The sequence below is a fragment of the Phodopus roborovskii genome, unplaced genomic scaffold, assembly GCF_943737965.1.
Source record: "Phodopus roborovskii unplaced genomic scaffold, PHOROB, whole genome shotgun sequence".
NCBI lineage: Eukaryota > Metazoa > Chordata > Mammalia > Rodentia > Cricetidae > Phodopus > Phodopus roborovskii.
The window spans coordinates 5,384-149,562 of NW_026125363.1; the positions used below are offsets into that span (position 1 = coordinate 5,384).

General features: G+C 39.7%; 2 protein-coding genes and 1 pseudogene across 4 annotated transcripts; 2 read left to right on the plus strand and 1 right to left on the minus strand.

Annotated features, from left to right (window-relative positions):
- Window positions 1–38,398: 38,398 nt before the first annotated feature.
- Window positions 38,399–55,150, plus strand: LOC127214531 (protein cereblon-like). The gene is given in 12 exon segments (XM_051174916.1): window positions 38,399–38,499; window positions 42,434–42,549; window positions 43,175–43,204; window positions 43,206–43,378; window positions 44,180–44,329; window positions 47,392–47,551; window positions 50,989–51,051; window positions 51,984–52,068; window positions 52,434–52,549; window positions 52,941–53,005; window positions 53,658–53,789; window positions 54,522–55,150. Coding segments are annotated over 12 exon segments (1,338 nt in total). The 5' UTR covers window positions 38,399–38,432; the 3' UTR covers window positions 54,703–55,150.
- LOC127214541 (CCA tRNA nucleotidyltransferase 1, mitochondrial) lies at window positions 53,645–69,469 on the minus strand. 3 transcript variants are annotated; one of them, XM_051174927.1, is made up of 9 exons: window positions 69,392–69,469; window positions 68,621–68,793; window positions 64,785–64,978; window positions 62,284–62,422; window positions 59,505–59,631; window positions 57,539–57,732; window positions 56,639–56,892; window positions 56,220–56,501; window positions 53,645–53,848 (listed from the first exon to the last, which is right to left on the minus strand). In XM_051174927.1, the coding sequence occupies exons 2-8, from the start codon at window positions 68,766–68,768 to the stop codon at window positions 56,253–56,255; spliced, it is 1,305 nt and encodes a 434-aa protein (XP_051030884.1). In that variant the 5' UTR covers window positions 68,769–68,793; window positions 69,392–69,469; the 3' UTR covers window positions 53,645–53,848; window positions 56,220–56,252. The 3 variants fall into 3 exon arrangements, with proteins under 3 accessions (XP_051030884.1, XP_051030888.1, XP_051030891.1); XM_051174931.1 differs by having other exon boundaries at window positions 69,353–69,424; XM_051174934.1 differs by lacking the exon at window positions 69,392–69,469 and adding an exon at window positions 68,926–69,037.
- A 9,106-nt stretch (window positions 69,470–78,575) lies between these two features.
- On the plus strand, window positions 78,576–117,658 carry LOC127214521 (interleukin-5 receptor subunit alpha-like; annotated as a pseudogene).
- The last annotated feature ends 26,521 nt before the right edge of the window (window positions 117,659–144,179 follow it).

Genomic DNA, 144,179 nt, shown 5'->3' on the forward strand with positions numbered 1-144,179 from the left:
AGTGAAGTATTATTCAGCTGTTAAAATCTATAATGTTTGCACACCTTTAATCCCAGCACTCAGGAGGCAGAGGCAAGCGGATCTCTGTGAGTTCAAGGCCAGCCTGGTCTGCAGAGTTCCAGGTACAGGTTCCAAAACAATACAGAGAAACCCTGTCTCAAAAATAAAAAATAAAATAAAAAAGATTGATGAAGACTGACTCTGAGAAATGTCCAGAGACCTACAAGGACCAACTAACAGTCTGAGCAACAGGGGAAAGGCTACCTTAAATGCCCTTCCCTGATAATGAGATTTATGACTAACTTATCTACCATCATAGAGCCCTCATCTAGTAGCTGGTAGAAACAGAAGCAGACACCCACAGCTAAACGCTGAGCCGAACTGCAATCCAGATGCAGAGAGCGGGGAGTGATAGGAAAATGGGGACAAGACCAGGTTACCGAAACCCACAGAGACAGCTGACCTGAACAAGGGGAGCTCACGGACCCCCCAGATAGATAGCTGGGAAACTAGTATTGGACAGACTCAGACCCCCTGAACATGGGTCTCAGTCAGAAGGCCTGGGCAGTCAAAGGGACCTCTGACAGTGGAACTAGATGTCCCTGGTGCACAAAAGGACTTTGGGAGCACATTCCCCATTGAGGGATACTCCCCTTAACCTAGAAGCAGGAGGGAGGGCCTAGTACCTACCCTAAATGACTTGACAGATTTTGTTGATCTCTCCTGGAAGGCATCACCCTCCCTGTGGAGTGGGGGGAGGGATGAGAGGCAGGACATGGGAGTGAGGAAGGGAGGGAGGGAGGGAAGGGAGGAAGGGAGAGAGGGGGGGAAAGAAAGGGGGGAACTGGAATTCATATGTAAAATAAGAAAAAAAGTATTACATATATAACAAATGCCAAGACTGTATCAAAAGGTAACAATATACCATGGGAATGCACACATTTTTAATATAAATAAATTTGTATGACTTCAAAAAAAGAAAAAGAAAAAAGGAAAATAAAAACTATGACATTGTGAAATTGGCAAACAAATGGGTGAAACTAGAAAAAAAATCATCCTGAATGATGACATAGTGTGTACTCATTTATAAGTGAATATTAGGTATAAAATAAAGGATAACCATGGTACAATCCACAGACCCAGAGAAGCTAAGAAACAAGTAGGGCTTATGGGGAATGCTTGTATCTCCCCTGGGATGGGGAAATATCATAGTTCATGGGTGGACTGGGTTGGGAAGGGATGTGAACATGAGAGTACTGAAAGAGATGACTGGAAAGGGGGGGGCATTTTGGTGAAGTAGAAACCTATTGCAAGGAAACTCCCAGGAATTGGCAAGGATGACCCCAGCTAAAACTCCTAGCAGTAGGGGATATGTAGCCTGAACTGGCATCTCCTGTGACCAACCAAAACTTCCAGTAGAAGGATTGGGACACCAACCCAGACACATAATGTTCAACTACAGTTTGTCCTGCTTATGGAATATGGTAGGGTAAGGGTGGTTCAGAGACTATGATAGTGGGCAACCAAAGACTAGTCCAGCCTGAGACCAATGCCATGAGAATGAGCCCACCCCTGACACTTCGTAGAGCTCTAAGACCCAGATGCTGGATGGCCCAGAGACCCAGGATAGAACCAAACACAACTGGCAAAAAGTAAAAGACAATGTAATGACATGTAATGATATTCTGCTATACCTCATAGATTGGTGCCTAGCTCAAATGTCATTAGAGAGGCTTTATCCAGCAACTGTTGGAAGTATATTCAGAGACCCAGAGCCAAACATTAGGTGCAGCTCAGGAAACTGCAGAAGATGGGGAGGAAGGATTGTAAGAGCAAGTGGGTTCAAGGACACCACAAGAAAACCCACAGAATCAACTAGCCTGGGCTCATAAGTAATGAAAGGCTGACGTGACAACCATGGACCCTGCATGGGAATGACTTAGGCCCTCTGCATATATGTGACAGTTGTGTAGCTTGCTCTTTTGGTAGGACTCCTAACAGTGAGAGCAAGGGTTGTCTCTGACTCATTTACTGGCTTTGGGGAACCTATTCCTCATACTAGCTTACATAGTCCAGCCTTAATAGGAGGGGAGGTGCTTATTCTTACTGAGACATAATATGCCATGCTTTGTTAGTATCCATGGGAGGCCTGCCCTTTCCTAAACAGAAAAGGAGGAGGCATAGATTTGGGGCTTGAGGGGGATGCTGAGAGAAGAGGAGGGAGGGAAAATGGCAATCAGGATATAAACAAATAAATAAATAAGTTTGAGGGGCATGAAAGATAGATAGATAGATAGATAGATAGATAGATAGATAGATAGATAGATAGAAAGAAAGAGGGAGCTGGCTCAGTAAATAGGAATATTTGCTACCCAAGTACTGAGAACCTGAGCTCACATTATAGTATAGTGGCAGTTTAAATAAGAATGGCCCCAATACCCTCAAATATTTTAATGCTTAGTGTGGTGGATTGAAAATAAATGCTCCTCCAAAGGAAGTGGCTCTATAAAGAAGTATGGCTTTGTTGGAGTAGGGTGTGACCTTGTTGGAGGAAGTGTGTCATTGCAGAAGCAGGCTTTGAATCTCATATATGCTCAAGCCATGTCTAGTGAGACAGTTCACTTCCTTTTGCCTTTGGACCAAAATCGGCTCTCAGCTCCAGCACTATGTCTGCCTGCATGCTGCCTTGCCTGCTGCCATGACAATAATGTACTAAATCTCTGAACAGTAAGCAAGCCACCACAATTAAATGTTTTCCTTTCCAAGACATTTATAATGTTTTTATAAATGTTTATAAATGGTTTTATAAATGCTTATAATGTTTTATAAATGATTTCCTTTATAAGTTGCCATGGTCATGGTGTTTCTTCACAGCAATAGAAATCCTAGCTTAGTCATCAGGGAGTGGACTCCTTTAGAAGGATTAGAAGGTGTGGCCTTGTTAGAGGAAGTGTCACTGAGGGTGAGTTTTGAGGTTTTCAAAACAAAGCCCCAGCCAGACCCAGTGATGTAGTGATATATTATTTATGATTTGTTAAAGCTTTCCTGAGGATTCAGAAAGCAAAGTCAGCCAGAAGCAATAAAAGCCAGGCACATACCTTTAATCATAGCATCCAGAAGCTAGGACTCAGGATTAAGAGATAGACAGATCTCTGTGAGTTCAAGGCCACCCAAATCTACAAGAGTGAATCAGTCTAAAAAAGGATTATAGCTCACACCTTTAATCTCAACATTAGGGAATTATATAAACAAAAGCAAAGTCTCAAATGAGGCATTCATTCTCCAGCCATGCAGAGGGAGATTTAAAAAAAAAAAAAAAAAAAAAAAAAAAACCTAGTGGCCAGCTGCTTTGCTTTTCTGATCATCAACTTGAAGTTTGAACCCCAATATCAGTCTCTGGGTCATTAGCCTTTTGTGTCATTCAGTGGCTCTTTCATCCTGCTGCCTGCAGTGGATGTAGAATTCTCAGATGCTTCTCTAGCACCATGTCTGCCTGCCTGCCTGCATGCCACCATGATCCCCAGCATAAAAATGGACTAAACTCCTAAAACTGTAAGCAAGCCCCAATTAAATGCTTTATTTAAAAGAGTTGCTGTGGCCATAGTGTTTCTTCACAGCAATAGAACAATGACTAAGACAAGCATCCACATAAAAATCCTGGGCATGGACATGCATGTGCTTTATAACCCTGGAGATGAGACAGGGGACAGGAGAAGGCTGAGGATTGCTAGCAGCCAGCCTAGCTCCAGGCTCAGTAACAGACTGTCTCAAAGGAGTAAGCTGTATAGTGATAGAGCAGAATGTGCAGTACACACACACATACACACACACACACACACACACACACACACACACACACACACACACACATCAATATGAGACAGACATAGTAGCATATGCCTGAAATTCCAGTGCTTGGGAGACTGAGGCAGGGGCATTGTGGATTTGGGGTTAGCCTGGGCTACCCAGTAAATATGAGATCCCCTTGGACTATATAACAAGACTCTGTTTCAGAAACCCACGAAAAAATAGGAATTAATTGTATATTCTGTGTGTTGTATCACAATTTTTTAATGTCTGTGTGTTATTTGGAGGTTCATGGATCTCTTGATAAGAGGTATTCTGTCTCCCCCAAAAGTACTCATGGGAGCTTTATAAGCTTCACAGCCTATAAAGATTTTGGTTTCAGGTTCAAAGCCTTGAAAACGGCTATCTCAGTTCCCTTTCAACTCTCACTCTCTTTAACTGGATAGATCTGAGGCGGGAAAGGGTCTTTGGAGTAGGGAAGAGATGGAATCTATGAGTTCCATGCTCTGAAAACCTGCCCCCCTCCCCCCAGGGCCATCAGCCTCTGCTTTTCATCAGCAATAAAACTTCTTGAGAGACATTTTTTATCCTGTCCTGCTGGAACAGATCAAAAACGGATATATCAGGTGGATTTATTTCCATATATTTTCAATGAGTTGACAGTCTCTTCTTCACTGAAATATGGCTGGGGTGATTTCACCAGGGTTACAATGCAGCCCATTTTGTGCATGTGGATGACAAATGGCTGACACACACTTTGGTAAATAAGGAGACAGACATCAGCCGCGCCTCGTAGTTAATGTGAATTGGTTGTATATGATGTGCCATACATCCTAGAGCCTGGAAAGAGATTACAGCATATCTTGGTTACACCACTGGCTCCTGTGGGTGTTTAAGCTCTTGTGCTTCCTGCTATTAGTGTGTCTGTTAGAACAATGGGTCTCAGGTCACCGTGCTAAAGAGTTATTCTCAGGAAACTCAGACATCTAGTTCTATCGATCAGCATAGCATTTGGGGAGGCATGGTTAGCCTTGCTATACTCTATGTGGATATCTGGGATAACCACTTCAAGCTAATCACTATACAAACATCTGAGGTGGGTTTTATGAACTCCTTATGAGCTAGATTCAATGTATTGTTACTCCTTGAATTTAAATTCATCAAAGGGGAGCCCACCTGCAATGTCTTCTCTTTTGAGGATTTGTGTGTTCTCCCTTTCAGATAGAAGTAGATTGAGTATTGTTCTGCGACAGACATAATTACCTTCAGTTGTCCACTTAACACACCTGGGAAGAGGGACTATAGATAAAAGAATTCCCTCTATCAGATTGTCCTGTGACCATTTCTAGGGTGGCATTTTCTAGTTTGGTAATTGATTTAGGAGTACCCAGTCTACTGTGGGCTGTAGTATCCCAAGGCATATAAAATTAGCTGTATGTAAGCCTGGAAGCAGGCCATGGGCATCATTCCACCTTGGTTCCTACTTCAATTCCTACCTTCACATCCCTGCCTTGAGATCCTGATATGGCTTTCCTAATCCATAAGCCAAATAAACCCTTTCTTTTCCTCAAAGTTTATTTTACTTGGAATTAAGGTATGTATCGTGGCACTACTTAGTACACAGGGATCACTCTCTAAGTCCAGCTTAGAAACAAGGTAATAAAGCCCATAGCAAGCCTTCCTCTTAAAATCTCCAAAAACAATTGGGAACATATGGAAAACCAAGATCTCTTCCTCAAAATGTCCTCCATTACCAATTTTCCTACAAGTTAAACTGAACCATGGACTTTGAAAACTATATGGATTGGCAGGGTTTTTTGTTTCTTTCTTTGTTTCTATTTGGCCAGAAAGAGGAAAAATGCAACTAAATAAGTTGGCTCTCAGAGCTATGTCTCTCCTGGGAGCTATACTTGGTCAAGTGTAAGCTGTGTCTACCTTTGTATTCTAGGTGTATTATGGGAGCACTTCTGTAAACAGCAGTGTTTAAAGATCCACCTTTACATTGCAACATATCATAAGAGCAAGCCCTAAAGGCTGGCATCAATAAAAGGTCATTTTTATCTCTTATCACAGGCTCTTCCAGAACACATGCCCATTGAAGAGAGTTGCAGAGAGGGTAGCCTATTGTATATAAATTTAAGATAGCTTATTGATATTTCTTCTTTTATCATTTGCTAAATGTTCATTAATATTATTATTTTATTATTATTTAAGAAGCTTACCTTTGGTTTTACTCCATGCAAAGAAGTGTATTTCCATCTGGATTGGGAAACTGCTCTAAAGGAGGCAGTTCTATGTAAGAGAGGAGTCAGTGGGGAAACTAGACATTAAATAGGGCCAGGAGGAAGGTGAGGATTAAATATGCAAAGATTGAAAGACTACTTGGAGGAAAAGGCCAGAAAAGCTTTGCAGGTGACTACAAGTTACATGCAGCAAAGTAACACACACAGCCTGTCTTTGGGTAAAGGTACAAGTGTTTGGAGCAGGTAATTGCAAGGCTTGATGGCCACGTTGGGGGTTATTCATTACTTTAAAAGTAATTCATGGAGTTTCTCTTAGTTTTTCAAGTGAAAGAGATGGGATGAAAATAAGAGCATCTAAATCTTAAAAGCATTAAAAATGCCAAGTCAAGGAATCTAATGGACAAGAAGCACAAATGTGAGCTCAACAGGTATGAAGTTGGGGGTACTGAGGAGATGGCTTATCAGTTAAGAGTGACTATTCATGACTGTTCAGTTCCCTACACCCACATCAGGCAGCTCATGAGCCTATAACTCTAGCTCCAAGAAATTGGATGCCTCCTTAAGGATTCCAAAGGCACTTGCATTCGTGTGGCATACATTCACATGCATACATATAAATAAAAATGATTTTTAATAAAAGTAAAGGCAAAGAGGAGGAAATGATATTTCTGTGAAGCTCAAATCTGGTAATTTAACAGTTAGCTTCACAATAGGCCAAAGAGCTCATGAAGAGTGAGAAAAAATTTAGGTTTCTGCTTGTCTCTCCAGTTAGATTTTTGTGTACCCAGAGAGGAGGGACTCTTGAATTTCTGCCTCTTCATATGTCAATGCACTGCTCAGATCAAATCAGAAGCTAAACAAATGCTCGAACTCTCTCAACACACTCCCTACCCACACATTAATTTTTGTCTGTTGCCAGAAACTGCAATTTAGAAGGTGGGAAGATGATGGGTCAGTATGACCAAAAAACTAAAGACTTTCTTTCTGGGTCATATTAACATGGATGACCAGTTAAACAGAAAAATGGAGAAGGACATTGCTAACAGACTGGAAAATTGGTTTACTGTGTAGGTAGAAGCTTGAAGGATTTCCATGCTTTGTTTTGCTGGTTATTGCCTTTTAGAGGTTTGAAGAACATAAAGCTCAGAAGTGGTCCTTTGATCCATCTCTTTAATGGTATGAGACTCCACGCGGATGCTGTGGCTAGATTTTCAGGCTCTTTGCTTATAGCTTTCTAAGGTCAGAGGATGACTGCTCTGACATGCATGGACTGCTCTCACTGTTTAAAACTTCATCAGTTATTAGCTTTCTCTATGTTTTCTGTGTCACTCGAACACACACACACACACACACACACACACACACACACACACAGTCTGTCTGCTGCCATCTTACATTATGAGCCTTTGAAAAGTTACTTTTAAAATCAGAGAGAAACTATTTGAAAGTATCTTGGTAGATTTAATTAATGTGTCACCCCCATGCAACAGGAATCACATCAAGGTCAAATCCAAGCCTAATTGAAATGGAAAGCTTTCCACTTCTTTGTTTACATCTTTCTTTCATTCTTCCTTCCCTAACTTTCTGAGATAGACTCTGGATATGTATCTCAGATTGGCCTGAAACTTGCAGTCCTCTAGTTTCAATCTCTAGAGCATTAGGATTATAAGGAGTGGGCACTGTGCTTGGCTTTCACACAAAATAGTAATCTGAAATTTTACATTTGTAGTAGCTGTCCTCTGTCACAATGGCAATCCACATAGCAAAAGGGACATGCAAAAATAGGGTTAAGGGTACCGTCTCATGCTTTGGTGCTTCTAGGTTTATCATGTCACTGATTAATCCACCTTGGTATTATTTGACAATCTGCATTTAGCTTATCACTGGAGACTAGGTGATACCATGAAAAATAACAGATGTATTCTGAAACATTTAGCTGAAGCAATAGGAAAGGAACAATTATAAAAAGCCACATTATAAATCTATCACTTCATGAAAAATGACTCAAAGTTTTGTTGACATACCCATGAGCAAATGGCTGGGAATGGAACAGATAGTAGGAAGCTTTCAACAATTGTGAGTTTGCTTTGAACATTGGACCCTAGGATGTAATGCTCAATGTTATGCTATCTCATGCAATGATGGTCTGCGATTGTCCATCATATTTCTTTCCCCTGGCATGAGGAAGGTACTCTCTTCCACAGCCTAATCAGCTGTTACTTCCCTAAGGCTTTCTTTATTAGTCCATGCTTTCTCAGCTCATTGCAATAACCAGCTATAGGGTGTGTGAATATGATTGAGTGTGGTCTCCTAAGAAGCCATGGTCCCCACCTTGTCAGGTTTCCTGGATCGCTTGTCCCCTACCACTGTTCCCTACAAACTCTGCTTTATCACAGTTCCTGTGAAGACATGGTACTTGGTATGGAGCTAGCACTAGCATTAACTAATGAGACAGGGACTTCTGGTGTGAGGTAAATACTGTGCTCTCATTAATAGAATCAGAAAACCTGTTGGTTTGCATGAGCATATATCAACCAAGTTTCCTTGTCCATGTATCCATGGTACATTTGTGCAGTTTTAGCCCATGAACTTCAGTGAGAGGCTATAGCAAATTTTATTTTAGTGTTAAGGACTCCTTAATGTTTTTTGGGTTGTTCATATCAAAATCCCATTGACAGTTCTGAAGATGATGGCGTGCATAGCTCAAAGTCCTGGGTTCAATCCCTGAACCTCTAGCGCCACCACAAAAAGTCCTTTTCAGATGTCAAATCCAAGTCTCTAATCAGAGGGAAATCTGCTGGTTTGCCTCAGGTGAGCTCATCCTTATAAGAAGGCACTTGCTATCCCCATTGAGAGCCTTAGGAAAATCATCCATGTATCCAGCACTGAACAGAACACCTGACTCATCTCTCCCTTACTTGTAAAAAGGCTGGATCTTCATACCTGGGATTTATTTTTTTTTATTTTTTTATTTAATTTTATATAACAAAGTCCAATTAAATGAAAACAAACATTTATACACAATATTTGGGAATTTGGGCATCATTCTTTCCAAACTACTTCCTGCTGGTAAGGGGTGCTGTCTTGGGGGATTCGAAGAAGATTCAGATATCCTAGCTGTAGTCTGTAGGGCTGTTTTGTCCAGCTGTTTGGAATGTAGGATCAGCTTGTACTCTGTTTCAGGCGGTCTGGCGTGATCAAACCACATTAGTCTGGAAGGAATCCACATCTTTTCATTTTTTGTGGAAACAAAAATAGAAATCCTTTTTCCCAAAAACTTGTTCTTCAACTTAAATTTTGGAGTCAAAGCGTTTTTTTTTTTTTTTTTTTAATTTATTATTTTACATGTCGATCCCAGTTCCCTCTCCCTCCCTCCCTCCCTCCCCTCCAGCCCTCCCTCCCTCCTTCTCTCCCTTTTGCCCTCTCTGCCCTCTCACATGCACTCTAAACACCCTCCCCTCCCAACCCCCCACCACAATACCATATATAGGGGAATGCCATCCAGTTGGGGTCATGTAGATCTGACAGGTCCTGTGAAGTAGGGACTAGGACTTCTCTCCTGTCTCTAGATTAAGGCAGTTATCCCTCCATGGGGGATGTGTTCACAAAGTCCTTTTGTGCACCAGGGATACATCCTGGCTCCACTGTCTGAGGTCTCTTAGACTGCTCAGACCTTCTGGCTGAGACCCATAGGGTCAGCCCATAGGCTGAGACCAACAGGGAGTCAGTCCCCTGTTGGCTTCCCAGCTATCAGTCTAGTGGCCCTTAGCTCCTCCTTGTTCAGGTAAGCTGTCTCTATGTACTTCTACCGCATGGTCTTGTCCTCTCCATCTGCTTCTGGGTTCTAGTTCGACTCAGTGTTTATGTATGGGTGTTTGCTCCTATTTTCAACAGGCATTAGTTGAGGACTCCATGGAGAAGTTAGTTGTTGATCTCACTCTCCGGGAAGGGCATTTATGATAGCCTTTCCACGGGAGCTGAGATTGTTAGTTGGGAGCAGTCTTGTAGTTCCCTCGACCTTTCTTTGTGTTCAACTTTATCTTCAAACCAATATTGGCTCCCTCTTTTATGTTCTCTCTCTCTGTCTCTGTCTCTGTTTCTCTCTCTCTCTTTCTCTCTCTCTCTCTCTTTCCTATTTTCCATTCCTAACCAGGCTCAATCCTCCTGGTCGCACATGCCTTCCTCCTCCTCCCCTCATTTTCTCCTACTTCTCTCTCCATTAGCTGTCCTCCCCCACTTTACCTGAGGTCTGGGGGGACTTGTCCCTTCCCAGTTCTGTGAGGGACTTTATATGAATCTCTTAGAATACAACTTGTATCCTAGTTCCTCTGGTGATGTGAATTATAGGCTGGTGATCATTTGATCTAGTTCTAAAATCCATATATGAGTGAGTACATACTGTGTTTCTCTTTTTGTGACTGGGTTACCTCATTCAGGATGGTTTCTTCAAGTGCCATCCACTTCATACCTGGGATTTAAATGTGACCATTCGGAACAGTTTAAATATATAAATCTAAATTCAGCCTTATGACATGCCCTGGTTTGCTTAATACCTGATAGAATGAGCTCACAGGGTACACTTCTCTGTGCCTGCTGTGATGTCACATCTCCTGGAGGGACCAGCATTTCCATAAGCTCATTCAAGGAATTTAGTGCTCCAGAAGCTGTTGTATTTTTCAAGCTTCCAAACTTGCCCCTGAGGTGCCATAAAAGATTAAGCTTGCCTCGTTCCCAGGAAGTAGATTTCTTTTAAAATTCTCATTTCAAATGTGTGTAATAAAGTATCCTGATCTGCCCCATGAGTACAAGAGAAACAAAAAGGATAGAGATCATGATACAGAAAAAAAATTTTTTAAAGTGCATCTCCTCCAGTTGAGATGTGTCTCAACAATACCATGTTGGGGGTACCATTGTGCAGTAATTATGTTTCCTTGATGTTTCTGCAGTAGCCTGACTTTTGCCAGACTTCAGTATTTTAGCAGCATAATGATCATTTTGGAAAGGGATGATCACCCATTATAACCAGAGAAGGAAGATTCCAGAAAATAAAAAAAAATCAAATTCAGAAAATGCAAGGAGAATGTACTTTTCATTGCTAGTTTGTTTCATAGCTATCTTTGCAAGAGAGAAAAGGAGAGCGTTGTTTCCAGGGGGGGGAAATGAAAAATGCAAATTAGTTCATTTAGAAGCATCCTAAGATGCAAATCCCTCAAGTTCTGAAATTATACTTGAGGTCCCTCCCAGAAGCTACAGACCCTCGGGCTGGACGGTTCTCTGTACCTGTGACTTATCAAAGTGTGCTCTGCATAGTGTTAATAGATGCTATCTGCTTTTTAAATGTTCTTTGGGCAAGTAGATATATAAAATTCACTAAGTTAAACAACATTAACCACATTTTATTCCTATAGAGCCACTCCTGAATATGCTAATAGCCAAAAGATTTCCTCTAAAGCCGCATAAAGTGTTGGGGAGATGGTTTGGTCCATAAAGTGCTTGCTACAGTCATGAAGGCCCAGAACCCATATTAAAATAATAATAGTAATAAAGCAGGGTATGTTGGTGTACTTGTAATCCAAGGACTGGAAAACTGGGAAGGTGGACACAGTTGTGTCTCTGGGGCTCACTGGTCATATAGCCCAGCTGAATCAACAAGTTCCTAGACAAGAGGCCTTGTCTCAAAAAAAGCAAGGTGGATGATGCCTGAGGATTGACAGTTGAGGTCACACACACACACACACACACACACACACACACACACACACCACACAGGAAAGAGATACAGACAGACGACAGACAGACAGTTTTCAAACACTTTGGAAACAGAACCTTGCTTTCATGTTAACATGTTCATTCTAAAGACACTCTCTAGGACACCCTACTTACGTCAACCCCTAATACTAGAATCTGCAGCTAAGGGGAAACATTTTTCTGTTCTTCTGCAGCTGTCCAGGTAACTCAGAGTCAAAATTGTGGATAATTTTTTGTAAGGAATACAGCTCTCTCCTCCCATGTGCATGTTTACTCACTCTGTTCTGTAGACACTCTAGGGTACCTTTGAAAAAGTCCACTATCTTAAATATCCTTAATGTTTTCTATGAGGCCTAAGAGATCTGTAAGAACCTAGTTTATGCTTCCCATCTTCTACACGAATATTATACTATTAGAGTGCTTATGTACTTGGAGACATCAGTGCGCTTCCATTTAGTATGATTTAACTCAATGATTTTCCTGTCTTCGAATAAGCATTCAGCAGACACTATAGCTGAAATGTTGAATTTTGATCTTTTCCCAAACTAGCAATATGTTGTTAATACTCTCCGAGACAGTAGGCAGCAGTGGCCAGCCACAGCACCCAATAAGCCATGCTTCAGCTGACGCCATGCAGTGCACTATATGCTGCTTGCTGCTAAACTTCCATACTGGGTTAAATGAGTGTGTTGAATAGAATGGCTTTATAAAATTTTTGGCTTCTGATGATTTTAATGAGCGCTAACTCTCTGACAAGTTCAAAGTACCAAGAATTATGTATGACCCATTGTAATAGAGCTCTCAATCCTGATTGCTTCAAGGGTCAGAAGATAAAATGTCATGTTAGGTTTTGCTAAAGTTTTGTGAAAACTGGGTCCTTTGTAAATAGATCCATTAAGTTTAAACTTTGTCAAGTAGTTCATATTAAAATATAAGATGCACTTGTGGGCAGAACGCAGACTGTGGACATCCCATCTGTCACTGCTTGGTATTGGGAAATTGGCTTGGTTCTCTTTATTTACTCTGTGGGTCACAGTGGGGAAAATATTCCACATTTCTTCAGAACAGTCAAACAGATATTTGAGAAACAAGGACAGGTTCCCCTTCCCCAAATAAGTAAATAATATAAAAGAAGGAAGCTGAATATGCCTAAGAAGTAGAGATGGGGTGATCAGTAAAGATACTGGATGCCTCCTGCTCAGTGTTCTCCTGATTCACATTTTAGAATATTTTCATAGAAGTTTTGGGCGACTTTAATGTTCATGGAAAAGTTGAGTGGAAAATACAGAAATTCCCTTTTTTCACTTTCTCCCTTTTTATGACAATTTTTTAAAACTTAAATTTGAAACAATTTTTACATGTCAATCCCAGTTCCCTCACCCTCCTCTCCTCCCCCTGTTCCCCTCACCAACCCCCATCCCATCCCCTTTCTGCTCCCCAGGGGAGGGTGAGGCCTTCTGTGGGGGATCTTCAAAGTCTGTCATATCATTTGGAGCAGGGCCTAGGCCCTCCCTTGTGTGGCTAGGCTGAGAGAGTATCCTTCTATGTGGAATGGGCTCTCAAAATCCATTCATATACTACGGATAATTACCGATCCATTACCAGAGGCCCCCCTAGCTTTGCTGGTGGTGTGGATTGTAGACTGTTAATCTTTTGCTCTATGTCTAAAAACCATATATTCATGAGTACATACCATGTTTGTCTTTTTGTGACTGGGTTACCTCACTCAGGATTGTTTCTTCTAGTTCCATCCATCTGCCTGTGAATTTCAAGATTCCATTGCTTTTATTCCACTGAGTATTACTCCATTGTACAAATTTTCTCCATCTATTTTTCAGTTGAGGGGCATCTGTCCATTATATAATGCTACTGTGAACATAGTTGAATAAATGTCCTTGTTGTAAGAATGTGCATCTTTTGGGTATATGCCTAAGAGTGGAATTACTGGACCTTGAGGTAGACTGATTCCATTTTCCTGAGGAACCACCATACCGATTTTCAAAGTGGCTGCATGAGTTTGCACTCCCACCAGCAGTGGAGTGGTGTACCACTTTCTCCACATCCTCTCCAGTATAAATTATCTTTGGTATTTTTTATTTTAGCCATTCTGACATCTGTAAGATGGTATCTCAGAGTTGCCTTGATTTGTATTTCCCTGATGACTAAGGATGTTGATCACTTTAAGTGTCTTTCTGCCATTTTAGATTCCTCTATTGAGAATTCTCTATTTAGTTCTATGCCCCACTTTTTAATTGGATTATTTGGTGTTTTGGTAACTAGCTTCTTGAGTTCTTTGTGTATTTCAGCCCTCTGTCAGATATGGAGTTGGTGAATATCTTTTCCCATTCTGTGGGCTGCCATTTTGTCTTGTTGACTGTGTCCTTTGCCTTACAGAAGCTTTTCAATTTCAGGAGGTCCCACTTGTTAATTATTGATCTCAGTGCCTGTGCCTGGAGCCACACATGCTCGGCCTCTCCAACTGTCAGTATCCTACCAGAATGAGTGACATGCTATCAAGGAAAGTGCATAATTAACGTGTTGGCTCACTATCCATGTTGTAAATTCAGTGGGTTTGGACAGTGCCTGTCATGTTCCCACCATTTAAGCATCATCTGGAGTAGTTCTACACCCCTGAATTCTGTGTCTAAACCTTTCTGTGTCTATTCAAGTTCTCTCTATCTGGCATCTATCTCTGTTTCCAGTGGATCAAGAGTTTGGTGTTTTATAGAATTTCATGTCACTGCAACTAAACAGTATTTGACCTTTCACAGTGTGAATTTAGAATTTTCTCTCAAAATCCCATGTGTTCATTGACAGTTTGATAATCTAAGAAAGTGATAGAACCTTTAAGAGATGAAATGTAACCGGGTATAGCAGCACAAGCCTGAAATCTCAGCACTGGGGAAGCAGAGGCAAGAGGATCAAGAGTTTGAGGCTAAGATGGGCCATACAATAATAGCCTGATTTGATGAGGTGAGAAAATCAAAGGAGAGGAGAGGAAAGAAGGAATAAGGGAAGAATGAGGGGGAGAGAGGAAAGAGATAAGAACAGAAGACAAACAAGAGATGGGGCAAGGGTCTAGTGAGAAGTCAGGTCATCACAGGTTTGTGTTTGATGGGCTTATTGAGTTTCTGGTGCCCTTCTCATTTTTTTTTCTGACCAGTAAGAGCTTATTCAGTCATGTGCTCCCACCACAATATACTGCCCCAAATAACAGACCAACAAACCATCAACCATAACCTCCAAACCTTCTGTTTGGAGGGTTTAAGCTTCTTGTCTTTAGTATTTGTGATAGCAGTGGAAAGCTTGCTTATGCAGCATCTTTCACTTCATGTTGTCTAAGTCCATCCTTGACTTTTGATCATCTATTTCTGTTCCAGCACTAATAGATATTCCATCACCTGGTGTAACACGGCATTTTCTCTAGGTTCTTATGCTTGATGTCTTTGTTTGTTTATATTTCTATTTGTTTTTGAAACTGTAATATAGCCTAGGCTCAACCTCAAACACATGATCCTCCTTCCTCCACTTCCTTAGTGTTAGTTTTATACCTGTGGATAACCATACCCACCTCACATTTATACATTTCTTTGTCAATGGGAATGCTGGTTTCTTCTACGTTCAGAAATTATGAATGTAATTGTCATAAGGTTGTATTTTTCAGGTTCTTGGGTAGACATTCAGTTCCTTTCTTATTGGATCACATGTTGAAATGATACTTAGGTTTGTGGGGAATAGTAAAACTGCCTTCTAACATGGCTGTACCAGTGGTAATGGCTAAACTTGATAATTCTGCCTGTTGGTGGGCATGCCCTCACCAAGTAACTTGGTATAAGAAATGTTTTCATCAGGAGCCTAAGCCTCAGAATACCCGAAGACATGTATTTGGCTAATTTCCAGAGTTGAGCATCACAAAACAAAACAGCTTCTCACAGGAGTTTGGCGGGGAACAGCAGACCTTCATGAGCAATCTGTTCTCATTTAGTTAGGCAGAAATTCATTTTCCCTCCACTATCCCTGGAGGAATTTGGACATCATAAACTGTTATGGTTCTCCTTCGGGCTATAAAATACCCCAAGATCTAGTCTGAGCATAGGGAAATTGGTTTCAATTCGGATTTATATAGAATTGGAAGATTCTAAAATCTGGGTTGTGGCAAACTTTACTTTTTAACCTCTGTGACCATCTTCATATGGGGCCAAATTGTGATATAATCATGGATTTGAGGTCAGCCTAGGCTACATTAAAAGACCCAGTTTCAAAAATAGGTGACTTTAGAGCAGGAGACTTTATTTTTACCATTTTCATTACACCACATGGATGGAATAAGATTTCAGAATTTGTCAGGGCCACTCTCAGATAGTCATAAAAGTTCCTCAGAACTTTCTGGTCCCTACCCAACTACAGTTTAAGGAATTTACAATAACCAGATCCCAAAACCTTACATGATTACAGAATTTGCAGCTCCTGCTTAGCAATGCTTTAAGCATTCTCTAATTTTGCTCATATTTACACTGAGAATGACAAGAGCTCTGTAGGTGGCTCCTTGGCATCATGATTCTCACCAGTTTGCTTGCAGGACCTACAAGGTGAAAGATGAGAATAGACTCCGGAAAGCTGTCCTATCACTTACACACACACACACACACACACACACACACACCAGAATGTCTGTTCTGCACCTCAGCTTCCTATGTTAACAAATGTGGTTAAAACATTGATCTTTTAATTTTGGTAACTTGATATGTTCAAATAATGTAGATCCTCTAAATTTATTTTATTTATCTCTAAAGTGGCCTAGCTCATCATGGGGCTTTCAAAAATATCAATAATAAGATAATGTAAACATCACAAGATTATTTAAACTCTAGTTCATTCTCCCCACTAAACTAACAGGTATCTGTTGACCAACTCTATGCTCTGGGTGCTATGAACCCATAGACTGCTGCCAATGCCACCATTAAAGAACTGGGTCAAATCCAGTATTTCTTCCAGGTATTTTATTATTGGGATCAAATTTATTACCTATGCGTGATTTGTGCTGGTCAGTAGTAAGAAACAACTAAAGTAGCCTTACCTAGAAATACTTCCTTTGATGGGCACAGTCCGTGCCTTGTTCAACCCAACCTCCACACCAAATGTAGTGAAGCAGTGTGTGTTTTATTTCATCTTATTTATTTATTAATTTACTGGGTCTCTGATCCAAACTTGACTTGAAATCCATATATAGATGAAGATGTCCTTGAACCTCTGGTCCTCCTGCCTCTATATCCCAAGTGTTAGGCTTAGAGGCACATACCATCACATCTGGTTTATACTATACTAGGACTCAGAATGTGGTTCATGCTAGACAAGGACTCCATCAACTGAACTGCATCCCAGCCTTAAACATTCAGTTTCATATTTTATATTTAAGTGATCATCCTTAGTTAGCAGTTACCATACTGGTTCATGTGGGGCTCCCAGGAGCCTAAGTGGTAGATAGTAGACACAGTGAAAGAAATGCAAGCCCTGAAGTTTTATTGAAGAGAAGTTTTATTGAAGAGATAGCTTTACAACTTGGTACCAGCATGTATCTGACTGCACATGCTTTAGATTTTATTATCTTTATGTAGTTAACCTTGGAACTTGGTAATTTCAGACTAAACTATCAAAAGCTTTGTCCTAAAGTGGAGTGGGGAATAGTCTCGAAGCCTTGGGTTCTTATGGACTGCTTTGCAAACAATGAAAATCAAAGATTTGTTAAAAACTATTTAGTTCATTGGTGCTTAAATTTTTCAGTGTGTCTGTGTGTGTGTCTGTGTGTGTGTGTGTGTGTAAATATGCATGCCATGTTACATGTATGAAGGTCAAAGGACAATGTGTTGTAATCAGTTCTTTCTTTCCATGATGTAGGCCCCAAGAATCAAACTCAGGTAGTCAATCTTAATAGCAGCCACTATTATCCATTTAGTCACCTTGTGGACACTCATTGGTTTTTAAAATGGTAAGAATTAAGACTTTAAGAGTATTAAATAAAACAAATGTATTTCCTTCCAGTTACTTCACTGATGAGGCTGTAGTGGTGACTTATTGGGAAACAATGTATTTGGTGTCTTAAATCCTATAAATTCTCTACAGAGGAAGTTACTGAATAGAGCTACTGAGAGCAGGTCAGGGCCTAGGCCTGATGTGTCCAAGTTCTTGGCCTCTTTTTCAAGAATGAAATAAAAGCCTTGAAAAATCACCAAGTACTGAGGAAACTTCATTCAAAGCAAAACAATAGAACAGTTCAGAATACACTGTAAGAAAGCAGTATTCCCCATGAGTGAAGATACTCAAGGGCCCTGATTATTGTTTGGTGCTTCCTTCTATGAGGATTAAAGGGAGGGGAAGGATATTAAGAGGTTTGGTTTGGAAGGTTCTGCTTTATTCAGAGTGGAAGTTCTTAGGGAGTCAGCAGTTCAGGATAAGCATCTTCTGGTAGCTTGGCAGAATGTAAGTACTGGGACATGCAGAATGGGAAGCAGTCTCAACAACTCTGTGGTAAGAGTTAGAGGTTAGGGAAGATGTGGGCATACAAAGACTGTTCCTTTCACGCTCTTGGGAGAAGCTGACTTGCATTTATTCTTTGTCCAAGAGAAATATCACTAAGAGACCTGTCTGTTCTTTGAAGGTTATATTATCATTTTTAATATCACTCTGTATTTAACTTGTTTGGTCTTACAATTCTTCTAAATGGACTTTAAAAGATGACTTGAAAAAGTCACTATGCCACCTAAACAGGATTTAAAAGGTAAGGTGTTGATCTTAATTTTGTTTAGCCTACATAACTTTTGCAGAAGGGGGGGCACAGAATTTGTAGAAGGGGGAACTAAAGAGTTCATCTCTAGCCTCTCCCCAATCACTCTGCCCTGAACTTACCCACTAGCACGCAGGAGCAGCTCAGTACATATTATTGAGAAGTCAATGAAACCTAAAATGAAAAAGGTTGTGCAAATTGTGTTTCACCTAGTTACAGAACTATAAAATGTTAGAAGCAGTGTGGCCTCTAAGAGAAGGTGCCATGGCTTTCTGTAGAGGACTCAGAGGTCCTGGAAGGTCACCCAGAAGATCCCATAGTTAATGTAGCAGTTGAAACTGGTAGCCACATCTCCAGAGAATACATGAGTCAGGAAGATTCCAACATGCCAAGTAAAAAGTATGAACTGTTTGTTTTCAAGCCCAAATCAAGAAACCTGACTGCAGCAAGGTGAGTCTACCCTGATCTCCAATCATTATGGTTGCACAGATTGAGGAGAACCAGTTACCAAAATGTGAAGATTGGAGTTATTCACGCTAATGCTCAGGTGAAATGGAATTGAATGTAGTGAGGTATATCCATAGCAAGGGTAACTATGAGAATATTTATTGCTCTGTAGGGATGACAATCTGCTGAAGGTCAAGGTCATAACTTAAAAATAAAAATTTAAAAGAACAAGACAGAAGCTTTATGATGCTAATGGCTAGAGCAGGGATGTGTTGGGGGTTAGATGGGGACTCATACATAGAAGAGGAGACCACATAAAGGGACCGGTTGATGAACAGTGAATAAATCCATATGCTAAATCCTAAAAGCAATCCCAAAAGTCCCAGAGAGTTGCCTACAGAAACAATCAGGAATAGTTCAGAGTGCCAAAGGCAACTTGTTAAAGAGTGAGGAGCAAAGGGTTTCATCCCATTAATGAAAGATGACAGTAAGGATGTCTCAGCAGGGAAGTGTGTGGCAGTGCAGGCACATCCAGTGCATTGTGGGTAAGGGGAGCCCAGGATAGGTGAGATCAAAGGCATGCTTGTTATACTTTAACCTATAAAAGGACATGCCCCAAATAGCAAGGCTGCTGACTAGGGTCCAAGATATTTTCCTTTTTTTTAATTGTATAAGCAAATTCCTTAATACCAGTGGCAAATATATTTTAGAACTGGAGGAATCCATTTTTATTGACGTTATGTAGAGTCAAATCTTCTAGTTGACACAGCATACACAATCAACATTGGTTTTTTTCACACAAATTTGGGGACATTTTCTTTTTAAAATTTCCAGTGGTTTTTTTTTTTTTTTAAAGGAAGTCATTTTTTTATATATATACTTTCACTTTGTTCTTCCCTGAAAGAAAGGAGAGAGACATCTCGGTTCTCAAAACATTACTACCACCACCACTCCCACACACACACACACTTTCTCTGGAAATATCAACCACGCCATCTTGTGGCTTATAGATTTCTGTGTTCCCCCATTTAAGTCACATTTTGAAGTGTGCACACAGTAAAATTTCTCATTACCTTCAATCATTACATAAAGTATGAATTCTGATGAACACTGACTCTTCTGCAGTGTTAATGAACTAGATTCTCATTGTGAAATATGTATTGTGAAACAAAGGGCAATTATGAAGATATCAAATATAAAACCCTTACCCAACATTTATTCCTTAATGCTGGCTTGTGATGTAGGAAGCATCTTTGTGATTACAGCTATGAATTCCACTTTTATTTTCAAACTAATGCCACTTCCCTTCATCCTTCTCTGCATCGTCTCCTCTTTGTTTCTTTGTAGTTATTTTTTTACAGATTTTTATTAGTTTGTTCCCCCACCCCCTGCTCTATTTCAGAATTTAATATATTCCTTGTGGTGAGAGATGTTTTGTGTGTTTCACCATTATATACCTATATACCTACCACTTAACATGGCCCCTAGCACACAGTAGGCACTCAACAAGTATTTTTCAAATCATAACTAATAAACAGCGCTTAATAACTAAAACTTGTGTTTTAAATTAAAAATAAATGAAAGAAGTTACAGAAAAGCATAAATTAGGAAATTGTCTGTGACTAATGAGAACTGGCTGGCCCCTACTCAAAGAATTCAATAAAGCTGTCTTGGATACACACCTTTGTTACTTTCAAAAGATGCAGCAATCCAGGTCATGTTGCTGAAAGTGAGACTGTTAGGATAAGGCATCCATTATTCAGCGATGTGTCATTAGTCTTGAGAAGCCCTCTTACCCTCTTACAGAAGCTGTGGTCTTTACCAATGAACTGATACCTCTCCGAATCAACAGTCAAGTCAGAACAGCTGGGAAACTCACATTTTGATGTTTGCCAGATTCTGTGGTGTTATTAAGTGACATTTAGGTAACCAATTTAAGCCCTGCCACTGGGAGGCTGTTACTTGCTGAAGGAGCAGATTTCCATGCATAGAAAGAAAGGTTGAGAGTCTGTCTTCTTGAATATGAACTTAGGTCACGTCAAACATGCCTTTATTGATATCCAATTTATACTTTGAATTCTGATAAATGCTCCTCTCTCTATCTCTATCTCTCTCTCTCTCTCTCTCTCTCTCTCTCTCTCTCACACACACACACACACACACACACACACACACACACAGTGGGAAAATGTAAGAATCTATTGGTAAGCAAGAGGACATTATAGAAAGGTAGAAACAAAATTGTACATTGGTCCAAATCTGACATTGCATACAATTTCAGCTTGGCAGACTTCTCTGCACTTAGAACGCATGTTTATAGGTTCCCAGATGTTTTGTAAGGGGAATGTTCACTTCATTAGAAGGCTGACAGGTTTCCCAAGGAAAGTAAAGCACAGACAACTGGAGTGAAGCCTAAGCATATGGAAGGGCACACCCTGAGTGGCTATTCATCCCAACCCCTCCCCTCCCCCCAACTCTTGCTTCAGATCCCAGAGAACTGTGTGGATATCAGGAAAATGATGTCTATTAGGCAAACTGAGTTTATTTGTTACTTGACTCTAATACAGCATATGTTAATATTGCCTTGGGAGTCTGCTAAATTGCAGAAATCAAGGTTGCTTCTTCTAACCTCTAAAGATGTGCAAGAGCAAGGAACCAGACATTCCTGGTGTAGGTGAGATCCAAGGCACACTTTGTATGCCTTGGTCTATATCATTTAATCCTGTGAGAGCAAGATCTCTGTTTTGCTCACCAGTGTATCATGGGCCCTGTTGACACACAGTCTGTATGGTGAGATGGATAAAAGGCACAGATTCACACAATTGAAGAGTGGATGAGAGCAGAAGGCAGAACCTTAAAGGCTCCAAGGTCCAATGATCCTTGGGACTCCTTAAGTTTCTGGTACATCATATTTTGAGCCCCTTAATTTTGTATGACCTTTTCTGAAATGCCATCTCCCTTTGGCAACTGAGTAATTTTGTCACTTGAGATTAAAAATGATTCTTTTGTAAAATGGCAAACCATCTTGACATTTCATCTTCAAACCTTTTAAAAAATTTCTGTCCTCATAAGAAGAAACTATTTGTCCAGAAGAACAGAGATGTCTATCTGGTTTTGTAAAACAAAATAAAAATATATATATATATATATATATATATATATATATATATATATATATTGAACATCCAATCAGAGGAGCCACAGAAAAGGAAGCTGTATCAAAAAGCTGTGTGACTTGTTGAATAACCTTGAATAAGCAATGCACTTGACTGGGCCCTACTTTCCTCTTTTGGAGAAGTGTTTCCATTGTCCCTTTCTGCGTATTATTTATCATTGAAGTTTTAAACTTCCCTCCGACTCCTTACATTTTCATGTAAAAAGGCCGTTGTACAGGCTTCACTGACTATATTGTCAAAATAAAAGTTTACCACAAGGATTCTGCATTCTGATCCTCAGGACCCATGAGGATCTTTCCTTACATGGTACAGTGAACTCCACACATTTGATGTGGTCCAATCCTCATCACATTCTAATTGCAAAACAAAGAGAATTGTTCTCAGCTGCAACCAGAGGGAGATGAGCTCATGAGGATGGAAGAAGGGTCACAGAGAAGCAACACTGGTCGTCTTAGACAAGGAGGAAGAATACTGTGGTCAGAGGAGTATGAACAGCCTCTCAAAGCTAGAAAAGGCAAGGTCTTTTATGACATTTCCAGAACATAAAGCTGCCAACCCTTTTATTACAGCCCAATGAGACTACAAGATTATAAATATATATTGCTTAAAGTTATAAGTCATGGTTATTTCTTATTATAGCAGTTTAAAAAGTTAATAAACATGTCCTAAAATTGCAAGAAATAGGAAAGAGTCCAGTACTGCATGCAGCTTACTGGGGAAGCTAAGACCTATTGTAAATGTATCTACAATGTTGTTTGGCCTGAGCATATGCACTTATATATACATGTATGTATGTAAATTATATATATATATGGAAATACATATAGGTACATATTTATGTGTGTATACATGCATATGTACAAATGTACAGTTAGGAATAGTCAGTAAGATTAATTTTTTCAGCATGCTCTAAGGCCAGAAAACACTGAATGCTCTAAAACACAGTTGGGAAATGTCATGGTGGTGGGTGAGCAGAGCATACACAGCACAAAACCATGCAGAAACAAACAGCCTTGGCTATACAGCCTTGGATTACAAAGTTTTGAGAAACTTGGAGGCTCAAGCTAGCACTTATATGCATATGAAATTAAAGTGCTTGCCACACAAGCATTTGTAGATGAGTTCAATCCCCAGAATCCCACATTTACAAAAAAAGAAAGGGCATGGTGTTACATACACATTTATAATCCTAGCACTAGAGAGGTAGAGACAAGTGTATTGTTGGAACAACTAGCCAGCTAGCATAGCCCACTGGGGAGCTCCAGGCCAATATATTTTTATTGTATACACACACACACACACACACACACACACACACACACACACACACACACTCCATGGATGCATTGCTTGCATGTATGTTTATACACCACTTGTTTGCAGTGTTACAGAGGCCAGAGGAGGGCGCTAGACCTTCCTGGAATTAGAGTTATATAGTTATAAGCCACCATATGGATTCTGGGAAGCAAACCAGGGCACTTTGCAATGGCAGCCAGTGCTCTTAACCACTAAGCCATCTCTGCCACCCCGCCTTTCAAGTATTTAACAAGTCACTCCAGGCTAAATTATTTGGATTATTTTGATGTTATCTCTGATATGTTTGTTTACTTAGTGAATCTTTATTGGCATCTAGGATGTTAGAGCTGAGAAACTTGGGTTACCCCATATTTCTCCAAAATTACCCAAAAAAAAAAAAAAAAAAAAAAACTCCCTGCAAGGTTAAAGGTTAATCTTAGCAACACAGCCAGAGTTTCATGTGTGTTTGTTAACTCTCAGCCCCAGGCTGTTTGTCCTCTGTTCAATGGAGTTTCAATGGTGGCTTTATAAGAATATCCTAAAAGTCTCATAAAATGCTGTTATAACTCAGCATCATAGCACTGCTATTGTCTAAACTTCAGATTGAAACCAAGCTTCCTAGGTGAGAGTTTATGGTCCCTAAGAGAAGGAGTGGGGGGTTTTACCCATATCTTGAGTGAACAAGTAAAAGACATCCTGTTCTCTTCAAGGAGAATGAAATGAAATGCCTTAGCTATCAGCTGGAGCTCTGACAATCTCCTCATGCATACTGTGTTTGAAAACTATGGCTTTCTCACTTACTTCTCATCTCCCACGTAATACCGTATTTTCATATTATCAGCAATTACTCAGTGTAATATATTCACTCAGTATTAGATAAAGTTGCTCATTCTGGGCCATTTGATATTACACTTAACATAAAGATATTATTAAAGTACTTGAGACCCCAGACTTTTGCTGTAGCAATTTCCTAGATCTATGCTCCTGGTTTTAGTAAATTCAGTCCTTGAAAGGAGAAGCAAACCAAATCTCTACCTGCCAAGTGATACAGTTGTAAGAAAATGTATTTCCCTGTCGATACTTAAGGGGGAGTGGGATTTCAGATTGAAGGCATCTGCATTCCATGGAGATACTTGTTATTTGTCCCTGTGCTAATTTTAAATCTGGAAATGAAATGCATAACTAAAAAGAATTGTGTTAAATGATCCCTACACATTAAATAATCACTTGCAAAGACTGATTTTAATAAACTAGTCTGAAAATGTGAAGAATACAATGGAATTTTTTTCTTTGATAGTTCTGAATGTACTCAAAGAATGTTCAGTGTCAGCTGGGCGTTGGTGACACATACCTTTAATCTCATCACTCAGGAGGCAGAGGCAGGCTGATCTCTGTGAGTTCAAAGTCCATCTGATCTACAGAGCAAGTTCCAGGACAGGCTCCAAAGCTATACAGAGAAACCCTGTCTAATAACAACCCACAAAAAGTGCTAAGTGTCTTGAAGTAATAACAGAAAATATGACTTACAGTAGGTTATAGAATTTGGTTGGATCATCCTATTAAGGGTAGATAACTAACCTTTGCCAACTTCTACATTGCTGACTATATTTCATTGTGTGGGTCTTGTATACTAAGATGCAAATTCTAAAGTGATATTTGGACCTTGTAAGAAAACATGATATTATTGATTAGTGATGTCTACATTGAGTAGAGAGGAGACTGACTAGCTGGTACAAAAGTCACATACTTTGATTTGCAATTCCAGACTCCTCTGTTTTAAAGATAAGAGCCCTAAGGTCATTATTTGCCAGAATAAATGAACTTATCTTTGATCAAGCTGGTCGGCACTACTATTTCTGTTATAGCATTCAAGTGCTGCGATTATCAATAAAAATATCAATGGAAAAACAAATAACTTTATTTTCTTGGCTAACTAAACCATTGGCAAGAAAAAGAATCATTTAAGTAGACAATTTATTTGCATAGTGACATACTTTACCTAGGAAATTGGTGACATTTCACTGCCTAGTAAGAGAATTTGAAGCCAGTTTTTCTGTAAGCAACCATGTAGTTTAAATTGGAATTATGGTTTCAGAAATCATTTTTAAAACACTCAAGAAATATGTTTGAATGTCTTCACTAAACAAGATACTATATTAGAGTGGCAAGAACAATAATGAAATATTTTGGGCAAATATTCCCCATCCTTCATTCAACAAATAGGTATTGAGCAGTTGCTGGAGTCAGGCAATGCCTTGAGTCCTGGAAATTCAAAACCAACTGAAATCCTTCAATAGTAGAGCTGTGAGCCAGCTTGCCAATGCATAACATCATAACTAATGAATAAAGCACACTTTGGTTCATGTTGTGACTTCGGTCTATAGGAATATACAAGAAACCAAAGGCAAGTGCCACATTCTGAAGGAAGTTAAAGTGTAATAAGGAAGAAATTTTGAAAATAAATTTTCAAAATAAATGCTAAATTAAGTTCATGAATGTCAGACTTTAAGTACTTTCAACCTTTTATTAAGTTTAACACATACATAAATCAAAAAATTTAAAAATCAATGAATTATTGCACAATGAATGGAATCGTTACATCTATGAAACCATAAATCATGCTCAGAAATAGAATCTTATCAATGCCAATGTTCCCTTTACTTCTGCCACTCAGTGACCCCTTACATCACATCAAGGTTAACTACAATGCTGATTTGTAACACCAGATTAATTTTTTCTTTTTTAATTTTCATTCATTCTTCTCTCATACAATATATCCTGACCACAGTCTTCTTCCCCTCCACTCCAGCTCTCCCTCAGAACCACGGCTTCTGTTTCTCTTCAAAAAAGAGTAGGTCTCACAATGATATCAATCAAACACAGCATAACAAGTTGCAATAAGACCAGACATAAACCCTCAGATCAAGGCTGAACGAAGCAACCAAGTAGAAGGAAAGGGTTATAAAACCAGGCAAAGGAGTCAGAGACACCACTACTCCACTGTTGGGAGTACCGCAATCACCCCAAGCATGCATGTAGAGGACTTACTGCAGAGATATGCAGACCCCATGATTGCTGCTGCAGTCTCATTTAGCCCTATGAACCCTGCTTAGTTTATTCTGTGGGCCATGTTCTCCTGGTTTCCTTAACCACTCTGGCTCCTACAAGCCTTCCTCCCCTCTTCATAGGGTTCCCTGAACTCTGACTATTGTATGGATGTGGTTCTCTGCCAGATTCAGTTTTCTAGTTATTAACTTTTCTTTTGGATAGAATTAAATGTATTGTTTTTATACCTGACTTCTTATCCATTACCTACATTATAACTACTTATTTAATGTATGTGTCATCTAATGTTATATTGTCTATATATACTGACTCTGTATATCAGTGAGTCTGGAATAACACTTTCCATATTTCTAAGGAAGTTAAATATTCACTCATATTTTGGGGGTGTTTAGACATCATCTTTAATGAGCCTTTCATTTAATTTTCAAGTCTCTCACTCAACATTCTTTACCCATCTTGTTTTCCTGAACTGTTTTTGTTTTTGTGTTTGTTTGTTTGTTTTAGTTAGGTGATATTCAAAGTAAGAGTTTGAGTTTATCATCGGGAAACACATACATACAAAAGACAAATCAATCAGGATAATGACTCAAAACATATATTCTACTCCTGTTATGTGGAAAGAGAGGTTGCAACATGAAGAATGACTAGATAGATGCAGATTTTTAAATGAGTAAGTCAAACCCAACATGAAAATATTAATATATTTTGGAGACAGCACTTTTCAAGAAACAGCTACATCCAAGCAAAGCAAGGATTGTGTTATAAAAATCAGAAACTTAGAGCAGGGGTGAGTTCAGCTGAAAACTGGGGCTCAGAATTTTCACTGGTACTGAATTTTTGAGGGATTGCTAGTTAACTTCTGTGAATGATGGAAATGATTGCTATGAAAATATTGGCACTGTTGTAATACATATGAGGATTAGACTAAAGCTCTGGATGCCAGACAGAGAGCAGAAGATAGGAGTCCTTTCCATCTGTATCCTTAAGTTTCAGTCTAGCACCTCAGAGTGGCCTCCAATGTCACAAAATAGGGTAGTAGGTTGGAGCTGATAGACCATAGCTTAATTAGTGACAAGAGAATAAAAAAGCAAGCCAAAGAAGTAGAAGAAGTATTCAGTCAACAGTGGGACGCCATTTTAACAGGAGTGTTGTTTAGCAGTCATTAATAGCTAGCTTTGATGGTGAATGCTCTGTCCTCAGGCTTCTTCACATTATCCCATCTCATGTCACAAGCACCCTTGAAGATATGAACTATCAGGAATTGGGTTTAACTCAGTGGGAGATCTGATGCTGATAAACTAGCCTGCCTTCATCTTAAGCTCAAAAGCTATGTTCATTCCTTCTTATGATTAAATCTCTGTCTCTCAAGGATTCATCTATGCCCCAACTCATAACCTTAACTACAAACAATTCTGGACTGTCTGTTCCAGGAAAGGGCACCTATGCCTTTGTTAGAAAGGTTATTATGACCACCTGTTGTTATAACCACCTTGTTATGAACACTTTGTTATGATTACCTTGTTATAACCACTTTGCAACTGTGTCTTTGTTTCATGGAGTTGTTGTGACCAACTAGTTATGTATATTCTGCTTCTGTAGTCACACCTATTTACATACCAAATGGGGTTTCCCTTATTGGAAAACCCCCTACTCCTGAACTGTAAAAAAAAAAAAAAAAAAAAAAAAAAACTTTATCTTACCCATGTCTAATGCCAATCTCTTGAAATCTGCCTTTAGGGAAATACATCCTTAGTACATGATTTTTTTAAAAGCTTGTTTTAATTAATTTTGTCATGATTATGTAGATCATTGATCTTTCTTCTCAGATTTGTAGGATTAACAATGCCTAGCATGCACACAACAATTCCAGTCCTAGCACCCACTACCCTAAATTTGAGATGTTATTTCCACTGAAAGATTTGATGAGGAAACAGAGCCCAGGGATTTAAGCTGCCTACCAGGGTCACACATCCAGGAAGAACCAGATGCAGCAGTTAACATCTGAGATAAATCTTATTCATTATTATCCTTGTGCTCAAATTCGAAAGTAAAGGAGATTTTCTGTTACAAAGAATTAAAAGATTATAGTAAATAAAAATGAAATTTAACAAAAGTTCCCCTGACTTATGAATTTTACAGTAATCAATACTTTGTGGTGACATAAGTTCATGTAGTTCATCAACATCTTTCTTTCTTTACTGTTTTTATAGTCTGTATCAGCCTTTACTTGATATTTCAAGAAATTTTATTACCACATGAGCAAACCACAGACTCTGTTAATGTAGATTATGTTTTCCAAAAGCCATCTGCACTTTGCTGTTGCAGATGATAGTCATCTTAGAGTGAAAACTTCTTTCCCTGCTCTAGAATCAAACCTTGAGCCCAGTCTGCTCCCAATGCATAGTAGTTTGTTCATTGCCATTGTGTGATGGTTGGACCACAACTGATTTGAGTACAGTCACAAACATAGCTACTCCAAACTCCCTTTTTTAACCCATAATTGTGGCCTCCCCCTTTTTTAAACCTGTGAATGCTGATCAATATATGAAAGAACTCATTTTCTCCTTTGTGCTTTCTCTATTGAATAAGGCAAGGCAAAAACCCTAACTTCTTTTAAAAGTTCTATTAGTGTGTTAGGTCATGGACAGTAAGGTCATGAGCAGAATCATGGACAGTGAATAAATTAATCCAAGTCATTATCTGGATAGAAAAACCAGATGTTTTTGAATGCACTGTAAAAAGAACAGTAAGATGGATAGACTCAGAAAAACTACCTACCAAAAGACTGTGAGGCTGTGGGTTTTATCTGGGATATAGCTTCCTTTTAGATTGAGTTCTCACCACCTAATTCTTGCCATGCAAATGAGTGCATATCTGATTGGTCAATATTTCATTTTTAGCAGCACTGGGTTTGTCATTAATGTGCACAGCCACATTCACTCACACCATTCCTTTTGCTAGAAATCAAATCCTGTTTTTCAGTTCTGGACAGGAAATCTCAAAAATCTGGAAGCTTCTTGGAGGACACCTTGCCTTACAATCCCCATGTCTCATATCTCTGAACCTCTATTTCTACCATTACGTGTCCCTGTACTCTCACCTTCCTGCATCCATCTATCTTATAAGGACCCATGACACTGCATGGAGCTCACTCAGACAACCAAGGTAGTTTCACCAAGTTTCTAATTTGACACATTTGTAAATCTCCTTTTGCCATGGAAATTAGCATATTTATAGGTATATATCTTTGGAGGGTCAATATTCATCTCAATGTATATCCCCCTCTCTCATCTCTTTATCATTTCCTACAATTTCAATGAAAGCAATTCTTCTTCCTACAGTGCCTATTTTCCCTGTGCTATACTAATTACCTTCACTATGTTCATTGGTTGTGGGAAGCTTGTCTTTGCAGACAGCCTAGACTAGATTTGCTTTCCCAGCTCCACATATTCAGGGCTGTGGCACCCTAGTCTTGGGATATCAGCTCTCTTGTTACGAGTTGTTTTCCCACCTGTCTGGTCCCAGAGCCGTATCAACCCCAAATAACACACAGAGACACTGTATTAGATGTAAAGCTGTTGGCCTGTTACTAGTGTTTCTTATTGGCTAGCTCTATCTTAAATATTAACCCATATCTATCAATCTAAATATTTCCATGTGGTCTTATCTTACCAGAGAGAGGGTCCGGACCTCTGCTCTCTTGGCCTTACATGTTGAATCTCCTCCTACCTCTTCCTGAATCCTCCTTGTCTCCTAGTCTTGCCTATCTTGCTTTCCTAATGGCCAACAGGGCTTTATTCATTAACCAATATGAGAAACATGTTTATAGAATGACATTTCCCTTCATTCTTTGTTACATTTGGGCTCATGTATAGATGCCTAAGTTTTGGGCAACTCATATCATTAAGTGAAATTATGGAAAGAAGTATCTCCCAGGGCTTGACAGGTAGAAAGCCTTCTGTGGATATAGATTATCACAGTCATTAGTGTCAGTGTCTGCTTTGCCTCTGTCCTGGCTTGGAGTCTGGGGTCCATGCTAAACTGAAAGATGGTTGAGCTTTTCTTCTGAGTCACTTTTTTTCTGGCTTGAATTAAGTTCAACCATTTCTTGCCAGCATCCCATGATTTACTCTTCACTGAGCATAAAAAGATGAATGAGACATAATCTACATCTTCAGTGTCCATTCTTTGGGGCAAGACAAGTATAACAGAAAAATATGATATCATGTGGCTTGGATGTTTTAGCGTATAAGTCCAGAGCTCAGGAAGTAGAGGCAGAAGATCTTAAGTTTGAGGCTATCCTGGGCTATGTAGTCAAGTCACTCCTGGACCATATAGGAAAATTTTGTTTCATAAAACTAAAAAAAAAAAAAAGTCAGCAAGAAATGGAAGGAGGGTGGAGGAAGGAAGGGCTTCAAAATAATGTGGGAAATGCCTTTTGTCCTTGAAAAAAATATCAGGAAAGATTTCTAGCCAAGTGCCAATTGAACAGAGTGAGGCAGAAAGTAACTTTTTAGGAACAGGGTTAAATTATAAGCATTTTGTACTCTGTGTTTTCATCTATTACATCCCTACCTGAGGCATTTGGGTCAATTGCTGTCATCAGCAATATTCATGCATGAGTGTTTCAGAATAATACAAGTTTCACTACTTTTTTTCCAGCCCAAGCCTGGCAAAGAAAAGGGTTGTACATGAAAAGGGTGAGTGGAAGGATGCTGTGCTTTGCCTGTGGCAGCTCGGTATAAATTCAAAGCAGCATAGGCTATGTATTGGTTAGAATATGGTGGCTTCCCAAGCACCTTGAACCAGCCCAGGATACTACATGACAAGAAAATGGCCATATGGCAAATCTCAGAAGACATCAGGCTGGGCACCAGGAGTGAATCTCTCATTCTCTAGACCCTGACTCAGGACAACAGAGCAGGAAAGCTAATTCAACCTACCTTGTGCATACATGCTCTAAAAACAAAGGACCCTGGGAAGCTGACTGACAAGGTACGTGCAATAGCAGCACAGTGTCTGAAAAGTCAACCCACACAATGATCAGCGCAAGCCAATCTTTATGCATCTTCAGCAGCATCCAGCAAGAGCAGTAATTAAAACTAAGCCACCTGAAGATGGCACTGATGTGGTGGAAGTGAGAAATGCCAAAGTAGAGCTTCTTTCCAGAAACTGTTGGGAATCTTTCTGCTTCAGGTTTGTTTGGCCTCAGCAGAAGACTTACAATTTTGCCAAAACTTTGGGTGGCTGACTGCCAGACGTCTTGACAGACTGCAAAATTGAAGACTGTAGAAAAATTTGATCGTGCCCCAGTTTTATTTTATGAAAATCAAACTTTAAATCATCTGTATGTGTACATTTTATTAATAGGTAGTCTTTAAGTTAAACATCAAAATGATCACCTGTGAGCTCATGTCTGCTTACTGGTTCTTCTGCTGTGATCACATGATACCGACAAGTATAATAAAGGAAAGGATTTTGCCTCATAGTCTGGGAGTATTTCCAGTATGGTGGGGAAGTCAGGGTAACAGAAGCATGGTGCAGCCGACCACACTGTGTCCACAATTAGGAGGCAGACGGAAATGAATGGCAGTGTTCAACAGGATCCTAACCAATAGAATGGTGCCTTCCATAGTTCCCACATCAATTACTTGGAAACTCACAGACGTATTCAGTAGTTTATCTACTAGGTAATTCTACATCCTGTCATCTTGTCAAGTTGACAATCAATACATTAACCATCAAAGTGTATGATCTTCAAAGAAAAGCCTAGTGTCTGGGAATATATTTTCAGTCTGTTTGAGAAGACCCTTTGAAGCCAACAGCTGGCTTATTTCCTATTGAGTGGTTTACATATATATGTATATGTATATATACATGTACATATGAGTATATACACACATTCATGTATACATGTATATGTATATCTATATGCTAGTATGTTCTGACACTCAGTCTCCAGGTGGTGGTGCTGTTTTGGGAGGTTTTGTAATCTTTGGGAAGTAGAGCCTAGTGTAAGAAGTGAATTACCAGATGGCAGGCCTTGAGGTCCTGTTTCTTGTCCCATTTCTCCTCCCTGATCTGCAAAAATAGGGTCAAATAGCTCTACTTGCCAATTATGTCACAGCTGAGAGATGGCCCCACCATGTCTTACTCTCCACAATAGATTGTTTTGTCAAAGCTCCAACAAATCAATAACCTTCCCCTTTTAAGGTGCTTCTTGTTGGGTCATGGCAATGAGAAACGTAACTAATAATTTATGAAAAAAAAAAAGCATGAAACAGTGATTTAAGAGAAACCAACATTTGTGTGGTATCCTAAACAAAGCAAAGGAATGATACACAGGACAACAAGAAGCAAGAGGTGGTTACAGATTCATAGTAAGAGGAGGAGTCTGAGGTTGGTTTAGGCAGTGGTTGAGCAAGATCCAGTAAGACAGGACAAAAGTTAGAAAGTCAGAGTGAACAAAGATGTAAGGAGGATTAAAAGGACAAGGCTACTACTTGATATTTCAGCTCTTGCTTAAATTGCTAATGAAAATGAACAGTGATTCCTGTCCCCTGACACATGCTCTACAATGAGTGGTCTCTTCAAACTACATGTGACATAGAGACTCTTGACAGAATCTGTATTTCTATAGCTTTGGTGTCGACCTCTACATTCCTAGATTTTTAAAATGTGTTATAAAAATAAGCTTTAAAGGGTTTTTTGGTTTTCAGAACAGTGTTTCTCCACAGCTTTGGAGGCTTTCCTAGCACTTGAAAGACCGGCAGACCTTCACGCTCTGACTCAGGAAAGGCGACACCCCAAATCACTCTAGAGAAGCAGTCTTGAAGCAAACTACATGAGGAATTTTTATTTCAAGTGCACTGGGGTCCACAGTCATACACCACGCAGGGGTAGAGGACTGAGGACCCTGAGTACAGAATCAAGACAGCCTTTATAGGGTTTACAACAAAGCCTACACATCGTAAACCAATCATCTCATAGCATCAAAAGCCCGCAAGGTGCGGGCCAATCAATTTAAACCATTTTATAGTTTTTAGACCAGTCATTTTAAGTCATCCAAGCCTGTGCTTTATAGACCAATCAGTTTTCTATAGTCCCAGAGGTCTGCATTTGCGTGGGCTCCTAGACCTTTAGCCTATTTACAGGCAGAGGACAGGGTCTGGAATTTAAGGTAGTTAGGGCTTTTTAGATAGTATTTTTAAACTTCTAGCTTCCTGGGGTCATTGGAGAGTTAGGATGTATTTTTCCATCCTTACACACCCACTCAGTAGACCAGGCTAGCCTTGAACTCACAGAAATCCACCTGCCTCTACCTCCCAAGTGCTGGGATTAAAGGCATGCGCCACCAGCACCTGGCACTTGAAAAACATAAGCTTTAAAGTAAATGATACAAAAAAAGGCGAGGCTACAGAGACATAGACACAGACTAAGATGCTGAAAGCCCTCCAGGCTGCGCTTCTGTCTTACGTGGAAACTGACTTGCCGTCACAATATATTGGGATAGGTTGAAAACAGACTTCTCAAGAATGCCATAAAATTCAGAGAAACCACATGCAAAGCACACGTATCAATTTTGAATCAGGATTAAGTCTTTAACAAACACTTGCTCACCTGTGAGTGACAGACCAGAAGTAACCCCTGACTTAAAATCAAGTGCCAGCCAGGTTGCCAGGAATCCCAAGTACAGACTTGCTGGACTGCTTCTGTGATTGTGGTTAGTGAAGGCAAAATATAGCTAAAGAGCTACTGCCACCTAGTGACATTACAGTGTCATAGCACAACACCTTGCTCATATATCTCATGTCACCTGTATAAAAAACCAGTTCATTGTCAGTCATATAAATCACATCACTAATAGACAACTATTGTATTATGTGTTAATAGCTTATGTATTTACTGTAACATACTTTAATGGATATTTTAGAGAATATTCCTTCTGCTTGTTTTTTCCCCCCTTATAAGTTAAATTTAAACAGCCTCAGGCAGGTCCTACTCAAAGTACTCCAGCAGAGGCTTTGTGATCATAGGGAGGTCACACTCCAAGTGTTACTGCCCTGAGGACCCTCCTGAGGAATATGGAATGCAGTGGTGGTAAGCTTGATCCTGCTTAGGCATCAGGTAATTTGTGTGTGTCTTAATTTTAACCAAATGGAAATAAGCTTAGAAATTTTAAGTATATAATTTAAAATATAAAAGTAAATTATAAAATTCACACTTAAAATTGCATGTTAATACAATGTGTTTCTTTTTAAATACAGTCAAAAATTATTCTTATAGGGTTAAAATATTTCAGTATGCTAAACTTTAATGCCTGAAGAAAATGTTTTTACAAATTTAGAAGAGTCCATGTGTTTCATGTTTGCAAAGTCTACAGAAGTGTACACATGGTCTCCCATCTTTATATGCATTCATCACTCAGTCTCCAACTCACTCAGAATAACTTACAGTACTGGAAGTTTCAGTTGGAGCATTGGGCGTTCACTTGGGGCCACAGCCTCACTCTGATTAGGTCCTTGAGGACTTAATGTTGAACTATAACAACCTACATATTCAGGACAGCAATACTGCGTACATGCTTTAGCTTTAGAAGTCCTGAGCTAGACCATGTAGCCTAGATATTTGGAAGACTGTAACACCAAGGTTTATATAAAATTGAAACCACTTAAAGATATATTCTTTGAGTTTCTTCCTGTGGCTGAGTGAAACATAATCAATCACACATATATGAAACCATGCATTTAGCCCTGCCCACTCTGTGATGGATATTATTCTTCTACCCCGACTTAGACAGGGCCCTAGGATTTGCTTTGGCCAATTAAATATGAGGAGAAGTTGTTATGCTTCCCTCTGAAGTGAAGGCATTTAGGTGACAGTGATTCATTCCTTCTGCTGTGGCAACTAGTAATTGTAGAAGAAAATTCCAGTAAGGAGGTGCTACAATAGGAAAGAAGTCTAATGATCCTCCAACAGACGATAGTGTGCTGGAAACCTTCCCCATCCCCCATATCCACTATATTTGAACAAAAAGTGAGCCTCTGTTGCATTGAACTAGTGGGATTTTGTCCTTTTAGCACAATATCAGAAATGCAACACCATGAAAACAGAGCCAAGGAGAAAGATGTAGAAATTGTTATCTAAACAATAAAGGAGAAAGTGGAACCTGGGGTCCCTTTCCTGTTTTGTGTTCACCTCTCTGCAGTGCTCCTCAGCTATAGGGGAAGTGTCACATGCCATTGGGCGTATCCAGGTGACTCGTGAAAACAAATCTATAAAAAAGTTTTAAGACCCATAAATTGCCCAACATTTTGCCATCTTGCAAAATCTTCACTACTTTACCTGTCAAGTCAGAGATAGATGCGGTAGTAGGAGGTCTCAGTAAATTGCAGCCCTAAGTATTGTCCCAGACAATCATTTTTCACAAATAACCCAACCTCTACGCAACACACAAAGGCTCTGGGGGACCAGGAAATATTACAGCAGCTGTGAAAGCTGTGTATAGCAATTTCTTCAAGCCTTGCATTATTCTACATATAACTGAAATATGAGGGCCATTAATAAAATTGTTGACACTGAAGGAGCCCTGAAATATGCACTGTCTCTGGTTATATTCCTGCTTACAGAGCAGGTTTCCCCCTATGCTCCCCTCTAGACCTGTGTAGAGCAGACAAGATCCATCTTTTATCCACCTGTAACTGGGATTTACAGCGTGAGATGCTGAAGTACACATCTCACTTCAATAGCTGCCAGACCCAGCACTTGACACAAGTACAAACACCAGCACGTGATCATGGTTTCTTAATACTCAGGGTTTTAATCCAAGAAGCATGCTGGCTTAGGTCTTCCCCCCCCCCCCAGTGATATTTCTTGTGATACTAAAAGCTGAAGCTACGGATAAATGAGTCCATCCTGGAGGGATGTAATAAAAAGAAAAAAACAAGACAGTGAATCTGAATGGAGGAGAGGTAAAAGAAGAAAGAACAGTAGAAAACATACAAATGGGAACTCTGGAGATTCTAGAGCATGGGGAGAGACAGAGGGGAGAGAGACAGAGAGAGAGAGAGAGAGAGAGAGAGAGAGAGAGAGAGAGAGAGAGAGAGAGCAGGTCTGTGCTTTTCTAAGAATATAGTGACCCTTTCTTGCACAGACAGTTCTTGATGGATTCAAGGTTCAGACAACTTTAATGGAGCTCTTGAGGGAAGGATGGGAGAGTAAGAGCTTCCTTATTTAGAAACTAAGCATTTTGTGCTAGGGACAAGATTCAACTGGTAAAGTAGTAGTTGTTGTGCAAGGACTTGAGTTCAGTCTTGAGGCCCTGAGTTCAATCTCAAGAATCTAAATAAAATATTGTTTAATGCAGGCATGATGGTAAGCTTCACTTGTAACACCACCCAACACTGCTAAGGCAGACAATGGAACCCTGGGACTCACTGGCCAGGTTATTTCATTGCCTCAATAAACAAGGTGGGTGGCTCCTAAGTAATAAAAGCCAAGGTTGATTTTTGACCTCTACACTCACTGACACACATGCTCCCCCATGCGCCAAAAAGTGTGACATGCACAAATAGATATAAAATAGATACCAGATGCTTGCTGTATATAGAAGATTCTACAGATAAAGAGTTTATTGAAAATCTGCAAACTCTGAATTGACCCTGTGATAACAGTGTGTGTGTGTGTGTGTGTGTGTGTGTGTGTGTGTGTATACACAGATATGCACATTTATGGATGCCTTGGTTGAACTCTTTCTTCCTTGTTTAACTTCATCATCCCTTTGCTCTCTGCTGCATATGCTCTCAGGCAGTTTGTAACTAAATGGCCCTTTAACTAGCTAGAACAATACCTTAGCACCACTAACTCATCCCAGTGGCTCACGAAACTATTTTTAACTCGATCATAAAAGGCATTTATATTACATACATTATTAAAGAGGACACATCTTGGACACAATGTGTTCTGTTTTTCACACTGGGAAAACTTAGTCCTGAGGATATAAAGGTGACTTTGTCAAGGCCACAGAGTGATTCAGGGATAGAGTGATATGAAATTGACTGGGACACTCTTGCCAAAAGGTTTTCAGCTGTGACTTTTCAATGAGGCAAGTTTTCTTGGAGGGGGGCAGTAAATGTCTTAAAACCTCACATTCATCAGTCTTGTGTGTGTGTGTGTGTGTGTGTGTGTGTGTGTGTGTGTGTGTTTCCCGTCCTCTCTTTAGCTACCACCATCACCACTTCCTTCTTTATGTATCTTATATCATGCTATTTTTCCAGTTTTCTCTCTTCAGTGAAAACATGTTGGGAAGACATTATCAGTGCTAAAACCATTCTCTTATGACATATTTTAATTCTTTTACAACATATTGATTGATCCATTTTCTCTGAGTGAAGCCATTATCACTGGGCTAGTTTATATCCTGAAAGTTTTATTTTTCCAGGTGATTATCGGCCTTTTGCTGGTTTTCCAAGCCTTTGCCTCATATTGATGCCTATTAATGTGTGGTTATATATGAGAGCTACTGAAAACTGAAATTGTTTTAAGAACCAGCTCTATTCCAATTGTCCCTGGAAGAGTCGATGTGTTTTCTGAATATTCCTTTCCATACTTCCGGGCAGAAGGGAATGCTGCGTAAGGAGGTTTGTTTGCTCAAGGTGAACACTAAAATCTCAGCCTACAATTCTTGGTTGGGTGTGGATTGCTTTAGGTCTCTAATCCACAGCCCTCCGCTGTGTCTCCCGCTGCCTTGTTGGAGCCGCCAGGGGGCGCTGTGGCCCGGAAGCGTGGCGGCGGCTTGGCGCAGACCCTCCCCCCCTCCCGCGTCCCGGCACCGCCCAGTCTCCCAAGCTCCTTTGCGGGTAAACAGACATGGCCGACGAGGGAGATCACCCGGACGCTGCGCACAACATGGGCAACCACCTGCCGCTGCTGCCTGGTAACCTCCGGGACGGGCGCCTGGCCACGGGTGGAGAGCGAGGCCCGGGGCCGACCCCCTCAGGGCGGACGGGGACAGCAGCCGGGTGCAGCGGCGAGTGGGGGAGCTTCTCATGAGCCTCGAGCACTGCAGCCCAGCGCTTTCCTCCCGGCCTCTGCCTCCTGGGCTGGGAGATGTTGGGTGGGGGGGGGGGGGAGGCTTTCGTTTCCCAGAGCAGGGACCCAGTCCTTGCCATCCTTCTCCTTAGCACACCTCCGTGGGAATGCTCTGGGACCAGGCGACGTCGGAAACCGGGTTACTTTAGCAGCCGTTACTTCTCCTGCACGTCTGTCTTTCAATAAGACTGACAGCTAATATGTACTAAGCACTTACTTACACGTCACTCGCCACGAAGCGGATGCTTTGCATGAGTTTCTGCTTTTAGGGCGACACCTGTCACCTGTTCAGAACCTTGCTGTCCGGGAGAGATGTGTCGACGAGTTGTTAAATTGTGTGTACGGTTTAGTGATGTGGAAGGTCACACAGTTGTTCTGCGGTGTGCTAGTCTGTCAAGCGCAACAGGTATCACGTAGCTACCTCTCTCTCAATTGAGGCCGTATTTGGTGGGTTTTCGCAGTTTGAAAGTAATATGTTTGCATATTACTACTCAAGAGAGTGGCATTGCCAATTCCTCTTTCCTGTTCACTTTATGCCCATATACTTTGTGGCAGCTTATGTTGCAATACTGAATATTAAAAGTGCATGAACTAATGGTACATACTAGTCCTAGAACGCTATATACAACACAGACTGTTGCCCAGATCTTTTGGGTCATAAACCACACAGTGTGTTCGCCTTTGTACGAAAACCATCACTACACACACCATTCTACTTTAAGGAGGTTCGCAGTAGTGGTGAGGCTGAGAATAATTATAATCCCAGGTGCAGTTCATTTAGGGCGGGATAAGCAAGTGCTGTTAAGGTATCTGGGGTTTGTGTTTGATTCATTGCTATGCTGGATTGGATACCAGGGTCTTTCAAACCCTATTGAGCTGTGTCTCCAACTCCTCTTGTGATTCTTCATGGGTAGGGATTATTCTGGGGTTAGAGCAATTGAAGAACAGTCTTGTGATGTAGATTTACTTAGAATACAGTTGTGGACTAGCTTAGTTGTAAGTTGTTGAAAACTTGTATCTTTAGTCATTTGAGTTAGGAGCATTTTTTGTGGGTTGTGAAGAAATAATTTCAGATTTCAGTTAGTTACCTAGGGAAAGCTATGTTTTGGGTATGAATCTGTTCCCTGGTAGTTTAGCCGGGTGGGAGGAAATGCTGGGTGCCATGCCTGTGCATAGAAGGCACCTTTTGTCTAAATCACTGGTTGTTTGAGAAGCTGTACTGGCTGAAATTGGTGAAGGTAGGTAAGTTGTCTTCAACAGAAGAGATTTCAGTGACGTCAGCACCCCTGTGGATATGCCAGAGGTTTAGAGAGAGTGGTGGAGTAGAAGGATGCCCATGTCCCGCTGGCACCCACCAGGGTTCCTGCATGAGTCATCAGTAGCTCTGAAAAGTCCGTGTGTATTTTCTCAATTCAAAATATAAGAAGCAAGAGGTTCCCTGATGTTGTAGATGTAGAATAAAGGTTTTCCAAATTAGAAGTTTTATTTCTGGGAAAGGTTTGGCTTGCCTACCCTCTGAATCCTTGTAGTATAAGCTGATTTGAAAAAGTGATCATCTTTAAGTGCTAAGGAAATTGCTTAACATTTTAGGTGTGAAGAATCTATACTGGACAATTCAATGCTCAAAAATAAACATTTCCAAGTGGGAGAAATAGGTTTTAGCTTTGTTGATGAGAATGGCCACCATATATAACAAATATCTTTAAAGAATAAAGATAGAAAATGTCAGGTGTAAATTTCATACATCTGCAGCCCTTGAGCTAATAGCAGATATTTAAGTTTGCTGTAGGAAGAGAATGACTCTCTCCAAATTTCAAGTAAAATCCAGGTTTTTAGAGTTGTAGGTAAAAAAAAAATTACATTTGGGATGTTTTTCTCAGTTTTGTCTTGATCTTTTGAGGAAATTTCCCTATTGTCAAGAGAAATGTGTTCAGAAATGTTATTATCAACTGTCTGCATACAACTTGCAGTAGTTATGGTCTTCTCTCTGGCAAAGCCATATATCTAAGAATTCGTAATAAAGTTCCAAGCATTTACTTTATTGTAACATCTTTGTATTTTCTGTTAGGAAACTACTTACAGGTGGTTTGATTTAAAAAAATAAAAAAGTAATTTTCATAATGGAAAAGCTGACCTATTTGAAATTAAACCTTATGCATTTAAAAGTTTTGGGTGGGCAGTTAAAATATATGAACAGAAATGAGATTCGGTGCGTATTGATTCTTAGTTTAGGCCAGTGTTTCCCAACCTTGAAACTGTAAATATTTCAAGCTGGAGAATCCCTTCTTAAGCGGTACAGGTGCTTAGCAGCATTCCTGGCCAGCACCTAATATGGATTCCCAGGATTTTTCTAGTTATGACAGTCTTAAGACAGTTCCAGATATCATAAAGGGACAAAATTATCCTTGGATTGGGAAATGAACCCATAGTTGGGGGGGAAGAACAGTTCCTACTTGATAGAGTAACACCTTTGAAAAGTAGTGGTTTGTTTTGGTGTTTCAGGCTTTCATCTCTGCCCTTGGTAGCATCAAGTTTTAAAGTTTAAAGCAGTGTGCAGCTTACTTTGTGTGTGTGTGTGTGTGTGTGTGTGTGTGTGTGTGTGTGTGTGTGTGTGTGTGTAGATGCAGGAAGACTTCTTAAAGCTCCTTTAAAATATATTTTTCTTTGTGCCATTATTTTTTAAATTTAACGAAGCAATGTTTGTAAAAATAATTGCAAACATTTCATTTTTAAATATGGTGGTGACTGCCAGAAAAGTTGTCACTGGGAAAGCAATGCCCACTGCCAGGTACTAATGGAATTGGAATTGTTTTCTGCTTTAACAGATCTTTCTTGCCTATATATTTCTTCCTTGCTTTCTTTCTCACAGAAGGACTCTTTCCAGCTAAAGTCTGAATGATCCTTAGAGATTATCATCTTCAAGCCTTCATTTTTTTCTTCAGATGAAGAAGCTAAGCTTTAATCAGTTGGAGTTTATTATGTAAGGGGTCAGAATTAGAGAAGAGAAAATGATGTATACAGGAGAACTGAACATAATTTAGCTGTTGGATTGTAGGCTGTACATGGGGATCTGTGTTCTAAAAGTGCAGTGTGAAAGGAGGGAGAAGGGAATGTTATAGTGAAGGAGCCTGATGGCTGTTTGCCCAGACAAGTGATCAAGGGAACTAAGTCAGCTGGACTATGTGAAGTGAGGAAACACCAGGAGCTCAGCTGAATCCTGAGAATTCCGTTCAGCTGATCCCAATTGGTGAATGCTGTGTAAAGTACCTAAAACTTAGTCCAAATGATTGTGGTCTCCCCAGACACAGAAGAACAGAGCAGTTGGCCTGCCAGAGGCAACAAAAGAGCCATGATACCTAAATATAATGTGGTGCCCTGGAGGGGAGTCTGTATCAGGAAGAGATTATCCAGAAATCTGAGGAAGTCCAAGTAAAACAAGAAATTTAGTTAATAGTAATGTGCCAGTATTGATGACATAGTTCTGACAAGAATACCAAATAAATGTAGGGTGCTAACTGTGAAGGAAAGTAAAGTCTCGGCATACTAGAATTCTCTTTTTCCAATATTCCCATAAATCTTAAAGTGTTCTAAAATAGTTGATTGTTAAAAATGAGGAAAGGAGGAAAGCACAGTCAGGGCAGAAAGAGCATAGGCCCACTTTCTGCTGCCTCTGCCCAGCTTTCTTAATAAGAATGTCTCTCCGGAGGGTAGGGTATGGGAAGGGAACAGAGCTGGCTTTGTTCTGAATCTCGGTTTTTTCTTCTCTTACTCTACTTCAGCAGAGAGTGAAGATGAGGAAGATGAAATTGAAATGGAAGTCGAAGACCAGGATAGTAAAGAAGCCAGAAAACCAAACATCATAAACTTTGACACCAGTCTGCCAACCTCACATACAGTATGTAAATTTAGTCATTGAGCTAATACAGTAGATGAACTGTTAACTGTGCTTGGAATTTCCTAAATGCATGACTGACTGAAGGATTCCTGCATATTAGCTGACCCTTGAACTTGTGGATGAGGACGGGCATTTAAAATTACATGGCAATGTAATACTATAGTCTCATGTGATTCCTGACTATTTTCTAATATGCAAACATACAACCTTAACTTTTAAATTTATCCTGGGTGTGCCTCTTCAAGGAATTGTCATTTTCTGACTGATTCTACTAGTAACTGAGCCATTAAGAGTGTATTCTTGGTACTGCTGGGATGTGGGATAGAATTCCTCATACTAACATTCTGTCATAAGAATGGTTGTATTTGGACACAGGTGTTTTTGGTTAAAAGAAAGGGGGGGTCAGTATTTTGAGTTACAAAATACCAATCAGAGATTCTTCATTAAAAACTGGGAGTTCTAACTGGAAATACTAGATCAAAAATTAGAGTTTGATAGAGATGTGCTTATGTGACCACACTTACATAAATAAATGTGTGCTCTGTCTAGTTCTTTGACTCTGCTTTACTCTTAATCTGTTAAGGTGTATTAAGTGTCTGTCTTGACTCTGTGTGTTCTTGAATAGTATCTGGGAGCTGATATGGAAGAGTTTCATGGGGAGAACTTTACATGATGATGACAGCTGTCAGGTAATTCCAGTCCTTCCGCAAGTGATGATGATCCTGATTCCTGGGCAGACGTTACCACTGCAGCTGTCTCATCCACAAGAAGTCAGCATGGTGCGGAATTTAATTCAGAAAGACAGAACCTTTGCGGTTCTCGCATACAGGTAAGAGGTTAGGTGAATCTGCCTACCCATGCTGCATCCTGTGTTGTCACAGCCAAGACCAGTGTGGCAGCCAAACCCAGCTGGAATTTTGTAGAAGATGTTGGATAAGAGTGTGTGTATGTGAAGCAAGCACTCTTGTCAAAGTACAAATTGGGTATCATTAATACTATTTTCATCACTTTGTAAGTCAGACATTTACTTTTACAATTTAGCTGTGTCTGGCTCTTGAAACACTTGCATGCATTTAATGGAAAACCTGCCTGGAATCTGAGTTCAGAACTGTTTTTATTCAAAGACAGCTGGGCTTTTATATTTTATACAGAGGCTACTATTCCCTTTCAAAACTCACACCATATTGGACCAACACAAAACAGTGGTAAACTGAAGCTGTCCTTTAAGTAGCCTTTGGCAAATGAAGGAAACATGTGGTAGAGACAGGAAATGGAAACAGGAAGCCTCCCATCACCCACACACACACACACACACACACACACACACACACACACACACACACACACACACACAGTGTGCTGCTAACTAGCAGCAACCATCATTGTCTAACAAAGTGGAAGACTGTTTACTTTGTGAAATGAGACCTAAACACTCTTTAGCCCTAGGTCATTTCAGTGACTCTAAGCCTACCTTATTCTAAGCTGCAGTTTACCTTCTGGAAACTCATGTGCTGGCTTTACAGTGAGGGCTGACTGCTGTAAATGTTTTCCCGTCTGTATTACTTTTGCCAGTTTTGTGTATTTCAAAGCCAAAGCTGAAAACTCTCCCTGTAAATTTTTGTCTTGGAAGTAATGTGCAGGAAAGGGAAGCCCAGTTCGGAACGACAGCAGAGATATATGCTTATCGAGAAGAGCAGGAGTTTGGAATTGAAGTAGTGAAAGTGAAAGCAATTGGACGGCAGAGGTTCAAGGTCCTTGAACTTAGAACACAGTCAGATGGGTAAGAAACTTCAAAGGTTTTAGAGGGACTGATGTGGTAATTCGCTGACCCTTGATATTTTATAGCTTCATTAGTTGTTCTCTTTGCCTTCGAAGATGAAACCCCAAAGTTTCCATCCTCAGTGTTTAGCAGAGTCAAGTGAAAACTAGAGGCTTCAGTTTCAGCCTCATCTCCTAGCCCAGAATGTGACTTAATGTAAAGTGAGGCTGTGGCATTGTTTAAAAATTATTTCTAGGTGATTGTAATATTCCTCTGGGTTTAAAAACAGTAATAAAAGCCCCACAGGAAGTACCACTTGAGGCATGGCTTCTTTGCGATTGAAAAGCTTTCTGCAGCATAGGAGAATAGAAGGCAAAAGCTGTGATCAGTGTTCGCACCAGGACAGGTGTGGTACTGGCAGCATCCCTGTACTGTTTGAAAGCTCCACTGAGTACATCTGCCAGCTACAGCACCTGAGCTATACCAGCCAGGGAGGTTTGTGGCTGTTTGCAGTGTGCATTTTCTATCCTCCCAAGATATGCTTTATATGAGGAATGAAGAAACACTTTTGTCCATGCACTGTGTGAAGTCCAAAAGTTTCCTGGGGATCCTGTTGCAGTTCACATGGTTAGCTTCCCATACAATCAGGAAATAGTGTGTTTGTTTATTCTTTTCCCATTAAATTCTGGTAATTTAACCCATTCTCCTAAAAAGGAAATTAATTAGAAGCAAGCATTTCTCTTATCTGGTGTCACACCTTGATTCTGGCACACAAGAAGCACCTGTAGTGTCTTAAGGGACAGCCTCCGGGTTCTACAGAATTGAAAATTCTGTCATACCTCTTTATTTCTGATGTCATCTGAGCACCAACAAGAATGTAAGCTGCATGAGAGCAAGACTTGTTGTCTGTTATGTTACAAAAGTGTGTATGAGTTAGCATTTTGGAAAAAGTAATCTTGCAGATATTGGGGATATTGGGTGGGTTATCCTGACTTGAGGTGCTTACTTTTCTCCTGATTCTAGAACATTTCTTTGTATAAACTCAAAATCTTTATAAGTTTGTATTCCTGAGGCCCTCGGGAGACAAGTTACTGGAAAAGTGACCGAAACTTTTGTGATCTACATTTAGGACAGTGTTAAGTGAATGAGTACAAAGTGATGGGGTTCTATATTGTGGTAATTAGATGGTTGCTTTGTTAGGGTGGATTTTGCTGACACTAACAACTTTTAATTTAATTCCTCTATACTTGGTGGTACAGTCTGATTTTCTTTGAATTTTATTTTCTAGAGGTGACAAAAGAAATTGAATTGGGAGAAATTATATTTCTGTATGTGACTTTAATAAGTAGCTGTGTGAAGCTCTAAAACACAAACTGGAAGTAGTCTCTGTCAGAAAGTAGTTCAGGAAACATGGTTGCAATGAAGAGCAACATCACACTGACAGGTGGACTGGCCTTGGAAAGGAGAATTCTTCCTAGTATTCTAGAGACTTACTAGAAACTGAGGCCTCTCAAAAAAGATGTGTCTCAATTTGAAAGCCCTTTGTGAAATAAGATTTCTTTGCCTCTACTCCTACCTCCGTCCTGAACCACTGTCACTTAAAATGGGCAAGCGAAAGAAACCTTAAAGGTGGTTCAGACATCGTCTTGTTTTTGCAAATGAATAATAAGCTAAGTACCAAAGAAGTCACTTGCCCAAAGTTATAAATAAGAAGCAGCTGGTTTCATCCACAGCCTGATTCCCAAACTAGCTGTCAGCCATTATACCAAGATTTCTCCTTCGCACATTGGGAACTTAACTCTACAAAATCTGGAGTTTAAGATTCACTCTTTTGCTTTTGATTTTAGCCTAAATGGCACTTCCTACATGAAGTGCATTGTTAGCTTCTAACCTTTTCTGTTAAAGGTCTGTTTTTCAAGTACATAGGCTTTAAAAAATAATAACAACACATAGACATTTAAAAAAAATAACATAAAAAAAGGTATATTTGACTTAGTATAGGACTCTTCTGATAATCTGTTTCTTAGAAGTATACAGAAAAAGAGTTTAACATCCTGTTGAAATTCTCAGATTTCTTATCTATCATGTCTGAGATAAGTAATTTTTAGTCAAAAAAATTGTTATATATTACAAACATTTCAGCTGAAAATTATAATAGTGTAACATTTTGATTTTTGGAGAGACAAAGGTTTTCCTTGAACTGGGCTTGCAGATACATTTGGATGCAAATGCTCCTGGATATTCTTTACACACTAGGTCTTTTAACAGGAATTACACTGTGAGTGCAGAATCTTCAATTTTGCAGTTTTCCCCAAATTTCATGAAATTTTAGTAAAATCGTGTTATAATCAGAAAGTTACTCATAAACCTGTAAGGAAGAACCACTACACATGTACACACACACACCCCAGACATGTTGAACAATGATCATGAGGACTCATTTCCTCATCACCAGTTCTGAAAACTTAAATGCAGACAAAAATCTGGCATGATCTAGAGGATAATGATTCCACAATGTCTTCGACGCAATAAATTTCTGTCTAGAAACAGAGAGGAGGAGAAAGTATATATGTGTGTGTATGTATGTATGTAATGCTGTCCAAAGTACACATGTGTGTATGTTCCTTTCTTTCTCTACCTATTTTTGCTCTCTGGATATTAAATGACAAAGCAGGTGTGAGGCTCACAGCCTAGAGATTTGGGGATGGAGAGCTGTAATTTCTAAGAAATTAGATGTGTCTGGATAATCTGTAGGCTATATACTGAGTTTTTAAAATAAATTTTGCTTCATTTGTGCCTGCATATTTATCTCAAATATATAATCTCTTTTGATTATACAAGTGGCGCTGACATCTCATTATCTCTTATATTAAGATTATTAAACAATTGTTTTAAGAATTTCATATATATATATACACACACACACACACACACATACATACATACACACACACACACACACACAGCATTTGGTCCATTTGTTTAAAGCAGGGAACTTGGATAAATCTTAGTATTTATCCTATATTGAGAAACTAATAGTGTATCTTAAAAATGAACAACATGCTTGGTTCTTTTTATTTTAGAATTCAGCAAGCTAAAGTGCAAATTTTGCCAGAGTGTGTGTTGCCGTCAACAATGTCTGCAGTTCAGCTAGAATCACTCAATAAGTGCCAGATATTTCCTTCAAAACCTGTCTCTTGGGAAGACCAGTATTCATGTAAATGGTGGCAGAAATACCAGAAGGTGAGATACTAATGTCTTATGTGTCTTCTAGAAGACAGGTTTCTTTTAAAAAGAGTCACAACTGTCCTGACATTTTCTAAACACTGTAGCTCACTTGATCATAGATGGATTTAAAAATAATTCACAGGCAGTTATTTATGAAAGATAACTTGCAGTCATGATGAAATGTCAAACAATTGTAAAACACTGTTAATATTATGCTTATCACGTATGTATTAATGGCCTGTGGCTCTCAATTCCATACGAACCTTAGAAAACTCTAATCACATATTTGGCTTTTGAGTTAAATTCAGCCTTGAAGGGACAGGATTGTTTGGGCTAGCATTCAGTGGCAGTAGAAAAGAATGCTGTCCTTTGACTTTTCGGAGGATATTTTTTGTGAATTGTTTCACAGCATGCTGCTGACCAAAACAGAAATTGACTTGAGAGGGTAAGGTATTGCTTGTTTAGTACTGCAAATGTAGCTGAGAGAGTATCCCTCCATAGGGAATAGACCAAAGTCCATTCATGCACTAAGGATAAATACTGGTTCCACTGCCAGAGGCCCCGTGGACTGCCCAGGCCTCCTAACTGTCATCCCCATTTAGGGGGCCTGGGTCAGTCTTATGTTGGTCCCCTTGCTGTCAGACTGTCCAGCAGCCCCCAAACCATCCAGCACTGCAGCTGCCGCCATCAGAGCCTTGGCCCTGCACCCACCGGGAGAGGTGAGCTCAGGCCTTCCCTACCCCCCCACCCTACAGTCACTTGATGGGGCACATAGCCCCCACCCATTGAATTCCCAGAAAACCTGGGGCCAGCCCAAATCATCCAGCACTGCATGTTGTATCTTGAGAAAGGAAAAATGTTAGTCAAGTTAATTGGGAAAACTTCAAACCCATTCGGTGTAGAGATCTTGATTTCCTAACATTCATTCAGGCTTTGACACTGGTGGGTTTTGTTGTTGTTGTTGTTTGTTCGTTTTCTCTCTCTCTCTCTCTCTCTCTCTCTCTCTCTCTCTCTCTCTCTCTCTCTCTCTCTCATTTTATTTATTTATTTTTTTTAATATCATGGCCCCCTTCTAAACTCACTAGAAAGATTGGAAGAGATGGTCCAAATGGCAGACTTTTTCATCCCTCTTGAAATATATTTTCTTTTGTCCAAGCTGTCAGCCTGTCCATATATAAAGCTTGCCATGTTAATTAGAAGAGTTGACTGTGAAATATAAGGAAAGCAATGTGGAAATTAGAAATCCAGTGTTTGATGTTCATCCTTCCAGCCTGTGCTAAGTAAAGAAGACATGATTGTTCCTATGCATCATGTAGAGCAGGGCAGACATGAGTACAAACTTACAAAGTCATGGTCTTTGAACATGCTCTCACAGGCTGTGTTTTAATGCCATAGAGTTTAGAAAGATACAAATCTTCATTTTTCTTGTACCATATGCAAAAGGGTATTGGCTACTGTTGCCCTTCTCTTTACTAACAGTGTCTTACAGGGCATTATATGTACTGTGCTGCTGTAGCAAGTCTAAGTTTGTAAACATTGTGAGTACCCCCTCTGGCCTTCTCACTGCTCCCTTTATAGTAAACTTTCTAAGATATGTTTCTAAGATAGGTGGAGTGAGGTATTAACACAGAAAGACTTGTAGTTGTTTTCCCCTTGCACACATACTTTGCCATTTGTGTGGCTACCACTAGTTTATAAGGCACTAGTATAGGAAAGATCTCACCAGCTCACAGTGCTCAAGGTAGAGGGGACTCATAAATTTGAGTGTTGTGTTTGGGCAGTTGCTTTGTAAGGACTAACAGTTCTGCTCCCTTTGGTTTGTGTGATTAATATTAAAAACACATTAAACACGTTTGTACATGGAATTTTTAGAGTCAGAATAATAATTGGAATAAAGATTTTTAGAAGTCCTTTTCTTCAGTGGGAATTGAGACCCTAGTTTGGTTATAGGTTGGTGCCATGCAAAAGGATGGCATCATTCAATGCATTCTAGTCACTGTATTAACATGTCATTTAGCTTGTTTATGATTATGTAAATGATTTGATGTCTGTATGTCAAAAGTATACTTTTTCAGTGCCCTTTATTAATGTCTTCATTGTTCTAGAAGTGATCATCTTAATGTGCAAAATATGTTTGCTTCTTAGCCAGACATGTGCAGCAACATAACCTGAAACTTTCTATATAATTTTTATAATTTAAAGAATTTCTAATTTTAGAGAGATTTCTTCCCCAAAGCATAAACTTTGTGGCCTGTGATTTGCTCTACTTTTTTGTTGTTTGTGTTAGCCATCTGTAATATTCCAAACACAGCACATTGTACACATAATTAGGATAAGGCCCGCTCTGTGCAGATCCTGGCTACTTCCCACTACCAAATCCATGGCCTCCTATGCCTGCCTTTTCTTACCTTTGGAATGGAGATACTTTCAGTAGCCATGCAGTGTCCTAATAGATGATAAAATTCTTGCTATAGTGTTAATGGTTTTCATGGTGATTCATGGATAGTCAGTCATCTGCTCTTATTGTTAACACATCTTTTAAAGTCTGTAATTGAATCATGACAGTAACCCTTGACATAAGGTATATGGTCTTAGACATAAAGGATAACTTACAGAAGAGGACTTAAGTCTTTTGCTCTGGCCTATTAGGCTGGATTCCTGAGCTAAGCATGAATAGGAAACCATTCCAGACTGTTTTTAGGTAGCCTGAAATAGGAAGTTTGTGCCAGGCTACATTTTTTTTTTTTTTTTCCTTTCAAGTATCCACTAGTTTGAAGTGTATCCCATGGGTACTTCAGGAGATCTATCTCTTCCATGTGATAGAGATTCCTAATACTGGCAAACAGTCATTTCCTCTTGAAATACACCTCTAAAAACTAATTCAAGAATTTTTCTTTGACAAGATTACAGAAGAAAATACCTTATATAGTCTATAAAAATGTTTGTTCAACAGTAATAACCTAGGTCTTCTCATCCATTCCCTACCACTGAACCACCCAAAACAGTGAACAGTTCTACAGAATCCAACTGTGTCAAGTGCTCCATATTGGCATTACACTTCTTATTCTATACTTGTTACAGCTTAGTTTGTGATACACAGGTACTCACTGTGTTTTAGTTGCCTACCATACTTAGTACAGCAATATGGTATGTGAGCTTGTAGTCTAGAAGCAGTAGACTGTACCATGTAGTTTAGCTGTATAGTTAAACCACCTGGTCTGTGTTGAGTGCCATTCATCACCAGCATCTCTCAGAATGCACTTACCATTAAGGTAAGAATACCATTGCACTAATCACCTACTGTAAGATTGTGAATACATTTCAGATAATCTATTGGCAATTGTCTTTTAAAATTAGAAAATGTTTTTGTAGAACTAATCATTTTTAGATATTACTACTTATAGTATTTGAGTTTTTCCTTGAATTTTCTTAAGACACATTTTTTATTTCAGAGGAAGTTTCACTGTGCAAATCTGACTTCATGGCCTCGTTGGCTGTATTCATTATATGATGCTGTAAGTAACTTGCCAGAAACTTGTCTTTCATTAGAATTTTCATAGTTCTGACTATATCTTAGCTAAATAAGATGACACATTTGCTATTACTGAAATTATGAAGGGTCATGTGAAAGTCACTCTGTAAAGAATTCTTACATCACAAAATTGTTTTCCAAACAAGTATATTCGTATGTATTGCTACATCAGTAGTATATTAACTGATGCGTCTACACAGACTTCTGGTGTTGTTAAAAATATGCACTGTTACTGCTAACAAAATCACTAAGACAGAATACTTGAAGTATTTGGAATACAGTAACTGCCTTCAAAGCCCAATTTCTATCAGATACTGTGTGGTTTGAGAAAATTAGGTATAATAGTAGCTATTGCACATATAATAAACATTTAAATAAATGTTAGTTGTATTTCTTAGTGAATCCCTGCCAAGAAATCTAAAGAACTGGAAAAATAAAACAAGTAATTTGAGCATTTATGATGTATGTACCACTAAAAGAAAACACAGTTGACCTCAGCCCTTTTGCAGATCTTGAGCCTTACAAAGGTACAGATGCACTCTTGGAAAATGTTAATGCCTGGAAAAAGACAGCACTTTTCTGTAGAAACTAGTTGCTAAGTGAGGTGTGTAGACAGCAAATGCAGGGGCACACCACCATTTGCACTGAGACACAGAAAAGTCAGAAGAGGCCAGTTCAAGCAGCAGCCTAGAAGAGCATCCTAAAAGAGCATCAAGACACATTTAGATTCACATACTTCTTGGGATAGACAGCCTAAGGGGCGAGATGCCTGGGAAGTTGGCCTGCTTGCTAGTCACAGGAGTTAGTTAACCAGTTCCACCTTTAAAAACTAGGCATACCTGGTCTCAGATTAGTTCCAATACATGATTTTTAAAGGGGCTAACACTTATTGTGGCTACTTTTATTTTAAACCAGGAAACATTAATGGATAGAATAAAGAAACAGTTACGTGAATGGGATGAAAATCTCAAAGATGATTCTCTTCCTGCAAATCCAATAGGTATGGCAAATACTGCAAGCTGTGGCATGTTAGTGGGGGGGGGGGAGCCTTTAATATTAAATTTGTTTACACTAACCTTTGAATTTTGAAAAGGTATTTGCATCTCTTTGCTTGAAAAATCTTTTTTTCCAAGAAATTAGTATTCAAAGCAACAGAATCTTCATATTTTGTTAAAGTGGCTAACTTCCTGTTCTTTAGAGCCTTTACAAGTGAATCTGCTCCAGAACTTAGCTTTATATATTATCTCTATATTTGTAAGTCAGTTTCATCCAAGTATATGCTTGACTTAAGGAAGGTAACTGAAATATAAATGTAATTAATGTTTCCTAAGTTTAAAGCCTGCAAACCTCACCCTGTCTTTTAAGACTTTTCTTACAGAGTAGCTGCTTGTCTTCCTATTGATGATGTGCTGAGAATTCAACTCCTTAAAATTGGTAGTGCTATTCAACGACTTCGCTGTGAATTAGATATCATGAATAAAGTAAGTAAAGACCACATGTCTGTTGTGTAGATTTAGATTGTCAGTCGGGCTAGAGTTCACACTGTTGAGATCAGGAGTTACCTCTATTGTATAGTAATATAGTCATAATCTGGAGAAGTACGTGTTTATCTGTTCTGGTTTAGTTAAAAAGCTTCTCTCTAGTCTGAAGTGCTCTGTAATTTAAACCATTCCAAAATTTTGGGGATTAGGAATGTTTGATCAGTAAAGTCATGTATGTATGTGTATATATACACACACAGTTGATACACCTTTGAATAATGTATATTTGAAATTATTTTAACAGTCCTTAAATATTAGTCCTAGGCTTCTTCCTAAGTAAGTTTATTCTTGATTTGGGTAACAAGACTATTTATCCATTTAAACATTTTAGTGTACTTCCCTTTGCTGTAAGCAATGTCAAGAAACAGAAATAACAACAAAGAATGAAATATTTAGGTAAGATTTTTATTATATTTTTAGTATACCTCTCAATACATTTCCAACTTTCCTTTCAGAATTTCTCCTCCAGTGTCTATAAATTACACTCAAGAAAATAAACATAGGGAATTGATTCATTTTGGGGTAAGACTGTCTCCTAGGCTAGAAATATCCACAATGCCTCAATTTTTGTGTAAAGTCTGAGATATTCTTTTAGCTAGTTAGGCCACACAGGATCAAACTAGGACATGTGCTAATGCTGTGATACAGTAGTTTAACACTATGATAAATTCATTAGGATTATAAAACAAGGCAGTAAATCAAGAAAAGTAAACTGATGTCTGAACTGTCCAAAGATGAGGAAACATGACATTTTCAACAATAGTGTGTTTTCCCTTTGAATCATCAAAGAAAATTTTCAAGCAAAAATAGAGCATCTGTGGGTGGTTAGGGGTGCATGCCTTTAATCCCAGAAGTTAGGAGACCGAGGCAGGCAGTTCCAGGACAGACTCCAAAGCAATGCAGAGAGAAACCCTGTCTCAAAAAAAAAAAAAAAAAAATCTGCCAGCCTCCTGTACGTATTTGACACAAAATTCAAACATAAATATACATCAAAAAAGGAAAAATTGGAATTACTGTTCTTATTCTCCATGTTGCTTCTTTGTTCCAGTTTATCCTTGTGTGGTCCAATGGCAGCATATGTGAATCCTCATGGATATGTACATGAGACACTGACTGTGTATAAAGCTTCCAACCTGAATCTGATAGGTCGGCCTTCTACAGTACACAGCTGGTTTCCTGGGTAATATGGTTGTGTTCACTGTCTTTTGTTGGCTCTTCGTTTAGTCTTAAGTGAAGCTTCTAGAAATGATACAAGACAAACAGGACAGGAATAGTTTTTAGTTTTAACTAATCTTCATTTCATCAATAGGTAGGAATGAATGGGGGGAGTGTCATGCATGTTAGAGCAAAACCTGAAATATTTGTCAGCTCATTATAAAATTTTATGATATACAAAGTAATTAAAACTATTGATTGATCCACTGATGTGTAGATCAGATATCTTAAGCAGGGACATAACGAGATGGGAAAAACAGTAAACCTTGCTGTATCTAGCCTGCTTTATTCTGGGCCACCCTTTTACTTTTAAAGTGGCAAAGGAATTAGGAATTAGTAGATTTTACTTGCTATAATAAAATGTGTTACTATACATACTAAATACAGACTATTTCACCCAAGGAAAATGGTAACTTGAGAACAGAAGTTTGTTTTTGAGGAGTTCATACTCTCCTTCCTCTAACAATAATACAGTAGAAAACAGTGAGGTAAATAAATTAAGGCTGGAGCAATGTGGCAAACAGCAATATAAAGAAGCTTGTAGTAATAAAATTATCAAATCATAAATATCAATACAGTATCAAATTATGACAGTTTTTGTAAATGTATGAGGTTTCCGAGAAACTGCAGCATAACAAGCCTAAATCAAAGGTAAACAATGGATTTCCTTACCTTGTTTTTCCCTTCCTTTTTATAGGTATGCATGGACCATTGCCCAGTGTAAGATTTGTGCAAGCCATATTGGATGGAAATTTACAGCCACCAAAAAAGACATGTCACCTCAAAAATTTTGGGGCTTAACTCGCTCTGCTCTGTTACCCACAATTCCAGAAACTGAAGATGAAATAAGTCCAGACAAAGTAATATTATGTTTGTAAGTTCATTCATTGTAGGGATGACTTCCTAACAAAGTGTATTCTCAAGTCAGATCTGCCCCAGACACTATTGCCTCTGATGTATGTGTATAGTGGTCACAGCATTTGACTACCTTGTTCAGAGGATGAAAAAGCATCACAAAACACACAGTTGGGTTCAGAACTATCTGCTTTAGTAACTTGGTGCCATTCATTATCCTGTTGAATGCGTGTCATTGAGGGTTAGAAAACACGTTTGAGGTGATGACAATGGCTGTGGGGATAAGGGCACCACTGCTCTAAATGATTAATATTCCAGAAGCTAGGTTGGCAAGCACAAGACAGGCAAGGCAGTGTATATTATTTTGAAAAGAACAAAGTCCTTTTAATTTTCTTTAGCTTGTCTAAGATACTGATTTGTAAATTTTGAAAATATTAAAGAGTAAAATAAGCAGTTTGAACAGAAAAAATAGCATTTTGTGTATTTGCACTATTTATTTGTAAGACTCCTTTAAATAGTATATGTGCATTTTGCACTTTAAGTTAACAGTATATATATTTCTGGGATTATAGCCTTTAGCATATAAAAGTTAAAGTAATTGAAGGGCATCTTTAAATAAAACTGACCAAAACTAATACCTATGTCCAAACCTACACTATTTAGTTTAATTATGTAAAAGTCAAAGTAATCAAGTAAAGTTTAAAGAGAAGTACAGTAATAAAATGCAATTTCCTCAGTGTCATTTTTTAAGTTGCACTTCTATTTCAATTTCATTCAAGCTGAATGAAGTGAGGCAATTCTGCTTTACTTCTGCAATGTAATATGATCCACCTACTGTTTACCATTACTTGCAGATAGTACTGCTTAGGGAAGTTTACACAGCTTTGCTATCATTCCATCTGTATACTTCCTGAATGAGTATGCAGTAGAGTGACAACAGCAGGAATTCCATGGTGTAAAATTCAGGTATTTACTAACCTGTGTAAAGTAGTGTTTGTGGCTCCCCTTTTTATAACATCGTATTAAACTTCCTCTTATTTGAGCTTCATCACAAGTGATTTTACCAAACTCCAAAAGCTACTATTTGTTTATACAGTGTCTATGAAAGGAAGTCAGTTATAAAATATCAAACTCTAAGCCATATCCATCTAATTCGTAAAGTAAACATCTGTGTCCACTATCGGTGGCACTGACAAAAAGCCAGTAGTCTCAAGGCCAACTCTTCAGTTATTCCTGTAACATTTTAAGCTTTGCACACCAAGGAATTCACAAAGTCCTATATAAATGAATGGTATTGTGGGCCAATTAACTTTAAAATTCAGCAGACACAACATAAACTAGGTAGTTATTTTTAGCATACACAAGTGTTCTCCAACAGTTACCATATCCCAGTGTAAAGAAACAACAGCTACACTTTTCTCACTAGCTTGGAAAATTCAGAGTTAAACCTGAATTAAGAGGATGTAGACTTGCTTAATTTTTCTATACTTTATATTGAGTTTACTCTTGCTGTTTCAGAAGGAAAGAAAACCAGTCTTACCAAGACTTTCCATTGTTCTGTATGGAGCTCATTTTAAGTCTTCTTTATGTAACTTAAAAGTTCATCTTTTTCCATTTGGTAACCGCTTTTCTTCCATTGTTCACGCAACTGCTGTAACAGGGCCCCAATTTCCTTCCCTGAAGAAATGCCCACTTTCCTGATGTCATGTCCACTCACAGGGAATGGTGGGACAGACCACTGCTGCATCTCCTTGAGAAGACCATGCTCTCCTTGGTACTTCAGCAGCTCACACACACGGGCAATTGCATCCGGTTCCCTTGACTAAGTGACACAGTTTTTTACATATTAAACACTATTTCATTCTACTACTTAAAATACTTACAGAAAGTCTACAGTTTGAAAAAATTATTTAGGCGTTTAGTGAACTATTTTTCTGACCAAACCTAATACATACTTACATCTATAACGAAGTCTTGATATGGCCTCAATGGTTCTGAACTATCTGTTGCTTTAATCAAATCTTTCCTGTTTTTAACTATAAATAAACCCAAGTTTTTCTCTTCTTTAGAAATTTTCAATCTCAAATCCAGTTTTGTGACATCATCTTGTACTTTAAATAAAGAGGCCAAAAGAGTCATTGGTTTTGGTGAAAAGCCTTCAACATTTTTACTGACTTTGTTAAATTCTTCTAAATTTGCATTAGGAGGTAAACCTGTATCGCCAAAAAAAAAAAAAAAAAAAGTCATTGTATTTAGTTATTAAACCTGCACTTGTCTGTCATACCATGATACCATGCACTTTTAAAGAGTATATCTTCTTTGTCTACTGCTTAGTATCAGCCCATCTGCCGCTCTCTTAACTCCCAGGAAACCCTATCGTGTTCTTGTTTCCCAGAGCAAGATGTAGCAGGAGGTTCAGAAGCTGTGGTTATGTCAAGTGCACAGTAGATGCCTTCTCAGTCAAATTCCTGTCTGCATCCATTCCCTATTCTGTAATTCATTCCCTATTCTGTAATTGTGTGTACCTGTTTGGAATATATTAGCTATAATTACTGTATTAAATATTCTTGTAGGACCACTAGCTAGGTCCAACTGCTGTTAGTCTCAACCCTTTTTGATGATAAACCAAGCCAACCTGCAAAGCCAGTAAGTGGCATAGCTTCACAAAATCCAAGTGTTCACTATGAACTACTCTTTACCACAAACTTTCCTAATCCTTAATCCCATGGTTTCTCTTAGAATTTCATTTGCCCACATATAATTCCTTAGCTATGTAACACAAAACATTTTACCTCATGTACTTTAAACTAGGTATTTTGTTGCTAGAACTCCATAGATAATTGTATAATCTATTCTCACCTATGTGAGGAGCCACATCAAGATCATAGATCAGGTGGATCAAATGGTTTACATGGTCACCAGTAAGAATTTTCTTCAGCTCTACCCAAATCCTCTCTCCGGATATTCCAGCCAAGCCTTTGGCATTTTCTGCAATTGCTTCTAGTGTCTCATGGTCATGGTCACCAGGTTTGTCGACAATTCTGCCATAAAACCTGTAAAACATTTGACATGACTCTTTTTCTCAAGATTAAAAAAAATAATTATTATTAAAAAGGAAAAAAAGAACCTTACAAGCTAAGACTCTTGAGTTTTGTTACTTCCATATAGGCATGTCTCATCACATAAAATATTTTTTCCATTTTTAATAGGGGTTATCTGGTATACATCTAGGTGATGGATGTGATGGATCAACAAAATTATAATTTAAAAGTCTTGCTGTTTGGGTTGTTTTTAACAGACTGTTTGCATATACTTGTTTAGAAGATTTGGATTTATTGACAAATATTCATGCTCTGCTACACAGTGTTCTGAGTGGTCCCAAATGTGAACAATGAATGTTACTAGATGTATACTAGCCAAGTAGGTTTTGGGTTTTTTTTTTTTTTTTAAGGTTAGAATTTGGATTTTTTTTTTAATCACTGATAAACTATCAAGATATAATCTACATAATGTAAACATCAGATGAGGTATTAGAGCATTAGATTATAGAAGGAATTCAAAATAACAACTGCAAAATGTATAAATGGTCAAAAAGTGTATGAACCATGTCTAGTATCACTAGTCACCAGGGAAATGCACAAGAATCACTCCCAATAAGAATGGCTATTATCAAAGGTACTAGTGCTAAAGAAGCAGAAATATACTTGTACATGCACTGTAGAAATGGGGAGACTCCTCTGAAGACTAGAAAGAGGAGGTCAGGTTAGTATCAGGAGATGATCCTGGCTCTCCAGTGTTCACTGTGGCTCACTTTTGAAAAGAAACTATTGACCAGGTGTCAGAAAGTGTAGCACACTGAGAATGTGGTACAGTAGCCTCAAACTTGTGGTTAGCCGAGGCTGGACTTGAACTCAAGACCTTCCTGCCTTATGCTCCCTGAATGTTATGACTACAGGCATATGCTACCACTCTTGATGCAATATCCTGTCAATTATAGCAATAGACAAAGCTAGAGATGACTGTTAAATAATCTAGACACAAGAAACTAGAAATGCATAATCTCACATGTAGCCAAAAAAAAGGGGGGGGGGGAGTGGATTTAAGTTGAGGATCTTCAGTGGGCACTAATTTACAGGTACACAAACAAGGTGACATTCTCATTTCTGCTGAATAGTAACAAAGATAAGCAAAAGCTTGAAGGAGATTGAATGTTTTATCATAAACATGGTACATGTCTAAGGACAGATAGGGGCTTTACCTTAAATTACAATGCATCACAATATTACATACACAAGTGAAGCAGTTAAAAAGTATGTCTACAAAAATTAAAATCACTGGTACCCTCAAATGCTATCCATGCATTTTCACACGTCCCTTTGAAGTGTGTACATTTATACTGACTTGTTTTACCACTCATTTAACAGTATTTTCCTTCTGTCAGTGTCATTTTGTGGTGAGGCATCAGATCAGATATGTTGTAGAGCATCTCAGACTCTTGAGCTCTATGAAGGCAGCAGACACTTTAAATCATCCTTCACTGTGATCAGAACACCTAACACAGTGCATAGGAAGGACTCAAACCACAGGATCAATGAAGGAAATACATTAATAATTTAAAGCTTTTATATAGAACACAGCACAAAGAACGGTTTAATTATGCATATTTTCAAAGTCAAAGCCGAAGGGTGCTACCTCATCGCTGAAGACAGGTAACTGGGAGCTTCTTTCATATTCCTGCTGATACATTCCACACAAGATAGGATAGTGCTTAAGGGAGAAAAAAAACATCAGAAATTTTCTATTGCTAAAATTTATAAACTCTTACCTGAAATACCTTAAAATCCGAAGATAATCTTCTTGAATTCTCTGCTTAGCATGTCCAACAAATCGAACTTTTTTATTTTTTAAATCTGCATATCCATTAAAATAATCAAACAAGGTACCATCAAAACCTATTCATTAGAAAAGAGGTAAGAAATCATTAGCAAGGGTTTAGTGGGAAGGAAAAAAAATCATCTGAAAACTACCATGCACAGTAAAACTTCAGTAAGGTTAAGAATTAAAAATGAACAAAATCAATTTACACTTGTATAAAGTGGGAATGAGGGGAAGATACCACACAAGCTGATTTAAATATAGAACATCAACAGTAATAGAAATCTTCTAAACATACTCCAGAAGACCCCACCTCAAAGGAATAAATAATAAGTGGAAGGTAATAGAGAACACTCAATACCTTTTTCCAGTCTCTGTGTACATGAATACGTGGGCATACACACATTTATTTATACTAAGACATAATAAATCTTAAACAAAAGCCCAGTAACAGACACAGTAGACCAAAACAACCTGAAAATACAAATATGCTTATTGGCAAGAAAAAAAAGAAAGAAAGAAAGCTTAAATAATTTGGGAAAAAGATGTCAGTACCAAAAGAAACTAATGATGCATTTCCCTTATATGCAAAAGCTGTTTTGAAATAAATAGACCCAAGATGGCAAAATACCTACTACCTCAACATTCACGACACTGAGGGAAGGGTTTCTAAGATGGCCTGAACACATACTCAAAATTGAAAAACAAAAAAATCATACAAAATAAAATCCAGAAGTCTTAAAAAATAACATTTCAACCTTAGTCACAAGTTTCTGAAAGCCTGTTCAGATTTCTCTCAGACTGGGTAATATCTGTCTGATAACAGGCTTTGACAAAGTAGACACTCTGGTTCAACACTGAGCTGAAGATGCAATCCCACACACAGAGAAAGAGGCAGAGAGAGAGACAGAGAGAGAGACAGAGAAGTAGAGACTGTACTTGAGACCCACTGACACCTCTATCATTAAAAAGTGGGGAAGAAGGTTGGTCAAACTACTTTTACTACCTTAGAAACAGTATTAAAGTGAACCACTCATCTTGATTCCCCTTCCAGGGAAAATCTCAAACCCACATAGATAGCAATTTACCACAAGAACTAAAAAAAAAATGAAAGCATTTATTCAATTAACTAAGAATGTTGGCCAGTGGCCCTGTGAGATATTCCACTCTGTGCCATCAGGAACAAGAGAAAGTAATACCAGCTTTGGAAAATGACTATCTGTCGATTTGGATGTTTCACATTAAATACTGTTTGGTTATTCTAAAAGAAACAATACTGGCAAGCTAAAACTTAAGTCTTTAAGTGTTTCCAAGCTGTTCTGGATCTATACATAAGCCAACTCCTGTACCAGAAGAATCTTGATTTACGGGACAGTTTCAAAAAGCTCCATAGGAAAACAAAGCAAAAACAGAAAAAATAAAAATGTTAGGCAAGCAAATTAAGACTAACAGTATATCTTTAAGATCCTGTTCTAATACAAGACTGGTAGGATGGCTAACTCTTCCCAGCTACCATGTGCAAGCCCCTCATTTCCAGATCTAGTATTGCAAAAACAAAGGGGGAGGAGTGATACCTTTGGAAACAAAATAACCACCTATTATCCATACTATTAAAGCTTGAACCAGTGAGATTTGAAAGCCTGAAGCTACATATTAGGCATGTTACCATGAGTTAAATAGCTTCATAGAGTTGTTAAGCAGATTAAATTTATAATGTGCTTATAGCTGTATTGGGCACATGGTAAGGCTCAGCAAACTTGGCAAAATAGCACCAAGAATAGCTTTGTTTTATGTGAAATACGACTTTTAAAAACTTGTGTTTTCTGTTTTAGTGAATTAAACTGAAAATATTCCTGTTGGACAAGACTGTTAAACTAGTTGGAGTAGTGTAAGTTTGAATTAAGTAAAAAGAAACTAACATATATATATATATTATATAATGTTATATGTGTTATATAGCATTCATTATCTGGGCTACTTAGTGACATAATTTCTAGGCTTTGGAAGCTCCCACCATCACTAACCTGAACTACATACAGCACTTAGCATTCTGCAGTTTTATATATCCTTCTTGCCTAAACTTACTTTCTCAGCCCATGAAACAATAATCAGTGAAATTTAAACTATAAAAATTGGTAGAGCGGATAACTCAAGTGCTGACTGTTTCTCCTCACTTAATATCACAGGAGATTAAGATGACAGGTGTTTCATTATCTATGGCAATTCTATTGCTGCTTCCTTCCTAAGATTGGATGCTAACAAAGATTTTGAGGTTTTATGTAGAGTCAGTAATAAAGATGTGGTAGTTATTTAACATTCTATACAACATTGAGTGGACACATGTATAAAACACAGTACAGAGAGTGAGTGATATATGGGGGGGCGGGGCGGGGGTGTTACACAATTTTCCTTGCACTGTTTAGGTACAGTGAGTTAACAGACTGAACGTGCAAATGTGTCAGGCACTACTGTTAAGCAGTGACAGTTGTTTACTCCCTTAATCTTCACTATAGTAGAACAAAGGAAATTGGCAGAAATATTCCAGTTTGAAGCTTGGCATGAGTAACACAGAATCTGAGCCCAAAGATGTTGGCTTCAGCCAGCAGGATATACTGGTTTTAAGTTAGTACAACTTCAAAGTTGGCTAACATTCCCAAGCACAAGTTTTCCAAGGAAAGGAAACACTAACAGACTGAATTCAAAGCTGTCTTGTCTTCTCAAGAGATTACCTAGGAACATAGAGTTTATGGTGAGGTCTCTGCGTTCAGCATCCTTCTGCCAGTCAGTTGTGAATTCTACCTCAGCATGTCTTCCATCAGTGGTGACATCAATCCGGAGTGTGGTAACTTCAAAATTTTCTTCATGAAGCTGCAATTAAACACAAGTTTATTGTTTTAAATGTTAGCATACATGAGTGCCACAGCCACAAACACAAGTCTGTTGTCTCCTTCCACTATGGGGATTTTATGGACTAAATTCAAGTTGTCAGGTTGGGCAGCAGATGTCTTTATGTACTGAGTCCCACAAAATTTTTTGCTTTCTTTTTAATTACTTTTTAGTATCACCAAGTATTCTAAAAAATTATCTTTATAATGTATGGTGCTGGGATACCTGCCAATTACTTTCATGTCTTTTAAAGTCTATTAGTTTATACATTTAGCTTTGTACAGAAACATAAAATTTAAAAAAAATCCAATGAATAGTTTCTTAAAACATCCACTGTGGTAAGATCAGTTTCAGAGACAAACTTCCAACTATGAGAAGTAGGGTGGTAAGAAAGCACTCAATGCATCAGACTCCAGTTACTCCATTTCAGAGCAAGCTAGTCTCTGAAACATTATTTAACAGCTCCAGTCTGCAGAGAAGCAAAGAGCAGTTTCTGGAACATATACCACTGAGCAGCAGCAGCTGCTGAAAGAAGTCCTGTGTACCCTAGAAAGAGACTCCAGCTGCAAAGGCCTGTAACACGATGTGAATGATCGGGACATGGGATGTGGGAAAGCCCATTTCAAATACAAGCCCACTGGATCATGATCGACGGTGCAGCAACAAATGGTGTATTAGCAATAGTCAAGCACAGAGATTTTCAATCAACAGACTTTGGGACCTTCTCATTACAAAGTTTATGTTAGCATTCCTCAGTTTCACATACTTTTCCAGATACAAAGCTGTGCCTACAGTCCCACTGCAAACTAAGGCTCTTGAGATACAATTATAGATTAAAGGAAAAGGACTTGAAGTAGGAAAACTGAAATTATTATCAGAAACAATATACTTTCCCTTGCTATACAAAACCAGGATGGACCAAAAATAATCAAAATTTGGGGCACCAGGAACTGCTGATAGTAGAAAGAGACACAATGAAAACAGGATTAAGTGGAAATAACAAAACTTGTCTTCCCCCCCCCCATTTCATTTTCAAAATATACAACTGAGCTTATGAATGGCACAACTCTGTTGACTTCTGATCTCTAATGAAAACTCTTAACAGCATTAGGAGCACTAGCTCACACTTTCATAGACTATCAACCAAGGTCATCACTTTGCTGAAGACTGGAAGGATGGGTAAACAACTTTTTGACATCATAACATGATATTGCCATCTACAAGCGGGATGGACTGCATTCATAACGGTCTGGGGACACATGTGTCCAAAGGGCCCTGCTGGCCAGGCCTCATTACAAGCATCATCCAAATATAATGACAGCCAAAGAATATGTACATTTAAGGAAAACCATTAAGACAAACAGAAAATGCTTAAACACTGTGTCAAAACAATTATAACTAATAGCCTATGGAAAATAATATTTTTAGTCTGAAACAAGAACTGAACACTAAAAGAAATAAGGTCTTGTGTCATAGAAGGAAACTTTTAACAAAGGGCCTTGGTGTATCATATTATATACATATTATAGTATTGGTGGCAAAAGCTTAACATGCAGTATTGTACAGTACAAACTTTACTAATGATAATGAACAACTATGTTGCCAGTTTCTGTGTTTACCGCACTACATTTAGTTACTTTAATGTATGTCACATGTCATTCATTTAACAAAGGAGGTATGTTCTAAGAAATTTGTTGCTAGGCAATTTCATTAAAAATTTGTTTTTAAACTTTTTACAATAACATTTGAAATGTAAGATATAGCTATAAAAATAGTTCATGTCCTGTTGCAAATCATACACCCTTTTTAAAGAACATTGTGTGAACAAGACACAAATTAATTTAATTCTATAGGAAAGGGTCAAGTGAGGACCATCAGTATCACTGCTGTCCACCCCAAATCTTGGCACACTGGCAAGTTCAGAGTAACACAGACAGAACTGGTCTCCCCCATGACTAGTATCTGGTGGGATACGTCCAGAAAGACCTGCCTGATCTGGTAAAATAATACTCAAAACACAGTTCTAAATAACGTAATTATAAACTCAGAACCAGAATTTACCAAGTACTATGGTATTAATAATACCCTGGAATGATGGAGAAAGGGGAGTTATATGGACTTGTTGTGGAGAAGTGTGGCAAGAAAGCTGAATCACAGAAATGAAGAGCATCTTTAAACCTGCAAATTTAAAACAAAATCTACAACAGAGGGCTTACTTGGTTTTATCTCAGAAACTGTAAAAGTGAGGTGAGTATCAAAGTTATATAAGTAGTTCCAATGGAGGAGTATGTGAGGTTTCAGAGGGTAGGAGGCACAGACATTTGCAGAGCTTTCTTTCACTCACCCTGGCAGTGATCGTCCCATGCTTCTCTCCTTTGTTGTTTATCATGCGCACGCCAGCTGACTGGAACATCTCCTTCATCTGAGTAGGAGTGGCAGTGGTGGCGAAATCCACATCTTGAGGCTTCACCCCATTTAGTAAATCCCTTACTGCTCCTCCTGCTATTCTTAATTCATGATTCTCTTTGGCAAATAATTCTGATGGAAGAAGGTTTTGTTTTTGTTTTAGCATACGTGATTAAAGATTAAAACTCCTATAAGCACAAGGTCCTGTCATCTATTACAGATAGTAGATGTCAATGAACTGAGCAGAGCTATATGAGAATGAAAACAATAGCTAGGCAGTGGTATGTATGCCTTTAATTCCAGCACACAGGGAGATCTCTGTGAGTTTGAGCCAGCCTGGTCTACAGTCTATAGATCAAGTTCAGGACAGCCAGAGCTACACAGAGAAACCTTGTCTCCAAAAAGAAAAAAAAAAAAAAAAAAAGTCTAAAATGGTTCTCCTACAGTAGACTGCCTCTAAAAACAGAGAACTTTTGACTTTTGAGAGTTTCTTTTTAATCCAGCAGATGGTTCACAATTCCAAGATGCCTTAAGGTTATCATTGTAAGCATGAATTTCAACAGGAAAGCAAGCAATAAACAATTCTGCTTGCTTCTCTATGGTATATGTGTATACTTTAGAATGGGAATTTTTATATTTCTTTGGGACAAATGTAGAGACAAATGTATGAACCTATGATAAATTATGATAAATATTATAACCAAAAACTTTTAAAAAACAAAACTGCATATATTGTTTGAAACCAATTTGAATTTGTGCTATACAAAGTATAAACACTATGCAAAGCATGCCTTGCACACAGTTCATGATCAGCCCCACTTTCCAATCGGTTTTAGTCAGTGTTCTCTAGCTACAAATTAAGATAATCTAGCAAGCAACTAGCTTCTATCAATCCAAAAGCAAGAATGCCAGCAGACAGCAATTTAGCTCAATTCATTACACCTACCTCTCTGATGTACCACACCAGTGTATTTACAACTTTCTGTTCTAAAAACCAATGAAACTATTTTCATGTTGGAACATGGATTTGAGGTAACCTAAATCCATCTTCCCAGGCTCTGGACATTCAAATGGCTCCTCTTTTTTTCAAGTTCCTAACCAAAGCATAACGTCTTTCTGAAAACATACAATCCTCTTCAGGTCCCACTCCCAAATTCTCTCCAAAACAAACTAATCCAGGCCCCAATACTGTAAAGTCAGTTCCAAAGCCCTCTGTTGCAAGGCGATGGGGCTCTATTGGTAGTATTCTTCTACTGCAAGGAGTAGTTTGTTTGGCATGTCCTTGGGGATCGTGCATCTGGCTAAACCTGTCCCTAATCACAACTCAACTTGCTTTGCAATCCTCAACTTGTTTTTCTCCCATACTCTTCTTCCACCTACTCTTTTCAAACTGATCAACCTCACTTTGTAGATTTTCTAAAATGGCCTGACCAAACAATCTTGCCTTAAATAAACATGGGCTCTTGAATAAGATACCACTTCCATAAGCCCTCTCCAATAAGGGTCCAGGCTTCCTTAATTTCCAATCAAGTTTCCCAACCAACCAAACCCCCGTTAAGGGTCTTTAAAAATGTAAAATTCATGTTCACAACTTTAATACTAATGGAGATGTTCATGTACCAAACAACTGACAAACTGTCCAAACTGGGATCTACTGCCTTTAACACCTAAACCAGGCCTCTAAACTCTGTGCATATTTTGACACAGGGCTATTGAGTGTCTTCATCTACCTCCTTGCTCTAGTGCCAAGCCTCTGGTCCCTGAAAATCCAGCCTCTATAGCTGGATTACTCAAAATCAACAGAGTAAATTATACTAGGCAATTTCTCCTCCTACAGATTTGCAATGCAATGTCCAAATTTTACAGCACAATACACAAAGGCTCCCATATCTAACTTCTGTCGCATCTCTCTCTAATCTTTGACTCACACTTTACCTACATCAATCTCCCTGAAGCTTACTTCCAACTTTGTTTGCATTGAGCACTTCACTCCAAACACCTTTCCACCTTGTTCAATCCAGTTCAATGGCCACTGGGCAAACTTCTTGTCCAGTAACATCAACTAAGAAAGACACTACTTATGCAGTGAGACAGGCTTAAAGGGTGTGACTGCTGGTAAGCTGAGCTGACTGTGCTCTACACCTATATGGGAATATATGGGCAGCACAAATTGGAGTTGATGGGTTATTAAAAGAGAAAAGAAAAAAAGGACAGAAGTCAGGGAAGGAGGAAGGTGAGGGGAAGGAACCAAAGGCGTTAGGGTGATTATGATCAAATTGTAAGACATTCTGAAAGGATTAAAGTATCTTTTTAAAAAGATATTCAAGAAACTATATTACTTAACATTTTAAATACTGATTCTGCAAGGGGAGAGCAACAGAGAATGGGAAAGCTATGGGCTGGGAGAGCATATGAAAAAACAAACAGGTTCAATCGATCCAAATTAGAGCTGTTAGGTCTGCAGTGCTCAAGTAGCAGCTGATAGCCATTATGGTTACTGAGCACTTGAAATGTGTGAATCTGAACAGAGACTTGCTGTATGTGTTAGACATATCCCACATTTCACAAAAATCATATTTCCTTGAGATCTATTAATTTTACCCATTTCTTCTTAGTTTTATAATGTAACTAGAAGATTATCGCAAACAGCAAATTTCTAGCATTTTTCACTCTGGAAAATCTGTGAAAAGAGCATCATAAACTTGCACTTAAACCCTCTTCCTCACCAAAGAACCTAAAAGGATGTTCTCCTTGGAAGATACTTAAAATACCATTATCTCATGTGAAGAAAACAAAAGTAGTCTTGTGAATAGCATAATTTTAAAGGACTGGCTCCCCCAGTTTGTTCAACAGAATTAGTCTACAGGGTTAAAACAAAATCAAACAGGTGTTCATCCTTCCAAGAGTCAGTGGAATATAGAACAGAATCCCAGCTTTCACGTTTCAAAAGTACCTCAAGGACCTGTGAGATAGATGTCTGAGTGGGTAAGAGCACTCGCTACCAAGCCTGATATCCTGAGTGCATTCCTGGCACATATGGTGGAGACTACTGACTTCTCTAAGTAGTCTCCTGATGTGAACACATGAGAACATGCACCCTGCTCATCCCCAATAATAAAAAGGCACCTCAAGTGCATCTTCGGTGATTTTCTTGCCCACACAACTCAGTGTATTCCTGGAAGCCCTTCTTATCATACTCATAGGCTTTAAGTCATAGCTGTGGCCTGCTTCAACATCATTTGCTCAACTAAAGAGCAATACTGACAAAAACTGTGGCAGGAGCAATTTTCTGTCTGCATCCCAGACAAGCTTTATAGGTGCACACATGGGGGAAAAAAAGTAATAGTTTTTATTTCATTCTATTCTCTCAGAAAGCAATTGTACAAAGGAAGAAAATGAAACTTCACTGTTTACAAACTGGAGGACATCAGACTACAGATTTAAAATCCAACTCCTTCAGTTAGTTATGTGGAAAACAGAAAAGGAACTTCACTTTCTAAGCACGTGTTTCCTCCTCCACACAGGAGAATACACATCTAGAGGTGTTGGGTCATCTCATTACATAATGTAGGGTAAATGGGACTTCATAAAGACACAGAAAAGTTCACACTACAGTCAACTCCCCACTTATGATGATTGAGTTTATGATTTTCAATATAGGCCTTTCTTTCATTAGCCCTAAATAATTATCCCAACGTAGGCTAAAAGATGTTTACCCTTTATTTCTCTGTGGTGAACAATTCCAAAACTCAGAGGGCAACCTTAGCCTCTCACCTGTCAGGCTCTTCAATCCTTCTGTGAAAAGTGACTGGAATTCTGGAGACTGCAACTTCATTGTAAATAGGTATCGCTTCAGAAGGCACAATCTACTCCAACTACAGCTCAGGACCTGCCTGTGCCAAGGATACAGGCGCCTGTGCATCTGGAGACAGTCACCAACCACACATCTACAAGGCAAACACACGGGTAGGCTAATTAAACTTCAAAATGAAGGCAAACAAATACTGTCAGACAGCTCAACTAGCACACTCAACTCTCGGGATAAGAACCAGTAAGTAACCCTTTAAAGAACACGAAACCTCTCTGATGGCAGCCACCCAGTGTTGTACTCCTGATAAGTTTGCTGTATTGGAAGCAGGAGGGGATGAGAGTCCCAGAAGATGAAATATTAGACTGGCAGGAAGAGCAGGTCTCCAGGACCCAAAAGTTACGCATGCTCATACCCTCCTTCCCCACCCACCATCGGCCTCAGCGTTACTGCCTCCAAAGTTGGAACTTGGCGGGGTTGCCCCCGGCAGTTCTGTCCCCTCTGCGCGACCTCCGCGAGGCGGCAGCCCTTAAAGGAAAAGTGTGGCGCCGCGGAAGCAGCTACCCTCGAGCAGGCCACGTGTGTCTGAAACGCCTGCTTTCGCTCCCAACTCAACTCTGCAAACTGCTGGGAACCCGCCCTGAGACTCTGTGAAGAGACGCCCGGCGCACGCGGTACCGGCGGGCTCGCCTCGGTACCTTAGGAACGCAGCATTCCTACGCCAAGGGCCTGCTTACCCGCGGGCAGCCGCCACACGCGCACTTCCGGGTCGCGGCGCAGTGACGTCAGCAGGTACTGAGGATGCGCAGCAAATGAGACGCCGGGACAGGTTCCGCCCACTCCCTCCGGGTTTTCAAGAGGCTCGGGCTCCTCCTGCGCCTGCGTGCAGTAAGGTAGCAATCTGCCCGCTTTAAATGGAGAAAATGAGCAGTGTGCGCTTCTCTGTGCTTGAAGTCCCCCAATACGCTTTACCCAAGCAGTTACCCGCTCTGCGTGACCGCTGCCACCTGGTGTGGCGCCTTCACCAGGCAACGTGAAGAACTCGGGTTTGATTAAGTCCTTTGCAAAGTAGAGAGACTGGCAGAACTTGGGAAAACAGAACTGCGACTTAAAATTCCTGAATCTTTCTAAAAGTTTTCTTTGAACAAGAAAGGGAAACGCTTTAGTATTTCTGTGCTTCCTATCACCCGGTCCCTTATCTTCAGGGGACATGGGTGTTTACATTCTGAAGCGACAAACTCCTGGTCCCACTGGAGACACAGTGGAGACTTCGTCCAAAGCCTGGGGGGAGCAAAGCTCAGATCCTTGGGCTTTATCCCAGAGGACTAAGTGGATAATATTAGGATAAACTCTATAAAAAGAGATAACGACACTGAGGTCAGAGAAAATGTCTAAAGGACAAACTCCATTGTAAGGTGTACGGTTTTTCCGCCTGCTGCCCGGTCTTGTCCTGCTACCACGCCACCAGCCCCAAATAACACACAGAGACTCTGTATTTGATACAATACTGTTGGCCCGGTTACTTGTTACTTATCGGCTAGCTCTGCCTTTAATTATTAACCCATTTCTATGTATCTTCACATGGCCTTCTCTTACCGGGGAGGCGGCTGGCGTCCAGCTCTCTCCAGACTCTCCATCTTGACCCTCCTTACTACTTCCTCTTTCCTCCTTGTCTCCTAGTCCCTCCTATCTTCTTTTCCTATTGGCCAACAGTGCTTTATTATTAACCAGTATGAGAAACATATACAGAATGACATCTCCCATCATCTCCTCTTTTCTGTCTAAATAAAAAGAAGGGTTTTAACCTTAACATAGCAAAATATATAACATAACAGTTATCCAATAAGAATCACTGTCAACAATATTTAGTCCATTAACATTTAGCAAGATTTAAGAAAATATTTTATCATCTATTTTATCTTTGTGTGTTTAAAGTCTAAGTAACTTATCTTTAATCCTAATGAAAACTATAACCATAACTATCTGTCTTTAACTCCTTCAAAGACCACAGAAGGATAATATATAAGCTCTAGAAATGACAGAGACATCTTAAGTGATCAGTCACCTGAAGTTCTTCTGTAATCTTTCATCTTCAGCCCATAGGCCATAGTGTGTCTAGCAGACTCTTTAGCAATGTAGGAAACTTTAAACTGTCTTTTTGTATTGGCAGTTTGTCAGTCACTTTTCTCTGATCCTGCAGACTGTCTGGCAGACTCTTCCATGAAGCAGGAACTCTGTAGCAATGCCTATCTTGAATCAGCAGTCACTTTTCTGTGGATCCTGCATGTCCAGTTTATACATTACAAAGTCAAACAGTCCAGACAAGAGCAGTATCTTGTCCAAATGGCTAGTCTTGCCACATTGGAAGCAAACTCCATAACGAGTTTCTTTAATGTACATCTTCCTTTCTGACATAGGTGATGTTGCCAGGAGCAATTGTGCCTCATTGTCAAGAAAAACCCTAAACCATTTTAAATGCCATTTTTTGTAGGTCTTTGAAAGGTTTGAAGAATTCCTATCTATCTCAAATACATCTCTGCATATCTAGAAAACCTAACTCACCTAGCTATAAGTTTTGACTATTATAGGTAACTATCTAAAATCTGTACTAAAATATACATTACATTTCTAAATGAGCTATATAAACACAACATCTAAACAAGAGGAGAAATATACTTAATCACAAAATTGACCTTAAATGGTATCAATAAACGAAAATCCATTCCAAAACAAAGTATTCATATCTATACCATAATTTCCTTTTTACCTTTAAAAAGAACTGGCTGTGATCATTAACCATTTATAACCAAGTCCATTTAAATGAAACCAAACATTTATAAACAATATTTGGGAATTTGGGCGTCGTTTTTTCCAAACTACTTCCTGCTGATAGGGGCGCTGTCATGGGGATCCTAAGAAGTTGTAGAAATCTTGGCTGTAGTCTGCGAGGCTGTTTTGTCCAAGCTGTTTTGAATGTTGGATCACCAGCGACTCTGTTTCAGGGGGCCTGGCTTGATCAAACCACATTAGTCTGGAAGGAATCCACAGCTTTTTATTTTCTGTGGAAACAAAAATAGAAATTCTTTTCCCAAGTAACTTGTCCTTAGACTTAAATTTTTGAGTCAAAACATTTTTAAAATATATAAATTTAATTAATCCAGCAGCATTTCCTTTATCAGTTGTTGTTATTTTTTCAGCAGTCAAACAATGTAGAGACAACACAATAGCATACAGTAACCAGATTCTCTCTGAGCTTTTCATCTTTACGTGGCTTTATTATTACTCTGTTTCTTTTACTTTTTATTTTTTGAGACAGTTTCTCTGTGTAACTCTTATCTGTCCTGGAATTCACTCTGCATACCAGGTTTACTTTGAAATCACAGAGATCTGCTTGCCTCTGTCTCCCAAGTGCTGGGATTAAAGGTGTGTGCCACCACACCCAGTTTCTCTTTGTTTCTTAAAAACCATTTTTTTCATGTCTACGTATATTTTAAAACACACTGTAAACCTTTAGAGGTTTTTCTTAATATGAATCTGTCTTTACTGTAAATCTTTATCTTCATCTGGCCACAAGTCTTTTATCTGGTAAACAACAACATTGCTAAAATGAAATCATAGCTGTGTCAGCCACGGTTTACCAAAGATGGTGGTAGGTACTTTTACCAGCCAGCACAGAAAGCTGTGCTCACCGCCTTGGTCTGCGCTGCCACCCAGAAAGCATGCTGTCTGCTTGGAGATGTGGTCACTGCCATTTCCATCTCTCATACACACCAATAAATTGTTAGCACAGTTATTTAAAAGCTGTGCGGTTTTTTTGCCGTTTATGCTGAGTCAGGAACCTTCCCTTAAAGGAGCCGCGTGAATATCTGCTTGTCTCTAGCAAGTCAGAGTCCAACCGAGAAAAATGCTGCTACCAAGAAACCTTGCTTATCTCTGTTCTTTTGTTTCTAAAACCCATCTTTAACCTTTTGTTAAATTTTAAGTGGAAGTTCTTACTGGCCACGTGGGCGCCATCTGTAAGGTGTACGGTTTTTCCGCCTGCTGCCCGGTCTTGTCCTGCTACCACGCCACCAGCCCCAAATAACACACAGAGACTCTGTATTTGATACAATACTGTTGGCCCGGTTACTTGTTACTTATAAACAAGTAACAAAAACAACATTATTAGCAAACTGAGTCCCACAACAACATATTCAAGAAATTCGCCCTGTAAACTTTTAGTTTATTCCTAATTCAAGGAATAAAAGTTAGATTAATGTCCAGAAACCAGATGAGGTAACACACTGTGCCAACAGATCCTAAAATGGGAGCCACAGAGTCACCAAAGAGACAGAAAATAGCTCTCATTTTTATACACTCATTTAGAAAATTAATATTAAAAAGGACATCCTCAGTAAAGTAAAAGGCACCTGGATAAAAATCTACAGCTCACCTTACTTGGGTCATGTCTCGCTTAACATTTGGAATATAATCCCTTATTTCCAACATGTGACTACTTCATCAGTTAACAGAAAGAAAAAAAAATAGTTCTATGATTTTATACAAGAGACATTAAAAATTTCATCAGGAAACTCTTGCAAATGATAAATGCTTGAAGCAAAGTGGTAGAATATAGAATTAACATTAAAAGAATATCTGTTCCTATATGCCAATAACATGAAGAAATCATGAAAACAATCCCACTCAAAGTTGACTCTAAAAATACCTTGATTAACCTACTCTAGAAAGCAAATGACCAATAAAACATTCCAGAGAAATCAAGGGCACTAGAAGAAGGAATGAGCACCCATGCTCTTGGGTTGGTAGACTCAATACTATAAAAATGGCCATTTTACCAAAATCAATCCACACATTTAATGTGATCCCCATAAAAATACCAATATCATTATTCACAGACATAGTGTCTTAGTTACTGTGTCATAGTGTCTTAGTTGCTGTGAAGAGACACCATGACCACACAACTCTTATAAAAGAAAACCATTTAAATGGGGTGGGTCACATTTTCACATGTTTAGTTCTTTATCATCATAGTAGGACATGGTGGCATATAGACAAACATGCTGCTGGAGAAGGAGCTGAGATTCCTGCATCTTGACTCACAGACAACAGGAAGTGATCTGAGACATGGCTTGAGCATATATGAGACCTCAAAGCCCATTTCCACAGTGACACACTTCCTCCAAGGAGGCCACACCTACTCCAACAAGACCAAACCTCCTAATAGTGCTACTCCCTATCAGATTGTGGGGGACCAAATACATTCAAAGCATCACACATAAATAATACGAACTTAAAATGCCTTTGAAACCACAGAAGACCTGAGATAGCCTCCGCAATGCCTCCAGCATTACACCTGACTTCAAGTTATATTAAAGAGACAGTAATAAAAATAGCATGATATGAGCTCAAAAATAGACATGTAGATCCATAGAACAGGATGGAAGACTCAAGCATAAACACATAGGACTACAAATACCTTACTTTTGGCAAAAGTGCTGGAAATACTGTAGACAAGACAGGCTCTTTAACAAACACTACTGGGAAAACTGTATATCCACAAGTGTAGAAATGACACTAGATCTTTACACACACACACACATACACAATCAATTTAAATTGACCAAAGATGGTAGAATAAGACCTGAAATTGAAAATTCCAAAAGAGAAGGTGAGAAGGGGGGGCTAGGATATTGGCTTGGACTCTGGAATGTGTTAACAGGTGATTGCAATTCTAAGGGAGCCTGGAGGCCAGCACTGGCTTTGGTATGCTAATTAGCACCATAGGTAGCCATTTATCCTTTCTGTTTGAGATAAGGGAGATAATGACTCCTTTTAATAGGATGGAACTGGCCTCACAAGTTTCTGAGGAACACTGGCTCCTATAGACAGATTGAGCCCATTTCTGGATATTTGGACTGTGTTTTGGAGTTTGGGGAATTGAAATCTCCTTTGGACCTAACACTGGACAGGATGTCTTATCACTGCAACAAAAGGCTAACTAATACAAAGTCTTTAATCTTTCAGTACTTACTATGTAATAAAAGGAAAAATTATTTAGCGCCTGTGCTACAATCTGCTCCACTTATCGGGTGAAGGCCTAGAGATTGAAATAAGAGCCAAGACAGTGGGCCATTCATTCAACAGCAATGTCTGAATGCCGAGTGTCTTATGCCCAATGCTGAATGCTGTGTATTGAGGAGAAGGAGAGGGCTTATATACTGACTGACAGCACAGTAGAAACCAATGGGGTTTTCAGGCTTAGCTCCTCCCCAGCAAAACAGGAAGCGTACCAATAGCAACTCCGGAGCAAGACTGTCCAGCCAACAGCTTCAGGCTTACTCAAGGTGCCTGGGGGGGGGCATGCAGGGCCCTACAAAATTAGAGAAAACAACAAAGAAGCTTTTATCCACAACTAATGTGTTGGGAAGGTCTCAGAATTTAAGATGACTATATAAAAACTCTAGTGTTACATTCTAGCAGCAAAACGTATACAATGAAAACATCCATAGTTTATGTCAAACAATGTGTACAGATACTTTAAAATTGCTCAGGGAAAAATCAAATATATATTTATTACTTGATTAACTTCCTTGATTAAAAATAAAATATATATTACATTGAAAATCACACTGAGCCACTATTAAAAACCTACATGATGTTTAAAACTAGCACTACCACGTGCTGGTGAGGATGTAAGGATGGAAAAATTAGCCTAATTTTCCCTAGACTCTGCCCCCTAGCAGTGAGTAGGCAAAAGGTCATTCTTGACTGTTTATGACAGGGCAGTATATGGACAGCACCTGTGAGTGAATGAGAACAGAAAATGAGCCGTGCCACACTACCCAAAAGCCCTAGCAAAAGCAGACTACCTGGGCAAAGCACGGGCTTGGATAGTTCAAATTGATTGGTCCACACTGGATGCTATGAGATGATTGGTTTGTAATGCGCAGGCTTTGTTGTAACCCTATAAAAGCTGCCTGAACCCTGTACCCAGTCCTCTACCCCACGTGGAGTATGGCTGTGGACCCCAGTGCACTGGAATATAAAAGACCTCATGCTTTTGCATCAAGACCGCTTCTTGTGAGTGATTTGGGGGGGGGGGCGCCTTTCCTGAGTCGGGGCGTGAGGGTCCATGCCCTCCGCTGGTCTTTCAAGGATTTAAAGTGAGCAGAATTCTCATATGCTGTTGATGGAAACAAATTGGTACAGCTACTTTTAGAAAGCATTGTGACATAACTTATGACCCAGTAGCTATGCCACAAAATACTAGGAAGTGAAAAAATATGCTAACACTTAAAAGGCTGGGATACCTCCATGTTCAAGAGTACCAGAGGGAGGGGTGCCAGGGACTCAATGGTCACTTCCTCAGACTCAGGGTAATGTTTCCATGGACCAAAGGGGAAATTTACCTAATTGCTGCTGGTAGATGGGTTGCTGAGCCATTGGTGAGCCAGAAGGTGAATCATTTGGAGGTGAACTGGAGATGAGGGATAGGGTCTGGTTCAGATTAGGCCCCTGAAGGGAAATGCAGGCACTAGGAGAGCCTAGTCCAGGTTACAGCACCAAATATAAGTGTTACAGCTGAGATGAAATGGCATCCCAACAGTTGGAAGCCAGGGAATACCACAAAGTCACACCATACAACAAACCTCACATAAAAGATTTATTGGGAAAAACCCAGGAGGGTGGCTGGCTCTGCTTAGGCGAGAAGCAGCAGGGAACTGAGCAGAGGAAAGGGTTTGTGTAACTTTTCTCTTTTTGGGTGTGGGAGGGGCATTTTGGAACTTTTAAGAATGAAGATTTCCAGGTGAAGACTGGAAAGTCCTGTCTTCAAGTCCAGAAACTGGGATTTTTACTATGTAGGGTACTATAGGCAGAATGCCCCTGTATCACAGCAGCTGCTCTCAAATAACCACACTGAGATTTATTATTAATTATAAATGTCCTGCCAATAGCTCAGGCTTGTTATTAGCTAACTCTTACATTTAAAATTAACTCATATTTTAATGTATTTTATTTTATTTAAATAACATTTTTGTCCTTTATTTTACATACTGACTATAGTTTTCACTCCTATCTACCCTCCCCCCTCCACTCTGTCTCCATTCAGAAAGGGACAGGTCTCCAACGTAACCCATACTTCTTATCTACACTCTGCCATGTGGCTTGGTACCTTTTCCTGGTATGACAAGTTCATCTCCTTCTTTCCATATCTCCTCACAATTCTCAGACTTCTCCTCTTTCTCTTTGTGCTCTCTTTTTGTCTGCAAGCCTCACCTCACTGGCTATTGGCCAGTCAGCTTTTTTTATTAACCCAGTTACAGAGACATACATTCATGCAGTGTAAAGGAATATGTATGGGCTCTAGGCATTGGCAGCAGGCTCCTTCCTCCTTGGTTACTTGAGAGCTCTGCTTCAACTGGATTTTCTTTTTGTCTAGATACCCTAAAATTATCTCTCTACAGCAAATTTCTTGCCTTACCTCTCTGTTTCATGGAAGTAGGCTTGTTTCTGATTTCTCTGATCATTCTGCCTGCTGAATCTCTAAGGACATACATATTTCAGCGGCTAGGCAGCTGGGGAGGGAAAGGAACACCATGGAAAGTTCGACAAAACTGCAATAGGATTAGCTGCATTTGATAACATCAAGTGCTTTCCTGGGTTTTCCCTTTTGGCTTTTAGTCAGGTTGAATGATTTCCATCTGGGGGAATAGCTCAGTTGGTAATGTGCTTGATGTTCAAGCATGAGAAACTAAGTTCAGTCCCTAGAACCCATGTAAAATGGATCAAGGCATGAGGGCACACACTTGTAGTCCCAGAATTGGGGAAGTAGAAGTAGGTAGATACCTTGAGCTTACTGTGCAGTAAGCAGAACTGACAGGTGCAAGGCTAGTGAGAGATGCTGTTCCCTAAAATAAGAAGACCAGGTTCCTAAAAATAGTACCAGAGGTTGAGCTCTGTCCTAAACACACACACACACACACACACACACACACACACAGCTTAATATAAGTAGAACTCCCTATTCACTCATGTCCCTTCAGCCTATACTCTCCTCACCTTACCCTCCTAGTCATCCACATTTTTATACTCAATGGAGAAGGCAAATGGACTCTTCTTACTGTGCTGGAAGTTAATAGCATTGTGACCCACTTGAGAAAGACATTTTAGGCAATATTTATATAAGCCAGGCAATAATGTGATTATGACCTGATGTTGCAGTCTGCAATTCAGGAGTGCAGTTGTCTCCCAAAGCCTCCGTCTTTCCTCTGTAAGTGACACACAGTAATTAGTTAAAAAAAAAAAAAAAAGTTCTTTTCAGGCATGTGTGTTCTTCTGTGAAACAACAAAAAGTACCTGTTTGAAGAAAAAGTCATTCCCTAGTTTTGTTCTCATAAAAGTTTAATAGAAGCCAACTAAAGTTTAAGATCTCCCAGAGGACAAATAAAGATATTTCTCAGCAAATGTAGAATCGCAGTTTCCATTGGTGCTGTGGGATCTTACACACAAATGCAATTTTATTTTACATTTAAAAGAGGTAGGTAAATAGACGAATCAATTTGAGCTGCTCTGAAATTTCATACCGGGTCATTAATTTTAAAAGATTGGACTTCAATAATAGTTAAGAGAACAGAGGCCCACGGGTAAAGACAAAATAATCACCTTCAAAATTCTGAGTTTTCCGTAGCTTCACATCATTGTAAGGAGGAGTCACTGTCTTACAGCATGGCTCTCCACCGCACTGTTAAGCTCCAAGTGTAGGTTCACATGGAACAATCTACTGCCAGAGCAGAAACTGCCTCCCTCCGTGCAGCACCTGTACCTGCTTTGTGTGCTGGCTCCCAGCAAAGATTGAGAAACACCAAAGCTACAGTAAAACAGACACATGTTCTCTGACCCGCCCAGGGTTTCAGATTTGAGATGGTTGATGGCACCGGCAGCCATCGCTGCAGTGGGGACAGAAGTACAAACATCAGTATCAGTTCAGTAGCAGCACAAAATAGAAATTACAAGCAGCAGTCAGTGAGGAACAGGGAGGCAAGAGAGGACTTCGTGGATCAGATAACATACAGAGTCAATTGGGAATTCATCAGGGGTTTCTCAGGAAGAATTACTCACCGGCCATTAACAACTAAATATTCAGTCCAAGTCATAAACTTATCATCTTCTTTTAAAATAACTATAGCATTTTAGAACAAAGGTTACTACCATCCCAAGTAATGTGAATTTGGGAAACATCACAAAGAAGCTGTTCTATGTAAATTCTCTAAGCCTCAGTTTACTTGCCTATAAAACAGGTCTATGGGACTACAGTAATATGTGCACAGCAAAAGATAGTGATGCACAGAGCTTCTTTCTTTACTGAGACAAAATGTTACTTGTCCTTAATACAGTGTTTAACTGAACAGCTTTTGTTCTCCTTTTCTCTGTAATATGTATATTTTGGGTGTGCATAGGTTGGAGGAGATTGTTGGGTATCCTCCTTGGTGGTTTAAGGCAAGCTCTCTCCCTGAGACCTTGAATTTTTTCAGCTAGGCTAGCAGCCAGGAAGCCCCAGCCATTCTCTTATCTCCAACCTTTGCAGCCCTGGGGTTGCAGGCACATGGAGTACCTCACTCAGCCAGTTATGTAGGTGCAGGTATGGGAACACAGACCATCATAGTACTCGGCTCATTATGTAGGTACAGGTGTGAACACAAACCAACGCAGTTGTAGTGGAAACAAGAGCTCCTGACCTTGAGACATCCCTCCAGCTCATTTGTTAGTTTCATACATTTAGGCTGATTTCCCGTCTGACTTGCAGAGTAAAGCCCTGGCTGGTGGATAGGCCTGGTGGATAAAAAACTGGGAAAGTTTCAGCTTCTGGGAGTCTCTGTTGCACAAAAACAAGTTTTAATTTCAAGGAAACAAGATGAGTTTCTGCTATATTGTTTCCCCTTCCTGGGATTCTGATCAAATTTTGTTAGGGAGACTTCTAGTTGCCTTACAAGAGGACACAACCTTAAAGAAAATTGAGTCTCCCTTCTGTAAGCCACATCAAGAGTCACTAGTTCCTTGACTAAGGTTTGGGGTTCATACACCTTCCTCATTCCATACTGGACTGTTGATTGGCCTGATCTTGTAGGTCTTATGCAGAAAACCATCACTGCTGTGAGTTCATCAATGAAGTGGTCCCATCATGTTCAGAAGACACCGTTTGCCCTAGTCTTCCCTCACATCTGGCTCTTAATCTTTCCTCTCTTCCATGATGGTCCCCGAGACCTGGGCATAAGGGGTATGATACAGATGCCTCGTTTATGCCTGAGCACTCCATGGACAATTGTTCTCTGAGAATTTCTGTATCAGCTGCCAACCACAAGATCTAAGGGCTTCACTAATCTACCACATATAAATTTTTATATGATCACACACATTCAGTTTTATTGGTGGGTATCTGCCTGGGATAGCTGGATGACACAATTTACATCCCTAGGGAAGATATTGGAAGTTCTTCATCCACACTTGTTACCACCTGTATCTTAGCCATCGTAGTGGGTTATAAAGAGGTTGCCACTCTGTGGTTTGATTTGAATATCCCCCATGACTAATGCATTTTTTCATATGCATATTGGCTACTGGCACATTTTATAGGTATATATCTGCTCAAATTCTTCAATGAGTTTCAACTTACATATTTTTCTTTTCATTGCTGTGTTATATCTTTAAAAAAGTTGGAGGGATTTTTCTAAGAACAAGATTTGGTGAAATCTCAGATTACCCATTTCTCTTTTGTTACTTGCAGTTTTGTGACTCATTTTTAAAAACCTGTATAGTTCAAGCTCAGGGTCTTAGTCACTATTCTATTGATGTGAAGAGACACTATGACCAAGGCAGTTCTGAAGTCACACACACACACACACACACACACACACACACACCTATATACACATACTAAATAAATTATTTGCAAAAATATCAATTGATCATTTATCTAAGAGTTTACTTCTGGATTGTCAGTTCTGTTCTGTTGATTAGTATGTGTTCAATATTTTTAAAGTAGATCAGTGTGACTCCAATATTTTTAAGTAAATTTTGTTCGAGCATTTGTAAAAAAAAAAATTGTAGTATATGAGAAACACATGATAAAGTAAAAGAAATATGAATCCTGGTGGGATTCTTTTGCTCTCAGTTCTTCACTGACCTGTATGTCTGTGGCCTGACAAGTGCAGATGACAGAGTACACTTTGGGCCTAAGACTTTTGATTGTAGGCTTGATTCTGCTATATGATCTGGGCCTTAGAATACCACGGAGCACATAAGCAACATGAGCTTAAATGGTGGATCTTGTCCTTTGGCACTTTTGATGTCATTGTAAAAAGAATATGCCTGGAGTAGTCCTAGTTCCAAATGTCTGAGATGCCTTAACTAAACCTGAACTCACTGTGTGATCTGGAGCTGAATGTAAAATAAGCCAGACTCCAGTGAAAAATAAGACATGCTTGTTAGAAACAGATGCCTTTCACTGATGACCACTGGTATGACATAGTGTCTGTTCTGAGTGAATAGCTAAGACACCTACAACTTAGTGATAATCTCTCCTTCCTCCTATTTTTCATATGATTAAAACTGACATTATGAAAGTATGTGTGTGTGTGTGTACGCGTGTGCATGCACACATGTGTACACTCTCTTATTGCTTTTTCTATAATAGGTACTAATCAAAAACTCTTGCTAATGCTAAACATAGTGGTACACACCTGTAAACCCCACAACTTAGAAGAGGCAAAAGATTCAGGAGTTCAAGCTCATGCCTGCCTACACAATGAGTGTTTTCAGCCTAGGGTACATAAGACCCTGAATTAAAAAGAAAAAAACACACACACACACACACATAAAGAAGCCTACCATAATCACCTATCTTATATTTACATGAATGAAGCTTGAGAAGCTGTATCTATTTCACCCATCCCTATATTACTTTTCCAATTGTAAGAAAAGATACAATGCATTTCTGTCACTTCTGTATAAACCTTGGTCTATATATTACACTAATAAGTGCATTTAAGCAGAGCTCAGGGGAAGCCATTGCATCTTGCTTCCCATGTAATTACAATTCAGATTTCACCTATGCCATTTGCTAAATCCTCACTGTTTCATTTCTTATGGAATGAGGCAGATTAAAAAAAAACTAATTTTGTGAATTCTTCTAGAATGTTTCACTATGTTTTTGGACACATATTTTATCTTAAAGAATGAAACTGATGCCATAAAATGTAAACTATGCAAATCCTTGCCTTTCTTCGTTTCCTTTGAGGTGACAGGAAAACACAGGAGAAATATGAGCATATTATTTGTGCTTTGTATTGGTGTCATAAGTTAAAACATCAAACCATCTCCTTAGAAAAAAAATGGTATACAGGGGCATAGCCAGAATAATTTTTGAAAGTCTTCAGAGGGTCTGGCATGGTGCAAATCTGAATTTTTGCAAATGCATTTTGGGTAAACACATGTAAGAAATATATAATATGTTAAAAGCAGCCTTTTGAAATACAAAATACCACTCTTAGGGTGATTAATCAATAGTTTCAATGTTCTTTAGTGGTGGACATGCTACATCAACACTAAGATACACAGGACTCGGACGAGCAAAGCAGATGGCTAGAACGCCACCTAAAAGCAGATGGCTGGAACGCCACCTAAACTTTCCTGGACAGCTCTCAGAAAAGAGCTAGAGCTTTTTCTGCTTCTTGTCTCACTTCTTCTTTCCCCAAGGAAAATCACATTTTTCAGCTCAACAAATAATAATTGATCTGGTTTCACTTTGGCAACTGTTTAAAGCAGTTACCTTGGGAACCCCCAAGAACACACATAGTATTGTACTCCACACTGTGTGGACGCTGAGCCGTGTAGAAGTTTCCTTCAGGGGACTCAACATTTATTATCTCACAAACAGAAACATTGATCTAGCCTCCACAATGGCCTCTCTGTCTGCCCTGAAGGGATGGCTGCCCATCTTTGAAAGACTCCTGTTCTAGCTTCTCTAGGGACCAGGATTCCTGCTCCAGGTACTCCTACAGCTGAGCCTGCAGCTGGCCTTCCAGAGGTAGCTAACAATATCAGGCTCAACTAATGCACTGAACACAGTTCTTGTGTACACACATGTGGCTTGAGACCCTCAGGAATTGCATATCAGATATATACCTTGCTATTCATAGCAGTAGTAAAATTACAATAATGAAGTAGCAACAAAATAATTTTATGGCTTGGGGTCACTACAACATGAGAAACAGTATTAAAGGGTAGCTGCATTGGGAAGGTTGAGAACCACTCTAAGCTGTTAATTAAATGGGGGGGGGGGGAAGGAGTCTGTGCTAGTCGCTTAGCTCAAAATTCCCCAGACTGAAATGCCCAGAAATAAGCAGGAGCCAGGAAAATCTAAATGCATCTGTATCAACTGTAACAGCAACAAGGGCTGGGTGCTCTACTGGGTACTAGGGAAAGTATGTTAATTGTGCCTTGGGAACTCAGTGCCAGGGCTCATGAAGGATGAGCTGGGTCAAGCTAGACAGATGCTAGCAATTTATTACACTCAGACCCCTAGGTGCTCTTCTCCCCACATGTTCACTTAAGGGCACAAGACTTAATAACAAAGCAGGAGTCTGAGGGCCAGAGAAATGCAGGCCAGGCTCTGGGTGGAGGGAACTGCCCATGTGCCAGGCCCTGCAACCTGTCAACACATAAGCCTACTGTTGGGATAGTGACCACACACAGTGGCTTCTGGTCCCAGTGAAGCTTAAATATTCTAACTCCCAAAAGCAGCACCCTATCACCCTCAGGGGCTGAGACTTGCAGAGTTAGCAGGTTGTGACTGTCTGGAGGAGACAAGCCTTTTGTCTTATAATAGTCGCTGAGAGTCCAGTGTGACTCCTCTTTAATGGGTTTGCTTTCTTGGGAACCACCTTCCAAAGAGCAGTCAGTGGCCTTTCCACTGTAAGGGAAACTGCCTGTGACTTCTTCACCATTACAGCTCTGATGATGAAAGAGTAAAGAACAGCCACAAAGTCAAACCCTGCACCCACAGATAAGGTTCACAGCTGCTGTCTTACATCGCATAGCCACCCTCACTTCTCAGCAAGTGGAACTCAAACCCTTGACTCACTGGACGGCTGGTAGGGCACACAAATAGTGTTTTCTATGACTAGTCTGGAGACACACCTAGGATCCCCCAAAAAAAGGAGGGCCAGAAAAAGAGAAATAATAATTCGTAAGCATATAGCCAATGCTTCAATAGAGAAAAGAGGAAACAGAACGCTTCACAGCCCTGTTATCAGCAGGGACAGAGCAAACACTGGAGATACCAAACTCAAAGAAACTCACTGGACAGGTCCCGGCTATGCGGTTCTATTTTTGGCGGTTGTTCTGTGTCTGATGCGCTCATTCACACCAAGGTGAGTCTTGTTAAAGTAACATCTGAAGTTTTGTCAGTGCCCTGGAAATAGAAGACATTTGTGTTCTGCTTCTGTAGACACCTTAGAAAATTAAAAGGAGTATATATCTAGTGATAAGACCTCTTCAAAAATATATGAGTTTCAAAAATAGATTACAGAACCTAGTTAGTATCATGAATAAGTTTCAGAGTTAATTTCAGACATTCCAAATTCAGAGACAAACAACAACAAGGAAATGATGTCATAGTATAACTGAAGGCATTTTTGCTTTTGGTTTCTGCTGAAATTTCTTTGGTATCCATGACGTTTTCATTTGACCTAAAATGTACAAAAAGTTTATGAAATATCTTCCTTGCCCTTATACTCACTAGTTTAATTAGTTACCTAAAGCCAGGAAGATATATATTCTATATACATGCAAAGAATGGATGGAAAGGAAGCATTTTTTAAAAGAGAAACAGAAAAAGGAAGGGGAAAGACAGGAAAAACGAATCAATGAATTAGAATTAACATTCCATTACCTGCTATTTCTGCTTATTGTTAAAATGTTCCTTTCTGTAGTTGTCTGGAGATAAATCTATGTAGTTGTTATTAAAAGCTTACATGTTGAAATATAATAAAGTTTTGGAAATCATACAGTCTCATTTGTTTAACATTACTTAAAATGCAATGTGGGGAATTTTTTAGTAAGGCACACACGGAGCCAGGCATGCTAGGTGTTCCCCACACAGTCCCACAGCCGATCTCAGCTGTCCCTTTGTTCATGCTGAACAGACCCGCCTTCACCCATCAGGGCTTGTCTCTATTCTTTACAGGACCAAACCTAATAGGCACGTGTGCTGCACTTGATAGAGTGCTAGGTTTGGGGGCTCTGATAGGAAATCAGACACGACAGCTGTGGTCCTCTCTGCTTCTAATGTTGAGAACCTGTGGAACTGACGGGATCGTCCACAGACAGGTATGTCCACCAATGAGGAAGCGTCTATGTGAATAACGCTTAGTGCCAAATGAGATGGGCACGATGTATTTAAGTATTGAGATATTTGTACCAAACACTTTCTCTATAGAGAATATTAGGGTGGCAGCTATTTGCATCTGGACTTATGGAATGTTTTCTGTTTGTGACCACAACTTGAACCTGAGGGTGACATTTTAGGACTATTTTAGAAAATAATTTGGAAGTATAGTAGTGGGAAACATAAAGTGTTGCACGTGTCATCCTGTTGCTCATTTATATTCTTTATGAGCATGTCCAGTTTTTCACTGTGGAGGTAACACAATGCACCTAGCTAAGCATAACCTTTATGCATTCATCCCCCAAGTCCAGATTGGATTTCATGGCTGACTATGCTGTACAGGGTTAAAAAAGAGAAAGAAATTTTTTCTTTGCAATAATCTAAAAGAGCATGAATCCACCCAGTGGCTTTTCAATTTCTGCTACTCAGGTTGTACTTGGAATTAGGTGTTAGTACAAGTCACCCACAAAGGATCTAAAAATAGGGCTACCAACATAATTTTGGTTATAAAATGAATCCTCCAGGCAGAAGAAAAATTAAATGGAAAGGGGAAAATTTTATTTTTGAACTTCAGGAGAATTTGACTGATTCTCAGGAACAATGGGGGAAGTCCATCATCAATGGCTAAAGCCAGATTTAACTTAATTTCTAGAAACATCTGTCATGAGAGAGACTGTATGCCTGTTTTCTTTTAAATTTCAAGGAGGGAACTCCAGAGTTTTAAGTTTACTCACAGAACTGTCACATGATGAAATTCTTTCTGGAGTACCCTCAAAGACAGAGCATGTATTTCTAATTGTAGATAGGCAATCTTGATTTATTTTATTCTTCTTAGTTTGCACCTTAATTTAACAATGTAATGGCTTTGGGTTGCATTTTAGCTGATATCCAAGAAAAAAAATTTGGTAGGTATATTGTCATCATGAGATTATACAAAAAAAAAAAACCTACTGCATTAACTATATTTTAATATGATGACTTACAGCTCAGTTGATAATAGTGTAACTTTCAATGTATAGACCAAAGAGCTTGAATCTTTTTTATCCCTAACCAAAGATGACAGTTCCTACCAAGGGCTTATGTGCTTTAAACAGCCACACGGAGACCAAGCATACAAGTGTTTGGGGAAACTGAGTCTGCTAATCACAGGAAAGACAGAGTCAAATGTTGGAGCTCCACTAATATCCAGCCTTTGCTGGAATTTATCTGCCTAACTTTGAAATATCTGTGGCCTATCTGAGCACCTTGTGTTGTTCATAGGACAACTGATTTTTTTTCTCAAAGATGTTGCTTATTCCATAGAAAACTTAGGAGATACAAAAAAACATGTGCCATTAATGGCCAAAACTTAGTAAAAAAATGTTTGAGTGATCAAACTTGAAAGAGAATCTATTTTTAGCAGCTATAAAATCAGACTACAAGGTAAATTCTAGTAGAGAGTGCTTACTGATATAAAATATTCAATTACCTCCCCCACTGAGATATTCAACGGAGTCATTATTTACTTCAACAATTTAATTGCAAAGGATAAACAGATGTTTGTTATTTTTACAAGCACTGTGTTTAGACACTTCCTGTTCTATCAGTCTATAAAAGTCACTACAGGGTATTAATTTTGAGGGTTCCCCCCCCCCGACCTAGAATTCCTGTTAATGAAAATCAGTGAAGGTAGGGCAAATTAGACATCATGTCAGGAAATGCTGACATTTGAAGACGGAGCTTTCATAACTTGAGTAGCCTCTATCTTTGCTGTTACTAGGCACATTCATTGTAACTGAGCTTTTTAGGCTTAGTGCATTAGAAATGCTTCCCTTTTGCTCATGAAAAGTCTGGCTTGTTGAAAATTTAGAAGACCTTTACAGCTTCTGTTTTCATTATCATGATCATGATCAGTATAAAAATTCATTTATATGGGGTGGGAGTGTCACAGAAATAGAAACAGGATTATTTTGGTGAAAACTGGCATAACTCTGATAAGTTTATTTGAGAACAAAAAAAAAAAAAAGAGAGAGAGAGAGAAAGAAAGGAAGAAAAGGAAAGAGAAAGAAGGAAGGAAGGTAAGAAGGAAGGAGGAATGGAGGAAGGGATGAAGGGAGGGAGGAAGAAAAGAAAAGAAGGAACGAAAGAATTGAATTACTTCTATATGCTGTCCCTTTATGGCTCTTGTGTTATTACTCCAACATGGGCAGTAATAGCAATATGTTAAGTAAGATGTTGTAAGATGTGATTAAATAATGAAGTATTAGTTTTTAGAACGTATCCATTTAATGAAGTTCTCTGTCTTGCCTGCACTGGAATTAGGCTTTGAAAACGTCTAGCCATTTAGATAATTTTAAGTAAAATTTCTTACTAATTTATAAGAAATTATTTATTGGGAAAGTGCTGTCTAACAAAGATCTTCCATATTCTAAGCAAGGTTATTCAGCTAAGCTACATCCCTAGCCCTGTAAGTCATTTGAATTACTATCAAGCTGCAAAAGAATTTTTTTTTTTTTTTTTGGCCTGAAGATTGAGGTATGATCCAAGTTCACACCACACCACACCACACACACACACACACACACACACACACACACACACACACACAAATAATGTCTTATTTTGTTAAGTGAGGAGGCACAGCTCAGATGGAAGCCATACATACTTTTCATCCTTAGAGTTGAGCTCCAGTAGATCTCTGGGAAAAATCTCCAGATCTCTGATCTCCAGGTCCCAACAGAAGCTGTTGATTCCCCCTTTGAACTCAAGGGCTGACACTGTCTGCTTCTCCTCATTCACTCAGCCTAACATTCTTCTCTCCATTCATCCCATTGCCAAGTTGTTTTCTGAAGGGAGAAATACTTACACTTTTCCCAAGTGTGTGAACATGTTCTTTTTCCTCTCCTGTCCTGTTCTCATTTGGGTCCTTAAGACAGTAAATCATCTTCCCCCCAAACTCAAAATACCACACATTTATCTTGGACTTTAAAAGGAAGTTTATGTTTCTTACATTACAAATTGTTATCAATGTAAGTTTCTTGTCATATTGACTTGAAGGGAAAGGGTGGTGGGGTTGAACCTAGGATTTCTAGGTAAAACTCAACCACCGAGCCCCTAATTTAAAAACACATGAATGAAACTGATAGTGTTTATGTTTATTATGAATTGCTTAGAATTTTTTCGATCTTGAGACCTGCTCTAATGTCCTGAATACCAATCCTCTCCTGTTTTCTTTCTTTTCTTCTAGCTCTACACATGTGCTCAGTGAAATTCTAGTGGAATCTCTCCTTGTGTGTATTATGAACTTTAATTCACCTTCTGTTAGTCAAATCAGATGCCTCTTCACACCTATTGTGCCCCAGACACTTCACACTGTGGGCAATGTCTCAATTATTTATTCTCAATTAATTATTGATTGGCGTGTCATTCTATCCAAACAGACCATCATTCTACAACCCTAGGGCAAAGCCCCTTATGTTTGCATTCCCAGCATGCAAAAGAGATCATAAGCAGTTGCTAAGTGACCTGATCTTATGTTAAAAGGTAGCTGTCAGCTTTCCTTAGAAATGACAATCTGATGATCTGGAATTTGTCTTCCATGTTTCCCATAGGATCTGACCATCATGCTGCCTACATTACTAATTCTTGTGGGGGGCTTGGGCAATATTGCAAGCTGACTTACTTTCTGACAGAAAGGGTAAGGACCTTCTATCTAATAATGTTTGCTTTTGTTAAAGTATATTATAAAAAAGGTAATGGGATTTTCTCTGAAACAAATATTCAATTGGGACATTGTTACAAAACAGTATAAACTCTTGAGAGTTAAGAAAGCGGTGTGGGCAGAAATGTAAATCGTACGCTTCAGTAGGAAATTCAATTCTGAGAGTATATATGTGCAACATGGAAGAAAGCAGCCTCTGGAGGCCACATTTAGAACCCTCACCTCGACTGGGAATTTCATGAAAGGCCTCACAAGAAGCAAGAACAAACTTCTACCATTTTTCTTTTCATTTTTTCCCCTGAAACTTGTTGATCTAAGGGTTTGTATGATGATGGAGAAAACTGTCTGATGGCACCAGCCCAGCTCTGTTTAGAACTCTCTATAAAGGCCATATTCTATCTTGGTACTGCCCTGAACATAGCCACTGTCTACATAATCACCAAGCTGCTCAACTGTACACAGTGGAGCTGGAGCAATGAACTTTGGGGGTTTAGCTACATAATTTAGATTTGAAAAGCCATGGTAGCCAGTGACTGCTGGAATAAAGGTGACCTACATCGACAGTCCTGGAAACTCTTGCATGTCAGACACAGGTGCAGGGTCATGAAGGGCTTGTAAAGGTCAATGGAAAACACTGATAATTTAGTAAATGAATAAATTTAAAATTATGTGTTTCACAATGTATAGTGCTTCCCTTGTTTGGGTGAAAAATTTTTAAGACATTGTTTAAACATACGCCCAGAAAAACATAACAAAATAAGATGTGAATTTATTTTTTTTTACTTTCTTCTTATTGCTCGTTGTGTTTTATAGCATTTCTACAATAAATACTGAGTCCTTAATGAAGTGAAATATTTTATTTTGAAGGCAAATCCTTTTTTCTATTCAAATACTTTAGTCTATGGCTCATAATGAGAAATAAATACACTTTACATTGTGAATCATTGATCTTACAAATAAGAAGGTACTTTTATGCAGCAGAAACTAGACGTCCATGAGACAACTGTTTCAGGTCCAATATACCCCCCCCCAGCTCCTCTGGTGTGCTCTATTTATCTTCCATACTACTGTGAAAATGAAAGAAAGGGAATTTCAACTCCAGAAATTGTTATCATATCCCATTCACTGGTTGTGGGGCTTATTATGAAAACTACAGCTTTAATGAGTAACAATATGGTAGATTATTCATACTCAATAAAACCATGTTACAGTTACAGGTAATAACTGGATAATGAACTAGCAATAATTTTAAAGAAACTTTTGCCAAATTACTTCTGTATCATATATTCTAATAAGCCACAGCAAATCAGTATGTTATTTAATAAAATAATTAAAATATTTTAAAGACTGGGAATGTAGCTCAGTGATAAAATACCTGTCTCACACTCACTGGCCCCGAGTTTCACCCCCAGCACCATATATAAAAAGTGGTCTTTATGGACAATTGAACATTGTATCATTTTTTTTTTTTTTTGAATCCTTAGTTTTACTTCTACCACCTGTCAATTTTACCATTAAAGCCACCGGATTAGCTCAAGTTCTTTTACACTGGGACCCAAATCCTGACCAAGAGCAAAGGAATGTTGATCTACAGTATCATGTGAAAATAAATGTTCCACAAAAAGATGAAGTAAGTTCTGGCTCTGATGACAATCACTACTAAGAGTGAATATTCTTTTTTAAACTGCATTTTTCTTCATGAAGTGAAATTCTTGATAAAGTACAGCCAATTACTAAAAATCTTCTTGTGTTACCAGTAAGATTTGTAAAGTGAATAGAACTCATGCATATTATTCAAAATTAAACAGTAGCATAGAAGTCTTTATCTCAAGGAAAATCCCCCCTGTCTCTCTCTGTCTCCCTCGTGTGTGTGTGTGTGTGTGTGTGAGAGAGAGAGAGAGAGAGAGAGAGAGAGAGGAAGGGAGAGAGAGAGAGACAGAGAGGGGGGATGCACATGTGTGTGTTATGAACTTTTGACTGTGTGTCTGTGTCTATGTTCATGTGGGTGTATATGTAGGGGTATGACACTTTGAGTAATCCCTTTCCAAAACCATTTGTTTTTAAGAGAAATCTCTCACTGAATTGCAAGCTTATCAATATGACTAGGCATCAGGGATCCACCTACCTCTGCCCTACCCCTAGAGTTGGGGTTACAGCTGCATGCTGTCATGTGCCTTGAATTTTACATGTATTTGGGGACCCAAACTCAAGTTGTCGTATTCACACAACAGTCACTTTATTAATTGAGTCATCTTCCAAGACTAATTACCAGCGTTTAAAGTGTAATGCATTTGATAGTACTGTTTATATATCTTCTAAAATGTCAATAAAACTAGAAGAAAGTGGTGATCAAAATGGTAAAGGAAAGGTACAGTATAGGGTCAGAAAATCCAAGGTGAAGGCCAAGGTCATTCACTACCTATGTTTATATCCTAAGGTCTTGAGTTATTTTTCAGATTTATAATGAAGATATGCTAACACATCTGTTGTGTAACACATTTGTAGTAAGGTGAAAGAAAAGGATATGTGCTTTGTATTAAGAATTTGGGAGTAAACATGAAATTTTAAAGAATTTTCTGTCAAGAAGTGCTCCTAGAGAGGAGACTGGCATGAAAGATGAGAATCAAAGGGGACTTGAGATTTAATTACAATATGGTTTTGTTCTGAAAAGAGGAATATATTCATGTGTCATTGAGAAAGTCTATTAATATTACAATGCCTCTTTTCTAAGAAAATTACTTCATTTTTACTTATTATCATTTTCAAAGTGGAGTAAAAGGCCTATTTGATTAATGTTATTTTCTACTATATGCTATGACTAGAGTGTTTTATTTTAGTATAATACCAGGAAGACTGAAAGCAAATATGTGGCCCCCCTTCATAATGGCTTTGGAGCTAATGTGAGGAGCATCTTATGGAGAAGCAACTCTTTCCTGGCCAGCAGTTGGGTTTCTGCTGAACTCAAAGCTTCACCAGGTAAAGGAGACATGGGGCATCTAAATTTCATATTCTGCCCTTCTGAAAATGGGAAAGAAAACCTCTTTTCTCTAGCCCAGCACCACACCTTCCAAACGCCTTCCTAGCACCCCCATTCTAACCACAGCTCTCAGGCAATCCAGGTCCACCTGTTTCACCTCTGCAAGCACACCCCTGTATCTACACTGGTTTCCTGTGGAAGCTGGACTTCCTGGTATACATAAACAGAGATAGCTCTGATTGAACATTTTAACACAGAAATACACAAATACAAGAGGGGAAAAAGGGGGTAGGCCATTGGATCCTAGGATATGCAACTTCCTAAATCATATACATCTTAACTCCATATCTGTGAACATTTTGCAAGTCTTTCTCCAATCCACATCATTGGATAAGAAGATCCTGCCTCCTGTGTTGTTAGTCAGCTTTCTTTTTACTATAACAAATATGTAAGATAATAGACTTATTTCGTTTCTGGTTTGGGTGGGGATTTCCACCCATGACCTGTCAGGCCTATTTTTAGTTCATGTAACAACACAGCATATCACTCCAGAAGCAGGTGGTAGCGGTCTATGGTCAGGGGAGGCAAGGGTATAACTATCATCCCCTTTAAAGACGTCTCCCCAAAGACCTCCCCCAGAGGCCTCAACCAGAAAGGGCTCTCCACTTCCCAACTACACCATGGGCTGCAGAACAAAGTCTTTATCAAACAGAAACCTCCTGAACTGTGTTGGTAACAACACAAGATGCTTGCATTTACTCATAATTTTCCAGTGAGTTACCAACAGACTTGCCCCCACGTAAGGAAGGTACTTTGGGGAATAGAGATGAACATAAATATGGGGCATTGTGCACTTTGCATTTAGCCATTATCTTACCTCTACTGAATAACAGAGCTTCCTCTATGTGATATTCCTTTCAGTGTTAAGTTTCTAAAGTTCTAATTACTCCCCCTAGTACCCCCGGCACATGTTCACACTAATCAAGTTGTATGTATGCCACTAACCAAGTGAAAATTCATACTGAATTATTTCTTGAGTTGGAACTGGGAAAGCGCTGACTTATTTTGATGTGACACAGACTATGTGGATGTTTAGTGTGTGGACACATGTATACATGCATGCATGCACACAGAGAGTGAGGGGGGAAGTTCTGTGTCCATGGGCTCCCACTTTGATGGATTCAACTAAATGTGGATCAAGAGCCCCTCTTGAAGCATTCATACTGCTCATGAGCAGATTGTTTCATGCCATTATTTTCTAAGTAGCACAGTCTAACAAGTATTTACTAATCCAAGTTAGCTAGAAAGGATTTAAACAAGACCAGAGGCTGTGTAAATTATATGCAAGATGGCATCATATAAAAGACTGGAACATTTGAAGGTTTTAGTATGGGGGGGAAAGTTCTGGAACAACATAAATACAGAGACATGATTTTATAGTTACATATGTGTCTAAGTCATATAACACACACATATACATATACATATACACATATACACATACACACACATATATATATATATACGAAGAAATAAAATATATAAAAAAGTAGAAAAAAAATAAAATAAAATATATATATACATATATATATATATATATAGCAAACTAACCAGTTTTCTGTCTCCAACTTCTATATGGCATTAGGAGGCTCTCTCCTCTGTCCATTAAAAAACACTTCATGACAGTGATAAAAGTTAATCTATAGCTGCTTTATGAAAAATAAAACCCCTTCTGATGGGATTTGTCATTCTGTAAATATGTTTCTCTTATTGATTAATGAATAAAGCACTGTTGGAAAATAGGAAGGCAAGATAGGCAGGACTAGGAGACAAGGAGGATTCTAGGAAATGTAGTAGAGGACATTTAAGATGTAGAGACCTGAGGGAGAAACAGTCCAGACCCTCTCTCCAGTAAGCCAAGTCCACGTGAAAACACTTAGATTAATAGAAATGGGTTAATATTTGAGGTAGATCTAGCCAATAAGAAACATTAGTAACTGGCCACCCACTTTATATATAATACATTGTCTCTATGTGTTATTTGGGGGCTGACACGGCTGTGGGGCCAGGCTGGAGGGAGAACTGCTCATAACACCCTTCCATCATTTAGGGTTTCCTTTTTCGGGAGTTTTGTTCTTCCTGACCCTAGCCCCAAGTACACTTTTCTTTCTTTGAGGAACAACAGCAAGTTTGTTTGAGAGAGTGCTTGGGGTAGCGCAAATATAATTTGGGGAAGCCCACTGCAAGCAAACATTTGAAATCTCAGATTTTAAGTCATAGTATGTTAGGGACACTGCCAAGCTAAGGTACACTGATCTCTAATATAATGGTAAGATCTTGGGATATTTCCAAAATGCATCTCCTGAGCAGTAAACCATGTAATTCATGAGACACAGATACCAAGGAATGGCTCATATGACTCAAGAAGAAAGAAGAGTCTGGAGAGATTCCCTGACCTAACCTCATTTACAGCTAGAAAAACTAGACATTATGTGGAGAGATGCCTCCCAGTCAGCTACTGACAAATACAGCACTAGAGTGCTAAAGCTGTTGGACACATGACACAAGACTTGAACTTTCAGACATCCGTCTCAGTGACACACCCCCATATCTTCATCTAAGTAGCTGAAAAAGTTCCTTTATGTCAAAACCACAGGCTTTATAGTTCTAGTTTCCATTTCTCCAGTAAATTCACCCTTTGCAAATGAGTTTCTATAAATGGATGTTTGTGGTGACTTACAATCAATAGTATCTCAAGCAAAAGCACAAATTTCATAAGCCATCATGGCAATGTTTTACGTTCTTATTATTTGTGGTCCCCTAGGGTCTTCTGGAACTTAGGTTATTAATTTAACTTGCATCACAAACACTGTCCTGAGCAGTCACACCCACTTAAGGCCGTACCAAGTGTCGCTCCGGCTGCACCTGGCTTGTTGGCAAGAATGCCCCTGAGGACACACAGTATTTCCTGTACTATAGGTCAGTGTTGTTCTTTTGATACAACTATTGCCTATGAAACACAAACACGAGACTCAGTGCCCACGTGGGTTTATTGAGCGAGGGGAGGGAAAGGGGGGTGGCTGGTGGCCAACTGAATGCAGGGGAGAGGGGGTGTGTGGGGTGCTTGCTTTAAAAGGGGCACATGTGCATGTGCAACTGAGTCCCCTGCACAGCCAGGTAAACCTTGAGCAGCCAGGTAAAGCCTGATGTAGTGATGACATGGCCATGAGCGTCCTGCCCATTGTCGGGGAGGAGTCAGCAGACTGCTGGTTCCCAACAGTCAGTATCTATTTTTACTTATGCAAATTATACATTTCCCTCTTCCCTTATAAAAACTCATGGGTATTCCAATTTAGGTTTGGTGTTTGGACTGAAGAATGTCAAGAATACAGCAGAGATACACTGAACAGAAATACTGCATGCTGGTTTCCCAGGACATTTATCAACAGCAAGGGGTTTGAGCAGCTTGCAGTGCATGTTAATGGCTCAAGCAAGCATGCTGCAATCAAGCCCTTTGATCAGTTGTTCACTCCACATGCCATTGGTAAGCCAGACTTATCCCAGCATTAGAATAATCAAATAGCACAATCTTGGCATTGGAAAGGGTCCTTTCAAATATTAAACAGCCATAAAACCAATGGAAAAAAAAAATAACTGACAGGCATCCCAACTTTACATAAATGTTTCGCTGGTTGACTTGGTAATGTAGGGGACTATCCTGGGCAAGGGAAGATGTTTAGTGGCATTCTTGGCTTCTATTCATGAGTTTTCTAACTTGTATCTTCCCTGTGGGTGCCCCCCTCCGAGTTGTGACCAAATCACATATCAAAAGTATCCTTTTGAGTGTAGAGTTCTCTCTAGTTGAGAATTTATTGCACCAGGAAAAGTCATAGCAGTGCTGATCTATTCTGGCTGCTTTCATGAAATGTGTGTCCACAGGTAATAGATTGTACTCAGAACAATTATGAGCCTTTCCCTCAAGGTATGGTCCTTCTACAGTCCAAAGATACTCATTTTTGTTTTCCAACATTGTTTCTTCTTTCAAAGCTAACCCCCCAATCCTCATTGGTTCTTTGTGGCAGTTTGGACTCATCTCTAGACGTTTAAACAATATGCCCACAGTTCTCTTTTCTCCTCCACCCTCCTTTTTCCTTCCCCATTCCTTTCTTCCTCTTTTACTTAAAAAAAATGTGTATGTGTACTATATTCATATTTCTGTAGGTGTGCTTGTCCATTCAGAAGCCTGGGATAAACATCAGAATATCTTCCTCAATTGCTTTTCTGCTTTATTTTGTAGGGAGCAGAGACTTTCACTGGACTGGAACTTGCCATTTTTGCCAGACTGGCTGGCTAGCTAGATAATAAGGTCCTAGGATCCATCTATCTTTACTACCCAACCACCACCCCCCAGCTCTGGGGTTACAACTGTTTTCCATGGGTTCTGGGAATCCAAATTCAGGTCCTGATGCTAGCATTGAAGTACTTTACTCCTGTAAAAACATATTTAGCTCAATCTGTTCTATTTATGCAAAGCTTCTTGTTTTGTCTGATAAAACAACACTAGCAAAAAAAAAAAAAAAAAAAAAAATTCTGAAGCCATAAAGTAGAAGTGATTTACCCAGAGCTATGCCCCTGCTGAGAACTGGAGATGAGGCCCTCGGTCCATGTTCTGTCCATTAGTACAGTCTAACTTGGAAAGGTAAAGGGATGCTGGGTATACTTTTCATCGAACTGACAGGGGAAAGGTGTCAATCAACCACTTCCACTTGGAGTAGTGATTTCTGTTCTTTATATGTGTAAATCCATTCAGCAAGCCATACCAAGAACCTCATGGGAAGCGACTCACTTCCTGTGGCTTTGAGATTGGTTGATTGAGACCTAATGGTAAACCTTGAAAAAAAAAAAGCATATCTTAGAAATGGTAAGTTGGGGCTATCAGCCCTGATCCTTGGTTTTACAAAGTTGCCACTGACCTATCTCTCCTTCTATGACCTAGATCAAGTGAATCCTCCAATGAATGTCACAGTTGGAATTGAAGAAACTTCCCTTTATATCCAATGGGAGAAACCAGTTTCTGCCTTTCCAGTCCATTGCTTTAGTTATGAATTGAAAATTTACAACACAAAGAATGGTTACTTTCAGGTAATTTTTAATATCATTCCAGCATTCCATATTAGACACCATTATCTGTGGAGCATTTCAAACAGTGGGTTTCAACCTTCCTAATGCTGTAATCCTTTAATAGAGTTAATGTTGTGGTGACTTCCAACCAAAAAGTTATTTTCATTACCACCAAATAACTGCAATTTTGCTACTGTTATGAAACCTAATGGAAATACTTTTGGATATAGAGGGTTTGCCAAAGTGGTTGCAACCAACAGATTGAGAGCTGCTGATTTAAAAGTTTCAGTAGTGACTGCTCTGGTGTTTTTAAATATCAACAGAGTCAATGTTGACTTACACCTGCCCAGGGTATTACAGAAATAAATCCTACAGTACTTTTATTTTGAAAGGACATAGTTTGAGTTGAAAATAATACCAAGGATAAAGTAAAACCCATTTGTAAGAGCTTTACAACAACTACAAATGATACAACTACTGGGCAAAATGGAAAGGCAAGTTTCCCAAAAGTTACAATTATCCCAAGAGCCTATAATTCTACTTCTAGGTATGCATGCAAATTATTTCAAAAAAGGGTCTCAAAAAGATATTTGGACACATGTGCTCACAGCAGCATAACTCACAGTAGCCACCTGTGAAAAGCTGAAGCAGCTAAAGCAACCCCCCCATGTCCATTAACAGATGAACAGAGAGCCAGGTTTGGTGGAACACATCTGTGAATCCAGGACCCAGGAGGGGAAGCTGAGATAGGAGGAATGCCAGGGGTATAGTCTGGACTACGTAACAAGATTCCTGAAAACAAACAAGAAAAACCCAATGCCCTACAGAATATGCATAAAAACAAAATGCAGTATATATTAATATAGACAAAGGGACATTAGTCAGTCTTCGAAAGGAAATTCTGATACATGCTATGATATGAATGAACCTCAGGACAGCAAGCAAGGTGAAATAAGCAGATCACAAAGGACAAATAGCACACTATTCTGCCTTCATGAGATACCAAGGTAGTAAAACACATATAAATAGAAGATGGCACAATGGTTGCTAGGAAATGGGGAATGGAAAATGAGGAACCATTGTCTAATGGAAACCTAATGTTCAGATTGTGAATTTTTGATCATTGGGTGATGGAAATTGAATAGAGAGGCTCATGCATGCAGAACATGAGACACATCCCCAACCAGAAACTCCAGACATGTAAGATGAAAATGTGTTGTAGTCAGGTTGCACAACAGCATGGCTATTCAACATTCCTGGCCTGCATGCTTGACAATGGTGCAGGGGGCATATCTTAACACCCATGGAGTTTTCTTATGTTGTTTTAAACCTTGTCCACAATAACTGTTGCATAATTATGGTTCCCATTTTATTGGTAATTAGGCCACTCCCCTGGAAAAAGAAAATGAATAATATCTCAGAGTCAAAAAGCTAAAGAAGAAATATAGAAGTCATGATTGTTGCACATAAAATAAATGAGGAGCTGTGAGATGGCTCAGTGGTAAAGGCCCTTGCCATTAAGCATGCTTTCCTGCATTGAATTCCTAGAGCCCACAAGGTGGATGGAGAGAAGAGACAGCGTCAAGTTGTTCTCTTGCCCCATACCCACGCTGTGGTATGCATGTACACACACAAACAAATAAATGTAAAAATAATTAACAGGAACACAGTAAACACCATCTATTTAAATTTAACCAATATCTACAATTAGTTTCTTGGGGTAACGCATAAAGAGAAATAAGGCCTTTGTTTTTTGGTCTGAAATAAATTTATTAGTATGTCTTCTTAATTTTAAATTATGTGCCATATCATGGGGCACACTGCTTTCAAATGATCGCCAAGAACGTAACATGGGGCTGGAGAGATGGCTTGGTGGTTAAGAAAAGCACTGACTGCACTTCCAGTGGACCCAGATTCAAATCCCAGCACCCATGTGTCAGTTTACAACTGTCTGTAATTCCAGTTCCAGATGACCTGGTGCCCTTCCACAGGCATACATACAGGCAACACACCAATACAATAAAAATAAATAAAGTGAAAAGTAAATGGACATATCAAATGAGTTCTGCTCTGGCAAATGTATCAGAGGCTCCCCACCATAGGGAAGATCAACAGAGTATAGAAGGGAGAAGAGGAAAATAGCCTTGTTGGCCTCCACAACAAGGAGGTGAATGCAACTTAGGGGGTGGTGGTGGGGTATCAGACAGAAACTTGCCTACTGAGGAAAAGAGAGTAGTTCTTAAAATACATTAAAAAGGATCAACTAGAAAAACAAAACAAACACAGCCAAAGATGTGCAAAATGCAAGCCAACTGATCATGGGCTTGGATGTCACAGCAATGTCCAACGGCTCTCCATTTCCAAACTGCTTGCACTGTCTGCACTGATCTTATCATAGAGCAGCAAATGGCACTTCCTGACCTGTACCAGTCCACAACCACACTGTGTCTGCTAGGGGTGTGCGAGGAAAAGGAATAACACCGCGGCTAGAGAGTGCAAGCTTCCTTCAGCCAAGTGGTAGTGAGTGAGCTGGCCCAACACAAGGCTAGCACTAGATTTGTAACTCTACCGTGAGGTTTTTTTTAAAAAGCCAAAGAGAATCTACTTTAAAACTACCGCCATGGACAATGAGCGTTGTCAAAGAATCTTACAGGATGGAGAAAAGTAGCATTTACAGGGTAGAAATGTCATCTTGGCAGCAGTGTGAAAGGTGGATGTGAGGGGTGCCAAGTGAGTACAGGGATATTAGCTAATAAGACCACCCAGGCAATAGAGCAGAGAGCCGACACAGGCTGTGGTCATTGGACAGGGCTGAACAGGCACAAACTACATGCTATTTAATACTATGACTTACCAATGTGGAAGGACAAGGTAACAGAGATTATGTATGCTGTTGAAGGTGACTCCAATTTTTCCATATGACACATTATTTTGTCTACACAGCTTCACGTAGCCCTTCAGCTGACCATTTTATATATGTTAGTTACAAGATCACTTTCTCCCTCAGGGTAACTGCCGAGACCTCATACTGGAACAGTGTAGAATAAACTCATGACTATGCCCTGTTGATTTTTAGATTACTTGCTAAACAATGAGTCACATTATGTACACATGACTCCTCAAGCTGGTTTTCCACATAAATAATATGGCTAGGCACTATTATAATGTTAATTTTTCCCATTTAGATGGAAAAACTGGCCACCAACAAATTCATCTCAAAAATTGATGAGGTTTCTACATATTCCATTCAAGTAAGAGCAGCTGTGAGCTCATCTTGCAGAGTATCTGGGAGCTGGGGCGAGTGGAGTCAACCTATTTATGTGGGTGAGTCCCTGATGTGTATGTAAAAGCAGATAGTCCTGGAAAGTGCACATGTTCACTCAGGTCTTGTAATGGCTTATTCTTTACTCTGCCTCATCTTTCATCCATCTTCTTTGTCTTTAACTAGACATGTGTGTTCTAGGAAGCCTAGCTGTCCCATTGTCTCCCTAGCACAAGTCCTTCCCAGGCCTTCCATCCATATTGTATATATGCACATGAGCTGTATGTGCATGGGTGTAGATACACAGGTATTCGCACTGTGTGTGTTCATGGAGGACAAAGGAAGACATCGAAATTCTGCTCTGTCATTCTTTACCTTGTTCCCTTGAGACAGAGTCTCTTGTTGAACCTGGAGCTAGTCTGGTTTGCAGTAAGCCCCAGAAGTTCTCACACCTCTGCCCTCAACAGGTCCCTATGAAACCATGCCCAGCTTTCATATGGGTGTTGGGAATTTGAACTCAGTCCCTTACACTTGCACAGCAAGCTCTCATACTTCCTGAGGCATCTCGCCAGCTCCTATCTAATTATTTAGAGTACACATTTTATGTTCAGATAATTGCAGGTATATAAGCTGTGGAAAGAAACAGAGATCCAATCTTTCTTTGACCTAGTTTCTCCCAGTGCCAACATCTTGCAAAATCTACAGTTTAATTTTAACACTAAAAAATTGGCATTGATGACGCACCATCTTTCTCAGCCTATGAATTTAATGTATAATTATTTGTTTATGTTTGGTCTTATGCAGTGTTAGCATTCATGTTACAGCTCAGTCAAGATGCCAAGTTGTGTATCATAAGATTGTTCCTTTTGATCTTTTGAAACACATCCATCCTCTTTTGCTCCTCATCTCTAGGCCCAAAAAGGTCCCCATCAGCATAATTTTGCCATGCTTATGTGTGAATTTATTTGTTTATTTCCTTTTTAAAAGATTTTAAAATTAAATAATATTAGGGTCTATGAAACCTGGATCCATCCCTGAACCATTAGCCAACAGATAGTAAGTATCTCTAATAATTTGAGCATCTCCCGGGCATGTGAGCTGTTTTGCACCTATTTTTATTTGTGATCAAATTGACTGGTTTATTTGGCAAATTAAATAAGTACCATACATGACAAGAAACAGGGAATGGGTAGCAACCATGGATGAAGGGGCGTATTTATTGGATAAAGGAAATGATTGGTATTATACATAGCTTTTTTTTTTTTTTTTTTTTTTTTGCTAAACACCATCCGAGATGACTTTTATATATTCTCTTAGTTAAATCTATCAAGAAATCCATTCTTTAAAGATGTATATTTGGAACATTTGGGTGCTTTATTTATCTCTGTAAGCATCTGAGATGGGGTGAACCCTAGGTTAATGTATTCTAGAGCCCAAGCTCTTAACACTCTGTCATGGTGTGATAGGACCCTACGTGCTGCAAGATGCTTATCAAATTAGACTGGCATAGGGGACTTTGTGGTTATAGCTGGTTACATTACTTCTTACAAGACCCAAGAACAATTTGGACAGCATACTTAAGGAGAAATTTATTTCAGGCATATGCTAAAAGTTTCTACTCAAGTAATTCATTCACTTGCGCTACAGGGCGGGTCCTCCGGAAATTCTTGGGCAGCGAACCATTAGCATGTGTAGTTATGAGTCAGAGCTGATGTTATTAGGTACATTTCCAGGGGAAGGAGGATTGCTGGAAGGACTCAAAGGTAGAGCACTGATCTGTGTCTGCGAGGAGGCTGAGAAAACTGCTCTGAACTCCTGTTCAGTGCCGGACAGCACTGGTGTGTGTGTGTGTGTGTGTGTGTGTGTGTGTGTGTGTGTGTGTGCGTGTGTGTTAACACATGAGTGTTAAGAGCACCATGAGCTTCCTGGGGAGAGGAACTGAAAGAGGAGTATAAGGAACTGAAAAGTAGACAGACTCACCTACCTCATAATTTTGCTGAGGTGGATCTTCCTCTCCCTCTCTTTCTCCCCAGCTGAACTAAACTGACCTGGTACACACAGGACGTCTCTCAAAAACACTTTGTTTGTGCAGATAAAACTCACTCTGTGCCTCAAGAGAAAAGCAAGACTCATTAGTCTTGTCACATCCTGTGACAGAAGCTTCATTTATTTGTATTCCATGGCTTCCTATTACGGAGTGTTTTATGTGTGTTTCTCAGGTACACAACCCTCACTGGTCTGAAACTGGAGATGTTTCTCATTGTTGTCTCTATACTGCAACCTGAACAAATGTGGGGGTAAATGAATATGGATCAAGAAAACTCAGATGACTATAGTGGAGACCAAGCTCCGAATCCTGGCTAAGAAGTCGGTGGTGTTTGCTGAGTGCTTGAGTCTTGAAGTTATAGCTGATGTTGACTTTTGACACTGTAGAACTTAAGAGGGTGAGGAAGCAGCAGTAGGCAAAGTCAGAACCGGGTTTTAGCCATGGCTCTGTCTGTGTGTAGTTCAGTGGTCCAAGTTAGAGATAGCTAAGTATTCAGAGAACACAGTACAGTGCTGAGAAGGATTCTGAGAATAAACTCAAGCTTTAAGAGGGAGTCATCATCTGCCACCACATGGGGGACTGAGTGAAGAAGGGACATGCTACTCTGGGTTTTCCTACTCTGACCTCATTCCTAACCCCTAGCCTTTCTGGGCCTCAGTTCCCTCACTCATAGATGTCGTACTTCATTCCCTGGCTGCTTCTAACTGCCATTCTTGTGGCTCCACTCTCTAACATCTGTCACGAGAGGACTGGGAGTAAGATTGTGATCCACCTCAAGAGTTTGTTTTTAACTTATTCTTCATTTTCCACTCTCCCGTTCTCTTACCATTTCCAGAATAACTGCTTCCTGGCTTGGGTCTGGCCTCATTATATTTGCCCCCCACGGGCACCTCATTGCCATTTGCTACTGCAAATCCTATTTCATTTATTGCTACCCATTTTGTGAAGACGAGTTGATTAATATTAACGCTTACCTTATAAATCCATCCTTTCTGGAATTTACTCCCCTGCTCAGTGTAGGATCATTAGTGAATTTAATCAATGCAGACTCTCCGTTTTCATCAAGATGATTAATAAACATAATAGGAAGCCCAAGCCCCTCGGGAACATATTGCATGGCTCTTCCTTCCCCCCTGGAGGATGCAGTAATAATTATGCTCAGCTTGCAGTCTCCCAGGCTGCTATGTTCATTTCCTTCAGACACTCTTCCATCCCTCCTTCCTTGCCGTACAAACAGCCCCTGGGAGCCTGCCTGGATTTTCACTACAGCCCCAACTGAAACATCACCCTGTATCTTTGATATTATATTCACCCCATTATTTTAATTAAGAGAAGGAAATGGGAAGCCTAAACATATTAAATGACTCAGTCATTGTCAAATAGCCAAGATGTGATTATTAATGTATAATTTCCCCCCAAATAAGTCCATATGAACCAACTAGCAAATTAAAATAATTTACCTAAGTAACCCATTACAGCAGCCCAAGGTTATTTCATGAAGAACGAGACACAGATGAAACGGGATTGGGATTGATGATGTAGAGAGCTGAGCTTGTGGGAGGTGGCTTCCACTCTAGTTGACATGTCCTTGGGTCAGTCCAATAAGAACAGGGGATATAGATGCAGTGAGCAGTATAGCCAGCAAAGAAGCTCTCTCTGTCTGCTTGAGATTTGCCTTGTATTGCCTTGGGATTTTCAGAGCATCGATTTTCTTCTTCCTTCCTTCCTTCCTTCCTTCCTTCCTTCCTTCCTTCCTTTCTTCCTTTCTTTATAAATAAACAATAGTAGCAGTTTTGTTTTATCAATACTCCTTATCAACTGCTCTCCATCAGCTGGCTTCTGCTTTAAGAGCTGAACTTCCCAATTTTACGGTCTTTCTCCTCAAACCTGAAGTTCCGGGTTCTTCTGTTCTGTTGTTATCTCTGCCATCTCATGTTTACTGAAAAATGTTTGTGTCCTGGACCCTGGCCTCTGAAGTGTTCTGTTTTTTCATGTCTTCTCTCCTCCACTTCAAATACTGAGTGTGGAGCAAGCAGTTTTGGAAGTAAATGGTCCCAGGGTGCATCCTGCCCCATGGCAATGAAGAGTGTTGGCTACATTCATGTGTAGCTGTGCCGTTGGTTAGGAGCTGACCTGTTTCTTGGTAAGAGGTTAGGCTGACAATCACTGGACTCACCCTCATGTGAATAATGAGTTTCTCCCACCCTTCCTGAAGGCTGGGTCTGCCACTCTGGACCTGGTATTATTAGGAATCCCATGAAAACTTTTTCTTTCAGAAAGTTTTCTTTGGGTTTAAGATGGGTGTACTTAGGGGGATCAGAACAAGACTCAATCACCAGAGGTTTCACATGGCTCAGTCAGCGGTCACTGTTTGGTTGCTGCTGCTACTGGACAAATCCCTCAGCAATAAAGACATGGTACTCATAGGAGGTCCCGACCTTCACTTTCCTGCTATGGTGTGAGCCAGGGTGTGAATGTGCAAGGGGACATGTGTGGTGACCATACTGTCAGAGCTAAACAAAAGCCAACATAGCACGTAGGAGTGTGTGCTGGACAGAGGGAAAGCTGTTTTTCTTTGACTTGGTGTTCATGAGAGATATTTGAAGCAATTTACCTCTACCTGGAGCTTATGAGCTCAAAATCTGGGAGGAGATGGGGTTATTAGATCGCTGAGAGTATTTCCTTCATGCTCTGTGGCCTGTCAAAGAACGTCAAGGCCCAGTTCTTCACCTTCTTCTCCTGTACCTGTGGGTTTCTCCTATGCCCTGCTTCATCTGCCTGTCTGTTTGCCATTCTCTGTCTCTCTCTCTCCTGTCTTCTAGTCCTCTCTTTTTAAGTTCTCACTCTGTGGTGAGACACAGTACAAACCAGGAAAGGAAAGAAGAAAGGGAAACAGGTGAAGGGAAAGAGCCAGCTTCACTTGCTCTAGGCTTCCAAAAAGACTTATGCCATGTCAAATATTCATGAGGTAAGAGAAGGGAGGCTCTGTGTCAACACAGAGGGGGGAAATGCTTGGAAAGAAAAATAGCTAGCCCAGCTGCAATAAGGAAAACCCCGCTTGGGCTACTGTCACAGACGTGACTTTGGGTTTTTCTTTGAAAGTGGGGATTTCAGCTTGGTAGACATTGGAGTTGAGTCAAACTGCTTCCTTTGACTCTGGCTTCTGTGGTTTCAAGGCTGGCTGAATCTTGCCTGATAAACCTCAGTCTGGACCACCAGGGTTCTGTGGGCTGTCCCACAACCTTGAAGGAAAGGTAGCAATAAGCTTTCAGGCTCTGTCCCCTAATGCTAAGATTTTTGTTTGCTTGCTTGTTTGGAGTTTTTTGGTTTGGTTGTTTTGTTTTGTTTTCAGAAGTGGCCACTTCTCTTGGTGGCCATACCAATCATTTTTCTGTGCTTAACAATTTAGATCAAGGAAGGTCTCTATCCGTAGGCCTTGACCTGGGCCTATGAGGGACAAGCTTATAGTATCTACACTATCTGCCCAAATATCATTTCCTTAGTAAAAAGATGAGCGTAAAAGAAGACAGAGTTCTGCTCAAAGCTTGTAAGCTCTGGGCCTAGGCCTGGGACTTGGCAAAATGATTGCCTTTCCACCTGTGCATACCCACTGATACTCCCTTGCCCCATTTGTAGTATTCCAGCCAGAGAAACTGAGGTATAGAGGTAGACCAGGCTTGGGATGTAGAGTGCTGCAGAGATGTGACATTCTGCTAGTTCTTGGCCTACTCAGGCTCCATTTAGGCCAAGCAATGAAGTCATTTACATTCATCTCCAAGGGTGGCTTTTTTCAAAAGTTTCCATGTTGTGCAACATTCATTTCCAAGGGTGGGTTTTTTCAAAAGTTTCCATGTTGTACAAGTTTCCATGTTGGGTGTGTGTGTGTGTGTGTGTGTATGTGTTTCTTTATGAGTGCAGCACACGAGTATGTGCATGCTTGTGTCACAGTACACTGTGGAAATCAGAGAACAACCTTTGATTTAGCATTAGGCTTTTGGCAGTTGTATACATCAGGCTAGCTGGTCCTCAGACCTCTATAGAGGTCTCCTTTCTTTGGCACAATTACAGATGCCTGGACTGCTAGGTTAGGCTTTTATGTGGGTTTCATAGATCTGGAGGCAGGTGCTCAGGCTGTGTGATAAGCTACTGTACCCACTAAGCCATCTCCCCAGCCCAATGCAATGTGAATCTTAATTCTGTTTCTTGAGGAGTGAGACTAACCATGACTTCCGACCCCTTCCTTTCTTTATACCCATAATTCTGGTGTTTGTGTCTCTTGACCCGAGGATTCCAATGGCACTGCAATTGTGCTTTTCCCTTGAGGATCTAGAGAAATTAACTCAGTGCCTTTGCTCGACACAACACATTAATCCCAATCATAATTACCACAAACATGGATTGATTGGCTCCTGTGAACTGGCACAGATGCTAAGCACTTTGTGAACCCGTTTGCTCCTACCCCAACTTGAACACAATATACAAAGTGAAACAAATACACTGCTCAAGGAAGCTCACCTCAGCAGCAAGAGCCAGAACTAGGCCTGAGCCTCTGTGTCCTGAGTTACTTACTTACTTCTGCCTGATACCTGCCCCCCTCTGCAGCCAGCCTGCAGCTGCCTTAGCAGCTTCATGGAAGCAGGCTCCATAGCTGTCACGGGGAAGAATTCTGAGTTTGTGGGAGCTCTGGAAGCCAAAAGTTCTTTGTGGGAAGCCTGCAGAAGAGAAAGAAACTGTACCTGGGCCTGCAGGGTGGGAGGGAGGTATGAAAACCAATCGGCTTCCACTCAGTCCTGAGCTTGTCAAGTCGTTCATGTCCACAGTGCAGTCTTCAAGGCCTTGCCACACTGTCCTTTACCGGGAGAGTACAGCATTGTGTGTGTCTTGGGTTTGCTACAAACCATTTTGCTGCCCCCTACCTTTTGTTTTGCTGTTATTTTCTCCTTGGCTCCTTAAACTAGTTGATCTCACAAAATCTGCCTGAAAGCTGCCAAGGAAGCTCAGTCACAGGAAGTGACTTTGGACACTGCAGCTTCGCCCTCCCAAAGAGGAAAGCCACAGGAATCTAGTTAAACCCTGTATCATAGACTAACATATTGACACCATCTTAATTACTCAACCCTGTTGATGCCATTTCAACTTCTCCCACCACATGCTGGTTTAAAAACACAGCAGGGCTGCTTTATTTGAAGAGCTCCATAAATTTACCAATTAGTGCTTTTGCTTCAAACCTATTGTTGAGTCAGAGTGAGATTCAAAGTCAATACTGAAGCACTCAAAGTACAAACTTGTGGAACAGGTGAAATAGGCCTAGGAATCAAATGCACCTTGTCTAGAGCCAGAGTGTCTACAGTACCAAGATGTGAGTCATTTGATGGAGCTTCCAAGGTAGGCAGAGGCAGCTAGGAAAGCTAGCCTATCATCACCTAGAGATGCCCTAACCTCTGTCGTCACCATCCCATCCCATCCCACCCAATGTTTCCATAAAGTTCCTTACTTTAAGATCAATTGGCTGAGCTGTCAGAAATAATGGGAACCAAAGTCAACAGAACCATATGACCAAGTTCTCTAAATACACTGAGTTGGTAAGGTCTGCCCAGCACCTAGAAATGAGGTGAATGGGCTGGTGGGCTTTCAATAGGACAGGCTATGCATAGCCTTCCCTCTCAAAAACTCATCTCTGTATAACCAAGTGAGAGAGTGCTCAACAATTTCTTAAGAAACATCAGTGGCTTCAAAATGATTACAGAGTGTAAGGAATGCCCCTTAAGTCAGACAAATGATTCACATTACCTAGAACTTTCTCCTTTTGTTCTTTTCATCCCCTCCTGCTAAAGCTCCAGCCTCAGGATCAAGCCTAGAGCCTTGCCCATGAGATTAGGAAAGGAAAACTCTGAAGTCATGTATTCCAGGATATCTGCAAACATTTCAGCTTTTGCAGTAGTGAAATTGGTGGGATCTGCTCTCCTGCTCTGCCTTCTGCGAGTCAATAGAAGGCTCTTTCTTGGATTTCTCTCTCTCTCTCTCTCTCTCTGTCTCTCTCATTAATAAAAACAACTTGTGATATAGCTCACAGGTAAGGTGCTTGCTGACAAGCCTGATGACCTGGTTCAATCCCTGAGACCTACTTGGTGAAAGTAGAGTGAGAACTGACTCCTAAAAGTTGTCCCATGATCTGCACCTATGTGCCTTGGTACCTACAACCTTTCATCATAAAAGAAACACATTTTTTTTTCTCAAAAGCATTTGAACATGCTTTCTTGCCTTGGATTTACCTGTCAACATATTTTCTTTGAGGTCAAGTTTATAGTGCTTGTGGTCTTGAATATGAGTTCTACTCTTCTTCACGTGGTGATACAGAAGGGGAGTCTGGGGAGGCCAGGTTAACCCCGCCCATGCCTCTGTTTCCTACACAGTCATATCCATGTAGTGAGAACTTTCTTTTTCAGTTGGATGACATAAAGTCAGTTGCCTCCCTGATGTTTGCTCAGTCACTCTGAATCTTCACTTATCTAAGGAAGAGAGAGGTAAGGGGTATAAACCAGTGGTATAACTGAAAAGATTTTTGTAATCATGGTCAGAAGACAACGGTACTGTTATCAGGACTGGGCATATCAGGCCAGTGGTTATTATACAAGCTGAGCCACAAATTATTGAGCGTGTGACCATGATAATATTTATAGCACTTTTGTTCTTTTCACAGGACTCAAAGTTTTACTGTGTTTGTAACAGTGATGAACAAATAGACAACATGGGTAATGACTTTCATTTTTTTTGAATGGAGAAGAAAAGCAAACAACAACAAACATTATCATACTTTGCAGCCCTGACTGGCCTGGAATTTACCAGGCTGGCTTCTGACTTGTAATTATCTTCCTGCCTCTGTCTCCCAAGTGCTGGAGTGACAGGTACCTCTTGTCATTCCAAGGTGTGCTAATGCCTGCTTATAACAGACAAAAAACATTTAAAAAAAGAAAAAGACAGACTTGGGATTTTAAAGATTTTTTAATATCTATGTATGTCAGTGTGTCTGAGTGTGGTACCTTCAGTGGCCAGAAGGTATCAGATCATGTGGAGCCAGAGCCACACCACAGATGGTTCTACATAGCTTAATGTGGGTGTTGGGGAAGCAAACTCCAGCCCTGTGCAAAGGCAGTGTAAGCTTTTAATTGCCCTACTGTCTCTCCAGCCCTAGTTTAGGGTTTTAATGAAGTGATTCAATCCCATCTGTAGCCTGGGACTATCAAGGGCACTGGAAGTTTGCAGAGCAGAAAATCTTAGCTTGTAAATATAGATCAAAACACCAAACAAGCTTTGCTACAATGTTGCAGATGTTGGTTGCAGTGATTCTTGATCACAAAGAAATATCTAGACTACATTAACAAAATAAACACATAGTGTGCATTAAGTAAAGAGACACCTAGAATACACCAAGTAAAGTTCCAACACACATAGCACATCCTCAGTTTTATAGATGGAGAGGAATGGACTGGGAACCCTCCATTACGTTCAGGGATACAATCACTAGCCAATCCTGGGCTTTGTTTTCATTTTCTCTGACAGTTTTGTGTCCTCTGGTAACCTCTCTGCCATTCTCTTCTCCAGCGTTTCCATCTGCATGGGGGCTTTTGGAAGTAAATTAAAGGTGTATGCTGTGCCTGATCACTCAAAACAAGTACATACAAAATATGTGTAACGAATAAGTTCTTAGTTAATCCTTGTGAATGATGACTTTTATATTTTTATGCTTTACAACTTTCAAGCTATTAGCATTAAAAAATACTGTTTTTGTAAAATTAGTCTGTCTAAAGGGTAATGTAATGAAGTGATGGTAGAATAATTACTACCAGTAAAAAGCTTGTCTGTTGGGGAGGGATTTCAAGGATGTCATGCTTTAACTTGGTTAGAGATGAGACTACCAAGCCCCCAGATGTTCTGCTTCACTGAAAACTGGGTCTGGAATCCAGGTCTCCAGACTACTATGTAAGGATAGATGCAGGAGTCAGAAGCGTGGAGCCTCGCATTTGTGACTGTACATAGAGCTCATGTGTACTGAGGGGGCGAAGAAGAAACGGGCTATGAAAACTGGAATCAATTTAAGTATCTCCAAGGATTCAGTTTGGGTCTTGTAAGGCAGAGACTGAAATGCAGAAGCTGGTGAAAGAAGTACTTGTTGATTGTGTGTTTTCCCTTCCTTTGTTTGTTTAGAGGCAGGCTCTCACCGCCTCCCATAGGTGGAGGAGTGTCTCTAACTCACTGTCCTTATACCTTTGCCATTAAAATTCTGAGATTACAGCCATGCAGCACTCTGTCTGGCTGAGAATAGGTCTGATGAAATGAAGAACACAAATTTGGTTGTGACTCTTCTCAGGTTTGCAAAAAGACTCAAGTGAGTTTGGGCTATGGGGGATTTTATAATCTATACCTAGGGCAGGGGCAGGAAAAGGAAACGACTTTGTGGGTTTCATGGAATCAAAATATGTAGTCAGACAAACAAACTTTTCCGTGCTCAAAGAACAGACGAAAATGACAAATAGTCAAGGGGTTGCCCTGAAAGGGCTCCAGCTGCAATTTTAAAAGAAACAGAAAGTGCCATAGAAGAGTGAGACCATCTCAGTAAAGTGCCCAGGCTTCCCTTAACTCAGCTGTGGACAGTTTGAATTCAAATGGGGATGGCAATGGGATCTATATCTATATCTATATCTATATCTATATCTATATCTATAACTATATCTATATCTATATCTATATCTATATCTATATCTATATCTATATCTATATCTATATCATCTGTATATATATATATATATATATATCTTAATGAATCCTGTGATTTTGAACAAATAACACATGCTAATAATTTTTTTTCAAAATGGGCTGGGGTGTGCCTCACTTGGTAGAGTGCTTGCTTAGCATGCACACAGCAACGGATTTGATCCCTAGCATGACATAAACTAGGTGTGGTTGAGCACTAAGAAAGTGGAGACAGGAAGACCAGAAGTTCATCTACTACATATTGAGTTTGAGGCCAGTCTAGGGGTGCATGAGACCGTGTCCCAAAATTTATGTTAAAGGAAATGAAGAAATTTAGGGGAGAGACCAGAAGACATCAAGTCAGACAGGAAACAAGATGTCTTTGGGGGGTTTTACTAGGAAGACATTACCAGTGACTTTAAAAGTAGTTTCTGAGATATGACAGTGCATCAGTTGGAATCTTTAGTCAAGACACCAGCCTGGGCATTGAGAGGAGTATTTGATGATAGCTGTGGAAGATGGCAGAGAAGGCTCATGGCTTAGTCAAGATAAAGGACTCTATGAATATTTAAAAGCAGAAAGGAAGAGATGAAAGCTTTGGGAAGGTAGAGGAGAAACCTGGCCAAGGATGCTGAGAAGGTAACGGGGGAAGAGATGGGGGAAAAGCAAGAATTACTAGCATTAATCTCCTGTGATTCTTGAACAATGTGTGGGATTTGAATGAAGAAATTATAGAAAAACTGAGGTCTGGAATGTTTTGATCCCAGTGTAGCACTGTTTGAACCTCACCATGGTACCCACATAGAACAGAGATCATCAAATCATGGCCTGAGTCATTTTTGCTCTCTGCAGATCTCCCCTGATAAACTCCAAGCTGCAGCTCCAAGCTCTTAACGAGTGGGCCACAGTAACTTGTATGCCCGATAAGAGCTTAACAGACACTTGCTAAATGTATGAATGAGTGAGTTAGTCATCTTTTCCCCTAGGAAAGAAAACTGACTAGAACTCAGGATTTGCTTTTGTGTTCTGAAAGTAAGGCATCATAGCAAGAACATCATTTCTCCCAACACCATGTAGTCGGGGACCTTTGATTTTTCAGGAGAGTATGCCTAAGATCAAACAGACAAACAACACTGCACATCCCCCTACCCTTCTCACAGTCTGATGTAGTCTTTAAAGCCCAGAGAAGAATGTCCCGGATATAAAATAAGAACAAATTAGAAGATAGGATAGTATTCAGAAAACTTCCTGTGCTGACAACGACAGCCTTTACTTCCCTGATCTGTGGAATGGGGATAAGGGTAAAAGTGCTATTATGCTCACAGACACAAATTGTTCACTGTGGACTCGGACATCTGCATTGCTAACTATGAACATTTTCTTCCTCCAGAAGTTTCATTTCCAAGTAGATAAAAACAAAGTTTCACTGTACTCTAATGAGGTTATTGAGTAGCCTTATGATGTTGTGGCTTTGCCACCCAAGACCCTACTACGCCTCTGAAGCTTTTAGTGCCAGTATCTGGGTGGTCCAGGGTAGACGTGAACTCTAAAGCACTGGCTGATGGGCTGAATTAATCCTGCTTAAATTAATAATTAAGAAGCCTCGCTGCCATGGTTTCCTTTCCTCTTCATAACAGCTTTGTGAGATGGGTATTAGCACTTTCAGCAGGTGAGACACCTAAGGCCCAGGGTTCAGTCATTTATCCTTGCCTAGGAACTTCAACTCAAACCTCAGATAACCCATCCTTATCATTTTGATTATTTTCCCCGGTTCTGACTTTGCTTTCGCTGTCTCTTCCTCTCACTAGGAAAGGAGAAGAAGCCCTTGGCAGAATGGCATTTCATTGTGTTTCCAGCAACCGCCTGCTTCATCTTGTTAATTTTCTCACTCATCTGCAGAGTGTAGGTATTCCTTACATTCAGGGGCTGACTTTGCAGTCTGCTGTGCACACTGCTTATTATCAGGTGCAATTTAGAGCATACTGTTTCCAGCTAAAATAAAACATGGCATACACAGCATACAGGAGCTAGACAGGACAGCACAGTCCTCGGTCACCACACACCCTCAAATTAGTTGATGATATTTTAATATTTATAGAGGTTTTTGCCACTGTATTCTTTTCCTTCACAGCTTTCCTTCCATACTTGCTTGTCTTTTGACATCTCCTATAAAAAGGCAGCAAGTCCATCCAAGTCTGAAGTCAACACACTGCCTTCACATATGGGTCTTAGTGGTCACTGGTTGACCTCTACCTGGCTTTCAGGTTACCAGTCCAGAGTGACTGTCTTTACATCAAATGCAGATTCGCAAAAGCCTGCACAGATATCCTATCCCGCCTTGCAAAAGGCTGCATTTCCCCTTCACCCACCTCTCTTTTTCCCTCTCAATTGCTAAGGCAAAGTTCCTTTTTAGCCTAAAAATCTTAGGGAATAACTTCTGTGTTAAAGGCTATTATTCATTAACTGTTATATTTAGATGCCTGCGGGTGATGGGCAGCAGTTCAAAGGAAAGGGAAAGATGAGAAGGAACTGTGATTTTGGCATAGTTGAAGGAGGAAAGCTAGAATGAACAGTGAACAAGAAACCAAACAAAGGATGCTGCTAGCGACCCATCTTCAGAAGTCAGGCCTGGCAATAAGCCCAATGTGAAACAGTTAAGACTTCCTCTTTGCTGGAGATCTCAGAAGCCACATCCCAGCCTGGCAGCCCTTCAAGGTTTTCAATGATGAAGATGTTTAACCATCTTAACCAACATAGTTACACATGGAACTTACTCGGTTAATGTAGGAGTAGAAATTCAGGCCAGAGGACTGTTATACTCATTCAGTTCCTTCCCTGTTTTCAGGTGTCGCATATGGATCAAGTTATTCCCACCAGTTCCAGCCCCTAAGAGCAACATCAAAGATCTCCTTGTGGTGACTGATTCTGAGGTAATGTTTAAAGACACAAAGAGGTGCTATTCCAAGTGCTCTGGAATGAACCTCAAGCTCTCTCTGTATGTCTGTGTATACATGTACCAGGCAATACCGATATGTATATCTCTCTCTCCCTCTGCTCTCCTCCCGCTTTGTGTGTGTGTGTGTGTGTGTGTGTGTGCGTGTGTGTGTGTGTGTGCGCGCGCGCGCATTTGTAGATGTTAGTATTGTGTCTACATTTAGTGAACTTCTTAATCAATCATAAGGGCTCTTGCCAGTTAAACTTGAATTTCCATTTCATGCCCATCATCTTTTACCTGATCTCTGATAATTCCTCCAACAACAGAAATCTTAAGCTCCTTTTTTGGTACATAAGAGACATAGATTAGATCCTGACAAAACAATATCATCACAATTGCTATAGCTTTGTTATAAAACTTGACATGATGTAGGCTGAGGTCTCTCAGAATGATTTTCCCTCAATACACTTTAGTTAAATCTGGAATTATTACATACAGTTTAAAGCCCACCTGCCACTTCCCATAAGGGAGAAAAAGAGTGGTGGGGAGGGGATGGGGGAAGATAGACAGCTGGATTTTTTTTTCCCTTTTTAGACAAGTTATCACTGGGTAGCTCTGGCTTGGCTAAAACTTGCTATGTAGACCAAGCTGGCCCTAGACTCATAGATCCACTTGACTGAATTAAAGGCAGGAAGCTGGAAGTCTGTGGTAAATTTAGAGTCTGTGGTTAAGTCAGAGGAAAAACAACATCTTAATACTATTGTCAGAATCGCCACACATCAAGGTCTTCCTTAGTTTCTTTCAGCAACATTTCAAGATTTTCTGTGTATAGTTATTGCATTTGATTGTTCATATCTTTCAGTCAAGTGGCTATTGAAATCTTGGGCAGCAAACTCTTCCTATAAAGACATAATAAACATTTAAGGTAGAATTGTTTGTTATGAGGAGTGTGTCCATATAATGTGTGCTAATGAATACAAAAAGAGGTAATAAGCCAGACTGGGCTTTATTCACTGACCTCCAGTTTAGATCAATGATTTTTTTTTTTTTTAACAGACTTAGAAGTTTCTTCAGCAGATGTGGATGAAGCATCTCATGGCCAGTTATAGGAAAAAATGGGCTGATGAAAATTCATCAAAATGGTTAATTTCAGTAAACCCCAAATTTTCTTTAGATTACTTTGGGATGCTTTATAGGCAATATGATTCTAAACTACTGAAGTAAAGAATTGAGGTGGGCCAGAGAGTCATGATACCCTGTATTTGTTCCTTGTATTCTTCATTGAGGGAACAGCCCACCCACGCTGGTGTATCTATAGCTCTTCAGAAAGGAGCAGGTCCTGTGTGGATCTGCTTCTGTTCTTCTGAATGTGCACTGTTCATTCCTCTTTGTTGTAGCTGAGGATATACACTAAAGTTAAACTTGGCCGCTTCAGTCATTTGTCCTGTTCTCTTAATAGAACATTTGAAGGCTGGTATCTAATTTCCCTATAGAGCCTGGAAGGATTCTGTTAATATTCTGAGGTTGGTGGATGAAACTGGCTTAAGAGCTTACTTTCTGAGCTTCTGGTTTGTATTAATTAAAGTCAAGTCATGTGTGTCGAATAATGACTTGGGATAGACAGGCTGCTTTTCAGAGTATGCAAAGGATTAATGTCAGCATTGCCTGGCTTCTCAGGATAACTTACTCTGTGTCCCCATTACAGAGTTTTACATGAAAAGATTGTGGGGAAAGAGAGAGGAGGGGTGAGACAGGCACTGAGAAGTAGGGACTGAAACATGTAGTTGTGTATGGTGTTACCAGTATTCTGGCCTAAGGTTTTAACCTAAGATGGCATGTGAGCAAGTAGAGAGCTGACCACAGCTGGGTGACATGCAGTGGTGACATTCCAGCCATGCATTCTACCCACGGTGATACTGATTCAAGAAAATAAGGTCCATTAGTACTATGGGCACCATGCCCCTTGGGAAGTACCTGACTAGTGGAAAATGAAGCTTTCTGCTTTGACAGCTGCTCCTTCCCTAGTGAGGGTAATGTGTCAAGACCCATTGTAGGATGTTGAAAGCTGTAATATTTAAGCCCTGATGCACAGTGGTACAATATTTGCTCAGACTCTACACATTCTGCACCACAGTATAAATCTCTCTTAAAATCACTTCAAATCAGCACATTGCAAATGCTGTATGGGTGGCTATTACACTGCATAGTTTGAACAATAACATCATGAACACTCGTTTGAACACACAGAGGCAAAAGCAATGGATCTCTGGGCTCACTGTGACTTGCACCTCCATACTTGCTAGGAATGCTCAAAGGCATTGGGGCTTGGAAGCCTGCAGTCATCCTGGGAATGTTGCTAGGCAAGTTTTTGTTTCTTCAGACTTCAGCTGAGAGATTATTTTACAACACTCAATAGACAGTTAACATTTTGGTTTTTTGTTTAGATTTCACTCTGAGTTTTCAAACTTATTAGAGATGAGTTTCAAGTTGACTTTTTTCCAGTGGTAACCAGAGAGAATTCTTCTCTTCATTATGCCCACTGTAAACAATATAAAGTATGTCATTCAGGAAGCATGTCTGCTGTGTTTCTCAGATGACATCCAATATATATAACACCACATCTAGAGTGGATGGATGTTAAAAATATGCTGGATGAGTACATAGGGGAAAAATAAGTGATATTTTTAACAGTTTCTAATTATTATTAGCTTTTTTTAATGTGTTATATCCAAAATTAGATTAAAAATAAATGCTGTAATTTACTAGAATCTTTTCATTTCTCGAGATAGGGTCCCATGTAGCACAGGGTGGCCTCAAAGTGAATATGTAATTAAGTATTACCTTGAATTTCTGATCTGCCTCTTCACCTCCTAAGTGCTGAGATTATAGACAACAACCCCCACACTGGCTTTATTTAGTGCTGAGGAATCCAAGTCGGGGCTTTGTACATGCTAGGCAAGAACTCTACCAACTGAACTACATATTTAGCCTCAAATTTATATTATTGCAATTGGTGAGTGGAATATGATAGAAATATTAAAATGGATTACATCCAAGTGGGAGTGTATTTCCGAGGGAGAATATCAGCCTAACATGTACAAGGATTTGGGTTCAGAACAAAACCAGGACCCCCAAAATACAAAATATACTTAAAATATTATATGACATTTTAAAGAAAATAATTCATACACTTATGCAATGGCTAGAGGGACATATCTCATTGGCAGAACATCAATAGTAGTAGTAGTAGTAATATGTTTTATAAAGGTGAAGCTGTGTGTCCCTGTTACCTCATCACTGAACTGTAAAGAACACCATTATGTGTTGAAAGGAGCTGAGGAAAAAGCAGTAGGATATATTTGTAAGATAAGTCCATGGATAGTTTTTCTCTATTCCCATTTAAGTTTTCTTATTTGCTAAGGATATTAGGTGTTATATAAAAGTTACTTCAAACCAATTTTTAAAAAACAAACAAAAACCATCAAGAGAGATGAGATGTTCTCTAAAAGACATGTAAGGAAGATACTTTGTTTTGCAGAATGCTGCTTGGAATGAAACCAAAATTGAAGTTGTAAGTTGTGTGGAAGAAGCTGGATTTGAAGTCATGGAAAATTCCGTGTTTTGATGGCATTGCAACATTCTGAATAGAATTTATACAGGACTCCATTATAAAAGCAAGGACTGATATTTCTTGGCAAGAAAGGACTGCAAATGGATAACATTCAATTTGGTTGCGAGGCAATACATCCAAACACACGAGTCTCCAATGTCCCATCTCTTAACAGGGGACAAACCTCATCAAAGTCCCCTTGTTGACAGCAGGGAAAATGGGTCCATCTGAATACAGGCCTTGTTTTCCCCACCCACAGTGCACAAAGTATCACCCGGCCTGGTTATACAGGCCAGTCTTTGCAAACTTGCATGACTTACCTTGAACGCTTTGCACAGGAGACAGTTTTTCAAGCTAATGTCACACATTTACTTTGGTTAGAGCTGCCTATGGTAGCACTTTGAACTACAGTGACAGAAAGAAAGAGTGGAACCCATCCAGAGTGAACATAAATTCAAGACTGTCTTTCCCACAGCAAGTGGGAGCCATAATTTCATGGTGCTCCTTCTCTTCTGAGTTCTAGAATACTTCTCTTTCAAGAACTGTGCATGTGTGATGTGGTGTGGGAGGATGATATGATGTTGAAGTAGAAACAAAGAATATGTTTGGTTCTATATATACCTGTCCTGGGGAAGCATCTATGACAAACTACCCGAGAATGTGTACTAAGACATCACGCCTGGGGCTGAGGAGATGGTGAAGAAGCATAAGGACCTGAGACTGGTCAGCCAGCACCAAGGAAAGAGCAACAAAACAGTGCAAAGCAGCATGTGTGCATAATCCTAGTTCTGCGAAACATAGAAGCTCCATGGGAAATGCTGGCCAGTCAGTTTAGCAATTAGGTGGTTTCTACGTTCAGTGATTGATACAGTCTCAAAAATGTAAGGTAGAAAGTGACTGGGGAGTGCCCCTGACACTGACCTCTGGCCTGCACACACATCTACACACATGAACACAGACACACACACACAGACACACACACACATGCATACACAGACATGCACACATGCTAGAAATATCACCCCTCTTAAGAGAGAAGACAGGAGGGAACTTGTTTAAGGGTCACATTCTTTAAGGACTCCTTGGTACTATGGAAATAAACTCAGAGAGACAGTGATCATAATTCTGCTGTGGAGGTGATTGCTGGATCTAGAAAGTACTTTCTGAAGTGATGCTTGATGTAAGAGCCTTCATGGCAACTTGCTGGTCAACTAGTTCTTGCCCAACCCTATTATCTTAAGTTAGGGTTTCCTATAAGCCATATCAATACACATTACACTGCTATAGAGATGTTTGCATTCAATGTCTTCAAATAGAGGCTATATGTATAGGTCTTTGTGTTGAGCAATGGGCTGAAAGTAGAAGCAAGGACAACTATACTCTAGGAGGAGGAATAATTAGTAGTAGAAGGCAACCTAATGGTGTTGGCTTTATATATTCCTGGGACAAGGAGCTTGAGACAATGGAAGGAGATGATGATGCTTAAAATCTACATTATGGCGCACTTTTACATACTTTATGGAGCTGATTTAGTCAATTTTAATACTCTGGGTGAGGAGTACAAAGAGTACCAAATACCTCTTATATGGCTTTTCTGATTTAGGACATAACCATCCACCATTCTGTGCTCAGAATGGAAGGTAGAGCAGTCATGGACATCTGCCAATATTGGATCTTCTCCGAAGGTCAGAGTGCTATAGTAGATTTCTTCACTGTCTCTCTGGTCTTAATTCTGCATTGTGTCACAGTCATATATATTACAGTTCCCATGTTAAAGATGCAGTACTTGGGGATGAGAGAGGTCACTAGCCAGGAAAGGGCACAATAATGCGCTGAATATCAGACTCAGCAGACATCAGTAACACAGAGGAGAGTAGCACATAAAAGCTGATGTGGGAGCTAGAGAGATGGCTTAGTGGTTAGGAGCACTTGTGTGCTCTTCCAGAGGTCCCAGTGTTCAATTCCCAGCAACCACATGGTGACTCACAGTTATGTGTAATCAGATCAGATTCCTTTTGTTGTGCATGAAGACAGAGCACTAACATATATAAAATGCATGAGTAAGTAAATAAATAGAAAGGAAAGCTGAAGTTTGCTTTACAGCTCAGACCAGGAGGTTGAGGCCCATGAGAGTGTTGGTATAGTGGGAAAAATGTTTATTTGATAACTAACTGACCAACAATCTATGAAAAATGGCTCTAAAGAATCTCTATAATAGGCACTGGTCTTGGGTGGACAGTCAAGAGTTTGCATGATCAGCAATTGTCAAGAACATTTAATGCTGATGGTCTGCATACCACACTTCGATAAATTATTATGAACATCACAATTTCAAAGCTACCCAATTAAAGAATAATGGATGGAAACAACCAAGTGCAAGAATTCTCTTCCTCATCTTGCAAGGGCAGCCTAGAAGTACCATTTTGGAAACTTACCTCTACCTAGAAGGCTCTACCAAAAGCGGGGGGTGCCATCATATAAGGGCAGTTGTTCATTTTGCATGTGTAGGTCTCATTTTAGGGTGGATTCCTAGACCTAGCAGCTGGCAATCCTCTGGGTTTCACGGATCTTCTGCCTCCCATCCCTAGGCTGGCGCTGCACTCTAATCTTGGTTCATGTATAAGGAGCACAAAATAGTTCATGTAGCCCTACCAGTATGGTGTAGATTTAACTCTCCTTGATGCAATCATTCTTTGGGAATCCATAGCCAACATTATCCTTTCCATGAAGGCTTCTATAACAGTTGGTAGATCATGCCTCTGGAGTCTCATTGTGAGCCTAAGGTATTGGAAGATGTACCAAACAGTTTAGCTGCCTCCTTGTTTGACCATATGCCCCAGGAGCACTAGCCTTCTGCATGCAAGATGCATCTTTTTATTTGCAGCATCTAGAACAGTACCTAACCATTAAGAATTACACATGGTCCCCGGGCTGGGGAGATGATCCAGAGGTTAAGAGCACTGGTGGCCCCTCCAGAAAATCTGGGTTTGATTTTCAGCACTCACAAGGTGGCTGGCTCACAACCATCTAAAACTTTCCCAGGGGATCTGACCTCACTTGTAGCTTCTGTGGGCACTAGCATGTAAGTGGTACACAGACACATGCTGCAAAAACACTCATGACATTAAACACACACACACATATCTCAAGACCTACAATTCAATAAAATGAAAGACTGGTATCCAATAGGAATGCAATTGGAAGTAGCCAGGAGACACCTGTGGTTGATGGAAGCTGAGGTCACAGTACTGAATCCCACCAGCACAGGACAGGAACCCACTCCCTAGATCTTTCACATCCACCATATTGATAAACACAGGCTCTCTAAGACAGCCTTTACAACAAAGAGTTTATTCCAACCCCTCTCCTTTGTTCTTGGAATTCACAGTGAGTGATTTAAGGGGGAGTTTGAGGAGACTTGGGGATGAAGCTTGTGTATGCAACAGCCAGAGCACCTGTGTCTCATTGATATGCCTCAGGCCTCAAGCCACTTATGCCTGCTGGGGGAAGAAGCCACTTGGGCAAAGAACATTCTGATTAAAAATCCAACCATTTTCGAGGTGAGACTTGTATGTGTCCGGACCATCTGCTGTTGGAATTCATAAACTGTAGGTGCTCATTTGTTAAAGAAAAAACAGACTGCTGGTGAGAATGGAGAACTATAAACAACCTTTGATGGCTGGGGAAAGATGAGGAGCCTAACTGAAACAGGACATAGTGTCACCCTTAGGATCTTTGTGACAAAAGCTATGGAGCTTTCATGTCCCACACATGGAGTTCCAGAAATACAAACTTTTTCCAAAACATTTTCTTTAGAATTTCAAATTGAGTGAAATGACAATTTCTTCCTTCAGCTTTATCCTGTGTTGACGAGTAGCCTATGAATGTAAATGTGGTCCAAGATGGGAAGCCTTTGATAATGACATTGATTTATTTACGTCTACAAACTCAAGAGAGGTCTATTTTTTAATTCCACCTTAAATCTCCCCCCTCCCCCCTTCTCTGTTCCCACTACCTGATTTGCAGGAGCCTCTGAACTGAATTCCTGACCGCTAGGATTTCCCTTCTCTTCAAGGCATATCTTCCTCTATCACTCTGTCCAAAAAACCTAAAGGATGCCCAACTAAATCAAAGTTCATCATATCAAGAGCAGTTTCCCCGGCATCTCTGTAGTGTTCCAGTGAAATTGTGCAAAAATCTAACTCTAGTCTGGTCTGTAAGCATCAAGCTGTCTTTCGCTTCTCCTCATGCAGAGGCCTTCTGGTTCTTTTTTCCTTCTTGTCAACCCTGAATCTTCTAAGATTTAGCCCTTTGCCACATCAAAGTCTCCAATTCCTCATCTGATTGACATGGCTCTGCATGTTTGCCTTCTGTGTAATTCTTACACCATTCAACTGTTTGTTTCTTATTTGTTGTGTAAATACCCTGAGGTCAAGAGCAGTTCCTTATTTATGTTATTTACATAGGCCCTCAGTAGGAATGTAGTGGCTGCTGAGCTGAGCAAAACTAAAGAGACAGAAATATTCAACAGTTACTTCGAACTCTAATTCAGACTCACATTAAAAGCTGTCTGATTACACCAGAAACAAAACAACCATCAAATAATGTAGTAAGAGTTCATAGTTGACATCACTCACTTGATCTGCAGATAGCCAGCTGCTGGCACCACTCCAAGTGTGCACTTGGGGTACCCAAGCTCCAGCATTAGAAGAAGCGAGCTCCTGTGCACTGGCGTCTTCCCCCAACTTTGCTAATCCTTTGGTAATTAGCATATGCATCAGGGACACGAAGTAGCCCAGGTGTGTTAAGCTGAAATTCTAATGTGCTTTTATTTTTCAACTCGAACATGTGTTATTAACTTCATCTGTTTTTTTGTTTGTTTGTTTGTTTGTTTTCAAATTAAAAGCAGATGTTGGTCCCTACCAGGTGATAAAAATGCAAGAATACGTAAATCTGGGAGGAGGGGGAGGAAGAGAGGGGTGAAGAAAAACAACAAAGCCACACAGCAGTATTACAGCTCAAAGGCAGCTAACTTGGAAGCTTCCCACTCTGAGGACCAAATGGATTGGGTTGCAGCTTCATTTCTCTGATATGACACAAGGTGTGCATGGGTAAAGCTGTGTCCTCATATCTACTTGCAGAAAATGGACCAGTGGGCTAGGTTTCATAGGTGGGCTAATATTTTACCTGTACAAAGCTTAATGAACCCCAAATATGTTGCCTCAAGAGTGTGTGTGGCTCCTCTCCAGTTTGTTTGGAACACAACCAATTTGAAAAAATGTTTAGTCCAATAAAAAACTTTTTTTTTTTTTTTTTTAGTTCCGTTGGTGAAAAACTTGGTTGTTCCCCTGGACTTAAATGTGCTACTAATTGGTTTCACATGAGCACACGGGTGCAGGACTTCTGTCCCTATTTTTATGCCATATTTCAAATACGTGCATTTTTTGGTCTTCCTGCCTTTTTATCTCCGTTTCCTCGGTGCCAGCACAACTTCCAGCTCGTATCTGTTGAGTGTTCAATAATAAGAACAGTTGTTCTCAATAGAATCGATAGTTGTTTGTTTTCAGATAGTTTATCCTAAAGATTGATAAATCTTTATTTCCCAACTAGCTGCATGACAAACTAGCTGCATGACATATATTCTTGGCAAGAAGATCATTTATATAAGTCTTGAAATTATTCCTTGAATTTTCTCCTTTCCCTTCTTACCTCCTTGCCTTATAATTTTGCTTTGGAAAGGACCTTTGTCTTAATAGTCTTTTGTGGCAGCTGTAAGAGGAACCTTATCCACCGGTCCTGGCTCTCCCAATGCAAAGTACTCACACATGCATGTATGCACATTCACGCATGCCTGCAAGCGTGCACTCTTGCACCATCCAAGGAAAGAGAAGAGACAGGCCAAAGAAGCAGTGCTCCAATTAGCAAGCCTCGTGCTTCCAGCACAGAGCCATCAATTTCAGACATTGCAAAGCCCCTGAAAATTTGAAATAAAAATTAGTAACTTCATAGGAGTTGTTGCATCTTCTTCCCGCAAGTCTTAGCACATAGAGAGGAGCATCAGTCAAAATTTGTATTTCAAATAAATATTGCATGTAACATGCTTGTGCTTAAAAAGGAGGCCCGTTCATTCTTTTTCTCTGAAATCCAAGTTTGACTGGACCTCTTGAATTTTACCTGGTACCCTGAACTTGCAGTACTGCTATGGTAGCTTAAGGGTGAAGGGTTAATGTTAAGTGCAAGTGAAAAACAATTTCCAGTAGAAGAAAGCTAAGCATACCTGTTTGACCTCTTTCGAGTGAAAAAAAAAAAATCACCACACAAAATCCATGTGGACTCTCTCTGTAGGAATTGTGTCCTTCCATACATCCTATTGTCACAACATACTCTTACAGGTTCTCTTGCCTTTCCCACCCATATTGTTCCCATGCCTACATCACCCCCTGGTACACAGAGAGTAGTTAACAGTCCTTTCCTAATTATAACCTGCCCCCTTCACAGACCTTATCCTCTTTCTTCTTTGAATTGCAGTACACCTTGCCCCAAGCCCTCACCTGGGATACCCTTTCCTCTCATTTCAGTATCTCCCCCTCTTTCTTGATTCAGTGTCCTACACTGTCCTTTGGCTGAACTTAGGGGTCTAGATTCTGCCTTAACCTGTTGTCTTTCTTAGTAAATTCCTATGTCTAGGTATATTACTTCAATATGAAGCCTTTCCCAGTTTGCCTTATGTCTTGCATGCTTGGCCTCTAACTAGTGGCACTATTTTTGGAGGTGGCAAATTTAAGAGGTTAGGCCTACCTGAAATGAGTGGGTCACTAGGGATGTGCCATTAAAGGTTCTACCTGGTACCTAATCTCTCCTCTTTGTTCCCCTGGTCATATTAAGGCAGGCAGCAGATGTTTCTACCTCCATGATGAGCCAAAATAATTATTTCCTCCCTTTAATTTTTTAGAGGCATTTTAGTCATAGCTACATAAAACAAGCTCAAATCACAAGGGATTTAAATGTACTGAATCAAGAGTTCAGTTCTAGCGCTGGCTTTTTAATGGTCTGTGTCACTCTGGATTCCTGGTAATCCTATTTGCATACATTTCATTAATGAAAATGGTAGAAACTTGTACTTCTTTCTTCTTAGCATAAAGAACATTTTGAGAACCATAAACATAAGTATCATCCAGATGTGGTGGCACATGACTTTAACCCCAGCACCTGAGAGGCAGAGGGAGGTGGATATCTGTGAGTTCGAGGCCAGCCTGATCTATATAGTGGATACTGGCACAGCCAGGACTATGTAGAGAGACCTGGTCTCAAAACAACAGCAACAAAGGATTAAATATTGCACTATTTTTTCACTTAAATTAGTGAAATTAAAATTTCACTAAGGCATATTTATATTCACACATAATTGGTGTTATTCCTAACAAGTGGAAAGAATGTTTAAAGAAGGTCCAGTTGACATAGACAGGGAGTGTCATATTAAATACCTCAGCCTTATAGTTTCTAGACTTTCAGATCTATCATGTGGTTGACCTTTTTTTTTTTTTTTTTTTTTTTTAAGGCTTTTATCTGTGTGACCAGTTTTATTACAGCTCTGTTACTCTCTATCTGACCATGACTATGCAGATAAAGAACAGAGGCCAATATTGTTTGAACTGTGAACTTTGCTGAGTGCTGCACATTTACACTCGAGATTGTGGAATTTGGACATTTACTCTTCATGGCCCATTTAGCACAAAGGTCAAGGGATCTGCTCACACACCGGACAGCCTGCCTTGCACAGAGTAATCATAGTGTGACAGAGGCTTGGGAATCACAGGAAATAGCAACAGATGATGTCCCTCCATTGACAAATGATTTAAATACCAGCCACAGAGGGATGGATGTCAGAAACAGGCTCAATCATGTATGTGCCCTAGGGAAAATTGGACAGTTCAGTATAATGTGCGGAAACTGAAGGTGACTTTTGTGAAAAACCAGGCATCTGAATGAGGAACCTCCTGCGTACCTTATTTTATATAAACATTGATATTGATATTTAGTGTTAATTTATATTCTATTTATTATAGTAAGATTATTAAGTGTTACATATTTTGTTATGTTCCTAGACAACTTATAAAAGTAATCATTAATGTTTGGAGAGTTGTGCACCCAGAACATCCTATAGATAATCCAAAGTAAGACACAGCATTTGTTGGAACGCACCCCAAACTGGTAGACTCCACAAACATATCATTAGCCTTTTTTTTAGGCAGCCTTTGTGAAGGCCTGGAGACTAGCATTTTGTGATGGAATAATATTTCTATGTCTCCAGTTTAACTAGAAATCCTTACTTTTAAGAGCCTGTATTTCAAGTCACTATGGTTGACCACATTCTCAGTGAGAACTGAGTAATAATTTTAAAGACAAGGACATGCACTTAAGCCTTGAATGTGAAATGGAGGAAGGAAGGATGCAATATAGTACAATTAAAAAAAAAACCTGTTAGTTGATATTACATAAACCCCATGACCCTTAGTAGTCAATTATGGACTTCTTGTAAAGGCAATGTTTCTTGAGCATATTGGTATCAAGACAGGGAAGGTAAAAGAGTTTGGGAAAAGGTAACCAAGAGTCTAATAGATGTAAAAATAGCCACAGGCATTCTGTTTCAAGATAAAAGCTCATGGCAGCTCCCATGTTATTGGTTGGCAGAATTCAGTGCTTACCTGAGAGTCAAAGTTTTAGCCTACTCTTCCAGCCACAGCAAAAGGAACTGTTTTGTACAGAAGGCTCCTTAGCTCAGTAAAGCTAGTTACCCTGATGGGACCCATTTTTTTTTTCAGTGAAATGTAGCACAAAAAGAACATGAAAGGATTAAAGAAAACAAATTTGCTTAGTGTTCCTTCCTTGGGAGTATCCCTCAAGGAGTGGCACACCCCAGCTGCTTGTAAGAGTGGGACGTAGTGCTTGGGACATTTCTTTGGTGGACTATATGTTGAAAGTCTCTTGTTTAGAGCCTCCCAACAGCTATTCTCTTGCCTTCTAGAAACATCATTAAACTCTTGGGTTAATACACTGTCCCTGTGAGTGATCATCAGTGTGAGCAGGTTGATCAGCTCGTATGAGCTTGTATGATCAGACACTTCCCAGAAGAAGTGAGGAGCACACTGAGAAGAATGACATCAAACCCAGAAACGTAGTCAACGTATCCTTTAAACCACACAGCAAAAGACCTGGCAAGGTTTCTGTACTCCCGAGAGAAGCTGGGTGTGAGCACTCATCAAGGCTTGTACCTTTGCTACTTCCTGGGCATCCTGTGATGTGATGTTAATTAGTTCCTTTCTGTTTGGTCCAAGTAGGAGAGTTGTTTTTGTTGCTTTCAAACAGTGGCCCCTACCCCACAATAACCACAGAGGCCAACAAATAAGACAAGTTTTGGTGAAGGTGGTGCTTGCCAAACTCTTCAGTCCGGTTGGCCTCAGCTAACTGAGGGAATCACTATCAGATGATAAAGCTGAGAGATGAAGAAAGTTCATCAAAGCATAGCACTAGAAGCCACTGGTCCTTTCCAGAACATCACCAAAGTAGTCCTTCCTGCATGGTTTCCTATATAGCACACAGGCCGACAACTGATGCAAAATGCTACTTCAAAGACCCCTTCAATCAATTCATCAATGAGTATTTATTGCAAGGCACTGTGCTAGGCACTATGGAGAGTACATGGAAGAGAAAACCAATGTCCCTGCCCTCAAGGAGCTCACAATCTAGTTGGGAAGACAAGGCATACATATAAGAAAAAGTCAACAACAATACAGGAGTTAGGTTCAAATGCAAGATAACAGTACAAGAGATTTCCCAAAAGTCGTACCTCGTGAAATACCAAATGAAGAGAAGGGTTGCAGCAAATTCAGAGGAAGGATATCACAAGGACAGGCATGTGGAAAGATCTCACAGATGAGCTGGAGTGTAGGAGGTGCCCCAGGACAATAGATATTTGGGTGGAGAGAGAGGAGAACATTTCAAGGAGGAACAGCCATGAGACCAAAAGGCACAGAGGTGAGACCAAAAGCAAGCAGGGCTCAGTGTGGCTTGATATAGGGGGTAAGGGACTTAAACTAAGAAGGGCCTTACATGCTTAGTTTTATATAGAGATTTTAAGATTGGGGTAGGGAAACAACAGATAACAGATCAAATTTTAAAAATCTTGGCTAGCCAAGAAAAAATATTTTAGTCTATTTCAAGACATTGGTTACTTGATTTTGATTCTCTTTGCTTCCAAGGGAGATTTGAAATGCTGTCTTAAGGGTTGTCCGATTCCAAAGTCATCATTGGAATTGGGTCACGTAGCTTTGGGTCAGTGCTAGAGACTTTTGAGTTTCCCTATGGTCCCAGTTGTAACTAGCACAAGGGTAAGCTAACAAATTCCCTGACAGGCAGGCAGGAATAATGCTCCCAGAAGGCAGATATCTTTACAAATGACAGAATATTTATTAACAATATTTTTTAAAAAAGATTACATATGCTAGATCACTGGTAGATATCATTTACACTGGGGTTGGAAACTACCTGGGGTATCAGGTTTTTTTCATTCATTTTATTATTATGTTGATTTTTTGCATATGATTTTTAAATCATATTTTAACATAGAAGTAAAGCATATCAAACTAAGAAAGGAACGCAGCTGAAATACTGACAATATTTTCCCTGTTACCATCCTAATTTTCACACAAATGGAATCCTGATTATAACATTATTGAATGAATATAATTAGAAGGTTGAAAAGCTATGTTATGTGTAAGCAAAAATGACAAGTTACAGGCAATCATGAGCTCTCCAAGAAAGAAGAAAAAGGTGACTCTGTGTTTGAATGTCAGAAGTGTTATAGAAAATCTCATTGCCTTCTCTGTTCCACTCTTGTCAGCTTACAAAACATCCCCCATCATAACAAAGAGTTCTGTTCATAAGAATGAGGTTTTATCAATATTGCCATCTTTCACTGTATGATTTTAAGATTTATGTAAAGCTTAGAAGCAACCAGACTAGCTACTGCAAAACAGGGGAGACATCAAGATACAATTCATTTGTACTATTGAAAGTTTATAGAGTCATATGTAAAATTCTTTGCAGCAGCTACTTGCTGAAATAGGAAATTTTTTTCAAATTACATATGTTATTGTCATTCAAAAGAAGGACTCTATCATTACAGTTACTCATGTTATCTATAAGAAGATTTGAAATTATAAACTCATTGACAGAATTATTCATTAAAAAATTTACATTCAAAACAGATATGTCTAAAGAGTAAAATTACCTTTTATGCCATGAAAGACTTGTTTGACTATAGTAACGTTTTGTCTCTGTTACTACAGGGTATGTAACTTCAAATTCAGTGCCTAAGATAATGCTACTACAAAGATGATGCTCAAATAAAGTCTTACCACACGATGCTAAGTTCAGGGATGGGAGGATTGCACAAGGGGTGCCTCTTGATCTGGGAAGATTGGTTTTAGAGATTTGTAGTTCCTGAAACCATCTCAAGTTGTGTTGAACAACAAAATTCACAACAGGGTGGGAAAACATATCACATATGTCAAAGGGACTCAATTCAATGCATTAACCAGTCAAGGAGTAAGTTATGTACAGCAGCCTTTCCTTACAAACCCAGGCTCCAGCTGTTCTGTCCCTAGATCCTTGTAAAACTGTACAAGTCATTTGTGATTCATTTACTGAGATGAGTTTCAAACTCTGTCCATAAAGGAAATCGTCTCAAATCATAATTGTGTGGTTGTGTTGCCCAGAACATTTTACAGCAGAGGAAAAAAAAACCCAATATCTACATTATATGTTAACTTTAAAAAATTCTATAAAACACTAAATATATAATAAAAAATATGCATATAAGGACATATGTAAACTGCTTTGGTAACATCATATTACAGATGTTTTCAGTGCATTGCAGAGTTTCCCAAGAAACTTCAGACAAAGCTAGATTTGCTTTGAGGAAGTATTGTATAATGCCATTCCTAACGAAGCAAAAACATTTTTTTTCCAGTAATAAGATGTACTTGAACAACAATATTACTTAGTACTGGGTGTCTTCAAAACAACTAGCTAAATGTTGCTTATATTATAAATAGCAAGTCCTTTAAATAACTTTTGTCATAAACTAGACCTGGCTGTGAGGGAGATCATTATTGTGCTGATAGCTGACAATGTACACGCATTGAGGTAGAAGCCCCCAGATCCTCTTGCATAGGAATCTGCAAAAAGAAAGAACAAATTCATTTAAAAGAGTCTCATCCTGTACACAAAGAAAAGAGATGCTCCAGGCCTTTACCAAAACAGTATGTCTGGCTGGGTTCTACAAGAATCACACTGTCCATCATCTAGCTATTTTTTTTTTTTATTGTGTGTGTATGTATGTGTAGAAACACTTGTTTGCACAGGTATGTGTGCATACATGTGTGCATGCATATGGAGGGACACTGTCACCTCCTTAGAAGGATGACATCCAACTTGCTTTCTCGAGGCCAGGTTTCTAACTGATATGGAACTCATCAAGGGATCTTCCTGCTTCTACCTCCCTAGTGCTAGGATTACAAGGGTGTGTGTGCTTTTTAAACATGGACTAGGGTTCATATTTAAGTCTTCCAGTTTGCAACGTAAGTTTTTTTTTTTTTTTTTTTTCTGACAGAGCTTTCCTTCTGGCTCTGACTACATGATTCCCTGTCAATGACTCATTAACACCAGTTCCATGATGACCTATCTGTGGGGGGTTGGTACATGTTAGGGAATAGCCTACAGATTCTCATTAGATTTTTTCTTTATAAATTGATGGTGTCCATATTCAGTGTGGTCAATATTTCAATATTACTAGCAACATGTCTGTTACAGGTCAGTATGTCCATGATGTGACTGATACTCCCTTTGAAATTCGACCTCTGTGTCATGTAGACACTGTGACACTCCAACTATTACATTCCCTCTCTGGACCAGATATTGTCAGTGTTTAATTCATCAGATGAGGAGACTGGGCTCCCAAGAGATGAGGTAACTAACTTGTCTAAGATTGCTAGCTAAGTGAATGGCTGGATTGGGAATCAAAACCATGTTTGTCTAAATATATTTCTTTTGCTCAGACAAAAAATCACATTGTAGACAAACTTTTTCATATGGGTTGCACATTTTTCATAGTAAAGCTTTCCCATGGCCAGTCTGGGTTCTTCTAAGGCAGTCTGATCTCTCCAACTGACAGGATGGAACTCCCTTTAAGGGAAGATATTCTCTGCTTGCTAGAACCCAGGCCATCACTATCCAGGCACTATTTATGTTCCTGTAATGAGTAAGACCAAGAAGTATCAGTGAGGAAAAGGAAGATCTTTGCAACAGTAAGAAGTTTTAGGAAGATTTAAGCAGAGTGGAGATAAATAAATCCCAACCGTGTGTTGTTGTGCTCTGGAGATTACTTCCATAGCTGGCTTCCTTTTGGGGGGAAGTCAGAGCCCTTGTTTGGTGATAGCTAGTTCGTCTATATAGCTAGTTCCAGGCCAGCCAAGGCAACTACTTAGTGAGGACCCCCCACCCCCAGCAAAGAAACAAAAACAAAAAACCTACAAAAACAAACAAAAAATACAGTTCAGTGCCATTGAAGTCCACTAATCAATATATATATATATATATATATATATATATATATATATAATATTAACCATACAATATATATTAGCTATATATATATCACTCACACACACACACACACACATACACACACACACACACACTTGTGTAAGTATGTTTCCCACTGCACCCCATACTGTTCTTGAAAAGACAAGTACCTATTGAATCCTTATTAAATGAAAGGCAAATTAGAGAGTGGGTAAAATGACCTGGGAGCTCTTTACTCTTCTGAATTAATAAATTTGGCAGAAGCCATCAAAATTGCTTCATGACTGCGTTGCTATCATTTCCTACTGTAACACAAACTAGCCTTTTCTTCCTCTAAAAAAATAAAATGATGAACATCTAACAGAGACTTAGTCTAGCACTTAAAATTAGGGTCTCAATGTTATGGATGTCACCCTTGGTTTAAAATATCATCTTTCCAGTGATAGTTTGAAAGTTTAATTAGAGCCTGAATTGATCCTCTAACATCCAGACCTCAAATCCAAAAGCTCAAAAATTATGTGCCTTTATATCTAATAGCAACCTGGATGTCTATAATCTTTTCGTTACCATTATAAAATACTCCACAAACAAAAGGACCATGTAAGCTAAAGAACAAACCTCAGATAGTTTTGGTTAATATAATCCTGGCACTTAGGAAGCAGAGGCAAAAAGGATTCCTACAAGTTGGAAGATGGCTTCCTCTACATACCCAGTCCCAGGCCAACCAGAGCTACTTTGTAAGACCTGCCTGACAAAACAAAGACAAAAAGTACAATCCATTGGCAGTATTTTCAGATGCTGTGTAATCAGCACTACTCTTTCTAGATGCTTTTAAAATCATGCTAAAAAATACACAAATATTCATTAAGCAGCCATCCTCCAGTCACCAGCTGCTGCCAATCATTCTGATTTTTTACTCATGAATTTTTCTCTTATTAAAATAAAAGAAACCTTACAACAAAAGTAGTATGCTGTTGATATATTCATAAACATGATACTTAAAAACAAGATAGAATGCATTTTCTCAAAAGGTTACTTTCACATACTATTTAACAACCTTTTAAATGGAGACAATTAACTATATATAGCCATATGTGTTTTGCATGTAGATTACATATACTCAATCAAAATGTATCATGTTAATTTCTAAATGTTGCCAACTCAAAACTGAATTATACTAGTTCTCTGGGAATAAAATACTATAGCCTTATTAAGAAATTCTTGGCAGGAGATGGTGTTGTACATCTTTAATCCCTTTCATATCAGCACTGAGGAGGCAGAGGAAGGTAGATCCCAGTGAGTTCAAGGCTAGCCTGGTTTTCATAGAAAAATTACAGATCAGTCATGCTACATAGTGAGACCCTGTCTAAAAGAACAAGAAAACAATCAAACATTCTTGTCTATTCTTCATAAATGTGTTGTTCATTATCTTTGGAAGCCATAATTTGGGGACTATGTATTTGTGAACTAAATGACTTATGTGGGACAGCCTTCACATACTTTCTTGATTGGTTACTGACTAAATCCATGAAAACTAGGCAAAGGTTTCTGTTTTGTTTTGTTTTGCATGAAGTTTCTTGCACTCAGGAAACATCAGTGATGAGAGGAAGGGGGCTCCTGTCATTTGTCTTAATTACAACTTTTTCTTTTCAAGCTCAATCTTTGAAGCCTTGGGTCATCTAAGACAGTGACACAGTAGGAAGGGGGGAAAGGGCAAGAAAAGGATTCTTACTTGATATCTTTGGGATTCGGATTTGCTCGCTGCTGCTGCCATCTCCTCCATCACTGAATGGCTTGATCTCTATGATGTAATCTTCCATCGAAGGGTAAAGAAAGCTCCACTGATGTTTTATTTGTTTCAATGACGGATGTGCTGCTTTGCCTGTTCCATCTGTACAAGACCTGCCCATGTGGAAAGAGCAGGTATCATTTGCTGTCCAAATGCCCAAAGATATGGTTTTATTCCTTTCTATCTAGGTACGAGCTAAATGTAAGGTGATAGAAATGCTCTGACAGCCTGCTCACGCAGAGAAGGTTATTTTATGATGAGGGTCATGTCTGCTGCTGCCATGTAATGGAGGGAAGAGTTCAAATGCTACTTCAAGTGGGAAAGAGAGCAGCATATGTGGCTACTCTTTCGGGAGGGTAAACTAACAGACATTGAAATACAGAAGTCTGAATAAGGATGCAGAGTCGGTGATACACTAGGAGTCTTGGCATCAGAATAGATCTAGTTCTGTGTGACCCTGAGTCATTTATCTCACCTCACAGAACTTCATTTCCTCCACTGTAAAATGGGGGCAGTAACAGCCACTTTCCAAGATTTTATAAAGATTGAATGCAATAAGAACTGGGTTCAATGGATGCATTAAACATGTTTCAGTTAGTATATAGGCAACACAAATTGGACTTGCTTTTATTTTCTTCTTTTCTGGTAAGGGAGGGAGGTTGGGAGGAAGGGAAGGAAGGAGGGGAGGGAGGGAAGACCTGGGAGGTGAGTGTTATTGGAATGCATGGCAGGAAATTTCCAAATAATCAATAAAAATATTATTTTGGAAAGAATAAAGTATATCTATGCAGGCTTAAGTGCAACAAGATGAGCACACATAGCAGTTCCAAGCACAAGAGACACCCAGAAGGTTGTTATTATCAAGAATCTTCTTGAAAGAGGACATTTCTAAACACTAGATGGCTTCTGAATGGCAAGAGCAGTGAGCTCTCCACTTTCCCTCCCACTGGGACCCCTTTTAAAGGTCTCATAGAAGAGGCAATCAGTGACAATCTGGAAGTGTGGTGGTTCTGAACAATCCCACTCATGCACCTTTGTTTTCCTTCCTGGGCCTCTTAGATGCTGAGTTTGGACTGTAATTTATCTATTGAAGTGGCTGGCTAGTTTTACTGAAAACACACTCGCCTGGGTCTCTGATGGACCTCAACCTAGTAGGGAATAAAATATAAATGAATAAAAACATGCCCCTGCCATTGTGTGTCCTGTGACAACTATGAGAAAAACTATCTTGTAGGTTCTGACTCTTGTAGGTAATGTCCCTGTCACCACAATCCCACAATGCAGGTATTTTTATGCCCTTTCATAGATAAGAACACTGTGGCCCAGGGTCCTCACACCATGGAGAAGTGTCAGGAAGCTGATTCCTAAGCCATAAATCAAAACGCCCTACCGTCTCCAACTTCCCACAGAGAAAAAAAAAATGGAGCTGGATGTAGTCCTCAGCCTTGGATGCTTTGGGACATGTACTGATGCTCTAAATCTGTATTTCTCATCAGAGGAGGAAGGGTAGAGCATAATTTTGCCCTGTCTCAGAATTACCAGGCAAGATACTTAAAGCATCATTTGTTCAGGGCATCCCTAGTTTTTCTGGTTGTTGGGGTCAGGGCTGAGTCCTGGACTTCTCCCTCTCTTCTAAGTTCTTCACCTACACCTACACCAATGTTGCTAGACCAGGCATGCTAGTTTGAGGACCACAGGACTAGCTTGTGTATCCGTAAGACCCCTAAAAATATTGATCTACTGAGGTCAGAAACATATGGTCAGTCTTCTATTGCAAGACAGAAACAAACATGAGTGAAATTCACAAGATTTCCTTAACATAGTTAAGATCCCATTTGTTTCTTGGCATTTTATCACCTTAATGTATGGCTTTCTAACACAAGGTGGAAAACACAATTTCTTTAAGGTGAAAAGATTCACAAGGCCTCCCCTTTCCCACTTGGACACATTAGCTGTGCCAGGCTTGGTATCCCTTTGCAAATAATCAGGCACCAATAAATCCTCAGCCACCAGCTCTCATCCCTGCCCTTCCAGGAGAATGGGCTGACTGATGGGATGCAAGGTCACATCTGGCTCAGAAGAACAAATTGCTTCTTTGATTTACTTCTGGTCCTTGCAAGAGCTCAGAGAATACAACTGGTTTCGAGTATAAAACCAAAAGAAATATTTCCTCCAAAAAGCAGACTTTTTTCTTTCTTTCCTTTCTTTCTTTTTTTTTTTAAATCAACCTTGCTTATCAGTCTTGTAATAGTTGTGAATGCAGTGGCACCTAAATAAAGGCCAGCAAAGCTTTATTTACACCAAACACTTGGTACAGCTGTTTGACTCAAAGGCAGTTATTATATCTGATATAATGCAGGCAGGAGAAAAAAGAAGATTCCTGGGAATAATGATAACAACTGACTACTTTTGCTTCCTCTGGTGTCAGAACACTTCTACTTGTAAAAGTTTATATAGATCATCTCCCCTAGCTAAGCTTATTTCCTATTCTGACCTCAGAGATGGGAACCTGAGACCTGGAGATAGTAGACAATCCCCTGTGGTCCCATAACAAGTAAGTGATTGACTCCATGTTTAATATTGAGTAGCTCAACTCCAGAGTAGTTCAATTTGGATTCCACTTGCAGGTCAAATTGCTTTCCTTCCTTGTCTCTCTCTTCATCTATTCAAAATAAGGGGATTAGACAGTGAACTAATAAAGAGGTGGGGGGGGTAGGAGAACACATGGCTCAGCAGGTAAAGATAACTGCCACCAAGCCCGATGGCCTTGATTAGATAGATCTCCTGGATTCACATGATGGAAGGAGAGAACTAACTACTGAAAGTTGTCCCTCAGGCATGCTATATACATGTGGGTATACAGATGCATATGTGTGTGTGTGAACTACACACACACACACACACACACACACACCAAATCAAATGTAAAAACTAAAGTCAGAGAAGATGTAGCCTGAGGATCATATGCTGCTGGTATGTATTATTTGTGTAGGGCACATGAGCCAGTCAAAGATGGTACTGAGAGGAAGTCAAGAGGGCAAGACCTAAGTTGTTTACAAAATGTGCTAATTGGTTGCCTAGATCGAACTAGATGAGGTCACTGCATGAACAGCTCCTGTTCACTAGGTAAAGCATAAGAGCACTGACTTTTAAAAATCATTGGCTGGCTCTTTTCCTGCTCTGTGTTTTTTTCCTTTAAAAGATACCTGCAATGGGACAATAAAACTAGTTCCAGCTTGACTAGACTCCTTGCTGTGTCTGATTGACTCTGGGAATATTGGAGGCTGGGGAATGGGTGGGCAGTGCACTTACCTTTCTTTGGACCCAGCTCAGCTTTCCATGGCTAGGCTAAGAACCTCTGAAATTTATTTGGCCAAGTTAGTGTCTGATTTTTTTTAAATGCCAACTTTTATGAACTAAGAAATTATGCATGAAGGTTTATCCTTATTGTTCAAAGATATGGCCATTGTGGTTACTATGTTTTGGATGTTTATGTCCTCTAAAATTTATTCTAAAAATTAATTGCTACTGTAACAATTTATAAAGGTGGAACATGGTGGCTTAAGCTTACAGTCCTATTATTTAGGATGCTGAGGCAGAAGGATTATTGTGAGTTTAGGCCAGCTTAGCTACATAGTGAGCTGAGCTCCCAGGGCAGCTTTGGCTACAGAGTTAGACCCTGTCTCAAACAAGAAAAGTGGAACTTTTAAGAGATGATTACTCAGTTATAATGTTCCTGGACTGTGAGGCTCAAGTTTCATGGTGGGACTGGTTCTATTGTAGGAATCCTGTCCCCCCTTGAGTGTGTATTTTTCCTTTTGTTTTATAAGGATGGAGAAAGAAGACTGTCCTTGTAAGTCAACACTTTCATGTTGAAATTCCCAGCTTAAGAAATATGTTTGTTGGCAGCCCACAGACTGGGAAAAGATTTTCACCAACCCTATATCCGACAAAGGGCTGATCTCCAAAATATACAAAGAACTCAAGAAACTAGTCAACACAACTCCAAATAACCCTATTAAAAAATGGGGTACAAAACTAAAGAAAGAAATCTCAATAGAGGAAATCAAAAAGGCTGAAAGACACTTAAGAAAATGCTCCACATCCAAGCTATCAGGAAATAAATGCAACCAAAACAACTTTGAGATACCATCTTACTCCTGCCAAAATGGCTAAAATTAGAAACACCAGTGATGACTTATGTTGGAGAGGATGTGGAGAAAGGGGAACACTCCTCCACTGCTGGTGGGAGTGCAAACTCATACAGCCATTTTGGAGATCATTATGGCCGTTCCTCACGAAAACTGGAATTAGTTTACCACAGGACCCGGCAATCCCCCTCTTAGGCATATACCCAAAGGATTCACATCCATGCAACAAAGATATCTGTTCAACTATGTTCATAGCAGCACTATTTGTAATAGCAAGAACCTGGAAGCAACCTAGATGCCCCTCACTGAAGAATGGTTAATGAAGATGTGGCACATCTACACAATGGAATACTACTCTGCAGAAAAAATATGGTATCTTGAAATTTGCAGGCAAGTGGATGGCACTTGAAGAAACCATCCTGAATGAGGTAACCCAGTCACAAAAATAGGAACACAGTATGTACTCATTCATATATGGATTTTAGACCTAGATCAAAGGATCACCAGCCTATAATTCACACCACCAGAGGAACTAGGATACAAGGTGTATTCTAAGAGATTCTTATAAAGTCCTCCAGAACTGGTAATGGACAAGTCCCCCAGAGCTCAGGGGAAGTGGGGGGGCAGCGAATGGAGAGAGAAGTAGGAAGAAACGAGGGGGAGGAAAGGAAAACATGTGCGACCAGGAAGATTTAGCCTGGTTAGGAATAGAAGACAGGAGAGAGAGAGAGAGAAAGAGAGAGAGAGAGAGAGAGAGAGAGATAGAGAGAGAGAGAGAGAATATAAAAGAGGGAACCAATATTGGTTTGAAGATAAAATTGAACACAAAGAAAGGTCTAGAGAACTACAAGACTGCTGCCAACTAACAATTTGAGCTTCAGTGGAAAGGCTATCATAAATGCCCTTCCCGGATAGTGAGATCAACAACTAACTTCTCCATGGAGCTCCTCAACTAATGCCTGTTGGAAACAGGAGCAAACACCCATACATAAACACTGAGTCGAGAGAACTCAGATGCAGAGGGAGAGGACAAGACCAGGTGGCAGAAACACATAGAGACAGCTTACCTGAACAGGAGGAGCTAACAGGCCACTAGACTGATAGCTGGGAAGCCAGCATGGGACTGATTCAGGTCCCCCTGAATATGGTTCTCAGCCAGAAGGACTGAGCAGTCTAAGGGACCTCAGACAGTGGAGCCAGGATGTATCCCTGGAGCACAAAAGGACTTTGTGAACACATCCCCCATGGAGGGATAATTGCCTTAATCTAGAGACAGTAGAGAAGCCCTAGTCCCTACTTCACATGACCTGTCAGACCTACATGACCCCTACTGGATGACATTCCCCTACATATGGAATTGGGGTGGGGGGATGGGAGGGTGGTTAGAGTGCATGTGAGAGGGCAGAGAGGGTAAAAGGGAGTGAAGAAGGGAGGGAGGGAGGGAGGTTGGGAGGGAAAGAGGGAGGGAGAGGGAACTGGGATCGATATGTAAAATAATAAATTAAATTTAAAAAAAATGCTTTGACTCCAAAATTTAAGTTCAAGGACAAGTTACTGGGGAAAAGGATTTCTATTTTTGTTTCCACAGAAAATGAAAAGTTGTGGATTCCTTCCAGACTAACGTGGTTTGATCAAGCCAGACCGCCTGAAACAGAGTACAAGGTGATCCTGCATTCAAAACAGCTGACAAAGCAGCCGACAGACTACAGCCAGGATTTCTGAATCTTCTTTGAATCCCCCATGACAGTGCCCCTAACCAGCAGGAAGTAGTTTGGAAAAAACAACACCCAAATTCCCAAATATTGTGTATAAATGTTTGTTTTCATTTAAATGGACTTGGTTATATAAAATAAAAAAAGAAATATGTTTGTATTCATGATAAACTAACAAGCCTCAGTTATTGTGTTACAGTAGCACACACACAGACAAAACACTGGTCTATACTTCTCATTGGCAACAACTGGCGCTAAAAAAGCCACTGCAGTTTCTGGACAGTCACAAAGTGTATTACTATAGTCAACAATATTTCACATTCTGTTACACTGACATATGTCCACTTCTGGACCTTCATGCCTCTGTCCACATACTTTGCCAGAGAGCTGCCTGTCTCATTTCCTCTTTCTTTCAAAGGCTATTTATGATATAACCCCTGACATAGCTTTCCTTGGCCTTTATATAAAATGGCATATCTCTCCCTGTTTGCTCCCTGGGTCTCTCTGGTTTCTTTCCCTCATACCTTTTTCTTTGCAATGCGTTATTTCCACCAGCTGCCAGTAAAAATAACCAAGTGGCAAGGGTCAGAATCAATATTCCATACTGCTGTGTTTGGATCACAGGTTTGGTTATTCCAGAGATGTTATTTTCAAACATTTTTGTGTCTTTCGTGTTAGGGTTAATAGACATAGGAGATTCTAGAAATCTCTTCTTTGAGGAGTTATTGATGGTAAAATGGTTAAGAATCTTGGACAGATTTCTAGAGTGTTTGTTGAATAGGCTCAGTTAGCTTAATTCACTTATTTACTTTGGCAGTTTACTCATCCTCTTTATAGTGGTTTGTCCACTCACACACTCCCTCATCTCAGTGGTTCTCAGCCTATAGATTGAGATTCCACAGGGGTCACACACGAGATATCCTACATATCAGATATTTCTATTATGATTCATAATAATAGCAAAATTATAATTATGAAGTAGCAGCGAAATGCTTTTATGGTTGGGGGGTCACCACAACATAAGGAACTAACTGTATTAAAGGGTCATAGTATTAGGAAGGTTGAGAACCACTGCTCTACCTCTTGCTATTCTCCCTCTTCTCTCTCTCTCTCTCTCTCTCTGTTTCTCTCTCTCTGTCTCTCTCTCACACTATACTCCATTCTCTACCTCTTGCTATCTTACTATCTCCACTATTCTCTAGACCTAGCCATGTCTAATCTGCTTTCTCCTCTCTGTACTCTGCCAGAGGCCTCTGGATATGCTCTGTCTTTTTAGCATAAAAACCTTCCTCCTAATACTGGATCAGTCTGTCAGCAGTATCTTTACTGCACCTCCTCAATAAACTGATGCCTAAGTAACTCTAAGATAATCTGGGACTCAAATACTCTAAAATCCATTCCTTATTGAGACTACCCTACCTAAACAGGAATTAACCCGACCCACACAACAAAAAAAATCACAGTGAAACGCTCCTTACTGTACAACCTTTTTAGTGTTTAGGAAAGAAAGTGATTTTAAGGTGTGACTGTGATATAAGCAAGAGCCTTTTGTAATGAGACAAGCTCTCTACCAAGGATCATCTCTCTCAGAGCTAAGAGATCCATATTTTACTTTATAACCCCACTCAAAAGTGACGTCTATCTGGGATATCATGGGAGAAACCAGTTATACATTTATATCCTTAAACATTCACATGCATATGGAGCGTTCAGTATGTAAGAGTACTGGGGATCCAACTGAGGAATAGGAGTCCAGCTCCCCAGCTGTATCCTTAAAAGGAGAGGTGTTGAGCTGGAAATCAGGGACACAGAAAGTGTCATTGTATGGTTTTTCCTTGCCAGTCCGTCTTTCTTCCACCTCCACTACATGTGGTCTCTATAGCATTGTGCACACCTGACATCATCTATGGGTGATACCTACTACATGTACTCCTGCTGTCACAGAGGGGCTGCTCTTTATTCTCCTAGCTTAACTCCAAAAGATACAAATGGCCTGCCTGATGCCATAAAAGATGACCTCATTTGAGCTGATATTTGAATCAGAAAGGGAAACTAAATGTCCTAGTTTTAATTTATTCACATAGTTTAGTCTATTTCTATGGAAATAAAAATAGTTTTACTAAATCCTATATGGAGAAAAACATGCCTTCTGGGAAGGCAAATTTTGGCTCAGTTGTACTTTACAAAAGCCAAAGCTGTCCAAGAATGGATTCAGCTCAAAGGGAAAATGGACTTTTCTCCATTGTTGGAGGTAAGCAGTATTCACTATACTACTAATCATTGAGATGCCAGAGAGGTAAAATTCAATGGGGCATTCTAGTTAAGGACATTTTGCTTCCAGTCTAGATTCAGAATGAATGACTTTGTGTAAAGCTTTTGATAAACTATCATCACCATGGCGTGTGGACATGCTCTTGACTGCTAGTAATTATATAATAATCCTCAAAAGGAAAAAAAATGACTTTTCTTGCAAATAACCACCCCCCACACACACACTGTTTTCACTACTTAAGGACGATTATAAAACCAGGGCTATGATTTTGAAATTTCCTCAAGGAGAAGAGCTTGGAAATCAAAGAGTTTAGGAGTCATAAAATGGAGAATTCTATTTCTTATTATTTAAGTCTCTATGCTTATTATGCTTCCAGGAATTTTGTTCTTTTCCAGCTAAACATCTTCAGTTCCTTCCCATCTTCACAGAGGTTGGGACCGGACCTTGGTCACAGTCTGCTCAGTGTGTCATCTGGCCTACCAACTGGACCACCAACCCTGCTAATCCTTGAACAAGACCCTTCACATAAGAATGATACATTATTGCTAAAACATTGTTCCCCACCCTCCTCTTTGAATCTGAGCTGGCTTTACAGTAGCTAGTTTTATCCTTAGCTTTCAAAAACATGTAGCTTCTACTCTCTCAGTGGAGCTAAAGTTACCATTAGAAGTCTAGCCCTGAGATGGCCCACTGGAAGAAAGCACAAGTTCCCCATTGACAGAGACTCCTGGGATAAATGATCTCGGTCACCCTCCAGCTTTGCAAAGCCATGCCAGGTGACAAAGTCATCCATGTGTGACCTGTCAGGGATTATAAACACAGACATTCCCATTTTGACCAAATGAAGACCATAAAACAGTAAAAATTAAACACAATTGTTTTAACCCAACTTCAGGTGGCAATGGGCACTAAAAGAGATCGCTAGACATCAGGAGTATATACTGCTTTTGTAGAGGACCTGAATTTGTTCCATGTCAGACAGATCAGAGACTTTTGAAAATCCAGCTCACCAGATAAAACACCATCTTTTAGCGTGTGTGTGTGTGTTCATTTTCTTTGAAGACAGGCCAGCATTTACATGATCTGACAAACAACATTTTCAGTCTATTTTCTTACAAGGAAAGCTATCTATAGAAACAAGAAAAGGTATTGGAATGGTTTGTTGTAGGGCGGATGGAGAGGGAGAGCAATGAATGAGATATCTTGATAGATGGGGACATTATGGGGTAAGGGAGAAACCTGGTGCCACAGAAACTCCCAGTAATTCCAAAAGGATGACCCCAGTATGTTGGACATGGTGCCTGAACTGGCCTTCTGCTGTAATCAAATAGATGACTACCCTAATTGTCCTCTTAGAGCCTTCATTCTGCAACTGATGGAAGCAGTTGCAGAGATCCACAACTAAGCACTGGACAGAGCTCTTGGAGTTCAGTTGATGAGAGGTAGTAGAGATCATCTAAGCAAGGGGGAGTTAAGGTCGGAAGGGGAAACCACAGAAAGCGCTGATCTGAGCTTGTGGGAGCTCATGGATTCTAGACCCACAGAGAGAGAGCCAGCATGGGACCAACTTAGGCCCTTTGCATCTGGGTGACAGTCATATAGCTTGGTTTGTTTGTGGGGCCCCTTTGATGTGGGACCAGAATCTGTCCGGGTGTATGACTTGGCTTTTTTGTAGCTTATTTCTTTTGGTGAGATACTTCACCCAGCCCTGATGCAGTGGGGAGGAGCTTGGTCCTGCCTCAACTTGATATCCATGCTTTGTGGACTTGTATCCGAGGCTTGCCCTTTTTTTGAGGAATGGAATTGAGGAGAGATTTGGAGGAGAAGAGGGAGGGGAAACTGTGACTGTATATAAAATAAATAAAAAATAAATAAAAAAAACATGACTTTTTAGATTTGGTGTACTGTTCCAGTTTTCTCGCTACAAAAAAAAAAAAATGAAGGGGAAAAAAAAAAAAAAAACAAGATTGGGAATGGGAATGGTATTAGGCAGTTAATATTGTTGATTAAACACACATACACACACAGAGTAAAGAGAGAAAGAGAGAGAGGGGGAGAGAGAGGGGAGGGAGAGGGAGAGGGAGAGAGAGGAAGAGAGAGAGAGGGATAGGGGAGAGAGAACAAAAAGTTAAGGGCTGTTTTGTTGGGATTTTGTAGAGTTCCAGTCACAGGGTCTTTAAGCATTTCTGGCCTACACTATATAAACCTAACCAAAGTTTACACATAGTAATAGCTTGTGTACATGTTCCCAACTGGGAACCATGAGCCACATGTTGGTGACTTTGTCTCCAGCCTGTAGTGTTACTGGAAGATGGTGGGACCTATAAGAGCCAGACTTTGTGATTGCTCTTGCAGGGTGCTGCAAAATGGAATCCCAGTCTCTTTCGTTCTCCTTTTTGCTTCCTGGCCACTATAGACCCACATCTCCCTGCTACTGATATATTGCCTTGCTAGAGGTCCAAAAACAAAGCAGCTGTTAACCACCCATGGGTTGAAACAGAAAGTGTGAACCAAATTAAACCTCTTCTTTTCCAAGCTGATTAGCTCAGCTATTTGAAAAAACAGGTCACCCAGAGATGGTCTAAACCCTGAAAAGTTAACACATAGCACATATAAAATTGACAAATCACCTTAGGGGAGAGATTCCTGAAAAGGCCAGAGGAGGACTAGGAAGAGTGAGAAAATGAGTCTGCAAGGCAGACTCCCTGCTGTTAGCAGGATTAGGTGTGCTTGCAAAAAAAAATTACCCACTTTGTATCCTTTTTACTTCTGACTCATTATCCAGGGCCTTCACTTGATCCCAGTTCAGGATAATTTTGGAGTCTGAAGAATTCCATATGATGTTTCCAGGGGCTGGCTTGGTGCTATAAAAAAAAAAAAAATTAAGATAGACGAAGTCACAGATTATTAAATCTCAATAGATTCTGAGGAATGTCTCCTCACTAGAATTCTAGAGTAGAGGCACTTTAATGGGCATTGCACAATATGTGGCTCCTCAAGGTCACTGAAATCTGACGAGATACAGCATTGCAAATGGAAAAAGACTCAGTTGGTCTACTACCATTTATAGCTAGGTGAAGTAGTCCTTCCCAGGAGGAGAAAAACATTTA

Bases quoted from the DNA above. Each gene is read 5' to 3' on its own strand.
- LOC127214541 (XM_051174927.1), bottom strand. From the start codon at position 68,768: ATGCACAGGCGCCTGTATCCTTGGCACAGGCAGGTCCTGAGCTGTAGT. The intron at 57,733-59,504 runs GTAAGAGTTTAT...AATGTTTTACAG, and splicing joins CGGATTTTAAGGTATTTCAG to GTTTTATGGCAGAATTGTCG. The intron at 56,502-56,638 runs GTAAGTATGTAT...TGTGTCACTTAG, and splicing joins ATCAAGACTTCGTTATAGAT to TCAAGGGAACCGGATGCAAT.